The sequence below is a fragment of the Notechis scutatus genome, chromosome 2 (assembly GCF_049901735.1).
Source record: "Notechis scutatus isolate UNSWTSFEM ecotype Mainland chromosome 2, rNotScu1.2, whole genome shotgun sequence".
NCBI classification, from domain to species: domain Eukaryota; kingdom Metazoa; phylum Chordata; class Lepidosauria; order Squamata; family Elapidae; genus Notechis; species Notechis scutatus.
Genome location: NC_142010.1, coordinates 200,366,688 through 200,510,866, shown reverse-complemented (window position 1 = coordinate 200,510,866; position 144,179 = coordinate 200,366,688). Strand labels below are relative to the sequence as shown.

General features: G+C 38.6%; 3 protein-coding genes across 4 annotated transcripts; 2 read left to right on the top strand and 1 right to left on the bottom strand.

Annotated features, from left to right (window-relative positions):
- Positions 1-25,041: 25,041 nt before the first annotated feature.
- C2H9orf85 (chromosome 2 C9orf85 homolog) lies at positions 25,042-56,469 on the bottom strand. The gene is made up of 4 exons (XM_026675305.2): positions 56,333-56,469; positions 42,552-42,658; positions 28,702-28,815; positions 25,042-26,135 (listed from the first exon to the last, which is right to left on the bottom strand). The coding sequence occupies exons 1-4, from the start codon at positions 56,432-56,434 to the stop codon at positions 25,994-25,996; spliced, it is 465 nt and encodes a 154-aa protein (XP_026531090.2). The 5' UTR covers positions 56,435-56,469; the 3' UTR covers positions 25,042-25,993.
- Positions 56,470-56,642: 173 nt separating this feature from the next.
- On the top strand, positions 56,643-73,212 carry ABHD17B (abhydrolase domain containing 17B, depalmitoylase). Its single transcript, XM_026675287.2, has 4 exons — positions 56,643-57,082; positions 65,480-65,954; positions 68,814-68,993; positions 69,692-73,212. Exons 2-4 carry the CDS (start codon positions 65,488-65,490, stop codon positions 69,909-69,911), a joined length of 867 nt encoding a protein of 288 aa, XP_026531072.1. The 5' UTR covers positions 56,643-57,082; positions 65,480-65,487; the 3' UTR covers positions 69,912-73,212.
- Positions 73,213-78,423: 5,211 nt separating this feature from the next.
- On the top strand, positions 78,424-143,919 carry CEMIP2 (cell migration inducing hyaluronidase 2). 2 transcript variants are annotated; one of them, XM_026675333.2, is made up of 24 exons: positions 78,424-78,556; positions 87,497-87,836; positions 91,188-91,328; positions 97,477-98,038; positions 107,688-107,857; positions 109,189-109,377; positions 117,420-117,589; positions 119,231-119,440; positions 120,802-121,007; positions 121,675-121,744; positions 124,496-124,624; positions 127,484-127,572; positions 130,200-130,331; positions 130,681-130,716; positions 131,091-131,246; positions 133,296-133,473; positions 133,902-134,117; positions 135,906-136,114; positions 136,878-137,060; positions 137,622-137,841; positions 139,838-139,918; positions 142,130-142,278; positions 143,198-143,301; positions 143,527-143,919. In XM_026675333.2, the coding sequence occupies exons 2-24, from the start codon at positions 87,509-87,511 to the stop codon at positions 143,724-143,726; spliced, it is 4,128 nt and encodes a 1,375-aa protein (XP_026531118.2). In that variant the 5' UTR covers positions 78,424-78,556; positions 87,497-87,508; the 3' UTR covers positions 143,727-143,919. The 2 variants fall into 2 exon arrangements, with proteins under 2 accessions (XP_026531118.2, XP_026531110.2); XM_026675325.2 differs by lacking the exon at positions 78,424-78,556 and adding an exon at positions 82,001-82,294.
- The last annotated feature ends 260 nt before the right edge of the window (positions 143,920-144,179 follow it).

Sequence of the window (144,179 nt, the reverse complement as noted above, 5' to 3'; positions counted from 1 at the left end):
TAAAAGTTGCTTATTCTGTTTCTATGGGAGCAGAGGATTTATTTTATATAGATTTTTTCTCTGAGTAATTGCAGTATGAAAAGGAGAGGTGTGGCGCCTGAGAAAATACTTTAATGTAATGAGTGTTGATATCGATCACAATGTTGACTTGCTATTTAATCTACGTAAAAATGAGATTATATGTAGATTACAGAATTGTGTTCATTTGAATGAATAGAATAATTTATTTAAATGGATTTTTGGTACTACTCTATTCAACAAACAGTTCCACGTATACATACATACTTTATAATTTGAAACTATTGTATTTTACACTTTTACTGAATTACTTTTAATATGCAAAAGGAGAATTGTCCATTTTTAGAAATATTGTTATAGTTATGTTGTAAGTCATTCCACAACTCTTGCTTTTTTCTGTTTTTACAGGCACTTAAAAAAGGAATGCATTTTCCAAAATACTGGCACTTGGGATTTATTTTCCCTTTCTGATATTCACTATACTGATATTCACTATTGGAGTTTAAGTGGGCCATAATCCTTCCTTTCTAAATAGAGTGGTCCTCAGTGCAGTGGCCTTTTCAATGGCTTGTTCCACTGACTGTCCAGAAAACAATTGAAGTTGCCAAAATTTATTTCTGGCAGAATGTGACAAATAAAGTATTTGCCATACCTATTCTGTCAAGTCTTTTTTTATCTTTCTTTATAAAACCGAATTCTCCCCTTCTGTACTGTGTGATAACTTAGTAACTTAGCTGAATTGTGCAGTAAGCCACATAAAAGAAGAATGTTTACCAATATTAACTCCCATATGCTTTGCTTAATTTAAATATATTTCAATATGAAACAAGAAATCAATTAATTAGCTTAGCTGAAGAGCTGATGCCTGTTAACAGAATGAAGACCAGTTTCGACCATGTTCTGTCAACACTATATAGAGGTATTGCTGTATAGTCACTATGGTTACATACTCTGCAAACCCAATTTAGAGCTTCTGGAATATAACTGGGCTGCCCACACAGGTTGCTTCACAGATTTTGTCTTAGATTTCTTTACTAGCTTTATTTTAGACATCACAGATACACCAAAAAAAAAAAAAAAGTGAAAATGATAGAATAGTGAGATAGTGAGCATGAAAACCCATTTTTGGTACATATGAATATTCAGCATATTTAAAATGGATCAGTGGAAAGAGAGTTATACCATACCATTGAATCACTTGTAGGAGTGGTGCAGTGGCCTAGAGGTGGAGTTCTCACCTCACAATCAGGAGGCCGTCAGTTTGATCCTAGATAGAGGCAAATATTTCTCTCTCTGGGCACCCTGGGAAATATATCTGCTGAAAAAAACTCTGCATTGGTGATAGGAAGGGCATCTGGCCAGTAAACAATTCAGTTGCCCAAACTCTACCTCGCAAGTTGTTATGGGGTTATTAAAAGAGGATGATTGAATCACTTGTAGCAACTAGGCACTGTCATAGTGCCATACGTTTTGTTGCATTTTTAACACACAGCATATATCACAACCTTGTTCAAAGATCCTGAGATTTTGTACACAAAACTCAGAAGTAACAGAATAATAGTATAACAGAGTTGGAAGGGACATTGGAGTTCTTGTCCAATCCCCTGCTTAAGTGGAAAACCTACACTATTTCAGACTCTCCCTTCTCAGTAAAATTCATCCCATTTTGTCTATTCAGTTAAGACCACAAATGTAGTACTCAGACTCCAAATAGTCTATTTATAAGAGTCTGCAGAACCTGATCAATCATTTAGCAATGCTTCCAAGCTGAAAGCTGTCTGCCACCATTAAACACAGATTATATATCTATTTTACAGGAAAAAGGAGTTTCAAATTACAAATTGTGTATTGTTTGCAAAGTAGGTTCCAAGCATTCTGTTCTCAGAAATAGACAAAGGTAAGATAAGCATACATATTAGAAAAATATTACATTAAGCACTCTTTAATTATTCTGTGTTTTGTGGACAAGTGGACAAATTTATTCACCTACAATATGCAATATATCTTCACAAGCTAGAGAGATAGGTTGAGGCTTAATGATCTGCTCAAGATCAGCCAGGGATTTTCCTATATGAAGAATACCCTGAATATTTGCAGAATCTGACATGCTAATCAATATGTCAGAATTTTACCAGAATTAGCATTGTCAGGTTCTGGTAGTCTTGGATTGAAGACTTTTTGACTCATATACTTAATCCTTTGTAGGTAGATTGATCCACCTTACCCACCAAGCCTCATGTGACGTGAATGGTGTGTTCCCCGACCTGGCCAAGATGAACGGCAAGCAGGCAGAAGCTCTGGGGCAAGGCTGGAGCCAGGGAATGTCACATTCCCTGACCCAACCAAGGTGGGCGGAGACTCCAGGGCAAGACCAGAGCTGGGGAATGGTGCGTCCCTGGGCCCTGACCTGAGGCGAAAGGCAAGCAGGCGGCATGCTTACCTTTGGTTGAGTGGAGCAGGCGAGGCCCGGAGATTAGCTGGGTTACGTGGTGAAGGCAAGATATATAGGATGGGGTGGGATAGGTGGGGCCAGCCAGTGTGTGATTTTCCTACCAGTTCTATGAGAGAGCGCTTCGCGTAGCTCAGTACTCAAAAACCACCCTCTGTGTCAGTGCTAGTAAGTTGAGCTGTTTTTTTAGGTCAGCTGAGGCACAGCAATCCGCTCTGCCATGCGAATCATCTGAGCTAATAAACAAGGGAATGTAGGACAGGAAAGAGCAGGGGTGGGTGGGCAGGGCCAGCCAGAGGTGGTATTTGCCTGTTCTACAAACTATGTAAAATTTTCGCTACCGGTACGCCAGAACAAGTCCGAACTGGCTGAATACTACCTCTGGTTGTTAGGTATTTTGGATAGGCTGTAAACCTCGTAGTACCCAGCCAATGGGGAGATAAAGGAGGGATCATGCAGACCTGGGGGTGGTGGATAAAAAGTTGATTTTTTTAAATGCTTGGGTATGTCTCTTGGGTCACCCGCTCTTGCCTGAACATATTTTACAATAACCTGTTTGCTGCTTCACTTTATGACTCTGTCAAATTTCTGAATGGAGAGTGCGTTTCTCATAGTTGTTTATGGTAATTAGCATATTGATAACAAACTGAAATAAGGCTATATAGTATTAGAAACTGTTTCTTTAAAATAGAAATTGTTGACCTTGTAAATGCAAAGTTTGTGAAAAGAAGCTTCTAGGCCTCCTAAAAACTTCACAAAGCCCAGACAGTTTTAATGTATGCATCACAATTTCATCATATCAAAACATAAGTAGATACAAGCAGAAGTCCATTTTTGACATATTTCTTGCCAGCAAAGAAATGTTCTAGATGTAATTTCCCACTGAATTTACCATTATGACATCTGGCACTGAAATAAGGTTTTAAAATGATTTTATGAAACTAATCATATATTCACACACATATACATATTGCTAAATAATTAGTGTTTGTGACACCATGCTAGTGATTGCTCTAATAGTACTTGGGTGTGAGCATTTTTTTGTGATTCTGGACTATAGGACAAACTGAGACTCTTGTTGGAGTACTGTCCTCCTTAGTGCCCAGCAGCGGGCCTATCTCAGCTCGTGGATCTCATGATGACACTGGTGATAGAGCTCAGGATTTCGTGACCAATATGGCAGCCATAGGCTTGTCCCAGGTTATATGACTTCCATCCCATATTTGACCTTAGTATTTTCTTTGGTGCAAACAGCATGTGATCTGAAAAACCAGGACATTGTCCTCAGTCCTTTACTGCATTCAGGTCTCTTTATGGCCAAGCTGAATATCACTATCACCCCCAATCTGTACAGGGGTGGATAACCTAATTTGATTGATCCACTTCAGGTGCATCTTGGCTCCAGATGGTGCTACAGGAGTGTCCCAACAGCATAGTGAGCAGTTCAACAACACATTTAGTTATCCTCTGTGAATTTGAAGTTACATAGGGCAACGGATGAAATTGCTCACCAATCCTGGGCTGATGATAAATTCTGAGAAATGATGCAAATAAAAAGAAGACCAGAGTTATGGTGGTCAAAGACCAAGAGTAGAAATGCATGATCAAAATTACTGCCCATGTTTGAGCCATGTGATAATAAGACCAATGAATCATATTGTTGTGCCTGCTGACTTATGTCCAACAATCTGCTTGGGATAACCTGCTCCCCACTGAAAATTAACAGATGGGACAATGCTCCAACCGGCTGTTGTGTTATATTTAGGAATTTCTTTGTTCGTATTTATTTGGCGTTAGATGTTATTTGGAGATGATCTAATGTGATAATGACGGCGGTGCCCTTGCACTGTTATCTGGGATTTGTTTGACCTTGTGGAAACCAGCACAGATATAAGATTATGTATAGGTTAACTCTATCACCCATGAGCCAACTCCGTGGTCCTCTTGATTCATTTGGCCAGGAAAGGTTGAGAGACTAGAATGGAAAATAGTAAATCCTTCCATTCCCCACCATCCAGTCAGAGCAGAAGAAGCTTCTTAGATAAGAAGTGAAACATCGTCAATGAAAAACAAGGAAGTCCAGTGGCCTCTAGAGCAGGGGTGTCCAACCTTGGCAACTTTAAGACTTGTGGACTTCAACTCCCAGAGTTCCTCAGCCAGCTTTGCTGGCTGAGGAACTCTGGGAGAGAGTCCACAAGTCTTAAAGTTGCCAAGGTGGACACCTGCTCTAGATGAAGCACCCTTGGGACAAGTTCATGGGTTCCTTATCTCCTCTATTTTTCCACGAAAGGCAAAAGGCAAAATATTAATTGTGTGCACCTCTCAGAAACTGAAGCATATTGATAAGAACCAATTCCTTCCTAAAATGATTTTTCTTTTCTTCTCTGGAATGATGATAGAAAGTAGAACCACTCCCACTCCTGTCACCTGAAACAAGGCTGTTTGGATGGCTATCCACAAATGCAATAGCAGTGAAGAAATACAACCATTTTGCTACCCTAACAGCCACAAGGAAGGCATGGAGTTAATTTATTTCAACACTGAAGTTTTGGACAGTTTTAGTGGAGGTCTGGACTTTACAATGAAGCATTCCAACATAGACTTTTGTCTGAACCGGTGACAGATAGGTACTATAGCTCAAGAAAAGCCATTTACTTTATTTGAAGGAAAAAGCATCACATTTACTTTGAATTTACACATTTACTACTGCACATATGTACATCACAGCTTCCAGCAAGATCAACTTTCTTTACATTGCAATCACAGAAAAAGCATGACGGTCTTGAAAGTTGGTAATCCACTGCTATGGCTGGGGCTGTGATTGTTTGGATAGGTAAATACACACTCTGATTAAAAAAAAAAAAATTGTTTAAGTGGCCACATGGCCTGGTGATAACTAGACAGCTGCTGGATTAGCTGCTGGAATTCATATTCAGAGGCACTTTCACCCAGTTTAAGCTTGTGCATGTTGTATCCCTATTTGGACCCTAAAGCTGTACAATTATATTTCCCGTGCTGATCACCACATGACTGGATTTCATATGGAACAGCCTTTAAAAAGTATCAAAATTTATAATAGATGCAAATTGCAAGTCAAGACCAACAGATGCAAACAATAATTGCTAACTTAAACACCTGTTTTTCATGTTCTTCATTGGTTAGTGATAGGTTTCTAAATTCAATTCAAAATGCTGATTGTGACCTGTACATTTTTACCAGACAACCTGTGACCTACTGGATTATCCTTTCCTTGAAACATTTCCTTACCTAAGCAGAGAAACAGAATCACCACAGGTAGCCAAAAAAAGCAGTGTAATCAGGAGTGACTTCTAGCTTCCTGCCTGTTGGTCATATCTGACCACCTCCTGGAGGGCTAGGGTGAGACCAATTACTGAGCCAAGATAGTGATGTGGCAGCACAGCAGCACTGAACCAATATATCTGCCAACTTTCAATCCCTCAGGTGTCATAGGCCCTCAATTTTGGACCCGTTAGCCATTTGAGCTATGGTGGTTCAGAAACTGTTGCCCTATGATGCATTGCTTTGCCCAGTGAAAGATTACAGACACAAGAGTTTCAGCAGTACATAGATGTTGTGGCCCCGATTCCCAAGCCTATGCTGTCAGAGGAAGAGGACCTGGAAGATGAGGGGGAGGAACTGGGACTGCCTTCCTCCCCAGGACCTTCCTCCCTGGCAATGCCTTCCTCCCCAGGACCTTCCTCCTTGTAATGCCTCAGGTTCCATCAGACAACCGAGAGGAACAGCCTGAGATTAATCAGGAGGAAGGCATGTCGGAGCAGCCACTGACAGGGAGTAAAGAGGAAGAGTATTGGCTCGACCCCAAGCAGCGTCGTAGGGAGAAACGTGAGCAGCAACGTAGGAGGCGTGGGAGGGTCAGAGAGTGAGCTGAATCATTAATCCACACGCCACAGGGGATAAAAGTGGGTGTGTTTTCTCCTTAAAATTTGTACGGGACAAAGTTTAACCTTACTTCAGATTTTCTTCATTAATGATTATTTTATGGACTGCCTTTTGATTTTTGTGGAGTAAAGGAATCATTTATCTCTGTGAGTAAAACTTTTATTTGCTGCCAGTTCAGACTTGGCAGGCAGGACATGGTGGGATGCCAAGAATATTATCAGTTTCAAAGAATTAACTTTGCGAAGTCCGAGCCAGCTTGCCTGCCTGTGTTTGTGTGTGTGTGTACTCTTTCATCTTTTGGGAAAGAGGAAAGGCGAGACAGAACACATAGATATGGCTTCATTCCAAAGTTCTTCAGCATATGTAGATGGCATACAAGATGGCCTTGAAGGAAGACCTGTTACCTAGGCAACAAAGAGATAAATGTGAATTAAACCTATATAAAGATAGAAATATACAAAAACACCAAAGCAAGTGCCTCCTTAATTCACATGAAGGCAAAAAAGAGGGGAAGCATAACCAGACTTGCAAGATACTGTTAGTATTGGCCATTCCAGTAAAAGTAGTTTTAGGCCTACATGATGTCTGTTCCTTGATCTGATCTACCTTGTAAGTCTATGAGTGTAGAGAGTACTTACCTCTCTAAACAAGACTGCATCAGATCAGATGATATGAGACTGAAGGTAGTCATTCTCTGCATTGGCTCCCAACTTTGGAACTCTGCCTTTGGAACTATGCTTTGCACTGGCCTACTGGTATTTTACAAGGCAATAAGAATTATATTATTTAATTGGGTATTTGGAGTATGATCTTAATGTAAATATACGATATTTATATCAATTGATGAGTTTTAAGTTATATAAAGTTTAACTTTATACATTTATCAACTGCACAGAATCATACTGTATAAGGTATAGGTAGTCCTTGACTTACAACCATAACTGAGCCTGGCACTTACTTAGGATATTGAGATGGGGAGGCATAAATACATATATCAAATAAATAAAAAAGAACAGTTGTAATTTGTTGCAGGCATCATGTGACAAGTCCCAATTTTTCAGCATTTATTGTGAATGTTAAGCAAATGCCATGGTTGTTATGTAAATGTCACAATTGTTAAATAAATCCATTTTATCCAATGGGTGTTTTTTGGTGGAAACAGAAAGTAAATTTCAGAAATCAACAACAACAACAAAAAACAATTGAAAATAGCAGTCACATTATTGTAGGACACTGCAAACAGTCCTAATGGTGAACCAGTTGTCAAAAGATGATTATGTAACTGTGGAGGTGAGATGTGTGGTCATCGTAATTTCAAAACTAAGTAGCTTTTGGGGAGGTCTATTTCAAACAGTCTCTAAGCAATCAGTTGTAAGTTGAAGAATAGTATGAGCTGACTGATATACAGTATATATGTGTATACTGTATATCAATATATATAATCTCTCACACGTACATCAAAGAAAAGTTAAATAATAGAATAGAATACATTTATTGTCATTGCATTCCACGAATACAATGAAATTTGAAAGCTACTCCAGCACAGTGTCCCAAACACCACATCACAATCACACTACAGAGTATTTAAAAATTAAAATCATTATAATAATAATAATAGGACTAAATCACAAATGCACTGTTTGATTCAAGACAATTACTGCCTTGGAAAAGAAACTATTTCTCAATCTATTAGTCCTCATTTTAAGACACCTATAACATCTCGCTGATGGTATTAGTTCAAAATATGAATGTCCAGGATGAGAACATTCTGTGGAGATTTTTAGTGCTCTAGAGAGGAGTCTGGTCTTCGCAATCTCTTCCAGAGAAGAAAGAGAGCAACCGATGATTTTTTGTTCATTTTCTTATCCACTGTAGAGCATCCAGCATACCACACCGTTACACAGTATGCCAAAAGGCTCTCGATGGTAGAACTATAAAATAAATAAATAAGAAAAACAAGTAAAAATATTTGAACAAATTTCAAGAGTCCTCTTTCTTGTTCTTTGCTGAAAAATATTAATTTATCTGATAAAAACAATAAACAGATTGTGTTTATAAATATTATGTATGTTTAAGTTTAAGTTTACTGCTGATTACATTGGAAAATGCTGGCCATCCTGACCTGTCTATAGTGATAATTTGTGATTATTTCAAGGACATTTCATTGATTCCATCCATCTTATGCATCATCTTTCCTTTTCTTCTGCTTCACTCAGTCTTGTCAACCATAGTCATTTTTAGTCCATCATTCTTTTCCAAAAATATATTAATTTTTGACTGCTGATAATCATCCTGAGAGATCATTTGGGAGTAGATGGGTTGATTGCTTCTTCCTGCATTTTTCTTTAAATGTATGGTAGTCTTTATAACTATTTACAGTGCATCATTTGAGTCTTACATATTTCTTTCATTCTTAACATCTGGGTTTTACAACTTTACCTTATAATATTTTTTTATATTGTGTTTCTCCAACAATATGCCCCCCCCAATAGGAAGACCCAGCATGTTTTCTAGGCATAAAATGAAATTAAGCCCCTCCTCCCAAATTTAGGCCTAGTTTAAAACATGCAAAATTGGGGGAAGGCGGGGGACTTGCCATTAGGAGTGCCCGCGGGCAGCTACGCCTCACCATCAGCTGCTCCTAACAGCCAATCATGGTGGAGCATGGAGGGCTCCCTTACCCATCCCTTACCCGGGTCAGCAGGTGGGCGGCATCGGCGTGGGTGTCCGGGAGTGTTTCAGCCACTTCTCAGGCCTCCGTAGCTTCCACGGTTCCCACCGGTGCTGGCGCCTCTCGCCAGCGCCGTCTCCAACAACAGCATCTGAGTCACTTCCTGCTTTTATGGCAGTTCATATTATCATCTCAAATCTATCCTACAATCATTTTGTAGATATAATAAGAAAGAAATACATTTTTATATATTTATTATTTTCTAAGCGTCTACATATTTCATTACTGTATTTTATTGTCTAACCATTGATAGAATAGATCCCAAATTTTATAAAATTGTTTATCCTCTTGTTCTCTGATTTCAAATGTCAATCTACTATTTCAGCACATTCCAATATTTTCTTAATGATTTCCTCTTGTAATGGTATTTTCTCATTTTTCCAGTTTTTGGTAAATACAATCCTAGCTGCTGTTAATACATTTACAATCAGGTATTTCAAGTCTTTACTATATATTTCAGGTAAAATTCCCAATAAAAATATCTCTGGTTTCAAGTCTATATGCTTTTTTGTCATTTTTTCCAACCATGTGTGGATTTTAGTCCAATATTTTTTGGCATCCATACAAGTCCACCACATATGGTAATATGAGCCAGGTATCTGATGACATTTCCAACATTTTTCAGATTTGTTCTTGAACTTTCTTGCTATTCTTGTCAGGGGAAAATGCCACCTGTAAAACATCTTATACAAATTTTCTTTATATGCTGTTGACATTGTCATTTTATAATTTTGAGACCACAATTCTTGCCATTTCTCTAGATCAATCCCATATCCAAAATTCTTCCCCCAAGCAATCATAGTTTCTTTAACTTGTTCTTCTTCTAGTTTAATTTCTAATACATATCCATACAATTTTTTAATCACCTTTTCATCAGTACCTGTCAAAATCTTATCTAAGTCAGTCAATTTATCATAGAAACCTTCTGTTTTAGAATCTTTGTCATACCTTGAATGTATTTGTGCATATGAAAACCAATTCATCTTTATACCTTGTTCCTCTAGTTTTTGCATAGATTTAAGTTCACCCTTTTCATTCAATATTTCACCATATCTAACTGTTTGTTCCTTTTTATATATTATAGGATAAGAAAATGCTTCAATAGTCGATAGCCAGACTGGAATTTTCAAATAACATTGCCTTTTAGTCTTCTCCCAGTTTAACCACAGACTCCTGTATATAATGTCTTCTAAAATACCCCTGTGTTTTAGTTCCTTTATACCATAGAAAAGCATGCCACCCCAACAACAGATCATGTCCTTCTAATGTCAACAATCTAGTATTTCTTAATGTTATCCATTCCTTAACCCACATCAAATTTGTAGCTTGGTAATACAACTCCCAATTAGGCAAACCAAATCCTCCTCTTATTCTGGCATCTTGCAAAAGTTTTAACTTTATTCTCGCTTTCTTACCTTGCCGTATATATTTCAACACAATTTTATTTAAATCTTCAAAATAATCTTTTCCAAGCCTAACTGGAATTGTTTGGAACAAATATAAAATTCTGGGTAGTATATTCATCTTGACTGTTGATATTCTCCCCTATTAATGACAGTTGTAAATTTTCCCATTTCGCCAAATCTAGCACTATCTGCTGCTTAAGTTTGATATAATTATTCTCTTTTCTCAGCTTTGTCTGGTCAAGAAAAAAAAGAGATAGAATATTTCCAAGCCTCTAGTTGGCAGTGTTACAAAGTTTCTTCTGCTTTCACTTTCCCCCTCCTTTTCCAAACAAGATATAATAAAAATTAATTAAAAAGGGAAAAAGATATTTAAAAAGATGACTAGAAGGGAGTCTCTAGCCTAAAATATTTTAAAGTCAAAAAGGAGAGAAAGAACAGGTGGAAGAAAAAAAACCAGTCCAGTTTCAAAATATAAAATCATGTGTAAAAAATCCAGCAATGAGAAAAAAAAATTAAAAAAATATTACTTTGACATTCCTGTTTAAAATCACCGCTTAATCACTTCTGTCAAAACTTTTACAGATTCTTTCTTTTCCTTAGGGTGTCCTTTCAAATCTTAAAGCAAAGAAAAAATTCTCACCAAACCGGCACACTTTCTCTTTCTGTTCTCTTTCGTTTCAGAGCTGTCCCAACTTCAGCAGCTTTAATGGCTGCCTCTTTGCCGCTGGCAAAAAGAGCTTCTCCTGGATCTACCAGGGACTTTGTGGTGTCCCTGGGATCGACAGGATGCACTCTTTACATTCACTGTCTCTTTGAGACGGTTTAGATCCATTTGGACCATCCAGGAGCAAAGATATCGGCAGCGATCTCAGACCTCCAAGATCGCATGCCGTATTGTCGCGACGCCAGTGACGCCCTCCGAAAACAAGGCATTCTTAAAATGCCTAGATATCAACTCAGCAGCCCAAAGTTGTCATAGCATAAGAAGGTTATTGGAGAGCATGATGGATGATTCCTGGAGACTGATGTGTCCTTTTGGAAAAGTCACATCCAGGGGGTGGGGGAAAGACCAGGGTCAAGGGGGAAATGTATGATGTGATTTAGTACTGGTTGCACTCAGCCAGGCACCAACATGGGAATTTCTAATAAACCAATCTACTTTTTCTGAGATGCGGTTAGAGACTTTTGCTTTGAATGAGGGGGATTTGTTGGAGCCCTGACAGCATGTGGCCGCCTGCTTCAACTGCGGAAAAGAAGGCCACCATTCAGCTGATTGTCATGGAAAAATGCCTTCCCAAAAAGGAGAGAAGCAAGCTGAAGGAGGCTCATGAGGCCGCCATCGTGTCTCAGGGACACTGCTTTAAAGAGCCACGCAGTTGCGGAGTTCCCGCCAGAGTCACCTCCAGTGCTGGGAACTCCAACCCCTATGGCAGAGGAGCCTGATCATTCAGAGAGTGACTATGAAGATCCTTTGGTAAGTGAGACTGTTGAATCCCTTACAATCCTCATAGAACGATTAATTCCACTAACGGGGAGAAAAGTGAGACTTAAAGAATTGTTGGACTCAGGGTGCATGAGAAGCCTAATAAGCCCAACCCTATATGGAGGACTGGGGATCCAACTATTAAAAACCCCATGCTCTTTCTGCCAACTTGATGGATCCATTGTGGGAGGCACCCCGGAGATGTTTGCCACTGAACTGCTGGAGCTCACCATGGCAAACCACTCCCAAACCATCACTTTCATCGTGACACTGGTGATGGAGTGGCCTCTAGTTTTGGGACTGACCTGGTTAAAGGGTGGATGTGGTGGACTCCCATGGAAAGGATGAGACACAAGCAAGTGAACTCGGGATGAGAGTCTAGAGCAATTTCTAGTGCTCCCTTTTTATTGAGAATTTTACACATAGTAAGCATTCACATTGTGGATAATAATTAAACATAATACATGGAATTATTTACAATTGTCTGAGCTGCATGATTGTTTCTGGTGTTTACTTTTAATTTCCTTGTTTTATCTAGGTGACCTTTAGGCAGACATGTATGTATAAGGTCTTAGATTAATCATTACTCAATACTGTAGTCAGAGTTATTCCCACAGGTGGACTGGACAGAGAGGACCCTCCGATTCACTAATTGTGAAATGGCCCAGAGGAAGGAGCCCCACCAGGTTGTAATGCCATGCAGTGAGGAAGTAGCTGCTGCTGTGATAAGCAGACTTCTACTGGGTATCTCCAGGGAGTACTGAGACTTAAATGACTTGTTTAGCAAAGCAGCTTCAGATGAACTTCCTCCTCATAGACTTCCAGACTGTGCCATCAAGATTCTACCAGGGGCCAACTACCCAAGCCAAAACTTTACTTCATGACCTCCCGGGAGCTGGATGAACCGTGCCAGTTCATCAAACGTGCTAGACCCAAGGTGGCCACTCCCAGTATTGTTCTGGGAGGAAAAAAAACCAGCTAATTCTGGCTATACATGGACTATAGAAATTTGAACACTATTTGCAAGGAAAACCTGTGCCCCCTGCCTCTGATGAAGGACATGCTGGCCCATTTGGCGAAGGGGAGGATTTTTTTCCAAGTTAGATTTAAGGGAGACTTATTACCGGATCTGGATTTGGGAGGGGGATGAATGGAAGACAGTGTTTAATTGCCTGTTGGGGTGTTTTCAGTTCAAAGTTTTGCCATTCAGGTTCCAAGGTGCTCCTGCCATTTTCATGCAGCTGATTAACAAAATGTTGCATGAGTACTTGTACAAAGGGTTTTTGGTTTATCTTGAAGACATATTGATTTGCACTGAAACTAAGGCGGAACATGTTAAGTTAGTGCAGGAAGTCTTGAAAAAGCTACAGGCAGCTAAGTTATTTGCCAAACTTTCCAAATGTGAATTTCACCAAGACAAAATAGATTACTTGGGATACCAAATCTCCCACCAAGGGCTGGAAATGGATCCCACAAAAGTCAGAACGTTACTTGAGTGGTAAACTACTTGCACCCACAAGCAATTACAGAGCTTCCTGGGTTTTGCTAACTTCTATCAGCAATTTATCCACTCTTTTGCCCAGATTAAGTCCAGCCAAAAGCAGACCAATGGTAGTCCACAGAGCAATGCCCAATGAGTCCACAAGGCATTTGAAAGTTTCCCAAATGAGACAAATCCATCAGGCAAAATTAAATCCACAGCACAAGAGAATTCACGAGGCAAGAAAATTCCAGAGTTCACAAGTTCACAATCTAAAGTCAAAGTAGGAATCACAACAACCAGGAAACATGCAACGAGGAAATGAACACATTATTCCCAGCATCATCACCATCTGTTTACTGTGCTAAATAGCCAGCTTCTGGTGCAGCCCATCAAGAGGGACAAGGCTGCCTGCTCTTGAGTAGTCAGACTGACCTTCACCACTCCTGCCTTTTCTTTGCTCTATGTGTTCTCAGATCAGTTGCAGAAGGCAGTTCTTCTTCCTCATCGCTGACTGGCTGCAGCTGTGTGATTTTCCACCTGAAGCTTCAGGTTTGTCCTGCTGCAGTTGTGCTTCAGCCAAATCACTCTCAGCTGGCTACTTGGCACCATTGATCAACTCCCATCCTGTGTGCCTGGGACTGGTTCATCCTGGTCAGAACTGGCATCTGGAAAGTGTCTGGGGGAGTTTTCACGGAAGTCACTTTTTTCAGTGCTGTTGTAACTTTGAACCATCACTAAACTAAGTTGTAAGTCAACAATTACCTGTACCTCTGGACAAGAAGCTGTCCAGAAAATGTTGTACCATGGGATTCCTTTCATTGCATATAAATTTCATTACAATTTATATTGTTTTATTTGTTTTCCTAGTATGTTTTGATTGCATATTAGTAACCTATGTATGATTTGATTGCTTATAGTAATCTATGACTATTACTAAGCATTGAATCTTATGATTCTTGATGAATGTAGTTTATTTTTTCTTTATTTACACTGAGAGCATATGCACCAAAGACAAATTCCTTGTGTGTCCAATCACACTTGGCCAATAAAGAATTCTATTCTATTCTATTCTACTCTACTCTATTCTATTCTATTGGGTAGATTGGCTCTAAACTGTTTCCCTTTAGTTTCTGTTTGTGAGTGGCCAAACAGAATATGTCTATGATCAGTTAAGAATATTTTTCAGCATAGAGTGGCAAAATAAAACATATTATTAAAAACAACAAGAAGTATGTTTCTTATATCTCACTTATACCATTAATTTGTATGAAATAGGACAAACGTAAACAGGAGCATTGTCAGATATTACATGGTCTATCCATATTTGCTTTTATGCGAGGGAAGAAGTATTCATATTAGTGAGGACAAATATAGTACTTCACCATTGAGGAATTGTCATACCAGTTTTTACAAAATAACACATAGTTCAAAGGAATTCTGACTCTCTTGAGACTGTCATTAATCTTGAGATTAATGAATTTTTACAGTTAGACAGTCTTAAGCATAAGCTTTCTTGCCTTTGAGTGACATCTAGTGTCCTAAATGAAATTCTGCACAATATGTACAGCATGTAATGTGAAATGTTGAATCAAGACAATAGGTAGACTAAACCTGCAAACAAATAAACAAAAAACAGTTTTCTGTAGAAATTATGTTTTTATTTTATTATTGTTAAATTTATATGCCGCCCCTCTCGTTTTGAAGTGACTCTAGAAACTTTATAAAGAAATGGATATTCATTAAATGCATCAGTTAATCTTTTCACATACAAGAAATACATGTATAGTTTTCCCAATCCTTAATTATTCATCAACTATGCATACGGACAAAGTAATTATTTTACTTTGTACCAAATGTTTTCATTTTACTCAGTAATGAATTGCTCATTTCCACTTCTAGTTCAGGGAACAAATGAGATGAGAGCCACAGAGGTTGCAAGCCAGTACGATTGAACAATCACAATTAATTAGAGATTTATCAGAGGTTGATTAAACAAGTCCCTGCAACTCCAACTAGCATGACCCAAAGTGAGGGCTCCTGGGCATTTTAATTCAGAAATATTTGGAGGGGGATGTCTGGTTCATCTAATGTAGGTTAATCAAGCTCGCCCTGGGTTGGACTAGTTTATGGCAAAAAAAGACTGAATGGACCCTGATTTTATGTAAAACCATGGTTTATTTGTCTATTACTTAAACAATGTAAAAGAGACTTTCTTGATATGAGACAAAGATGGATGCAGCATTTTTCTTAATCAATACTGAATTGGATGGGGGAAATACAGTAATAGATGTTGTCTCCTTATAATCTCTCTCTCCCTCTCCTCTCTCTCTCTCTCTCTCTCTCTCTCTCTCTCTCTCTCTCGTGTGTGTGTGTGTGTGTGTGTGTGTGTACTGCTTTATACCAAACTCAGTCTCTTTCAGACTATGTGCAAAAAGTAGCTGCTAGGGCTTATTATTACACTGTATAACCCATAAAAATGCCATGTGAGAGATTGGCCACTGAATGGAAACTCTTTAAAAACAGGAATTCAGTACTAAATATCTGCTAGAACTGGCAGAGGATTGAATCAAGAAAATTTGCTTAAGATTTCTACAAATTACAAATGCTTCAGCAATAAATATTATTTTTTCCTCATATACTATTCAATAATATATCACCCATAATACAATCACCCAGTCAATTACAGAGTACAACAGCCAACATGATATAAGAAACGGGGCAATGTACAAAGGGAAAGCTGGCGTGGCACATACCATATTATAAAAGAAACAGATTCAGTGGAAATTCACAATATATTCCCCCTTCTCCAAACAGTACTGGGAAAGAATGTAATTATTTAGTAACAACTGTCCAAGTGCATAAATATATATTTATACAAATATAAAGCACATGTGCAGAAGCAAGAATAGTGCTAAAATTTATATATTTGTTCTTGTATTTTCTAAAAAGGTAACTATTGGATAAAAATGATACTTTTCCTAAGACATTCAGGAAAAGTGATCAAGTGAGAAATAATTGAGGTTAAATATCTATTTTACATAAGGGCATCAATAAATGAGGAATAAACATGAGGAATAAACAAACAATAATTCTATCTTGTCTTGTTTCAGCCTCAGCCTTTTCCATCTTATCCCAGCCTCCAAATGCTGGGGCAAGATATTGATAGAATCACTTAAGCAAAATAAGTCAGGCTCTGGTCACTTCCAGAATAGATTACTGTAATGCGTGCTACATGCCTTTGAAGAGCATCTAGAACACAGGTGTCAAACTCACTGCGTCATGTGACATATCATGATGTTTTTCCCTTTGTGGAACTGGGGTGGGCATGGACTGTGCATGATGCATCCAGTCCTCAGGCCGCCAGTTTGACACCCCTGATCTAGAAGCTTGCAAGCGAATGCAGAATGTGGTTGCATGGACAGTTACGTGTGCCTTTAAGATGGTCAGCATTTTACCTCTGTTCACAAGCTGCATTGGTTGCCAATTTGCTACTGGGTGCACTTCAAGGTGCTGGTTTTAATCTTTAAATCCCTTCATGACATGTTACTTGAAAGACCTTCTATCCCTAGTTACATCTACCCATCCCATCAGAACTAGCAGAAGAGGTATGGTCTGGGTCTTGTTTATTAAGGAATTGCATCTAGTGGGACCGGGCAGATGTGCCTTTTCTACTTCGCCTCGCCCTTTGGAACACCAATCAACCCCAAGATGAGGTTAACCTAAACCCTGTTAGCCTCCTGGAAGGCCTTGAAAAATAATTCTTCCTTCAGGATCCCATGGCAAGAGGGGTCAAGTGAGGCCGAATGAGGGCTGTCCTCCTGTAATCTTGGGTTTTGTATGTTTTTATTCCTTTCTGTTTTTTTTATATTATGATATGATTTTAATTGTTATTTTGCTTGTAAGCAGCCCAAAGTGACTTTTTGTGAGATAGGCAGCTATATAAATTTTCCAAATAAATAAAAAAATAAATGGATAGCACCAGTGTGTTGTTAATACACCAAATCAGTTTTTCCAATGTTTCAGGTAGATTTTAAAGATTATGGAAGAGACCAAGTCTTGTGACACCTCACAAACAAGTGGCTGTTTGGACAACCCCTTATTTCCCACAATTGGCCAATGGAGCAAAGAGGTGCAACGCAATGCCTCCAACTCCAACATGGATAAGGATAACATGGAGCATGTTCAAGTTGTATTAGAACTAGGTCTTCCCCCTGCCCCACCTACTTCCTCTAGATCAGTGCTCCCCAACCTTTTTTGTACCAGGGACCAGTTTCACGATTATTCATTCTTTGCGGCCTGGTACAAAATGATCCACGGACCGGTACCGGCATCAGCACGCACGACCAAGGCAAGGCGAACCGAGCGACTGGCCAGCCAGCTGTCCCCCGCTTCTCCCCGCCACCTTCAACTCCTCCTTTGTACCTTCTCGCGGTTGATGGGCTTTTCGGGCTCTTTCTTAATCTCCTCCTAAATAACGCGAGACTCCACCACCATCGGGACGGCTCTTCGTTCAAAGCCGCCCCCCCCCTTAGATGAAACTAAGGCGCGAGTATTCCTTCAGCACCCAAACGCCGCTTTCCAACTGACGACCGACAAGCTCACCCGGAAGCACTTTCTCAAGCGCCGTCAAAACAAGATGGCGGCGCCCAAGCAAAGTAGGCCCTACTTTCATTCTTTGTGGCCCGGTACAAAATGATCCACGGACCAGTACCGGTCCGGGGCCCGGTGGTTGGGGACCCCTGCTCTAGATGCTCTGTACCTGAACTGAGACTAATTTCAACGGGGTTTCCCTGAAAGGAATATTAGAGATTGGGTGATAATTATCTGTTGGTAGTATGCAATAGTCTCAGGATTAAAGAGGGTTTTTTGTGGGACCAAAATCAGACTTGGGGTCTTGAGGGTTGATTAAAAGACAGGCTTTCCTGAGCTGTCAACAAATGAACATGCAGATGCCATTAAATAGAGAAGGAGGAGATTTTTGAGCATTCCTAGAGTTGTTTTTTATAGGGAGGTCTGGTGACACAGGAATAGCCTAGAAGTGAAACCACAGAAAGAAGTTTCACAAGAGGAGGGATAAAACAGAAGAGATGGGTGTGTGTGTGTGGGGGACACACTTCCATTTAAAATTGTCTGTGTAATCCTGAACTGGTAGTTTGTTATGCTAAGGCTGCTTGTATATAGTATAGCAGGGGTGCGTAACCTTGGCAACTTTAATAGTTGTGGATTTCAACTCCCATAATTCTCCAGACTTTTTCTTACATGTCCTACTGTTCATTAAACTGAAAAAAAGAGAATTTCATTATCTCTTGTTGTGCAGATATAAATAACAATTCTCTGTCATCCTGTATTTTCTAATCAAGACACTTTTTATTCCAAATTACAACTTTCTGTTGCTGGCCATTGATGGCTGATACTCTTTATCCAAGACAGCTATATTATGAATATTTATTTTTAAATGGGATAATCTGATACTGAATTAATATTTTAATCCTGCTGCTTACAATTAAGAGAAAACCCTTTAAGAAGGGCTGCTGTATTCAAATCTCCAACAGCTGCCTCTGAAACTGTATGCAATTGTTATCTTAAATGGTTTTGTGTGTGAGAGAGATGAGGTTTCAGCATCTCATTGTTTATGAAATAATTATGTTCCTCATATTGTGATTGGCTTTTCCATTGGAGGTGTGGAATATGAGGTTAAGTTACCTAAGGTCAGTGTTAGGGATAACATTGTTTACCTAACTTAGTTTGGGTAAAATAATATATAAACTATGTTAGTGAGTTTAAGTGTATGAATCACTTTAAACTGTAAACCAAGTTTTTGGGTGCGGTTGTAAAATCACCATAAGAGGGAGCAAGAGAACTCACTGTTTGCCCTGGCTTTTACTGGAATGCTGACAATGGATTGATGGTGATAACTGCGTGTTTACTGAGAGAAGAAAAGGGGTTTGATTTTTCTTCATATCTCTGACTGCAAAAGAGATATATCACAGGACTGATTGATTGTAAGTTTACTGACCTCTTTTTCGACACTGGACTTTGCAAACTGAATAACCCCCGGATGGACTGAACTTAGTGTATGATATATGGACTGTTTTGACTATGCTATAACTCTTGCTGGAATAAAAACTATTTAACTTGCACAGTGTATCTGTCTTACTGAGTGTAAACTACTACAACGTTTTGTCTCACATATCTGCCTGCCTGCTAGACTGCCGTTGCACGTTCTGCTAGGGTGTATATTCCTAACAGTCAGTATAAACAAGTGGTCATGTTCAATTGTTTCTATGTTGAGTTGTCTGTCTACCCATTTGTGGCTTAAATGGATCACAGAAAAAATGTGAAAACCTGGAATAGCTGGAAACCATTCAGTTAAGAATGAACAAACTCTGCAAACAGAGCTAGAACATGGTCTCCATCTCTGTAGATGATTATAGATAATCCTCACTTACTGTCTGCCGTGTTTAATGACCAAAGTTGCAACAGTTGGAAAAAAGAGGTTTGCAACCAATGCTCGCATTTGCAAGCACTCACTGAAGGGTTTCTGTAAGTTACATGATCAACATTCAGGCACTTGGCAACTGGGCGACATTTACAATCCTTACTGCATCCCACAGTCATGTGATCACCATTTGTGCACTTCACAACCAGCTTCTGACAAGCAGAGTCAATGGAGAAATTGACAATAAAATTGCAAGCTGTGGTCATGTGATGTTTTGCTTAACAGCTAAAGTGATTCAATTAATGACTGAAGCAGAAATTGGATGAACCTCCTGCCTTTCGCAGAGGTCATGTACAATAATGCTGTTCACAGAAGCACAGGACTAACCCCCTTCAAAGTAGTGAGTGGTATGGACTTTGTCCCAATGCCTGAGTATCCAAGAGATCCCCCCTCCTCAGTCAGCCTGACTGATTGGATATCAACACTGAAAACAACTTATCAAAAAAGCACTGGCAAAAGCAGCACAGATCTATAAGAGACAGGCAGACAAACATTGAGCCCTGCAACGGCCATTCCAGTTGGGGGAGAAGGTCTACCTCTCTACCAAATACCTGAGGTTAAGATTCCCTAGCAAGTAATTCAGGCCAAAGTTCATGGGACCATTCCCCTTAGTAAAGATCATCAACCCAGTCATGGTGCAATTGAAGTTGCCCCGATTTCTAGGGAAAATACACCCGGTATTCCATAGTAGTCTATTAAAACCTGTGATTGGATCAATGCTGAGGCCCATACCTCGTGAGCCCCCAGATCCCATGGTCATAGGAGGTCAAACCCATTATGAGATGCAGCAAATCCTTGGTTCAAGGTGACACAGGAGACAACTCCAATATTTAATCAAGTGGAAGGGCTACCCCTTATCAGAGGCATCATGGGTAAAGAGTAGGAACATCCAAGCCAATCACCTTCTAGCAAGGTTCCATGCAGAAAATCCAACCAAGCCTGGGGTGGCGGGGTTCGTGAGCATAAGCTTCCATATCTGCAATCAATTTGTTTTTGTGTGTGTTGTACAGGTCACCTTCAAGAAGTGAGGGGAGCCGAATGTCAACTCATAAAACATTTTGTATACATGTTTTATAGTTGTCAACAGAAAGAAGGGGGGAGTTTCAAAGAGCAGGCAGCAGTGTGGAATCGAAAGTAGATTCCATTCATATTTTCTTCAGAGACTGATTAGATGACTGAAGCTTCTGCTGCACAAAAATCTAATTGGAGAGCATGATTGATGACTCTTGGTTATGGATGTGTTTTGTTGGATGATACACCCAAGAGGGGTGGGGGGGGGGAAGCAGGATCAAGGGTAACAGTAAATTACCTATCTCAGAGTTGACTATGCCCAAGCTAATGCCGGAATGTTAACTTCTAATAAACCCTTTTCAGTTTTGGGAGTCTGGCTCGAGGCTCATGATTTAATTGGAGTAACTGCTGGAATCCTGACAGATAGCCAACTCTCTCATTGTGTATACAAAATGTTTTATGAGTTGACACTGGGACCGTCAAATGGTTTTCTTACTAAGCAACAAAATTGCCAGTCCCAATTGTGATTGGCAAGCGAGGACTAGTCGTTTGAAGAAAGGTTAACCGTATCATTGTAAACAATAAAAATAGGGCTGTGATAATGCAGTTGGAATGAACTGAACAATTTCTGCAGTTTCCCTCTTAATGACTGTAAACAAGGCTGCTTGAACATTTTGAACTGGCCTTATGCTATATGTCACGTGAGGCTTCCCCAGCCAGCAATGGTGTAAACAAGAAACAAGTTTTAATAGAAAGTTTCTGCCAGACATAGGTAAGGGATAACAAAAATGTCGCACTGCAGGAAGAAGAAAAATTGTTATTCTTCCCCTCCCAATTCCTGTTTTGTCCTGCTTGGTGTGCCATCTGCTTGTGCTGCTTTGCCATCTGAACTATTAAGTTTAGTCACTCGTATTGTAGCAAAAGCTGCCTTTTATTTCTCAGAGATTGCTTGCTCTGTGACATATTTTTCTGACCTTGTCAGGATTTCCTTTCACCTTTAGGGTATTAGACCATGTCTTTAGCCATTTTTTTCCAGCAGTATCCCAGCTTGTTAGGAGGAAGTTCGTCAATTGTATATGAGCCTCTAGAGTAAACATCGCTGCACAGAACAGTAAAGACTTTAGTTTCTCGATTTCTTGTCAACATTTCTAGTAGATGCGCTTGTTCTCTGTTACTACCTGACATAAAGATAGTGAAGAGATACATTTCCACCCTTGTTTTCAATGTCTAAAGAGGCCCAAGGAAAATAATAGCTGACCTTTAAGGGCAGTTTTCCAATGTTTCCTTTTTATTTAGCCAGATATCTAAGCAATAAACTACTAGCATTGTCTTATTTAAAAAATAATTCTGGAAACAATTGAATAAAGTATTTTAACTTGATTGTGCTCCAGCTGCTATTACTCTAGTTCAACTTTGCTTTGCATAGTGGAATATTTTTAGCTGTGACTCTGGAATTTTTGCCTAATTGAACATTGAAATTAACAAATATTGTAATTTCATGGATCTCTATTGTGCTTTGTAAGAGGCTGGTACAAAACTCTCCTTAGACTTTTAAGGCTAAAATTATCATCATTAACACTCCTTTTTAGTTACAATGCTTGAGTAAGTGGGTGTTCTTTGACTCTTGCCACTTCTGGAAAACTGACTGAAAATGAGCCAGAAAAAGAATCAGACTTCAGGCCAACATTTGGCCCAGAAAATGCCTCAGTCAGTGTAATAGATATCCTAAGTCACAAGAAGAGGAGTGGTTCTCCTGGTGGCATCTGGTACCAGCAGCTAAATTATATCCTCGGTAGGCTGGCAGGCCCTGACTGAGCGCGCTTTGTAATGATCCAAGGATTGTTGATTTCACAGCTCATTTTCTTTTTGGGGAGGGAATGTCTGCATCTGTTAGTTTCATAGCATTTATCTCATTCCCATGATGATAACATCCAGTTCTATTTTCCTTACATAAAAAAAGAACTGAAGCACTGGAAATGCTTTACTCATGCCTGCCATTAGCAATGAGCTAGGTAGTTTAATCAGCCAAACCTTAGTGGATCCAGGAAAGACAAAGGCTATTGGTAAGAGATCCGTATTTCTGACTAGTGTAGATTAGGTTTCTTCTCCTTGGAGTAAAGGTGGTTAAAATCTAGTTTTGCCCCTGGAGATTCAAATCTTTATCTCTATATATTAAGTAGTTTATCCTGTAACAATATCACAAAAAGCCCAATCTTTTCTTCCATTAAGCTAACGAAATACATAAGATTGCAACTTAATATGGTCCAAATGTTAAGTTATGAGTTATTATATAGCCATGATCAAATTAAACATGATTAAGAAACAAAACTGGCCAAGATTTGCATTTACCTATTACTAATACTTCTATGCTGCTTCATCTTGCAGACTCTGAGTGGCATTCAATCATTACAAAAATGTTTTTACACTTTTAAAATTGCAACCACATAAATAGAAACAAGCAATAACCACCATCTACCAGCAAGCCAGATCTTAGCAAAAACCCCAAAGACCTTGTGATAACCCTGCAAAAAAACCAGCAAGAGATAACCGATGTTTGAGTTATTTCTAATCCTTGGTTCATTTCCAGGTACAAATCAAGTGGTGTTGCTACTTATCTGTAAAGGCAGGGATAAGAAGCTAAAAGCCAGATATAATCTGTCCCTTCAGTAAGGTTTCTATTTAAAAATCTCCTAGGAAGCAGAGAGATAACGGGTGGCCTAAACATGGAAAACAAAACACGAAACGTGTATCTGCATAGAAAGTGCTATGCCTATAAAAGAATGAGAAACACACGGACTTGCATTCCTTCAAATAAATCACCTCTGCTTTCATATCTGGTTCATAGATCTTCACAAAGCCTTGAGAACTTTGCAAGACTGAAGGCTGGTAGGAAAAGCGCCCCTTGATATGGATTCCTTGTTGTTCCTTCTATCCCCAAGATTTCCTCCCCAGTTTATTTCTTCCGTTTCTCCTTATATCCAGCAACTATGATGTGTTGGAATGTCTCCATATGCCCCTTGGTATGCTGATTTCCTATTTCATGAGGCCTATAGCAAGTGTATTAAATGTGATAGTAGCAAGTTGCCTCCTACAGACATAAATTCCCCTGGTCTCCTTTGTGTGGGGGAATGAGGATTGCAAGGGGGAAAAGATCTTTCAGCCATGGGACAATCTCCCTCAATTACTGGTCTGACTGCAGTTCCAATCATTCAAGGACGTTTTGAAATTATGGCACAACTTCCATCCGCCTGGCTTCTGGCTCCAAGTTATATCGAGTCACTACCAAAATCAATTTATTTGGCTCTGTAGTGCCGGCTATGGAGTATGGATGCTGCTGCTTTAAGGTTGTATTTAAAAAAAAAAATTCCAAGCAACAACCAGAAATTATATAAATACTTAATAAATTGAGATAGTACAGCAGCAAAATGCAATTGATTTTGTTGCTGCATTTTTAATAGTAGGGCTATAAATGTCTCAAAAATGACTCAGGAGAAAAAAAGACATTATCTCCTACATGAACATACCTATAAGAATGTTTTGTTTCAGGAAATCACCCTGATCAACATCAAGGCCATGTCTATTCATTAAGCTAGAACTAGTATATAAATAAGTAATATCAAAATATAAGTCCAGTTGTCTGCTGTGGTGATAGGCAAGCAAGGCACAAAACCAGAGGTGGGATTCTACTGGTTCGGCCCGGTTCTCCCAAACCGGTAACTCCGAACATCAGCTGAGAGGGAACCAGTTCGCTCTGACAATCTTCTGTTCTTCTGTTTGGCCCACCCGCCAGCCCGGGCTCTAGGCTGTCCTTTATTTCCTGCTTTTTCAACCACAGCTGCTTTGTGCAGCAGGAGAAGATGAGAGGCTTGCAGGAGAAGATGATTTTTAAATGCTGCGCATGCACGCGCTCACCAAACTGGTTATTACACCGGTTGAATCACACCCCTGTACAAAACTGTCATCATACATATTATATTTACATGTTAAGCAGTTATCATCATTGCTGCTTTTAAACTCACCACAATAAATACAATCCAAACTGCTCTTATACTACTATAATTTATTTCTTTAATTTTCTCCAAACCAAGGATAGGAAGGATACAAAACATATTTATTGTAAAAGCAACTGGTTTCCTTCTCCAATCTGACAATTCATTTTCCAAATGAAAGTAATTACAGTTTAGAAAGGATCTGTTACTTGTCTTGATAATGTTTTTTATCTTTATCAGTATGGCCATTATGTCTTAGCAAAAGCAATAGACTTATATACCGCTCCATAGTACTTTACAGTACACTCTGGGTGGTTTACAATGTCAGCATATTGTCTCCAACAATCTGTGTCATTTTAACTCCCTGGAAGGCTAAAAGTATGAAAGGCTGAGTCAAGCCTGAGCCCCATCAGGATTGAAATCTGAGCTGTAGGCCGAGTTTGCCTGCAACACTGCATTCTAACCACGGCACCACCAGGGCTCCTGGCACTTAGGCACTGTGCAAAGGGTTTGAAGTGAAACGGCTAGATTCTTTCGTGTTCTTGTTTTAGGTTTCACAGAATAGATAAGATTGGCCTCTGTTTATTATATATTTTATTCCGTGTGTGTGTGTGTGTGCACGTGTGTATATTACAAAATGCCCTCACAATGCTTTACAGGATCAGTGGTATTCAAGTAAGGCTGAGGGAGAAACAATTTAATGGCAGAAGAGGCAAGAAGACAAACAATAAAATACTTTAAAGTCAGATATGGGATACCATGCTTGTTGCTATTAACTTATGAAATAAAAAAGTTATCCTAACAACCGAAGTTTTAAGCAAATTTGGTTCTTGAAGAAAACGGAATCATAAGATTTGTGAAAACTGTTTCCAGATGCCATGAATTCCACACACAGCAAAAATGTCCAACAAATCATTTAGAAAGAAATGAAACGATGCCTAAAAGCTTTGTTTTGAAGAAATCGTTTAGATCCCTGTAGTTTTCAGTTTAAGTTTTTAATCTGTTACATGAGTAAATCCAGATCTTCATCTTCCAAGCCACTTAAATTTGTTTCATCGTCTTTCTCAAATACATCCTTTCTGTCATTCTGTCTTTGATGGTTTTGGAAAGGCTTTTGCTCAGTATGCTGTAGATTTGTCTGAATTCTATGAAAAAAGAAAGATAGTAATATTTATTAGGTTTTATTACTGGTAGGAAAGGAAAAGGAACTTTTATCTATTCCTCCATGTGGCACAAATCTAATGTAAGAATGGACAGAGTGTTACCCGGAGCTTGGTGAAGCAGGCAAAGTAAGGTCTCAGGATGGCTAAGGAGACATGCCAGTACAAGCATAACATTCTTTCTACTAGAATGTTCACGTACAATGCAGCACTTCACCAATGACACAAAAGATACCATCTGCTTCTATAATGATACACTGCCAAAATCTAAAACTGTTTAGTGTTCCACATTGCAAATCTTCCATAATTTTAGCTGTAGGCTATTGGTAGAAATACATCATATATTTTTGGGAATATGTGTATATCTCACCAAAGGAGAGAAAATACTATTATTAAATACTATTTTAAATGTTTTAATGTTTTAAATGTTCTAAATCAGGCTTGTCCAACCCGCGGCCCATGGGCCGCATGCGGCCCAGGTCGCATCGTAATGCGGCCCAGTGCCCACCCCAACCTTCTGACAAGAGCCAGCGAGGAGGAGGAGGAGAGGCAGGCGCGAGGCGGGGCGAGGCGAGCGCCACGCCAAGCAGCAACAGAAAAGGCAGGCGCCGCCTTTGCTGCTTCTGCCCCCGCCGCCGCCGCCGCTTCTGCCCCCGCTTATTTATTAAATGTGCGGCCCAAACCAAATTTTCACCTTTTAATGTGGCCCAGGGAAGGTGAAAGGTTGGACACCCCTGTTCTAAATGATAAAACGCTGATTATTTAACAGTTTACAGAAACAATACTAAACAATACTTATGCCAAAGTGGAAATGCGAATGATTTGAAGAATTACAGAGACACTGAAGGGGAGCTACAACAGATCTGGACAAGGAACCCTAGGAAAAGGAAAACATCACAGGGCTGGGGGAATAAAAAGGAAAAAAAAAACCACCACTTTGTACTCAGCTATTGACCTTTCTATTTGTTCTTCTCTTGAACCAGTTCATTAAATTTGTTCTTAAGTTAAGTCATCTAGAACTGGATATAGTATTACAAATTTGACCATGTTGAATGGAATGGAATGGTTACTTTTGGTAACCCATCAAACTTCCTTTAATTTCCTTTTTTCTTTTTTTTTAGTAGCTTGTTCTTTCACAATGAGTTTATGGTTAAGATACCCTGATCCTTTTCTACAATACCATTTCCAAAGCAGATATCCTAATCTGATACTTATGTCTATTTTTCCTAACCTGAACACATTTTAATTTACATACCTATCTTATTAATTTCAATACAATATCATAGCCTCTTGGAATTCTGTTGAATATTGATTTTGCCTTTTCTGGTATCAACTACCATTCTTAGCTTTGACTTTTATGGAATCTCTTTATATTCACAGCTAGATCATATACAATTATGAACATTATCTTAGAGATATAACAAAATATGCTGAATATCACAAAGTGGAAGTAAAAGTTTCATGGCATTCTACGTTAAGCCTACTCCCATATGTTCATGTACAGCCATTCATGAATATATTTGCTTAAAACAGGAACATCCAAGGAATATTTTGCCATCTTGTTTCTAAGGCCATCATGTTTTCAGCATCAGATGTAAGACTGGTCGACCTAATTTTTAATATTGGTATGTATATACAGAATGTATGTGTAAAATATATTTTATCAAAACCATAATTACAAACTTCAAATCAAAACAATGTCATACACTCAACTTCCACTCCATTTACACTTACTTCTACTTCTACTCCAAGAAGAAGGAAAAATCCCAGGTGTGGGAGTACATACCCAATTTATAAGGGGTTTCTCTCCTCAGCTTGAACACAAAAGGTGTTCAACCCACATCACATGACTCTGGCAATGTACAACACAGTACAGCAAGCCCTTGCTTAACTGTAATAATTTGGATTGAAATTTCTGTTACTAAGTGATATGGTGATAGCATAAAATAGAATAGAATTCTTTATTGGCCAAGTGTGATTGGACACACAAGGAATTTGTCTTGGTGCAAATGCTCAGTGTACATAAAAGAAAAGATACATTCATCAAGAGTCAAGAATCGTAAGGTACAACACAAAATAAGAGTCATAGAGTATAATAAGCAATCAAATCATACTAGGAAACAGTCCATATAGATTGTAAGGATGCAAGCGACAAAGTTACAGTCATACAGTCACAAGTAGGAGGGTGTGGGTGATAAGGAGTGATGAGAAGGTTAATAGTAATAGTAGTGCAGACTTCGTAAATAGTTGTTGAGGGAATTATTTGTTCATGTGATCAGAATGCTTAGCAGCAGTAATCTCAGCAGTCCCTGTTTCCATAATTAAGTGATAATCATGGGCCATTAAGCAAGAACCTCGTATGATGACTTGTGACTACCTGTTAGCTCCCACAGATGAAATGTCCTGGCTTCTAATCCGATGTGCCCTCCCACCTTGTCTGGTGCCAAGATCTTAAGCAGGCCATCTCTTAATGACCTCATAGGACAGACAGAATTATTGGATATTGTAACGTAATCATTAAATAATTTTATGGAGTTATAGGAAATCTTACGGAATCACGATGTCTTCCCTCTTTCCACACTTAGCACACAGCTCCAGTGTGCAGGCACATGACCTGCAGATAATATGGTAAGAATCCTTTACTGTCTTTTGCAGACATTTTATGCTATTAAGAGAAAAAGAATTAAAGCTGAATTAAAATATTTCATATGGCTATTTGACACAAAGCATTATAAATTAGAAACCTGTGAAATCTTAAATACAATTTCTCCAAGTATCATATACTTAAAAAAAAGATATTATTTGTAAAACTTATAAATTTTGAAATGCAGGTAATGGAAGGATAGGTTTTCTTGGGAAGAAAATGAAGTTTGTAATGCCTAATTCCTTATCAATTCTCAGTTCCACAATGTTCTTGAACAAACTGTTAATTGTTCTTAAAATATGTTGTTTGAGTAGATATCAAGTTAAATTTTAAAGTGACAATAAAACAAATGTATCTTTGAGATTGGGCGTTGGTTCTTACCTGACACGCCATTTCTCTGGGAGCCGTGAGGATCATCCAGTGTGTGGGAGGTGCTTCAGTCTGCGTCGTTGTAGGCTGAGCTTAATTACTGAGGATTGCTCCGCCCTTCATCACGTGGCTGCCTTGCAATCCCCAGTTTACGCGAAGTCGAGAGTGAATAGAAAATCCTGCTCTCCTCTTACTATGCTAAAGGGTTCATTGGCGAAACAAGACCCCACCAGACGGAAAACTAATAAGGGTGGGGCTGGATGATCCTCACGGCTCCCAGAGAAATGGCGTGTCAGGTAAGAACCAACGCCCATTCTCCTGGAAGCCGTTCGGATCATCCAGTGTGTGGGACATACCAAAGCTTGGCTGTCCTATGGGGGGACTCCGTCTGGTTCTGTGACCCCTGTGGTTCCTCGAGGACTCGCTGGAGGACTCTTCTACCAAACGAAGCCTCCACCGAGGTAAATATGTCGATCTTATAATGTCTAATGAAGGGAGATGGGAAGGCCCAAGTGGCCGTCCGACCAATACCAGCAATTGGAGCCTGAGTGGCCCCAGCTGCAGAGGTAGCAGCACTTCTGGTGGAGTGTGCCGTTATTCCGCTGGGAACCGGCAGGGCCTGGGACAAGTACGCCTTGGAAATAGTAGCGCTAATCCAGCGGCCGATGGTTGACGGGGACACTTTGTGGCCTAATGATATGGGCTGAAAGGAGAGGAAAGGTATTCGGATCTCCTGAAGGGTTGGGTACGTTTAATGTAAATGCGGAGGGCCCGTCTAACGTCCAGGGTGTGCCAGAGCTTCTCCCTTTCCCACGGGGGATCGGGGCAGAAGTTCGGAAGTGTAAGTTCCTGTGCCCTGTGGAAGGTTGAGTTGACCTTGGGCAAGAAGGTAGGGCCCGGCCGGAGAACTACCCGGTCGGCATGGAAGATGCAAAGGTCCTACCTCACCAACAAGGCTGCTATCTCTGATATTCGGCGAGCCGAGGTAATGGCCACCAGGAACACGACTATGTACGTTAGGAACTGGAGAGTGGATACCCTGAGAGGCTCAAGGGGTGTTTAATAAGGGCCACCAGGACCTTATTGAGGTCCCCGGTAGGGTATCTGTGAACCGTTGGGGGACAAAGTTGGTGGTTCCCCTGAGGAATGCCCTGATGCGAGGGTGGAGGGAAGGGACCCCAGATTGTCAAAACAATGACGGTTGAAAGGGCTGCGACCTGATGCCTCAGGGAGTTCGGAGAAAGACCTTTCCTCAGACCCTCTTGGAGGAATGTCAACACTTGAGCGATGGAGGGTGAAAGCGGGTTGACCTGGAACCCCTGGCACCCTTGCAGAAACTATTCCAAGTGGCATTGTATATCCGGGTTGTGGAGGGCGCCTGGCGGCTAGAATAGTATCGATAACCTGGTCAGAAACTGCCCCTTTCTTAAACGCTCCCGCTCAACCTCCAAACTGCTAACAGGAGCCACTGAGGATCCGGGTGCTGGAGGGGACCCTGAGAAAGGGATATCCTGATCGGAGGGATTTTCCAGGGAGGGGCCACCGATAGGTTGCGGAGGTCCGCAAGCCATGGGCGCCTGGGCCAGTAGGGTGCCACCAGAATCAGTTCTGCTTTCTCGGAGATGAGCTTCTGGATGACTCTGGGGACCAGGGCTAAAGGGATGCATATAGAAGCCCTGATGGCCAGGGGCAACGGAGGGCATTGTAGTTCTCGGCCCCGTGGGAGGGGTACCTCGAGAAAGCCTGGGGAGTCGAGTGTTGAGGGGGAATGCGAAGGGGTCCACTAACGGGAGACCGACCAGCTTGGTCGCTTCCCTGAACAGTGACGGGTGGAGGCGCCACTTGGGCTGGTCCACCGTGGTCCTGCTCAACCAGTCTGCTTGGGTGTTTAAGTCCCCTGAGATGTGCTCGGCTTTGAGAGTGAGGGATTGCGCTCCGCCCAATGGCAGAGGCGCTCGGCCTCTCTCATCAAACGGATGGACTGGTGCCCCCTTGTCGGTTGGCATGGGCCTTGGTCGTGATGTTGTCCGCGAGTATGAGGACATGCCGCCCGCGTACCTGAGGGAGGAAGTTGCGCAGGGCCAGGTGGATGGCGCGGAGTTCCAACCAGTTTATACTGCATGCTCGTTCTACCTGAGACCATGTGCCCTGAGTCGAGAGCGAGTGGATGTGATCGCCCCATCCGGACAGGCTGGCGTCTGTGGTGAGGGTGAGGCGTTGGGGCTCCTTGAAGCCATGTCCCTTGTTGATGGCGGGACTGGTACCCAGAGGAGAGACGTGAGGACCCTTGAAGGCACCTTGACCGTGGCCTTTGAATTGCTTCTGCAGGACCGTTGGAACGGGAGCAGGAACCACTGTAGGGACCTGGTGTGTAACCGGGCCCAGGGAACAATGGAAATACATGAGACCATTTTACCTAGTAGCTTAGACAATTCTAAAGGTGTTACCCTTCTTGAACGTCTGACTTGTTTGACGGTTTCCTGAATGTTAAGGAATCTTTCCGAGGAAGGGAAAACCTTTCCTCGAACTGAGTTAATGACGGACCCCAAGGGTGATCCGTGTAGGTGGTAACAGTCGGCTCTTTTGCCAGTTTGCCAGGAACCCATGGTCTTGGAGGGCAGAGAGGGTAGCTCTGACATCCTTCCCTGCTTAGAGTCTGGGGTGGGACAGGACGAGGATGTCATCCAGGTAACAATGGAGACGAACCGGAGGTTCCTGCGGGGCCGCCAGAGACGCGAGGACCTTAGTGAAGATCCTCGGGCAGGGGCCAACCCAAAGGGAAGAGCCACATATTGGAAGTGGCGGTGGTTGTAGCAGAATCTAAGGAATATGGAATGGAAGGGCCAGAATGGGAGTGGGGAGACGCCTCTGAAAGGTCTATAGAGGCTAGCCAGTCCCCCTGCCTGATGCCCAGTAGAATGGACTGTAGGGTGTCCATCTTGAACCTGCGGTAGATCAGGTAACGGTTCCGGCGTTTCAGGTCTAGAATCGCCCTCCATCCCCCTGAGGGTTTGGGAATCACGAAGAGGAGGGAGTAAAACCCCTGCCCCCGCTGGGATGGTGTGCTGAATGGCTGAATCCATTGAGTTGTGTTTGGTGGGGTCCCTCGAAGGGGGATGCCATAAAGAAGTCGGGGGCGCTGGAATTCAAGCGCGAGACCAAGCCTGATGGTGCCACGGACCCAGGCATCGGAGTGGGGAATCCCATCGGTCGGCGAAATGCCTGAGGCATCCCTCGATGGGAAGGGAGGAGCAGGGTCTATCTGGTGCGCCAGAGAGGCTTCCCTCCGGGGCCCGTGAAGGGCCGTCTGTAGCTGCCGCCCCTCCTGTTCCTGTAACCTGGATCGGCTCGATCCTGGGGCTGGAATTGCCGGAAGGAGGGGGTCTCGGATACCTGGGCTGGAAGGGGACTGGTAGAAGGGTCGGGAGGAACCTCTCCGAAAGGGCAGAGGCTTTCTTGACTCTGACCTCCGAAAAAAAAGGGGGGAGAAATTTTTTCTTGCTTCAGGTTTCAGATAGCAATGGCTCCAGGGCGGTGCCAAATAGTCTGTCCCCCTTAATGGGGGCAGTGGCCAGCTTAACCTTGTTTTTTATGTCCGCCTGCCAGTGCTAGAGCCAGAGTAGGCGGCGAGCTGTAACGAGAGAGGTTATTACTCGGGCGGAGAACTTAACCGTTGAGGTAATGTACAAGAGCAGGAGAGTCTATCTGAAATATCAGCCTTTACCTGGGATCGAACTCACAGCCTCCTGACTGTGAGGCAAGTGCTCTACCTCTAGGCCACCTGACAAAGGGCTGTGGTAGGTGGCGTCGGCCGAGGTTCCACTGCGGCCGTTAACTTTACGATGTCCTGATGTGCCCTAGTGTTAGAGGGGAAACATGCTGTTTCAGTTGGCGGAGCCACCGGATCGAGGACCTGGTGAAAAGGAAGCGGCCATGGCCGATCTGACAGCCCAGGTGTCAGCCTGATGAGCCCTACTCAACGGCAGTTCGGACCTCTTGTCCTCGGGTTTTAGAGCCTCCAAGGGGTCACTGGGGAGGACGAGGATACTAAGCCAACGAAGGGTTCGTCTACCTCGGGGTGTTAAGCAAGTTGCAGAAGCTCGAATCGAGGTTAAGAACCTCTTGTCCTGGCTGGATGGGGCAGGGGAGCTCTTATAGAGTCCAACTGGTCTGAAACTAGGTCGTGAAATATGAGTGGGGCCGGAATAACTTCCGCCTCCACCACGGGTTGCCTAAAAACGGCGTCCTCTTGTCCCTCTGCCGGAGGGGAGAGCGAGGAGGACTGAACAGATAGGCCAGAAATGCTCTTGGCCTTAAATAGCAGGGATTTAAAATATGTGTGCTTTGAACAAACCCACAAGGTGAGTTGATCGGGGGTGAGGCCCTCGTCCTCGGACATGTCCCCTTCCTTCGGTCTATCTCCGATAGGGGTTCCCCTTGGTGTATGGACCCCCATTCAAGATCTTCCTCCTCCCCGAACCGAACCAGGTCCTCTATAGCCTTCTCCATTTCCCCTTCTGAGCGGGGCTGTCCCCCATAAAGGTACCTGACCATGAGTGGGGTCCAATCTAGGCAAGGACCTGAGTGATGGCGAGACGTGTTCGGGCGCCATCGAGGGGGACCGGACCTGGACATCTGTTAAAGGCCCTCTGCTATCCCCTGGCGGATAGTCTGTTCCATCCATGCCTGCATGTGCGCAGGAATCTCGACAGAGCGGCCTCCTGGCGCAGGCCAGCGGCCGTGGGTGTGAAAGTGGCTTCGAGAGTTCGTCTGGTTGTTGGTTCGGGCACCTGGTGTCCCTGTAAGCTGCGCCTGGAGAGGGAAGAGGAATCTGGAGGAGGGGGGTTGTCTGGAGGTAGAAGGAAGGGGGCTGGGGGCACTGGTTGTGCCTCTCTAGATCACCTGTCAAATTCTTTCTCCAGTGCCCTATGGCGCCTTAGGGCGTCTCTCTGAGAAGCCTTAGAAGTTTCCTTAGAGGCTTCCTTAGCCTGTCTGCGCAGGTGGTAGGACTGAGATCTGGCCTTCAACGAAGGGCCTCTAGTGGAATTGTCATCTGCCATTATAGAAGAAAGGACTATAGCTCCAATTTAAGGCGGTTGGCTCGCCAAGGGTTCTACCTACAACAAAGGCCGGGTGTCCTTTCAGCTGGCCCGCGCCCCCTTTTGGAATTTAGATATGTAAGTTCTACAATATTATTATTGTTATAATTATTGATATAAATATATATACATGCTTATAAGCACTGTATATGTAATCCAATCAGTGTTGGTAATGCGTTATTGCCATGTACCAATAGATATATATGTATATCTCTATATAATATTTCATTATATTATTATTATTATTATTATTATTATTATTATTATTATTATTATTATTATTAATTATTAATTATTAATTATTATTATTATTTATTTTTCATATACAAGAAATCAGGTAAGTACCAACGCCCTTTCTCTCATGAGCTGTTCAGAGCATCCAGAAGTGGGACATACCAAAGCTTGGCCTGTCCTTAGGGAGGGACTCCGTCTGGATCGAAATCCACTCCTAAACTCTATGGACCCTCTGCAGGACTCTTCTGCCAAATGAAGCATCTGCTGAGGTGTAGACATCAATTTTATAATTTCTGACAAAGGGCGATGGTGAAGCCCAAGTCACCGCTCTGCAGATTTCGTCTATGGAAGCCCGAGTGGCCCATGCTGCTGATGTTGCCGCACTCCTTGTCGAGTGGGCTGTAATGCCCTTAGGAACTGAGATGGACTGGCATTCGTAACTTTTAGCTATGGTGGCTCTCAACCATCTACCAATGGTCGTCAACGACACCCTGTGTCCTAAAGTGGATGGGTTGAAGGATAGGAATAGAGCCTCAGATTTTCAAAATGCCGCCGTGTGGTCTAGATAGATGCTTAACGCCCTTCGAACGTCAAGTCGATGCCATTGATGCTCCAGTCTATGAGATGGTTTCGGACAAAAATTTGGAAGCACCAAACTCTGCGCTCTGTGGAAGGCTGGATTTACTTTAGGTATGAACGATGGATCCAGTCTGAGAACCACTCTGTCCGCATGAAACATGCACAGGTCCTTTCTCATCGACAATGCTGCCAACTCGGAAATCCTCCTTGCTGATGTGATCGCAATTAAGAAGACCACCTTATATGTCAAAAATTTGAGACTAGCGGTCCTTAAAGGCTTGAACGGGCCAGTTGTAAGTGCAGTTAACACCTTGTTGAGCTCCCAAGTGGGACAGTGGTGAATTATAGGAGGCCGTAAGTTTGCAGCACCCTTAAGAAAGCTGCAGATATGTGGATGGTGCGCTATGGAACAAAGGTCACCCCAGGATATCATCGAGGCTAAGGCCACCACCTGTCTGCGTAAAGTATTTGGAAATAGGCCCTTGGTCAACCCCTCCTGTAAAAAGTCCAATAATTGTCCTATTGATGGGGCAGTTGGGTCAATCTTAGGCCCCTGGCACCAGCGACAGAAAGCGGACCACATGGCCTCGTATATATGATTTTTAGAGAACTGTCTGGATGCTTGTATGGTGGCAATGGCATCCTCTGAAATCTGTTGGGTCCTTAAACGGCTGAGCCATTGTGGGTCCGGGTGAAGTACCAGCCCTTGCGAGAGGGAAACCCTTGATGCTGGAATTATTTTCCAAGGTTGTTCTCTCGACAGGTCCTGTCAGTCCACGAACCACATTCACCTGGGCCAGTAAGGGGCGACCAATATCAGTTCCGCTCATTCCTCCAATAACTTCTGGATCATCCTGGGTATTACAGGGAGTGGAGGAAATGCATATAGAAGTCCGGGAGGCCACTGACATTGCAGGGCATTGACGGCCTCCCCCCCCCCCTGAGTTGGGTACTTTGAAATATACCGGGGCAATTGGGGGTTGCGGGGAGAGGCAAATAGATCTATCACCGGTTGCCCAAACCTCCGCACTGCTTCCTGGAAGAGAGATGGGTGTAGGCACCACTCTGCCTGATCTATCGAGGCTCTGCTGAGCCAGTCCGCTTGTGTGTTTAAGGCCCCTGCTATGTGTTCTGCCTTGAGCGAAAACAGATTGGCCTCGGCCCACTTGAACAACCTGGCCATCTCCAGCATCAGAAGTCTGGAGTGGGTACCCCCCTGTCTGTTTACGTGGGCCTTGGTTGTGATATTGTCTGTCAAGACCAGAACGTGGCGTGATTGGAAAAGGGGTAGAAAACTGTGTAATGCCAGCTGAACTGCTCGCAGTCCCAACAGGTTGATGCTTTGTGATTGTTCGGAAATAGTCCAAATTCCCTGTGCAGTGTGAGATTGGAAGTGAGCTCCCCATCCTACCAGGCTGGCGTCAGTTGTGATTGTTGCCCTGCAAGGTTCCTTGAAAGGACACCCCTTGTTTATTGTGTTTTCCGACCACCAGCGGAGCAATCGGAGAACAGTGTGCGGTACCTTTATCCAGACGTTGGAAGTGGCTCTTCTGGATCGCTGGAAAGGTAGCAGGAACCATTGCAGATCTCTAGAATGGAATCGAGCCCAAGGCACAATGGAAATACAAGAAATCAGTTTCCCTAACAGTTGAGACAGAACTGCCAGGGAAACCCTCTTTAAGGCTCTGATCTCTCTGGCCAAAGACTGGATACTATTCAATCTGTCCTGAGAGAGAAAAACCTTGCCCTCCACGGTATCTATCACTGCTCCTAAATGAACTAACCTAGTTGAGGGGATCAAATGGCTTTTATCCCAATTTATGGAAAAGCTGTGACCTTGAAGGATCTCCAGAGTAATCTTGGAATCCAAATTTGCTTGATGTCTGGAAGATGACAAAATTAAAATATCATCCAGATAACATTGTAAATGAATAGATTTAATCCTGAGGGAGGCAGTCAAAGCTGCTAGGACCTTGGTAAAAGTCCTAGGGGCTGAAGCCAGACTGAATGGTAGGGCGATATATTCGTAGTGCCGATCACTAGCAAAATCTAAGGTATTTGTAGTGAGCAGGTCTAATTGGTATATGTAGATAAGCCTCTGTCAGATCTATAAAGTTCAGGACATCGTTCTCTCTGATGCTGAGCAGAATGGACTGGAGAGTAGTCATTTTGAATTTTCGATAAACCAATGATCTGTTCAGACGTTTGAGGTCCAGAATTGCCCTCCAGCCCCCCGAACTCTTTGGGGCCACAAACAATAGAGAGTAACAGCCTTGACCCCGTTGTTCAGATGGGACCTCTCTAATGGCTCGAATATGCAGAAGATGATTGATAGCCTCCTGCATCAACGATCTCTTAATGGGGTCCGTGGACCTAGGGCTCCTAATGAAAAAGTTTGGAGGGGAGGATTGAAACTCTAGCGCCAAACCAAACCTAACAGAGTCCCTGACCCACGCATGAGAGGTGGAGCTGTCCCATTGATCAGCAAACAATTTTAGCCGCCCTCCAATGGGAGCTGCTGTCAAGGACTCACTTGGGGCAACGAAAAAATCGGCCTCCAGTACCTCTGGGGTTTCTTCTGTTTGGGCCTCCCCGCTGACCTCTGTCAGAAGATTCCGACCTATCCTGTCTAAAACTGGGTCTGTAGCCTGATGTTCTTTGTGATCTGGGAACGTATGGGCCTTGATAGTAGGTCCGAAAGGAACCCCTTTGAAACGACTGGGGCGTTCTGTTTTCAGACCTCCGAAAAAGAGGGGGAAGCACTTTTTTCTTGTTTCTATTCTCAATAAGCAGGGGCTCCAAGACACTGCCAAATAATTTATCCCCCAATATTGGGGCTGATGCCAGCTTGCATTTATGCTTGGTATCTGCCTGCCAATGTCTGAGCCATAGCAGTCTCCGTGCTGATATGTGAGATGCTATGGCTCTAGACGAGAATTTGACTGCATTAAATGTGGCGTCGGCGGAGAATTCTGCCGCTGCAATAATCTTAGCAATGTCCTGGTGGGCTCTGACATTTGACGCCGGCAATATATCCCTCAAGTGGAAGAGCCATCGTAGGGAGGACCATGTAAAAAAGGATGCAGCTGTAGCTGCCCTAATGGCCCAGGTGTCAGAAACATGCGCCCTACGGAGTGCCAACTCTGCTCTCTTTTCCTCTGGCCTCAGGGTTTCCTCAGCCTCGTTGGGAAAGGTTGAAGAAGAGGCCCGTGCCACAATGGGCTCATCCACCTCCGGCGTTTTGAGAAAATTTGAAAACTCTGGTGCCAAATTATAATATCGTTTATCGTACCCTGTTGGGGCTGGGTAGGATGCTGCTGATGCCCATTGATTTTGTACTAATTCAGCAAACATACAAGGGACAGGAATAGTTTCTGCCTCATTAGCCGGTTGTGAGAATATTAGATCCTCGGATTCGTCCTGAGACCCTGTTGACAATGGATGAGGGCTTGATGTGCCTAGTTTAGCGGTGTTCTTTGCTTTGAACAGTAAAGATTTAAAGAGGTGCGGACGAAAAAGGCCAGAAAAGGTAGGTTGGTCGGGAATGAGGCCTTCATCATCCGACATTCCTCGTTCTAGTGGGTCAGCCTCTGACAACCCCAAGTCCATCTGATGGATCGACCCCACCTCCATGGGAACATCCTGGTCATCTAATTCCACCTCCTCCCGAAGACCCTGGGCTGGTATGTTAGAAATATTGGGGAATACCTGAGTTTGATGTTGTCCCATATGTGCAAAGGATCGAACAGACAGGGATCCCACTTCCGAAGTAGCTGAAAAGTGTCTGGTCCGGATGGATTGCTGAACTCCAGCCGCAATACCCTTTTGTATGGCCATCTCCATCCATTGCCTCATTTCGATGGGAATAGTCTCAGGTAATCCCTCCTCCTGTCTTAAACCGGCGGCCGTAGGGGTGAAGGTTGCCTCTGGGATTTGCCGGGCAGTGCTCAATGGAAGAGATATGCCTATGGGAGGCTGTCCAGAAATAGCCTGTCTGGGCTGGGTGGATAAGTCCAAGGGCCCCAACAATGTACTTGGGTCCTGATCCGATTGTTGTGTCATAGCCATCTTGTCCGCCTCCCTGGCCCGTTTCTGCCACTGCCTTTCCAAGGCTTGGTGCCGTCTATGGGCATCCTTATCCGCCACCTTACAGGCCTTTTTGGGGCCCACTGACTTATCTTGGGACTTATTTGTCTTGGAGCGGAAGACGTTGTCACCGTCCACTGTGGAGACTGAATCTCGTGTCTCTAACTTTAATTTTTTTTAGTAATAATAATAATAATTTGTACTTGGGGTGGTGCCTACCTGTGGTTGAAAGTAGGGTGCTTCTCCAGGAGTGTAAGTCTATATATATATATATCTATATACAAACACACATATATATACATATGCCTATATCTATATGTAAGCCCGTATATATGGGAAACAGTATCTAAGGGTCCCCAGCAAGGGAAACCCCCCAAGCGCTCCAAGCAAGAAATATTCAAAATCCCTGGTCCCCAACGAGGGAAACCAGCTATACAGGTCCTAGATGGATCCTTTCCTGTCAAAAACGTCCCGCTGTTTGAAATGGCACTTGAGGCTTCACTCCAATGTAATGATCCAAAAGCAATTGCGAGAGGGGGAAATTTTTTTTCCTGTTTAAGGACTAGCCTGCTTATCCAACGCCAGCAGGCTAAGAGAGAAATTATCCCAAGAAAGTGGAGTGGGAAAGTACTTGCCCCGGTCCCCAAGAAAGGTCCCCAAGAAGGGAATGCTCTATGTAAGGGCAACTGAGAAACAATAGGCCCTCCACAGCTTCCTGAGCAGGCTAACTTGTGGCCTGGTGCTGGCTGTGCTGCTGCCTTGTGTGTGTGTGTGTGTGTGTGTGTGTGTGTGTGTGTGTGTGTGTGTGTATGTATGTATGTATGTATGTATGTATGTATCTTTGGTTATTCGGGTTTTCTCCCGCGTAAGATTGGAAGTATCTAGGCAACGTTTCGATGAAGTCTCATTCATCATCTTCAGGCTTGTGTCTTCGGCTCTGTGCTTCTCAGAGTGATGTGAGCTTGCAGCTGCTTCTTCCTTTTAACTGCTAGTGGGGGTGTGACTTGATTGGGTGGGGGCTTGGCTGTGTTCTGATTGGCTGGGGTGTGTTCTCATTGGTTGGGGTTTGGCTGTGTTCTGATTGGCTAGAGGTGTGTTCTGTTCAGGTGGGGGCTTGGTTGTGCTCAGGTTAGTCTTAGTTGCTGGGGGATTTGAGCTGGTGAGCTGTGACCTTGCTGTTTGGCTTCGAGTTCGTGGTCGTGCCACATCTTCATGGTGGGAGTCAGTTCACTTCATGTATGGCTCGGAGGGGTTTGAAGTGGGCAGTGATGCAGCTGCAGCTGCAGTGCGGCTTCTGGCCCGTGGTTGTGTCTCATCTTCTTTTCTTTTTTTTGTAAAAGTTTTATTGATTTTAACAACAAATAAAAACACATAAAACGGTTGTGTCTCATCTTCTGTGTGGGTGTGAGTCTGCTTTTTACGTGGAAGTGTGGTGGTGGAATCTTGTGTGGCCCTTGTGGGTCTGGTGTCATTCTTCATGTTAGGTACTCATCTGTTCATGAGGGCGGGTTTCCAAATGGCTGGTAGGCGGGAGGTGTCATCTCTTTTATTCATGCTGTGTGGGCGTTTTTCTATCTCTATGGCTTCTCTGTTCTGATCAAACTAATTCAAACCTTTAAATCCTGCCAAGGATAAGCTGCCTATCACACCAAAGGCTGAGCTAAAACTGGGGGACGCTAGAGAACAGCCAGGGAGGAGCAACAGCGTCCTAACAGTTAAGCCCAGCCTATCTAAGCACCTCCCACTCTCTGGATGCTCAGAGCAGCTCAATGGAGAAACTAGTAGCACCTAATCATACTTTATCATATAGATGATGTTTAAAGTAGCCAGTAATAGTCTTTTACCATATATTCAATGTGTGCATAAAAATATCTATCTACAATTAATCTTTTTTAGTTCTAAGTATTTTAAAAATCACCAATGATTTGATTTTAAAACACAGAGATGCACAAAATCAATGGTTAGGCCTTCAAATGAACTTGTATCTTTGCACATGTACAAACATCAATCATTTTATTAAATAAATTTCCTCATACACTAAAGTAATCTTTTATGGAATAAATCCAACTCAAAAAGCAAAGAATTTGGAAATTACTTCCAAATGTGGATTAGATTATGGATGTGGACTTCACAGTACCAGGGCATATTTGTTTTATATTCTAGTACATCTTTCATTAAACCTTTTGTCCATTTCTATGGCCATATTTACCATTTGATAGAAAATACTTAATTTTTCAAGTATCTATGAAACTAAAACTGTACACAGACAGATTTAAATAGTTAGTAACAGTTGCCAACCAGTCTCTTTTTTTTTTTAGCAACAACTATATCAGGCATATTCATAAACTGCCAGAGATGATCATAGAGCTTTTTTTTCTGCCCAGCAGATAATCCTATTCATAAGTGATTCTATGCCTTGACTGAATGTGAGGCCAATCTGTTTAAAGGCCTTGCCAAGCAGGAGGAACATGTATAGCAAATACAGGTAGTCCCTGTCTTGTCAGATTTCTTTTTTAGCTTGCCAAGAATCATTAATGCAACTCTGAGTAATTTTCACACTACTTTGTTGATAGCATGAAAAAAATATCCCTAATGAAGTGCAGACACTTCTTAAAGTTATGTTCTTCTTTGTTCTGTGTACAGGATTGAATTAAGACAACAATACTTGTTTTGAACACTTCCTTTCCACTGGAAAATAGAGACTTGAATAATACTGATAAGATACATTTTAAACAGAGTTAAGCTCAAAGGTTATTTACAATTCCTTTGCATGAATCACCGAGTGATTCACTTGGACAGAAATGCATGTTACAAAACCTAGATATGTTTTTTTAATTTAAAAAAAAAACACCTCCAAAATCTTAGAACAGACAAGGGTCATAGAAAAACTACCCTTAAAGGTGTGCAAAATTGCTTCCTTTGTTATCATGGAAAGGACTTATCACCTCCCACTCTTTTTGTGGTTAAAATCATAGTCTCCTGAGGCTGCTTCTCAACTGCCAGTAAAAAATGGAAGAACCACTGTTACTTGTTGATCAACTGTAGGCTTGAGGAAGTTGAAGCTGCATTTTCATACTTTTAACTATTTACCTACTTTAGGTTAAGGAAGTCTTGTATAGCTCTGGCTTAATTTCAGTTTTTAGTATGCAAGGAGTGTTTTATGCTAATCTTTCCTTAGTGTACCTTGTTATTTACTAATGAAGCTTCAGAAGTACATAACAATGCATATTTCTAGTATAGTTGACTCTTAAAGTATTTTTGCTCCCTTTAAAGGATGGTGTTTTTTTTTCTATACAGTCTGATCTACCCTCTCTTTGGCCACAATCGATTAAAAGTTTCCATATCTGCTGGACTGGCCAAATAGCTTCTAGTATATGACAATTTACTCACCATTTTTTAGCCTGTGTTAATGGCTTATACTTGTTGAATTTTACCCGCCATTCCAGGACCTCCTTACAATGTTGACAGAGCCCTTCATGGTGTTTTGCATTGATTTTCTATGAGAAAAAGTTGAAAAATCAGATTTATTGATATGCACTCATCCTTCAAATCAATAACAATTCCATTTTAGTTTGACTGTTTTTTTTTAATACTTAGTAAAAGTTTTCTACTACTAGACAAAACATGTATTTTCTATCCCACAGTTTTTGTTACAGCATATCAGTAGCCTGCCATTCCCATGAAGCCTTCTTGTTAGGCATTAACTCATGGAAAGGACAGGCACAAGGAATCATGTTTAAATTCACGGTTTGATTTTCCGGATTGTTTTGAGAAAGCTACCTAGTAAGATTTTAGGGCAAGAATTAATTTATTATTTGTCTTTATCATCTTTAGACAACGTCACAAGAAACAAATTCAGTTTTATGAGACTGTTAATAAAATAAAGTTACTCTGAAACTGAAGTTTCTCCTCTCCTCTCCCCCCTCCCCGGGCCTTTAAATTGTTTCTTCCAAAAGCAAGCCTGGATATAATTTATATATATCTCAAGTAATTCTGTGGATTGTAGCCAAAGGACTTGGTACTCCTGAGTCAGAATTTCTGAGTCAGATTTCTGAGTTTTAGTTAGATTTAAGCATTGTGTAATTCAGAACCTGGCAGTATTCTAATCTTAAAATCAAGAGCTTCATATAAAAGTGTAAGCTTTCAAAATTATCTTCAGTCAAGATTAACAGGTAATTTTTAAATTATAGATGCTGAATTTGTTAGTAACTACCATGTATTTATTCAATAGCAGTATGTTTACTACAACACTACTTCAAGAAATCATAAATCATCAAGCTGCCCTTGATGACCTAAACCATCACAAGTGGAACAAGCCACACGGAACAACACTCTTCCTCTTGATTTTTTTAATAGTACTATCTAATCAAACTTGTGAATCTATATCAAAAACATTCTTTTCAGAGCATTACGGCTTTCATTAAGATTTCTCTTTCATTTTTCCACTTTCACCATAGTTGTTCAAAAAATTTTTTTTCTTTTCTTTCAATTTTCCAGTCCTGGCTCCTGAAGACAACGTCAGTAATTCTGGTGATCAAGAATGTGTAATAAAAAAAATAATATTTTGAAATTAACCTGCTGATTTAGATATGATGTTAGACCGACAGCATGTTGTCTCCAAAGAAAAGCAGAGCTTTGCCCATCTTGGAGTCCAAGTGTCATCTCTACGATCAATACTACTTCTGAATTATTGAAACTTATAGCAATTAAGAATCTTCTGAGGATTGAAGCTCATCATATTTCAGACACAGAAATACACATTTTCTTCAATAGAAAATTAAAGGGTGGGATTGTCTGTGTTTAAAAATGTTCTCTTTTTGTGGGCAATCAAGCATACCTAAGTCTAATGCTGTATGCAAATGATAAAATAATATTATCCAATAGAGAGTGGCCCTTTTTCAGATGCTAAAGAACATTAGGGTCATTAGTACCAATAAACCCAACCCACCTAATAATCATTGTGCATCACACAAACTACCTAATCTGGTGCCCTTCAGATTCTTGGAACTGTAATTCCCAGCACGCTAGTCAGTATGGCTGAAGAAGCCACCTCAGAGCACTCACCCTTCTCTCTTGGCTCCAAATAACTTTCCCTTATTGTTTTGCAGGAAGATATCAGATCATCACTGTGGATCTCCATCAGGGAAGGGCAATCAGTAGCTGTTGAGCCATCTAGTCCATTCCTCTTAATTTAATGCAGTCCTTGGCCTAATCTCAAAAGCTTTCTGTAAGACATCAGCCCACTCTCTTCCATTTAAGCACGAAGAAGGCAATGAAAAGAAAGAAGTGTAGAAAATATATTACCCTCCACATAGCTCCCAACAGATTACCTGAAGAGAAATGTGTGTATATCCTTCCTGCTTTAACTTAAGAAAAAAAGTGAAGGCAGTGGCAGAAGTGACAAAAATTTCCATACATTAACCATTAAATTATATAAAGTGCTGAATGCACTTTGATAATGCTATTGCTAATTTGTTGGCAGACATTTACTCAAGCCTGAAGTAGGATTTACTCTACTTCACTCCTTGTTTTGAGAGCCAAAGAGAAAAAGCACAGAAGAAATACTTTCCAGTTCTCGGTTGATACAAAAAGCACAGAACAAATGCAAAGCATATTAACTTGGATTCAGGGATATACTTATTTTATGTATTTGTTACATTTATATATCTGCCATCTCACATATATAGGTCTGGGAAGCAGACACAACCACAATGTTCTTAAGAGAAAAGGGGCAAATTAAACTGCAGAACTGAAGAGGGCATCATCCTGTTGTTCAGCATCTCAATTGTCTGCTCTCCTTACAACCGCCCAGCCTATCGTATCAAGCTGTCCACCTTGCAGACAGATAAGCACTTCTTGTGAACTGAAACAAAAAAACTATCTCTTTTTTCATAATCTTTAAACCTTTGTCTACTCTGGGCCCAATAGCTCATTGCTGGGTAGCAGATAGCTTTATGTGGCAGAAATAATTGTTTAACACTATGGTTAGGAATATAACATCTGCTCTGATGCTTATGTAAAAAGAAAACTAAAGATGAAGTTTATTTAGAAAGAAGCATGATCACAGAAAAGCCCAAAGATCCAGTCTGGTGTAGTGGTTAAGAAACCAGGAGACAGTGAATTCTAGTTCTATCTTAGGCACAAAACCAGTAAGGTGATCTTAAGCCAGTTCCTAGGAAGAAAGCAATGGTAAGCCACTTGTGAAATCTTCCTAAGAAAACTGCAGGGCCAGTTTGTCCAGGCAGTTGGGAGGGTGGGAGGGAAGGAGAGAGGAAGGAAACCCTAAGTTCCTGAATTCTATTTACATCTAAGCCTTTGTCTCTCAGAATTGACAAGACTGAAATAAATTAAACATTGATAGCTTCCCATGTTATTTCAAATACATCATAAATATTCAGTGTTTAATCCTTTTTTGTGGGGGGAGGGCAAGCCAGTAAAATTTTAATGTTAATAAACTAATAATAAACTTTTAAATATTATATTATAATAATAAAATTATAATTAACTTATTATATAGATAATAAAGTTATCAATAGAACCTGCATGATATCTGTCAAACTTTTAAACAGCCTACATTAATTTGAGAGGTGCCCTAGAAAATTAAGGATGATTTATGAATCAAAAACAGCAAAACATTCAAAAATGCTAGATGGCCCTAACCACGAGATCCACTCATAATTACCACTCATTCAATACTGTCGTAAGTTTGAGCAGACATTGAATAAGGAGTCCCTAAATGTGGAACCAGGAAAAAACCCAGAAAAGGTAAAGGATGGAGCAATACAAAATTTACGTTGAACATATGAAAAAGATTTGGGGTTTTCAAAAAACTTCAATAATATTTATTCTCCACAGAGATATCCTTTCTATTTTCATTGAGTATATATTAAAAATTAAGAAATCAGATCACATCCAATCATGTTACTCCTGCCAAAATTATGTGTTTTGTGATTTTTAAAAAAACTAACCAAGAAAATGCACATTTGTCTTGACATCTGAGTTTCCAAAATATATTATATATCTACATATATTTTGATACAATAAATACTTTGGGATATTCACCATCAGGCTCTATAAATCATGTGCCAGTTTGTACCTATCATATTCTGTTGGGTGGAACATACCACTTTGCTTGAAATTAAGAATTGGCACCAGGGAGGGCCAGATTCAAGTCCATCCTCAGTCATGCAAGCTCACTAAGTGTCTGAGTCAATATTTCCCTCCTAGCTCCACCTACCACACCTGATTGTTGAGGAGTGGATAATGGGAGAAGGAAGGAGCACAATCTACACCAGGGCTGTCAAATTCCCGGCCCGTGGACCAGATGCGTCACGCTCTGGCCACGCCCATGCCCAGTTTAGTGAAGGGGGGAAAGGTTCTGATATGTCAGGTAATGCCACTGTGATGAAGTGAGTTTGATACCCCTGATCTACACCATCCTGAGCAAAGATAGCTATACAAATTTATTAAATTATTAAATCAAGTCTATGAATGATTTCACTGATTTCCCCACTAAATCTTTCAGGATGAAGTCACCTATCCCTAATTTATTTAAAGAAGGCTGCTAGGAAAGACATTTAAGACATTTGCAGCCTCCCCAGCTGGCTTCTGACAAGCAAAGACAATGGGGGAAGCCAGATTCGCTTAATGACCATGACTTATTTAACAACTACAGTGATTTGATTAACCATAGCAAAAGGTTGTAAAATTGGATGTGACTCACTTAACAATCATTTTGGAAATTTCATTTTGGACTCAATTATGATCATAAGTTGAGACTTCAGGTATTCAATTGGTTTTATACATACACACTTGATTTTCACACTCAAATGAATCATTACTACATGTGTTGACTTCATCTTTCCATTACTGTGTCTATTCTCCTTTCTAAAATGTCCAGATTTTAATATTCATGGGATGGAGAATGATAACTGTTTCCATTCTAATGGCAGAAGCTACGGGATAAATTTACTGGGTTTTACCTCATCTCTCTGATTTTAACAGCTAAGAAATTTGATGAAAATATACGGATATTAAGGTCATATTATCAAGGTGAGCAAAGATAATCAGTGATACATAAGGCTACAATAATATACCATCCACAATACTGCAAGACATTGTAAAGATCAGAATAAGATAATACAGATTTTTCCATCTAAGGTAAAAAAGCCCTAACAATTTTTTTAAAAACCCTGTACCAGCCATTATTACTCTTTTTGACCTTGAAACATTCCATATAGGACAACAAAGAAAAAGAAGTAAGAAGATGGATAAGAGAGTTGCTGTAAAAACTGTATATCCTCCAAGTTTAGGATTCTCTGTGGGATCCTTGGTGCTCTTTGAGCTTGGCAACATCAGTACTAGTACTTATTGTACCCTATGACTATTATTAAGTGTTGTACTTTATGATCTTGACTCTTGATGAATGTATCTTTTCTTTTTATGTACACTGAGAGCATTTGCACCAAGACAAATTCCTTGTGTGTCCAATCACACTTGGCCAATAAAGAATTCTATTCTATTCTATTCTATTCTATTCCTATTCCTATTCCTATTTCTATTCTGATGTTCTCTAGTTTGTAATGAAACATCTGCAAGCAAGCTCAGAATGCACCAAGGACCCCACAGTTCAATCCTGAGCTACAATTTTTCTCTTTTAAAGTTCTCTATCACGCTCACAATACAAAATGAGATCAACGTCCCTCCTCCACCTCCCCAAAATTCCAAATAAGGAGCAAGAGAAATGTGGTAACTTCAGACCTGACAAAACTTCGGTAAGATTGAAAAAGCAAGAATTATACAAGGTTCAATAAAATATCTTTAATATCAGCTTTTGAACCTTCATTTACAGAGGATTCATTTACGGTGAATGTCTTTAAAGGGTCAATTTCCCAAGTCTCTAATCACCTAGGCCGAGCTACTGGTTGCAATATATGCTACCAATGGATCTGCTTAAGAGTGGTAATATCTGCTCTCTTCCTTCCTTTGCTTTTCCAGCCTCTCTCCTCAACTACTCACCTATATTCACCCCGACAAAAGGATTAAGGTTGTTCTATTAATTACAACATCTTTATGTTGCCCTTTGAAAAATAACCCTTTGCCTCTATGTGTGCTTTTTCCTGTCTGGGCATATATGTACATAAAAGAAGAGTACATATAAAATAGGATAGGAAGGAAGGAAGATCTCAGGCAGATACATATGCAAAGGAGATGCCATGATTTGACTGATACTCCAAAGGGAAAAAAAAATCTATATCAGAAATTATTATGATTTTCTATGAAGCCACAAGAAAATTCCTATATTTTTTCTAAAAGTCAAGAATAGTGTAAGAAGTTAACATATCTGCATCAGGCTATTTTCTTCTTTTTTTGGTAAAAGTTTTATTTGGGTTTTCACAAAACATAATACAAATAAAATATCTTTTTTGAGAGCAGCATGATTCCAGGTTATCGCATCTCCATACAGACATTATCTCAGTTACATATTCATCTTTGTATTCAGTTTCATATCTTGTCACTATTTGATCAATTTCTCAATAATTTTTCCCTTCCCTTACTTTCCGCAACCTTATTTATGATTATCTCATTCCTTTCTTATTCAATTACATATCTTTTCTAAATTTCTATATCTAGTCATTATATTTGTACTGTTGTCTGTCCTGTTTACAATTTCATACATTCTTTTTCCATCATCATCCCAAAAGGGAAAAGAAAAAAAACAATTCCCTCCCCTTCCAGGCATTGAAAAGCAAGGTTTCCCCTATGATTACCAAGTAGAGTGTGTCACCTTTATATCTTATAATTGTTATCCTTTCAAATCTCATTAAACATTTAATTTATACCTTATACAATTATAACATTCAGTTTCTAATATCTATATTATATCATATAACTCTTTATCAACCGAATTCCGCTTGGTACTTTCCCTTAAAAATACACACTAAATTCTAAAAAAAGAAAAATTATATAACAATAATGAATAAAATGGTTATTCTATTCAAATTCATCCTGACAACTGATATTGATTCCATTATAAATCTTTTACATTTCTTTTCAATTGTATTTTATAAATCATTCAAAACAATTAAAGTATTTTCATTCCTTCCTCTTATTCCCTTCTTTTACTTTTATTCCCTTTCTCTCTTTATTTCATTTAATTATTAGCAAGCATTCCATTACATAACAATACCAGTTTTGTCTTTCACTTTAATCACCTATGTTTCATATTTTCTAGCTCGTTACTATTTCCAATATAACACTATCTCTTGTACCCTTGTAGAATCCTCTCTTTTAATTTATATTTTAACCATTATCTTTATGTCTTTTAAATAGGCTAATACCTTTAATCCTTGTACGCTTCCCATTTCTTTATTTCCTGTTTCTGTCCCTTATAGCTTCTTTTCCTTTTTATCTTTCCCCTCTTTTTCTCACCACCCTTTTTGTCCCCCCCTCTCTCTGATTCTCCCCTCTGTAATCCTCTCTTCTGCTTCTTCCTAATGTTATATTTACTTTTCAGACTATTCTTTTTTTTAGTTGTTTCCTCTGATCTTGAATTTTTAACTGCCTTCCCCCTTTTTCCATTTTACCCCACATTGAATTGTTTGATCGTTAAAGATGGCTTCTTCTTTGTCCAGCCCTTTTTGTTCTTCAAGCACTTCTTGTTTTTCATAGTTCAAAATCTCCATTTCTAAGAATTGAAGTGTGAAGCCAAAGAATCCCCCTCCCTCTTGCAACTCATCTTTCATTTTTTTAAGTTCCATTTTTAATTGCTCAAGGAGTACTGCCATTTTAAGCACTTTTAAACAACCACCCGATTAATTTTAATTCAAACCACTAAAAATCCAACACCCAAAGTTCCAAAAATCACCAAATAATCCAAAACTATTTCTTCTTGCTTCTTTTTTTCCCTTTCCCTTTCCGGGGGCTCCGTTATCTTGTAAAAAAGGTTCAGTTACAATATATCCTTTGGAAGTCTTGTTAAAATTTCACAGTAAATTCTTTTTATTTCCAGGTGGCACTCTATGTTGTTTCCAAGTCCACCCTTTCTTTTTTCCTCCACTTTCCTCCTTTTGAAGGCTTTAGAATACCCAGAAAGTCTTTATTTTCCCTTTGAGACTTTAATTTCAGCTTAAAATTGCCTGTTAGCGTCAAAGTAAATTAACACAAATGTATTACTTAAATCTCTTCTTTTTAGTATTCAAAGCCAATTGCAAGTGTCCATGTGAGAAAGAAACAAAATCTTTTTTTCCTTTTCCCTCTCTTCTCCGCCGCTTTACAAATCTTCTTTTAGGAATAACACTCTTAATAATTTTAGTTCAGGGTACCTTGCATAGATGTTATCTCTGCTTAGCCTGGTCTGTCAAGCTCTCCCCTTTGTCTTCCCTCCTGCTCAAACTTGTCCAAACTTGTTCCCCTTTGTGAGGTGGCCATTTCTGACCACTGCTGCAACCGCCTTCGGGAAAGGGAATAATGGCCAGCCGAGGAGGAGAGATGTGGCTCCCCTCGACTCAGCTGGCAGTCTCCCCCCTCTTTGCTACATCTATGGGGTGGCTTCAGCCCCGAATCCAAAGGATCGGGGCGCTCCAGCAGCAAGCATGGATTGAAACCGCACACGATTGCGGATTTCAGTCTGTCGCCGAAGAAGCCCAAACCGGAAGTCTGCATAAGGCTATTTTCAAAACATCTGACTATCACATGAGAATCCAACAGAAGTCATACTCCAGTTCCTTAGTAGGACAGAAAGGATAATATCCAAGTCATGTTTCTATTTATGAAAGTAATTTCTCCAATGGAATTTGAAGAAGCAAGCATTTCTTTCTCCAAGTAGTTTCCCATTCATTCGCAAAATATATTCTGTAGTGTTACCATGTTTCAAAGCAGACCTAAGGGGATGTAGAAATAAGGGACATAAAGACCCTCTGGGAAAGGAAATCAACTAATATGATATCAAGTTTCACCTAAACTCCAGTTTAAGATACATGAGACAGGAATTCAAGATAGTATTCCAGATTATGTATACTATAGTCTAAATACTTACTTGTATTATTACCAGTTGGGTCTGATCTAGTTTGGACTGGTAACACTAAGCAGGCATGAAAATTTTTTCTACACAAATGCATCCATAGTATCAGATCAATATCTTACTATTCTCCTACTCTGTTCCCTGTACAGTAGCCCTTAAGAGTAAAAGTGACACAAATTTGGGCTGAGTTGAAATGGTTTAACCACTAAAATATGCAAACATATGGAGAAACAGAATAATTAAGAACTTAAATAATCACACATCAGTTTGTGTTTCTAACACTGTATCATTTAGTACACACCAGTTTTGAACAACAGATGGTCAGGAATTTTTACAAGATAGCCATAATTCTTGGTAAGCCATGCCCTTCTTGAACTATTATTTGCAACTATTTGCCACAGAAAAAAACCCACTGCAAATACATGAGGAAAAATGTGTGAATTCTATCATTAGGAAGGTGAAAGAATAGAAAATTTAAAAGTAAGCATTATAGCAGGGCATGGTTGTGCCATATCATTGACTCATAGGAGGAAACTGAAATTTAAATAGGCCAACTGTGGCATATAAAGTATATTTCACAATGACTCTCCTCTTTATCTTTTAAAATGTTTGTTCCGTATCAGTGACTACATTTTCTTTGAGATTTCTAGATAGGTTTCAATGCCTTTTTATAATTATACAACGTAAAAACAATACAAACATTTCCTTTAAATGCTTCCAGTGCACAAATCAATTGTTTTTTTAAGGACTGAAGATCCAATGCAATAAAGCTGAATGAAGAATTATTTATACATTAGCCTACAGCTATCTTTGAATTGTGCTTAGGTATACATTTGTTCTTTAATTAAACTACCTATTTTATTTGCCATAGGTTATGACGCTCCACCTTTGTTACTTGTTAAACACAAAGCTAAAACTGGCTCTTCCAGTATTAGTACTGTTTAGGAGTATGAGCAAGCTGGACTATTGTTTCCAGTGCACAAATATTTGTTTCTCTAAAGTGCAGCGATCATGCCATTTGTATGCAGTAGTGGACAATGATTGAATAATAAACAGAAAAAACACAATATTATTGGCTACTATATTATTGCTCAAATAAAGCATTTTTGGAAAAAGGGACAGAAGATCTTTTAATGGACTTTAACTTTCAAGATCAGCAAATTACATGCAAGTGGGCATCAATAACGTAACACCTATATTCTTCTATCATTTGCAGAATGTAATACAGCTTTATAAATTATACAAAATGAAAATACAATAACATATTTGCTATTTTAGTATAAATAGATGACTTCAGAATCATCCAAGGAAGCTAAATGATGTCAGATGCAGGATAAATAAACATATAATTCTGACATCACACAATTGAAACTGCCTATCAGGAAATACAGCAGCTTTAAAATGATTAGACTGACTCATCAAAGTTTACAGAAATAATCTTTACTGCTTCCAAAATCAAAAGCATGTGGTATATTCTAGTTATTATGGATCAGCAGCAGATGGTTCTTGAACTCATAACTTGTTTTCAGACTTCCTATAGCCGTGGTGGCGAACCTATGGCACACTTGCCACAGGTGGCACACAGAGCCATTTGTGCAGGCACATGAGCTCCAGCCAAACTTACCTGCACTGCACATGCGTGTACCTCCCAGCTGATTTTCGGCCAGTCTGAGGTCTTTTTCGTGCTCCCGGGGGCTCAAGGGAAGCCTCTGCAGCCTCTGGAGGCCAAAAAATGGGCCTTCCGGAAATACTGGAAGTGCCAAAACCAGAAGTGCCGAAACGGGCCCATTTTTCGGCCTCCAAAGGCTGCAGAGGCTTCCCTGGAGCCCCCGGGAGGGCGAAAACAGCCTCAAATGGGCCGAAAATCAGCTGGGAGGCATGCATATGTGCAGTCCAGGTCAGGGGGAGTTGCACAGGCATACACAGGGGTGCATTGCATTGTGGGTGCGTGTGGCACACCACAACAATAAGATTCGCCATCACTGTCCTATAGCAAGGGTCTTCAAACTTGGCAAGTTTAAGACTTGTGGACTTCAACTCCCAGAATTCCTGAGCTAACATGACTGGAGGAGGAATTCTGGGAATTGAAGTCCACAAGTCTTAAAGCTGTCAAGTTTGAAGACCCCTGTCCTATAGGCATTTAGTCTATTGGAAATGGAAAGCAGAATTTGGTAATAGGCAGGTGTTTGCCCTGATGGAAAAAGACAGTTAATTTGTAACAATAAAACCAATTTTCATCTAGTAGCAACAGTTACATTGCACAATATTTTAAGGGAATGTGTAACAGATTCCTGATATGGCAGTTGTACACATCCTAGTTATGCACGCCCTCATTCATTTCAGTTAATCATTTTCATTCTAAATACAGAATAAACCAATCCAATTAGGCTTTAAAAAGTCCTCTGCTCAGGATAGCAGGATGGGAAAGCAAATAACTTTATTTCTAGTTGGAACAAAAGCAATTATACGTGTCCATATACTGAAATGGAATACACATGCATATATATATATGTGCTTTATTGAGGCTATCATCTGCACCTCTATAATGATCTGGGTTGGTTCTGCAACACACATAGACACAGACTTCAGAGGATAATTAGGACTGCAGGAAAAGAATTACCACCAACCTGCCTTCAATCGAGGACCTGCATACTGCAGAAGTCAAAAAGAGAGTTGTGAAAATATTTACAGACCCCTCACATCTCGGACATAAACTGTTTCAACTCCTTCCCTCAAAACGACGCTATAGAGCACTGCACACCAGAACAACTAGACACAAGGAGTTTTTCCCCGAAAGCCATCACTCTGCTAAACAAATAACTCCCTCAACACTGTTACAAAGTCTGCACAACTATTACTGTTAATCTTCTCATCACTCCTTATTCACCCATCCCTTCCCACTTGTGAATGTACGACTGTCACTTGTGTCCTTACGATTTATATTGACTGTTTCCTAGTATGATTTGATTGCTTATTGTACCCTAAGACTATCATTAAGTGTTGTACCTTATGATTCTTGATGAATGTATCTTTTCTTTTATGTATACTGAGAGTATTTGCACCAAGATAAATTCCTTGTGTGTCCAATCACACTTGGCCAATAAAGCCTATTCTATTCTTTGTGGCATCTATATTCTAATTCTTCTGGATCCAGTTTGTTTCCTTTAACAGTGATGTATATATTGTCAGGGTGCTTGTTAATGTAACAACAAATATGAAGGCTGGATTCACAGCCATACTCCTTTGTGTAACCACCTTGAAGGTGACTTTACTATCTAATCTAACCTCACATTACATTTTCAGCCTCTTCTTGTGCAACAGGTAATGATGCTCTTGAGCTGAGCCAGACTCCTGGCAGTTCTACACACACAAAAACAACTGCCTTACAATAAAACAGAACCAATTTGCATTTTCTTCTAGGATAGTCTTCTACTTCCTATTCTAGCCAAGAGCCCACAAATTTCCCTGTCATCTCTTATACAAGAAAGAACCAATTCTGATTTCTCTGCCCAAATAAGGTCATTCAAATGCTGCTACCTGGGATTTTATAGTCATTTTTTATTCTTCGATTTCTACTGAAAACCAGTAAGATTTTAAAAAAAGATTGACACTCCAACCTCCTCATTTCTGATTAAAATTGAGTGTGTCTAAGAATTGCATTAATTCACAAGAATGATAAGAAAGTTATATTTCTCAGGCCTAAAACATAAAAGTAAAAATATTTATCTTTCCCTCTTAAACTAAAAATTGCCTAGAATTAGATGCTAGTAAGAAATATACAGTAAGTAGTCATTGGCTTTGAGAGATTTAATTTAAAAATACAGTAACTAACACTTGCAAATGAATTTAGCTATTCCAGCTATTTAGTTTAATTTGTACAGATTCTATTGTCATATTTGTGTTTTCCCCCCACAAATATTACTTAGAAAAGTAACATTTTATGCCTGAAATTTTAAGCACTTATCTCTAGGATTTGAACTTTTTTTACACAATATTCTTCCTAATATAAACTTTCTTATTGTTCCAGGCTTCTACAGGCCATTCAATTTTAATTTGATAATAATTATCGTATTTATACTGTTCTGCCATTATGAGTTGATATTGGATGAGGCCCAGATTATATCCACTGAACCTATGTCCTTTCAAATGTACCAGGGGTTAAATCATGAGTGCACCTTTGATTTTAATGCTGCTTAAATCTGACTAATCCAGGCTGAATCTGACATTGTTTTTATCCCTTTATCATTATAGTAAGTTGATCTGATTTGCTAAACAAATTTTACAATTATGATTTTGCAAAGGTGGTTATTTCATTGATGTGTACTAATTTAGTATGTTTTGATTCCTTTCTAAAGGATGGACAATTAGCGGCTTAAGTAAGCTCATAACTCGATTTTTAAGCGAAACAACTTCCTCCCATTTTCTGCATAGTATAAATTATTAAGGGTCACCATTCTACCAACCACGCCCAACTTCTACCCTAAGCTTGATTTAATGCAGCATCTTTCTTTAACTCTGGCATATTACCTTAAGTGGTGGTTACAGTAATAAGTTTTTAAAGTGTATTCAAAAAAACTGCTGCTTTCTCAGCCTTACCCTTTTTTCTCAGCCAGACCATTTTAATGAAGGTATGTGTACTCTAAAACAAACAGAAAATGGCCAGGTGCGACAAAAGATTTCTAGCAGCTGTTGAAGGCACACACACACTCTTAAGTAACTGCACGAAAACCTCCTACTTATTTTCAAAAAGTGCTGAAACTCCCAAGTTCTTTTGCAGGCCGCCTAGAGAGGGGAAACCCCTTACTGTTTAAACCAGGGGTCTCCCACCTTGGCAACTTAAGACTTGTGGACTTCAACTCCCAGAATTCCTCAGCCAGCTTTGCCAAGGTTGGAGACCCCTGGTTTAAACTAGTTTGGGCAGGGGTGGGTAACTATGACAACTTTACGCCCTGTGGTCCTGCCGGCTCAGGAATGCTGGGAGTTGAAGTCCACAGGTCATAAAGTTGCCACAAGCTGCCCCCACCCCCGAGCTTGGGGTTTGCGGACGAGTCGGGATCCAAGAGATTCGATCGACCCACAAAAAGATCTTGCCGCTCTGAGACCGAAAGGGACGGTGGTGGTGGGAACCTCCTGAAGCCCGGCCTCATACCTTTCGTTGGGCGCTGGAGTCGTACTTGTCATTCCGGAAGCCTTGAGCGTTCTGATGCCGTTGAGCTCGCGTCCGGGACACGTTCCCTTTCTGGGAGCTCATCTTCCATTCTTCTCTCCCTCGCCCGGAAGCAAACCGGCTCCTCACATCCGGCCAAGAGGTTTGTTGCAGCGCCTCAGGTTACCTCGAACGGCAGAGCGGCTGCGATTGGCTTCAATGAGGAAGATCCCGCCTTCCTACCAGGAAATCTGACAAGAGCACGCAGCCGAGAGACGTAATTTTATTGGTCGGCTCTCGAAGGCTACCGGTCAGAGAGGCTTTAAGTCCCGCCCCTCGCCTCGCTAGGCAGGGGTCTATACCTCAGCTTCTCCCTCTTGCTTTTTTCTGTTTAGGTCCCCGTGAGGCGGGTTGGGTTTGTTTTTTTTTCCTCTCACGGAACGTGCACCAGAGCTTCTGCCGCGCTCTAGCTTCGGGGTTCCTCTCCCCCCACCCGCCTGAGGTTTGGGTGCCGCTGAGGAGAGGAAGGGAGGAACTCGAGCCGGCGCTTTAGGCCGTCGCCCGGCATTGGAGCCTTGGGCGGTTGCTCGGCTTAACTGAATCCTTCGGCTTTCGAACGGCGCCGCTCCCAAGAGCCTGGGCCGGAACGGGTCGAGCGCTGTGTGCGAGGCGGGAGCGAGCGCCGAGGCGCGCCCGCCGCTCTGCTAGGCAATTGGACGCGGCCGTGCGGTCTCTGCGGACGCGAGTCCGGAGGTGAGCGCCCTCTTTGTCGCCTCGGTTTAAGGAATTGGGGGTGTGGGGGGGGGGCGAAGATAGTGGCCTCGGGGGTCTCGCCAGCAGTCATGGCCGAAGTAAGAGGAGGGGAGGGTTGCTTGTCTAAGGTATAATTAAGGCCGCCTGCGGTCCCTCGGGCAGGATAAGGACGAGGACGCCGGGAGAGCTCTTGAGAACCGGAGCTCCTCTGCTGGGCCCCCAATATCTGTCCCGCGTGGAGTGGGTAGCGCCCTCCTCCGTATGCGCGCGCAATTGCCCTCCATCTCTCTCCCCCCCTTTCATTTCTTCCCCCTTCCCTTCTCTCCTCTGCAATACACCGGCTTCCCAGTGCGGCGCCAGGACGGGGGCCCTTGAGTTCCTTCGGCTGCCCGCGAAGGTACTGTGGACAAGAGCTTCGCCTCGTCTCCCGGTGTGAGCAGCGCTGCGGCCTAGATAACGGGGCGGAGGGGGTGGGTGGGTGGCTCGCCTGGCCGTGATCAGCAGGCCGAGGAATCGAGGCGAGCTCTGGGCTGGTTGAATGGTGTGTGTCCTCGGGAGAGGAGGAGAAAACTCTCTGGGTCTTGGTGGAGAGAATGACCTGCGCTGTGCTCGTCCTTCTTTTGTATGCGAGGCAGCTTTGGGAGACGAGGAGAGAGAGAGAGGGAGGATGAAAGGCATGTACTGTTCTAGGGGATAGAAAAGCGCCAAGTAGTACTGGCTGTGTTTCTGAACAAAGCTTTTCTTCCCACGAGCCTCGCCCCACTCCTGCGACCCTGCTTGGATTTTCGTCTTTTTGGTTGAGAATTTCTTGGAAGCATTATACTGTGTTCTTTTAAAGACTTTTGTCGGAGGCTTATATTCTTGGCTAAAACTAATATAAACAAGTGGGTTTCTGATTCTTATTGAGATCCTAAAGATTTCCTAACCCTTAGCCTTTTGAAGGTGTAAAGAGACCTGTTTGGAATGGCTAACATACCTACAGGATGGGATTTCTGTTATTATGAAAGGGTAGATTGTGTTTTTGTTTTTAACAGTGCTGTCATGTATTTCTTTTGCATGTTTAATTAAATGGGTTTAATTGAAACTCTTAAGTTATTCTGTTTAAATTCTTTGGGGGGGAGGGTCTATTGGTTAAAAATTTATTTCTAGAAAATCAAGCGATCATAGAGATGTAGCTTCACATTTTGTCAGGATAATGTAGTCAAGCTTCTTCTGGTAGCTTATCCTGTGTGTTTGATAGCATATAATCATCCAAACACACATCCTTTAAAATATAATGTCTAAAATTAATGTTGCTCAAATAAAAATATGTACATTACCAACTCCAAACTTGGAACAAATTCATATTTTACCTCTAGTTTTGAATGCATATTCTTGGCAAACTGTTTGCCATGACCCTAACAGTCCATATTGTTCGTTGCATTCTAAGGAAGAATAGCTAAGAGGAAATAGTGCAAAATATTCAAGTTAGCTGTGCTAGCTTTATTATTTATTAAAGAACTTTCAACATGCCCAGGTTCTGGTACATTGTTTGCAGAAAGTTATTTGTGAAAAAATGAAAAATACAATATCAAGATATTTCCCTTTCACAACATACTATGCCAAAATATTTCTTTTCCACAAATAAGGTTTGAACAACAAAAATGGTCCTGACTAAACCAAGTTTCATGAAAGTTCCCTGAAGCTTAACTAAGAAAAGCATGTACAATTCAAAGTATTATCTATAACAGACCTGGGCATATTATGGCCTTGGGCCAATCTTCTGGTTGTTCCTATCTGGCCCATGTGAGGTTAATTGGAAATTAGAAATCAAATGTAAGTGTATGCCATGCTCACAATACAATTGCATTGCTTTTATTTTGAAGGCAATTGCTTTTTTTTTCAATTGATGTATTTGGGTGCATGCATGCTTGTATACCTTCACAGCCCTATTTGGTTCAGCCCTCCACAACAGTCCCATTTCTTATGCGGCCCCTTGGAAAAATTAATTACCTACCCTTGACTACAGAGTGTTATCTGGGTCTGGCTATCTATGGAATTACTTTCCTCTAAATGCCCTTTCCCATTTAATAGGTTCTGACTAAGTAGATAGGGTTCCTTTCAGTAAAATAATGACATCTTGTGGGATCCAGTTGTGTACCTTCTCTGTTGTTGCTCTTCCTAAATATTTGGCACAAAGCTGGTTCTACTTTAAAAGGCACAAAAAAGTGACTGAGCAGGCCATAGGATGCAGTGTTTGTAATCATGTTATATGGTGATTGAAACTTTTTAAATGTATTTTCCAATGGTGTCATTTAATTTTTTAAAATACCTTTTGCATTCTGGTTGTTTTCATTGAGTTTTTAATGTAAGCTACTTTCAGTCTTTCCAGTTTGGCAGACATATAAGGGTAATAAATGTTCAGTGTGCAGAAGCTTTCATTAAATGTGACATACTCATTATATAGTTTAATTAAAAGTATGTTTCACCAGCTAAATAGAATAGTATATATCTGAATTTGTATGATACTACTAGGAGAGAAGTGACAGTTACACTCTTACTGGCATTAGTTCTTCCTTGATTTTCAAAATTAATAAATGGAAAAAGGCATCCTATTTCTTCCTATATTGGGAAAATAGCAGGGCAAAAAATACCCATATATAAAATGCTATGACTGGTTATTGTAGAATAAGCTAACAAGTTGTTTGCTACTAGACAGACTTATTTTCAAGCAGGAATATGAAAAACTGTTAAATATAGGCCAATTGGTAAATAAGCTGCAAAAGTGCAACTCCGCATCCTTCATTGTTGCAGTGGACATTGTAGTGAGGAATAGTGGAGCTGCTGCACTTGAAAATATACTGCTTCTGTTGCAGAATATTGTTAAAAAGGAATTATGTGGCTATACAGTACTGTCATTCTTTGCAAATAAAATAAAGGACTTTCCTGTGTCTTCTTGAAAGACTGGTAAAATATCAGTGTTAAAATTAGAGACACATTTAGTCCTCATTCAAGGTTACAACAGCACTGCAAAAATGACTTACGACTGGTTTTCACCCTTATGAACATTGCCGCATCTCCCTGGTCAAAATTTGGGTGGTTGGCAACTGGCATGTATTTATGACATGTGGTCACCATTTGTAACCTTTCAAGCTGGCTTCCAACAATCCAGATTCACTAATGGCCGTAATAATCACTTAACTGCAGTGATTCATTTAATTGTGGCAAAAAGGTCATAAAATGGAGCAAAACTCGCTTAGCAATGAAAATTTTGGGCTCAATTGTGGTCATAGCTTGAGGAGTACCTGTACTTTTTGTTTTGCATCACTTTTATATTGATAGCCTTTGTGATGACTTGTTTGTTTCACTCATAGGCTAAAGCCATATCACATGACTAAGGGAAAAGGTTGGGGTTGTCAGGATATGATATGTCAGAGTAAGGTCAGGGCCTTTGTGTATACTCATTTCACATTCTCTGATTCATGACATAGGTCTGTTTAGAATCTGAGGAATAAAATTTAAGCAAATGTTTTGTAATTTCAAAGCAACAATTAGTCTTTCGCTATTGTGGCTGGAATATCAGAAAACATTATCTGCTGATTTGAAGGCTGAAAAATCTAGAACGAGTCCTCATCTTTTTTTTTTTTTTTTTGAATGCGCTTAAAATTCATGAAAGATCCATCTGCTATCATCTTATGCATACATTGGAGTTAACCCTGTTGAGCTAAAAAGAATATGATTTGGGGAATTGAGTTGCAAGATAGATTTGCTCAGGTTCTATCAAACATTCAAATGGAAGTCACTCTTATAAATGGAAAGGGCTGTGAAAAAAGATGTATTTAATGAAATAGTCTTTTTTCACTTAACCTGTAGTGCAGAAATGTCTCTGAATTCTATATTGAAAATATTAGCTTCTATTTTTAAGCATGCATATTGCTGAGCTAACTGCATAGTGAAAATGGGCCACAGCATAGCTTGCTTCAATATATCTTCTTAGTCACACTTCTAAAGGAAGTAGTATTAGCATCATGGGTGCTGCTATCAGATTGCTTGTTATGCAAAGGTGTTACACCAGCTCATATTTAATACAGCATATTGCACATGTGTTAAATTTGTAAGTAGCTCAATAGAGGAAAACAAATTTAATATCTTAAGTTATTTAGCAATCTAGTAGAGCAAGAATTGCTAGAATACAACTCTACCAAGCAGCAATCCCATAGACTTTATTGTTCAAAATAGTTATGGAACATAGCATACATTTTTTAGAAAGTACCAATTTTATCACTTTTCAGTAAAACTTAGCTTGAATTATCTTAGTTAAAATTCATTTGTCTAAAACTAAATAAATTCCTTTTTCAAAAATGAAAGTTCCTATTTCTATCTAAATTTCTGTTTTGTCTGTAAATTTGTTTTGCAGTCTTGTGATATATTTTGTGTGATATTTGTTACTGTGTAGTACCATTGCTAGTTCTGTAATAAAATGTATTTAGACTTCTGAGAAATAGATTTATTGTGCATCCAATTTACTTTTTCAAAGAAACCAGACACAAGAATTAGACACATCAGTTATGTTCAGTTTTGTTTAATTCCTGGGGTTCTTGTTTTTCAAGGAGGGGAAATAAATGCGCAGCATAATTTTTTTAAAAAAAAAATGCTTAATCAAAAGCTTTATTATTAAGGAAGATCATAGCATTCTTGGTAGAGTGTGTTCTGGTTAGAATAGAGTGTTCGATGCAGTGTTGTATTTTAAGATACCACTGCTATTAATAAATAAGGTTTTAAAATTTACTACAAGAACAACAATAAAAATACAACAGAAGTTACAATCCCATAGTGGAAACAGAATCAAACTAAAGCCAATTAAATGCCAAACAAAACAAAAGAAGAATCCACCCTGGTACCTAAAGTTATGTGTGAAGCCAGACATTTTGAAAACAATAAGTAGTCAGTATTCATATATAAAACAGACAAAAGTGTTTGGATTCGGCATAGTAACCCTGTCTGTAACTCTTCTTTTGCTGGTGGATTCAGGAAAATTAGATATTAAAAAGTATGGTTCAAGCATGGTAACACTGTGATTTAAAGTTACGATTTAATTTATTTAAAATGCATAAGGTACTAGTAAAAAGTAAACAAATGTGGTGTGCTGTTGTAATTATATAAAATACTTGGCTTCTATATTTTGGCGTATTGTTTTTCACCTGGTATTTCAGCAACTTTTGTATTACTTAGCCAAACAGCACTTCCTTAGGTGGAGGCAGTGGCTTAAAAACTCTTGGCCGCTCAATCAAGGTTATCGTTGGGTAATCAATATTAGAGGAGAACCCAGGTTCTTTTTCCTGCCCAATATGGCTTTTTGTCTGCACACATGCAGAGGGTTCTCAGTCACTTATGCCTTAATCATCACCTACCTTGACTATTACAGTGCCTTCTACATGGGGCTGCCCTTGAAAAGTATCTGGAAGGTCCAATTGGTTCAAAATGAGACAGCCTGGTTTTGCATGGTTTCGTGCAGACACATATGTGTGTATGTGTCGCCTCTCCTGCTGGAGCTTTATTGGCTGTTGACTTGCTTTTTGATACAATTCAAGGTGCCGATTGTTACTTTTAAAGCCCTACATGGTTTGGAGCCAGGCTCTCTTCATGAAGGACAGTTTTTTCACAGTTAGAGAGGGGAGGCAGGGAATGTTGCAGGGGCCCTCTACTAAGGAGGTACATCTGGTGGAATCTAGAAGGGCCTTCCTCATGGTGGCTCCCTTTGGGGCATCATCCCTGGGGAGATAAGATTGGCCTCCATTTTGAAACTCTTGCAAAGCCCTGAAGCCCTGATTTCATCAATGGGCCTGAGGAATGCAGAGTGGGATGGACCCCATCAAGTGACTTATCTGATTGATTGTTGTTGCCAGGGTACGTGTGGAGGGTATTGTTTTATAGTGTGATATTGGGTTTTTATTTTTGTAAGCCACTCAGTCACTGAGATGAATGAGTGATCATATAAATTATAATATATAATCAAACAGTCCTCTATTAATAACCATAATTGGGACAAGGAACTTGGCCACTAAACAACGTGGTTTGCAAAGTTGAAAATCATGTGACCACAGCAACTATGACAGCAGTTCCAATTGTGGTTCTTAAGAAAATTGTGCATTCTTTAAGCACAATGTGACTGTGAGGTGTGACTTCAAGCATGTCACTCATCATAGGGACACTGCAATGGCTGCAACTTTGAGGACTGGCCATAAGTCTCTGTGTCGGTGTTTTTGTAACTTAGACCAGTAGCTGAATAAATGGTTATTAACAAATGAATACTTGTATATATTCTATTATCTGTTACATTTTTTAAATGAATGTAATAATTTGTAGTGGCTAGAAGAATTGTTTTGCTAGTAGCAATTATATGCTTAAATCTTCACTAAAAACCTTTTGTCAAGTGCTGTTTTGAAAAAAAAAACATTTTTCCCTGTTTGAACTTATTAAAGAATTAACAACATAAAGATTTTAAAGAAGTTAAATTAAAACTAAAGAAAAAAGAAAAAAACCTAGGATTAAATTAAAATTATTGCAAGATGCCAAAGAAAGAGGGTGTTTTGGTCTCCCAGATTGGGAAATATACTATCAGGCAGCATCTTTAACTTGGGTAAAAGATTGGATAATATTAAAAAATAGAAGATTGTTAGCATTGGAAGGACATAATTTACAACTAGGCTGACATGCCTTTTTATGGTATGGCAGACACGAAGCCCACAGCGACACCAGATTAGACAGGCATTACTTTTGGTCTGAAACAAAATCAAACCACAAACATACATAGAAACCCCAGTTTGGCTATATACACTTGAAGCCTTAAGTACACCCGAATTTTTTTAGCCAAGTGAACGCCATTACATAGCAAGAGATCATAAATGAGGCAGGAGGATTAAAATCAAGATAGGAATTGAAAGACCAAGGGGTGGAATTGGAATGGTGGGCTTATTTACAAGTCCAAGGAATGGCCAAGATGTGAAATAATGGGGGATTAGTAGACAACCTACGATATTGGATAAAATATTACTTGGATGAGAGGATAAATTGAGAAGGAAAATTTATATATACTTACTGGATTTTAAGCTGGTGGAAAAGCAGGTAAAAGAAACGATGTTGACATGAGCAAAAAAATTTGGCTACTGTATTAATTTGGATAATTGGGAAACTTTATGGGAAAGAAGAAAAAAAATAACACTAGCCACATTGGATAAGGAAAACTTATATAAAATATTTTATAGGTGGCACCTTCCACACCAGAAAATTGCTCCTAAAATGTACCCAAACACATCACTCAACTGCTGGAAAGATATCAAAGAATATGGATCATATTATGACATATGGTGGAAATGTAGGAAAACAAAGGAGTTTTGGTAGAGAATCCAGAAATGGCTTGAGGAGATGCTAGGTCATAAAATAGAATTCAAACCAGATTTTTTCCTACTTGGAATTATAACAGAAAAATATAATAAAGAGGAGATCTATTTAATAATTCATGTGATTAGGGCAGCAAGGTTAGCCTTTGCCCAAGTAGAAAAACAAAGAAATTCCTGGTGAAAATGACGTAATAAAAAGATATGGACATGAGCTGAGATGGATAAACTAACCTGGAAAATGAAAGACAAAGACAAGATAGAGTATTATAAATTATGGGATAAATTCTGTCAATGGTGGGAAAAAAGGAAGGATCTAAAATCAAAAGAGAATAGGGATGGCAGAACGGATGACCAAAACTGGGAAATATCATAGAAATGTATAGCTGTATAAATGTATTTAAAGTATGTATTTTATGCCATAATATGTATGACAACTAGGATTGTTGGGATGGTTACACCATATTCAATGTTGGCTGTCTGACCATTGTTATATTTTGTAAATCTTTTTGTATGCTTTGCAATATATTGGTTATTTATGGAAAAAATACACTCAAAATTTCAGTTGATTATGAATGTCATATCTGCTGCATTAATCATTGCTTTGTTATGCCTAAATTGATTACAACTTACAAGTGGTTTCTAAATAACTCAGTGTTGTGTTGATCTATAACTGAGCTATTATTTTAAGTGGAAAGCTGAATAACATTCCTGATGGTATTATTTAATGTTCCACTTCAGAAACAAAAGGTAATGAGTTTACCATTACCATTTTTTTCTTAGAACACTAATTCCTTCTTAATCAAAATTTTGATTTGAAAGCCCTATGATGTTATTTATATAATATTGGTATTTTATGTAAAAGTTCAATGTTTTACTGAAAATGTGTCATGAATTTGATTCACTCCTTTTTACCTTTTCTAAAATTCCTGGTATATTAGTATTTGAAATGATTATTATTATTGTTGTTGTTGTTGAAGAATTCCTACTAGAAGGTAACATCCTTTCCCTTTTATTTCAGATTGGAGGATGAACAACCTTTCATTTAGTGAACTCTGCTGCCTATTCTGTTGCCCACCATGTCCAGGAAAAATAGCTTCCAAACTGGCATTTTTGCCCCCAGATCCCACCTATACACTCATGTGTGATGAAAGTGGGAGTCGTTGGACTCTACATCTTTCTGATCGAGCAGACTGGCAATACTCTTCTAGAGAAAAAGATGCTATTGAATGTTTCATGACTAGAACCAGCAAAGGTAACAGGATTGCCTGTATGTTTGTGCGTTGTTCCCCTAACGCCAAGTATACTTTACTTTTCTCGCATGGGAATGCTGTTGATTTAGGTCAGATGAGCAGCTTTTACATAGGACTTGGTTCACGGATTAATTGCAACATATTTTCATATGATTATTCTGGATATGGAGCAAGTTCTGGAAAACCAACAGAGAAGAATTTGTATGCTGACATTGATGCTGCTTGGGTAGCTCTTAGAACAAGGTAAATAGAGTTATATTATTTTACAAAGTTAGTAGAATTTTTGTTTATTCTCATAGTGAATTTGACTGTGTGCATAATAGGCCTAGCAGAAGCCCTCCTGAAAAAGTTTATCTGAGCATTGGGAAAAGTCTGCAGAATGGACCAATTGTGGTATGGGGACTGAGGAGAAAGATAACAGTTAGTGGCTGTATGCCACAGTGACTGTAACCGTGCTCACATTTTCCCCTGCCAGTGTTATTCAGATTCTTTCAATCCTCAGGGAAGCTTTATTAGAGACTTGTAAAAAATAAGATGTGAGGAAATTGGATTCTACTCGCCCTGGTTTGCCCAGGCCTTTGAGAGATTTTACATTAAAAATATCTGTTCATATTGTCTTTTTTTAAATTCACTAAGTAAAATAAGGGACATGTTACTAATTCATGATAAATAATGCTTTTGTTTATATTGTGACAATGCAGTTCAGATCAATAAGGTATAAAGTGTAGGTTAGTAAAGTATTAATATTGATTTATTTTCCATTGACAAGGAAAATCAAGTGAGAGGTGCTAATTGAACCAGTACTTCAGATTAATTCATATCTTCAGAAAATAAATGATTGGAATCAAGCTGATTTAGTGTGATAGGGATTCTACATCGAGTGCTTTCTTATACTAAAGCATTGTTTAAGTTCCCATCATTCTACACCAGGGGTGTCACACTTGCATTGTCATGTGACATATCGTGATTCCCCCCCTTCGCTAACTGGGCTTGGGCGTGGCCAGCATGTGATGTGTCTGACCTGCAGGCTTGATAGCCCTGTTCTAAGCCATCATGTAGTTTATTTAGGTGTAGCTGTATTACAGTAATCCATTTTGATTTGTAAACCATGTTATATGGCTTGCTATATGAACTGTGTCACTAGAGCAACAATTAATTTAAAATAATGGCTTAGTATTAACCTACCTATTGTGGCTCTTCTGTAGCTTGAATATTAAGAATGAAAGTTTTAGGCAGTCATTCTAATATGCATATTTGGAGACATATTTAAGGATATTTTTTGACATACTTTTTTTTAAATCTGGCTACCTCACAGATAATATCTAAGCCTTCTTATCTTTTTACTCTGTTCATTTTTATGTTGAAAAAAATACATTTCAAATTTTTCTTAATTCCTTTGCTTTCCTATATCCTTCCCAACGGCACCTGTGCCATCCTTTCCTCGCTGATTATAGTAGAAGCAGCAGCTGTTGCTGTTTTTTTTTAACTCAGTGTATGCACTACTTGCCTGAATATTTCTGGTTAAACCACACATGCAGTTTCAGCAATATCTTTGTGGATGGTTGCACTGTATTTTTCATTCTTGTTGTGGGTGGAGAGGAACAATATTTGTGAACAAGCTGTTGTCACACTTCTGTTTATCAAGAGCAGTTACTGTTTGCTCCAGTTAGTAGTGGGTTATCTTTTATTGTTGTTACTAGGCATGATGTATTTTTTTAACAAACTAATTTCTTAGTCTTTAAAAAATATGCAATTTAATTGAGGCTAGCTGATGTTTCCAACACATTTCTGTCTTCATCATTCCTAAGTTTTTCAAAAATATTTTTGCATTTTAAGGCACAGTCACTCTTTATGTTTTAATGGTTTAATTACTTGGAAATTTATATAGAAAGAGGGATTTGTTTATTTGTCCTTACAAACTTGCATATGTTAACTAAATAATCCCCTTGATTTTTTTGACTGTGTACAGGATTCTATGTAAGTCTTGAGCCCTACGTAATTATTAGGACCTCTAGTTGAAACAAGATAAACCAGATCCTTGCCTAAATACTTATAAATTAGTAGGTCAGTGTCTGTTGTGATTTTATGATGGAGTAGGGATAAATAATAATTTAAAATTTGACCATACCTTGTATGCTTATTTGTTTTTAAAGCAGATGTTAGTAACAGCAAATGCATTTTAAATGTCTTTTTAGTCAGGTGACAGAAGTTGAGAATTGTATGATCTCTAGGACCTTTTATACTTTTGAGTAGTTCCTTGATCAGAATACTTCCTAATATTTCTTAATTAGAAATTGTGCAGTTACTAGTATACTTTTTGCACATGTTCTAAGATAGGGGTGGGAGGAGGGTTGCTGATGCTCTAAATCAGTGTGCTTGAATTGAACTGAAATTTCTAGTTGTGTAAATGTAACATCACAGAATTACTCAGGCAGATGACAGCTGATGAGAATTCTGGTAGTACTCCACACACCTAGAAGTTGCCAACTTTGGAAAACACAGCTCTAAATATTGAAGTACTGCTTGCTCATTGCTTGTTTGGCTTCCTGACTGGCATTCTAGTTGGCATAAAACGGAAGTTGTCATTCAGCAAAAAAGGAGCATCATACATTCCTCTCACCAGAAAGAATGAGGTGATTCTGTTTGTGTATGTAAAATCAGTTTAGAAAAATGTAATTGGATTAATAAATTCCATGTGCTATGTGTTTTAGAAAGCAATATAGACATTGAACAGCCATCTGAGATGACGAGTATCTGTCAAACGTGGAATGCCATTTGTATAAGCTCATCTTTAGACACTATTTAAAAAAACATACTAATGACTATTTTTTTAGTCTTAAAAGTATAATATTCTTGGTACATTTCACTTAAAAGTATTTGCCTTAATATAATTTTTTGTACTTATTAAACTTTTTACCCTTCATGAAGGGAATAAAATGATTTATTTTTTACATTCTGTAAGGTACATAATTTCACTATTTTACTTGCGCTTGTATATTTACTTTATTCATAGCATATTTCATCACTTTCATTTTTGTAATTTTTTTTATTTTATATCATATTTCATAACTTTGAAATTACATTAAAAAACTACTTTTTCAGATATGGAATTCGCCCTGAAAATGTGATTATATATGGCCAGAGCATAGGAACTGTGCCATCTGTGGATCTTGCTGCTCGTTATGAAAGTGCTGCTGTAATTCTTCATTCTCCTCTGACCTCAGGAATGAGAGTAGCTTTTCCCGACATAAAGAAGACATACTGTTTTGATGCATTCCCAAAGTAAGCTACTGTGTTTTTTTAAAAAAATGTAGTTAGAAATTAGTTATGTCATCCATATACTCTTTTTTTGCTTGAATGTCAAAAGAAAAATCATTAAATAAACCTGTTTTGGGTAACTGGCCTTTTTTTTACTTTAATGCTCCTATATATCAGATAAACATTAAACAAACTCTATGGGTTGCAATAAGGCCTGCCCATCTGCACACAGGTAGTCCTTGACTTATAGCATTTGTTTAAAGATTGTTTGAAGTTACAATGACACAGATATAAGTGGTTATGACTGGTCCTCACACTTAACAACTATTGTAGCCTCCATCCATGTAGTGCTTCCATCTTCCTCAAGTCTTCAGCATCATTAATGTATTGCTGTAAAATATTGTCTTATTCTTTGAAACACGGAGGTGGTGTTGGGAAACTACGGGGTAACTTCCCCTTAGAAAAAACTCACTTTATAGTTTTTTCAGTAACAGTAGAATTCTGCTATATATACACAGCAGGATACCAATCCTGTATTCCCCCACAAATTTTTTTAATTTATACGTGAATTTGTGTGACCTGGTTTTGAATATCTCCACCAAATAAACTTCTAATGGCACCCTGTTAATAAAGCATGGTAAATATTCATTTTAACCATTTATGCATGTAAGACATCTGTGGAATTTTCTACTATGTTATTTTTTTCTTCTGTGTTTCTGTAGTATTGACAAGATATCTAAAATAACTTCTCCGGTGTTAATAATCCATGGGACTGAAGATGAAGTGATTGACTTTTCACATGGCCTAGCATTATTTGAGCGTTGCCAAAGACCTGTGGAACCATTGTGGCTTGAAGGGGCAGGACATAATGATGTGGAACTTTACGTACAGTATCTTGAAAGATTAAAACAGTTTGTATCACAGGAACTGGTGAATTTGTAAACTGTTTTGTTTAGTTACTTGTTGAAATTCATTGCTGAACTCCAGATCTTAATAGCTACAACATGAAACCTGATGGTTTTGTTTTCAAATCAGGTCAGTTGCCTTCATAAATGTACAGGTAAAATGATTTGTAAACATAATTAATGAAGGTTTTAATGCCAGTATTAACTGGAATTGTAGATGATGGAACAAAACCTGTGTAGTTTATATATTTTGTGCAAGTTTTCTTATGTACATAAGTCAATTTGCAAATCTTTTTAAGATGTACAAAAGTCTTAGAAGGAAGTAAAATTTTAATTATGTAAATTCTGATGCTGTAAACGTGTTGCCAAATGCTTTAGCATATCCCAAACAAGTTTATATACAATATTTTTAAAACATCTCAAAATGTGACATGTTCTGTTGCACAGGTATAATTGAAGCAGTTATAAAATACAAATAGCCATTGCATTTGAAGGAATAAAAAAGAATGAAGACAACCACTTGAATTTTACAGGCCTTATTATAGGGAGCAAATCAAAATAAGTATTTTATTACCTTGTCTTCTTCTCAATGTTTTTCTTTTCTTAACTGATTAATGGCCAAAAATGCTGTTTTCAAAGCACTGCTCTATTAATAAGGCCAATAGAAACAAAATAAGGAACCGATATCGGCAAGTAATCTAAGGAACTTTATATACAGCTATTTTAAAATAATCATGTAAAAATCTTCCAAAAAATCTAATCTTGATTTGAGTTTTTATATAGACAAACATACAAACTTACAGACTAAGTTGACACTTTGATTTGAATGTTTTACAATATAGAATTGTTTCAATTATTATGAAAAGTTTACTAATGTACTCCTCTACAGTAAAACAAATGTTGACAACTCATCATAAAATAAGCTGCCTTTCCCTAGAATACATTTTTGCTTGAATAAAATTAAAATATAGCCTGACTTGTAAGCAAAATAATATTCAAATACACACTGTGTTTCTAATTTTAAAGCCTTATGTAGTTAACCTATTCTGCTTATTCTTGTGATTGTCTGAGAATATTGTATGATGTATTGTAAATGCTTAGATTCTGATGTGTTTAACTCTTAAGAAAAATTCTACAATTCTGAAGTGTTTGTGCAAAACATAAACTGTTCCTGATTAGTTCTTTCTCTGTGAATACAGTAAGAGAGCACAATTTCTGATGTGACTAAAACATCTTGCTAAAATCTAATGATTCCTAAAACCTAGATCGATTTCTTGTTGCCAGAGCTTTACTACTTATAGCATCCACTTAGGGGATAGAAGACATTTGACAAGTGTATGCTCCCATTTTGAGCAAGCCATTGTGGCTTCTGATTAAATTGCTTTTTTGATTTTATAAATGAAGGAGTTAATATATTAAATATATAAGGCAAACTGTGAGTTGTCACAATAGCTAGCAAATGTTTGTCAGTTACAGTGTTAGATCTAGGAAATGTAATGATTCAATCCATACCATTTAAAAATAATATTTCAATTAATTTTAATATGTTTAATATGCCTAAGCCAACCTTCATGAAGTCTTTGTATCCCATGGCAATTTGATCATGCAGAGATTGAATCCAAGAAAATTAGCAACCAGTTCTTTGTTTGAGATGCTGTTTTACCAGTATAGTTTAAAGGAAATCTGTTATTGATATATTTAAAAATACATACCTTCTCCAGTTAAGAGTGATGCACTAGCAATTGGATTCAGTTTTAGTTATTAGTCCCATAGACTTAATGACTTCATTGGGTATATTCCAAAATCAATAAAATCTCAAATGATTTGAGCTTCAACATTGATCCTAAAAAGAAAATCAATTACTTTTTGGTAGTTTAACTTTTTGACTTTCAGATTAAAAATACTACATCTTTTCTCTAAAATGCTTAATAATTCAAATTAAAAGTTGCTCCAGTAAAGTTCAATTTAATATCAATACTGTTTCATATATCCTTTCTTAGAACAGTGGAATAAATAGTGACAAAACTGACTATCTACCAGCCAAAGATGTAGATTGGGATTGATGAATATATGAATTACTGTTGTGTACTGGTGCAGACAACTTGCCATTTCACAATACGGTGTTTGCAACTGTATGTATCAGTAACAAGCTGATTTATATTATTATGTTGCCCTACATTTCAGATTGTACTTACAAAGAATATAGAATAGAATTTGCCATTCTGTATGATTTGGTTGTTAGATAATGAGTTTTCCCCTAGTGGCTATTATAAACAGTAATTTACAGCTATAGCTGTCTGTCTCACAATCATCTGCATACATGTAGGAGAAGTATATGGGCAAAGTTGTGCATTTATTTATTAGCAGTAAAGAGATAAGTACTGCCTTGGGATGTGGCAACTTAATGTCAAAGATGTAAACACTATACTTCCGTCCATTCCATCCATATTAAATAAGCATATGTTTTACTTTACCAAAACAAATCAGTGATGACTTTTAAGTAATCTGAATTATATATTTTGATGCGTACTGGCTCTTATGGGGTGGGAGAAATATGATTCCATCTAATAGGACACAAGCATACTATTAAGAAACAATATGTCAATTTTATTTACTAGTAAAATTGTACTTCTAAAGCATATTTTGTACAGTAATTTTTAGAAAAAGAGAAGGGTGGCAAATTGCCTTCCCCCACCGCAAAAAGAGACTTTAAGAATTTGGCAGGTGTTTAAGGCAATACTGACAGTTCCAGATCGAATTTGTTTCTGGTTCTTCATTATTACTGATTCAGTCGTGGTAATTTCAGCAGAACCCAGAGATAAAAGCCATTAGTGAAAAAAGCTTTGCCATCTTTATTATGGAATTGGTGGTTTTAAAAAAACTCTTTACACTAATATATTCACTTTTGTGCTGTGTCAAGCTGGGTAACTATAAGGATCACTGATATGCTGCCCAATTGGATGCTATAGTTTGCAAGTAAATTGATGTAATTGTCTGGTTTAATACTGCACACTACCTCAAACTGACCCTATTACTCTTGGGTAGTTGAGCCTCCACATTTGGAAGTGTGGGTACAAGGTAATGACAGATATATGCATTATTCCAGAAAATAGAGTAAACAATTTAAAGAAGTCTTGTAGGTGAAAACTGTTTAGATTTAAGTTAAATCTTGAATGTTAATCTTTACTATGTTTGCTTGTGTTTGTCCTTTTGTTTAACATTGGATTAATTCAGTGTCAAGCCTGGCCCTAAGCTTTACTCTGGAATTATTTCTGTTTTAAAAATCCTGCTAATCATTGTACATTCAGACAGCTCAAATAAAACCTAGCTTTTGATTACAGTGTTTCAATTTTTTTATAAATGGTAATGGAATCCTGTTTTCAGCAATATTGTTTTGTAATTTTCACCACCATGTAATTTTGGTCTTCTTTCAGAAGATAACTGGAACATATCAGTATGGCCTAAATTTAGGAAATATTGCTTATGGAACTTCTTTTGTTTTGGGGGTATGTGTGCAATTGAAATTGTTGAAGTGGGAATAATTAAATTTCTCAAGTGCATGCTGGAGTTGGCTGGTTGACTATTAGCAGTATAAAAAAAGTTTTCATCAGTGGGAGCAGTCTTTCTTTGTGAAGTGTAAAATTGAACCTAATCCTGGGAACTACTATACTGGTATAATAATAAATGTATGTACAGACTGCTGCCAGTGTGCAAAACCTCAGGACTAAGGCTAGGGCAATGGAAGAAACCCAATTTAAATGTATTAATATCATCCTTGCATATTTAATATCCCCTTTCTACCCCATTAAAAATCAGTTTGGTGATATATGTATTCATTATTCATTTCCTTTTAAGAAAAATTATCTTTATGCTATCTGGTAGTAATAGTAAAATATTAGTCCACTGTTAAAAATTTGGCAGAGAAATCATAATTCCAACTCTCCTAGCTTCATTATCAATCTACTTCATGCTACCAAATCTGAGTTTTATACTGTTAGTATCAGAGTGCATGTATGAGATGAACTTTCAGGACTGAATATTGCAATAGACTGTGTACTGAAAAATAAAATCCCACTAAAAATAAATGATTTAATTAAGACTTTCAGTTTAGTTTCTAAGGGAGCCCTTAATCCCATGGATGACTCTGCTAAGAGAAAAATTTGGTATATTTGTTGAGGATTCATCCATTCTGGTTCACATTTATACTTGCATACTAAAATTTAGGCACCTCAGGTAAAATTGTATGTTTCACTGAATTTCCAAGCAACAGAACATATATCAACCTTTAGATAGTATAAATTTAAACATTAACTATTTCTGCTAATCAAAATAAGCATACTATTTATTTGCAGATTCAAAAAGTAAGTTGGAAGAGGACTGCCTAAACTTTTTGCATGGATCTGTATAATGATCAGCAAGGGTTCTGTGAAAATGCTATACTCTTTAGCAAAGAGACATTAAAAGGCAGGGTGTGCATTAACAATGAAGAAAAATGGAAATTCATCACCAAAAAAGATCCCGTTCAGAATATTTTTTTATATACAGGTGTGCAATTGTTAGAGAAAATGTCTTAATGGAATTTTAAAAGGAAATATTGTACATCTCAGTAAAATGGAAAATATGTAAATTATCAGAAGAGGCTGATATAGAATAGGCATCTTTAAATTTCTTATACTTCTTCCAGAACTAAAGTTTGAATTGAACAAATAGTATTGAAAGGCATAATTGGATTAACGCCTGAAAATGTATATTATGATAAGTCATCAGTATTTAAGCTAATTCATCTTTACAGTTTTTGTCATAACACCAATTTTCTTTATTCAAACTATTTTTAGGAGTTTGTAAAAAAAAAAAAAGCATATCCACTTTGTGTTTTGTGCAACAGAAACAAAATACCTTAATCTTTTGCTCAGCAGTTACATTTTTCACAAAAGCTAGTTTGGTGAAACAAACTGAAATGAGACAGTAGATCGCAGTACGGCTTTGCTTCAAGGAAAAATGTCAACTCAAAACTAACAATGAAATTCTTTTCAAAGCTTGGACATCTGTGGCCAGGTGAAACTGACAAACATTAAAATAAGTTTGCATTTCTGAAAGAATGAAGACTAAAATTCCTATCCATTTCACTTTTTAGAGAAAGATAACTTGTCCTGTTCATGGCTTTGCTATCTGAATGAGACAGATTGGTAAGAACTAGATTTTTATACTGTAGTAGGCTTCATTAGACTATTTTAATGATTGTTCTTAGAATGAATGTATGCCCTCTACTGACACAAACTTGTATTGCTTAACTGGTTGATATTTGCCTGTACAGTATTTAATCTGTTGCTACAAGATAAATTTTAAAAAGCTAGTTTAAACTCTGATGTTAATTACACTTATATATTTAAAATAATTCATTCTAGAATATTCTAAACTACATTACATTTCAATAGTAGAAGCATCCTAATTAGTTTTGCTTCAATTTGTCTCACATTGTCATGGTTTTTAAAAGAGCAAAGTTTAAGTAATTTTTTTCAAGGAGCTGTATTTCACAAAACAGCATCTTCAATTGCCTTAATTCTACTAGGTTATCATTTTCCTCTACTAAACAGTATATCATCTCTTAATTATTAAATTATAACATAATTTAGAAATATATTCTTAGTTGTAGAAAGAATACAACTATTCTAAAATTGCCATTTCCACAACCAACAAAGATTCAAAGATTGCAATGTGGGTGCTTGGTTAGTCCCACTAATTATTCAAGAGGATGTAGAATTTTTAAACTTACTTCCGGATTCTGAATTCTGCCAAATGGCAAAAAGTACTCATATATCAACTGTTCACAAAAACAAATGTCAGCTCTTTCCTTAAAGTATTACTTGTTTCTAAATTATTTTCCTGTATTGTTTAGATTAGGATTGTTAAAGGATTTTTGGCTAATAATAATAGCCAATAAAATACCATACTTTCATGGGTATTAAAAAACTTTCCTCCCTTTCAAGGAGTTATATATGTTTTTCTTAGTCTCATTAGTGGAATCTGGCCTTTGTATGGTTTCCTAGATAATAGCTAGCAACTTCACATATATTAATGTTATGTGTTGTAATGTTTCTGCACAAACATGTTTTTGAATGACAAACATTCTGAATGGGAATGCTAAATAGCACCCTGTGTAATACATACACTGAAGTGGATGATTCTTACTCCAGTTGATGTTGATTGCAGAAGCAGTATTTCAGAATGAGTATGATGAAATGCCAGATTAGTAACAGATCACTGTACTTCCTGTTTTTGTGCAACATTTGCTAATAAGAATGATGCACAAGTTTCCAGTAGTCCATTCAGTTAAGTGACAGTTGTGTCCCAACAGAATAAAGGGCACATAATGGTACAATGACTATACAGAAAATAACACTATTATTAAATCATGAGTGGCATAGATAAACTACAACAATAAATTTTAATAGAAAATAGGTTCCTTAAATGCTAAATTCTACTACAGCCACAAACAATCATTTTTCATTTTTATACTTAGGGCAAGGAACGTTACAGAAGAAGTAATTAAATATATATGCTTTGAGACTGGTTCGTGTAATTTGTTTAGTCAGAAAGAGTTACATGTTTTAATTGAAATACTTTACTGAATTTTCCACATAACTTTTAAGGAAGTGATCATTCTCCCATATTATCTGATCCTATTAAAGTTCAATATTATGTACCATAAAAATACAGGATTCTACTTCCAAACCACATCCTTTTTTGAAGGATTAAATGTCATATCTGTAGACAGATTATTTTGCATTTGGCTTCTTGCTTTCTAAAACTTTGTATTCTAAAATCCATTTTCTATAATATAGGTAACCATATGTATTAATTGTATGCAAAGGGTCTTTAAGGACTCTGAATAATAATACATCATAGGCTTTTCCCCCCCAAGAAAATCTCATTTAAAAAGCAATTTGTGCCTTTTCCTTTAGCCACTGGTTAGCACAGGATATCCTGCCTTTCCAATGATTATTCTGCCATGTTTCAATTGATAGTTAAAAAATAGTTGCAAAAGTTTTTCTAGAATCCATGGATTAATGGAATTATAAATACATAGGAATTTATTTTCAGCTGAAAGGGTCAAGAATGTTTCCACGTCATTCACATCTTTGAGATTCCTGCTACTCGGATGCATTTTATCGCTGTGTTTTACAATATATGGGCAAGCAATACAGAAGAATATGACTAAAATACACTTCTTGTATCCAAAGACTATTCCAAGGGGAAAAAAACATGTTTTACCATGTTCTATAACAGAAGTTACTGGATATTATAGTGTGATACCATGTCTTAGGAACTATGATGAAGATAATGTGGTAAATTATGTAACACAAGAGTTTATGAAACTAGAATAATTCAGAATATGGGTTTTTCTTGTCATGCTACTTTAACATTCACTTAGATCAAGTCTTCTACAACGGTAATTTTCCTATACTGGAAGCAACATTGACTTTAGATAATTTTAAAGCATACTGTTGCTTTATACCATAGAAGAGAAAGTCCATTATCTCTCTATCTCTTCCCCTTGGGGAGATTATCTGACCACACTAATAGCAATTCCACTATTATTAAGGGATGTAGGAAGTTAGCACCCACCCCTTTCCTAGAAAAATGAAATATCCTGGGAAATATTTAAAAGGCAGAATATTTCCCCTAAAAAAGTAGAAACTCAGAAGCAGAAGCTTACCCCTATCTTTGTTAATGGGTGGGCCATTAAGGCCTGGGCCAGAATACTTTACATAACAAAGTTCTCCAGGTAAAGCTATAGCAATTGCCAAAAGCCCTTTCAGTTCATCATCCAGCAAGGCTCAACCAAGCCTAGAACTCAGGACAGCCTACAGAGTTGCCCCTGCAATGGCCTCATGGGAGTCTGACAACCAATCAGAATACAAGCTCTAATTCAAATTCCAACAAAGGTTATAAAACCCAGGCACTCTCAGCATATCAGCCTTGTTTCTTAATCTTCTCTTTTCACCTTGTAGCATGTGATCATCTGTTTCACTTTGGAGCTCTAAGCCATGTGGTCTTGTCCACCATTAAACCATCTTCCCAAACAGCCTCCATGTTTCCAGTGTCTTTTTCCCCACTTGGAACTGAACCCAGAAGGATAATTCTTCCAACAAGGAGAAGATATTTATAAGAAAAGTGGACTTCACATATGGACCTACCCTTGAATGAGGAGGTCCTTGGTGCTCTTTGAGCTTGGTTTTCTTGCAGAAGTTTCATTTTCCAAACTAGGTTAAAGTCACCAGTGCTGAATGTGAATAAGCTCTATATAACTCAGTGGGACTCTGAATAGGAATGTATTAAATTATGCTGTTAAGTCACTTAACATTGAAAGGTAAAATTAGCAATGAAATGCTTGTGATTCTAATGGTTGAAATATCACAATATTTGGCTCACACCAGGGTGTCACATGAGACAATTCCTGTTTTTCTAAGTCAGAAAAATAAGAGCTTGGCATGACATCCTGAACACAGAATCTGAGATAATGCTCTTCCTGTACCAGTGTCAAGCCTGGATATTTATTCTCTGAAAGCAAGGAGGATCATTTGCTCCATTGTTGACTACTCTATAGAGACAAACTACAGTAAAACGCTGCCTCAGCTCCCTGCATTCTCATTTTCATATATACATGCTGTCATCAAGGAGGTAAGCATTAAAATACTTTATTCTATAATGTACTTTCAATTTAAATCTACTTATACAGTCTGATTTTCACAATTACCAGAATATATATTATTATGGTAACGGAGAATTCAGACTATTTTTTTATAAAGTAATTTTGTCCCAGAGGCTGCTTCTAACATTCACAGTTGTATTCTTGTGACTTTCCCTTGGTATTCTTTTTTCTTCATGTATTTTTTCCTTATTTTCCTTTAAAAAATATTTTCAGAGGAACAATACTGTTTGTAGAACCAAACTGTACTTAACTACCTGCTGAGCCAGATTTCTAACTTATCCCGAGGGTGCTTTTTCAGGAAGGAGGCAACTGGACTTTCTTTTTTCTTTGAAGACGTTTCGCTTCTCATTCCAGAAGCTTCTTCAGATCTTTAACTTACATTTGATAGCTCTAATTTAACAAACAAATCATATAGGATTTAAGGGTACTTATTATATGATACATTGAATGTGGAAATATATTAAAATGTTTTAGACTCACAGTTGTCTGAAATGCAGCATTCTTGTCCATAGGTTAATGCATTTTTTTATTTTACTGTTAAAGAACAACTCTTTGTTTTGTTGTATCTATAAGTGTATTATCATAATATTTATTATGACCAGTTCAAACTGGAACTGACATTTTTTATATGCTGTTAAGGAAAAATACCTCTTTTGTACTGCTGCTTGTTTAAAGGAGAACAATACATCTATTTGTCTAAATTTAACATAATAAAGCTAAATAATTCACATTATTTATTATGAATATCATTTCAAAGAAAAATAGATTTTTGGAAAATATATACTGATTATTGATAGTTTTTCTGCCCAGCGTCAATGTGGAACATCATCAAGAACAAACAAGAAAATGTTGAGCAAATGACAAAGGATAAATGGATTTTTTAATCATCTTCGATCTTGTGTAAAGTTCCACAGGAGAAGAAAACCCCTATTATTCATTTCTGTTATTGAGGTACTGCATGGGTATCCACCAACTTCGCCCACTCCTGGTCTTTAGGTATAATACATTATTAGCTAAGTAAATTGACATAGTGGTTTTTAATCAAAACAACTGATCAAGTCAAGGATACAACTTCATGTTTCCAAGAAGTCATTTATTTTCTCTCCTCCAGAGTAGGCATACACAAATAGTGCTTTGTTACACTAAAGCAGGGAGGGGTGTCAAACTCAATTTCATTGAGGGACACATAAGGGCTGTGGTTGATGGGGGGGGGCTGACTGGGTGGGCATGGCCAGCTTGATGCCACTTACTGGACAGGGCTGGGTGGGTGGGCGTAGCCAGCTTGATGTCACTCCACAAACTGCTGACATGTTTCCTCTTCGCATTGGATAGACGGGGCTGAAGCCACGCTGGCCTGATGTTTCCTCTTCACATTGGGTAGACTGGGCCGAAGTGATGCGGATAGACCAAGCTGTAGTAGAGTGGGTAGACTGGGCTGAAGCGACGCAGGTCAGCCCCTTACATTTTTCAGGATAGCCCCATGGACTGGATCCAATCACATCACAGATCAAATCCAGTCCACAGGCCTTGAGTGTGACACTCCTGCACTAAAGGCTGTATTTTACAATTTTCAAAGTCTTTATGGGGATTTTACCTTATAATGCTTATCAATAGGAAAGCAACTGATGCTGTTTGGTAAGCCACTGGCAACCAGTCATCTTAGGCAGCAGGGACAGAAGGGTGCCTTGGGGCTCATGAATTGAGCTAACATGGGGCCTTCCATTCACACGAGGCTACTATATGACCAGTTTACAAGAGAGACTAAGTATGTAAGGATAATACTGGCAAAGTGTATGGAGCTGTTATACAATAAGTATGCAATATGTGCAGTTGATCTTTATTAACTAAATAATTCATAAAGGAATAACTCAGAAAATAAATGAAAAATATCTTTTATAGAGTGGTTGCCATTCCTAAAAAATATCAGCAATAGAATAGGACATTAGTCTAACACAGGTCTATTCAGTTGTAATTTTACTTTTGCAGTTGGAAGTCCTTGATTTAAAACTCTTAAAAACCTGATTATGGATTTGCTAACAACTTGCATTAATTCCTGTGGCGCCATTCACTATTGCAGGCTGGGATTGTTAGGCAATAAAGTGATTTCATGAATATCCCTAAACACAGAGAAGTCCTGGATTCTGTAGCGGCTGCGAAGTTGCCAAGTGAATATCCTAACAGAACCTGTTCTTTGTTAACAGTTTCTCTGTAGAAACTCAGGAAAACCGCCTCCGTTTGGTAGCAGTTCCTCCGTTTGAAAACTGGAGGTGATTGAGGGGCCCCTGCGCTTCCAGGGGCAACCGCAAAAAGGGCAGGAAAAACGCACGACAGGGTTAGCTTCCCGTTTTCCCAAGCCCAGTTGTGGGAGGGAAGGCCCGCGTCTGTGGCCTACCTTGCAGCACTAACCGAAAATTTCATCACAACTAGCAGTCGCCTCCATCTGTTAGGATGAAGGGACAATAGCAGTTCCTGGCTCCTTGCGCAACCTCCGATTGCTTCATGTACAACTCAAAAGGAGCGAGTGGCGTTCAAGGAATAAACCCTTCGGTCGGGAAGGGAGGAAATGTTCTGCAAAACAGGCTCGCTACGGGTCGGGGGGGAGAGAAACAAAGTAGTGGAAGACGGGTAGGTCTTTTGTTAACTATGTGGAGTAGATTCAAGATTAGGCAGTTCTTTTGCATACTCGAGAGCTCTGGAAGGCGACAGCCACAGCCGTGAGCGCATTGGCTTGCAAATATAAGCCAAGTATTAAATTCAGCGAAAGTGTTTGCTTCCGATTAAATCAGGCAACGGGGTCAGTTTAATTTCAATTTATTGTCAGCTGCTGCACTCCCGTCCGGCTGCTGCCAGTCTAAGAGAGTCCCGTAACTCGGGGATTGACGAGAAAACCGACCGCGGTATTTGTAGGCGGACTTAAGGCGTCCATTGTGCCTGGGCGTTGCTCAGAAAGGCGTCAGGTGTCGTTTGGCTAGAAGCGCGGTTGTCTTCCGATCTTTAATCTCACTACCGCCTCAGCAACAAGCGGCTGCAAAAGAGTCTGCGTAGTTCAAAAGCCCGGCAAATCAGCAGCAGCAGCAACAACGCGCGTGGGCGGCGGGGCAAAAGCCGGCTGTGCCTTTTGCTTTGGTGAAGGAGTTCCGAATCGGCCTTGCATCCTTCGCGTTCGTTGCAATGCCACCGAAATACGCCGAGCGCTTCCGAGATGGAAACTCGAGCGGTCAGGGTGAGGTGGAAGTCCACCACGATTCCCCCTCGCGCAAAATAATCTCCACGCACTACCCACGGCGGTTCCTTCCCAGGCCCTGTCGGAGAGGGGGCGTGAAGCCTCCCCGGGCGCCGATTTTCTCTGTTCCTTCCTCCCCCCCGCCTTCCCCAACAGCCGGGGTGGGACCTCGCGGAAGGCTCCACCCTGCCAAGCTGAGGGGGGAAAAAAGAAAGGCTGGTAGAGTCCCGCCGGGGAGACGCGGGCAAATGTTGTTGGGGGCGGTGAGGAGAGGGCGAAGGAGGCGCCTGGAGCCGACTGGGCGGAGCGGCGCTGCGTCGGGCAGGGCTGTTTCGCCGCCAGCGGGGCGTGAAGGGGGTTCGGTGCCATTGGGAGAAGCGGCTGCGGTGTACGAGAGAGAGGACACCATGCCTCAGCCACCTCCGCCCTGAGCTCCTTCCCGCCGTCTCCTCCTCCTCCTCCTCCTGCCGTCCTCGAGGCTCCGGTAAGTGCCGTCTTTCTCCTTCTAGCAGGCAGGCGCTTTCCCTCCGGGATCTTTTGGGAAGGAGCCGCGCTCCCGCATTCCTGGCGAGCGCTTCAGGGCTCCCTTCCCCCCACCCACCCACCAACTGGACTTCCCGCTCTGCCTCCTTCCCCCTCCGGCTCTTTCTGTCTTACCCGGGATCTTTTCTCTGGTGCCTTTTTTTTGTTGTTGTTCTTCGGTCGCTGCCTGCCTCTCGCCTTTCTCCCTCCTCGGCTACAGAGGCGCCTGCTCGGTATCCCGCGAGTTTTCTTTCAAATGCAGAGCAGCTGCCCCAGCCTCCTTGCAAACTCCGAAGGAAGCAAAGAAAAAAAGTTGCTCCAGCCCCAAATAATGGGGCCACCTTCTCCCTCCCTTTTCGCTGAAAGCCAAAATATGCCTGTTGTAGCAAGCGAGAGCCGGGAACGGCACAGATAGTCCTCCACTTAAGGACTCAGTTAGTGACCGTTCAGTTACAATGGCACCAGGGAAAAAAGTGACTTAGGATCGTTTTTCACAGTTACGATCTTTCCCTATATCACCATGATCATGTGATCAAAATTCATATGCTTGGCAACTGGTTCCTGTGTGTCCCATGATCATGTGATCCCCTTTTGTGGTCATATGACAAGCAAAAGTCATTGCCAGATTCACTTAACTGGGTTATTTAACATTTATGGTTCACTTAACAACTGAAGCAAGAAAGGTCATAAAATGAGGCAAAATTCACTTTAAAATGTCTTACTTAACCGAAATGTTGGGTTCAATTGTCATAAGACGAGGACTACCTTTACCTCACTCCCAGGACTGTTTTGTTAAGCTAACCCCTCAACTGTCGTCCCATCTCTCTTTTGAGTGCCCTACTGCAGCCTTTTCACCCCATTTTCTCTTTGGTGGTTGGTGGCTAGCTTCTTCAAAGCAGCTGCTCCTACTGCTTAGCTGGGGAGAAAATATTTCAGAATTCACTTTTTTTTTTAAAGTGGAACAGAAACATGAACCCATTTCTTCACTTCCTTTTCTTTTCTTTAGACATTCTCCACCTCAGTTAGCTTTTTGTGGTTTGCAGCTTCCACATTCCTTACCAGTGGCTTACTTCAGGCAGCTGTGGCCACTGGTTGATTATGTGCCATCAAGCCTGTATCAGCTCTTGAAAGCATTTAGATTTTCTCCATGATGATGTGTGGCTCTAATCTGACTTTTCAGATCTTCATTGTTGAAACTGATCCTTCTTTTTTCCTTCTGCCTTTCCCAGTATAGGGAGACTAGACATGTCTTTTAAACTTAAAGTTTGAAACTTGAACTGAAACTTAAACTCTTGTTGGTTTTTCATCCAAAGATAATCAGGTCAGGTTTTTGTACTTGTTGGAAGGGTCAGTTAAGTGTCCCCACCTAATTGGGCTAATTGAATAATGCTGGTTTATAAAACCTTAAAATTCTGTGTATATGCTTGGTCACTGAACTCAAGAAGGATATTGCAAATTTGAGAAGAGTGCTGAAATTGGCAACCAAAATTATTAGAAAATTAAAATACGTAGACTGGAATTGGCAGCTTTTACTTGAGATGGAAAACAGATATGGTATGGAAAGAATGGTCTTCTCGCAATGTTAAATCTTGGTATCATCTATTGAAACAAAGTATGAGATTCAAGGTAAATCATAGAAAATCCTTCTTTTAAATCTGTCACAATTAATTTCACCAGCTTAGGTGTTTTTAAAAGGGGTCTACCTCAAGTCATGGAGGATCAACTTCTGGCCTTGATGGTTGTAACTTAAATACCAACCATTGCATTGAATGGAAGTAGGTAGTAAACTTCTGTTTGTGCTTTTGACACGAATTGGAGGGGGGAGGGGTACTTTATGTTAAGGAAATCCTCTTTAAGCTGCTGTTGCTGATGTGGAACTGTCTTTCACCTATGTAGCTCAATCCTGGCAATTTTAAGACATGTGGACTTCAACTTCTAGAATTCCCCAGCCAGGCATGCTGATTGGTAACACCTGGTATAGACAATGATAATTCCACTAGCCATTGATAATTGTCTGTACACAGGGCAGTTGATGGAAGTTATAAGCAACATCAGAAGAATTCTAGGCTGATCCTAGACTGGACTAAGTAATTTCTCTCAAATATCTCTAGGAAAGGAACTCAACATTGAAACAAGCAAAACAATATTTTGTTGTATTAGGAGGTATTCCAGAGAAAGAGGAGAAAAACTGCTATTTATGGGCATAATACACACACAGACACACACACACTTGTTTTCTGTATTGTAGTCAGTCCATCTATTGAAGATGATATTATCCTGTTCAAGACTGGCAAATGGGATGTGGTCCACAGATTGGTCCCCTCAATGACTTATTGTCACACGGCCAAAATTGGCAGCATTATTCCCTCAGCTCTGCCCCCTGCTTTCCAGGAAAGAATGGCTATGGAGCAATGGGAGCACTTTGAAGATCCCCAAACAGAGTGCCTCCAAACAAGCTCTTGCTCAATGTTAGCTGGCCTACACTCTTGGTTTTGGGAAAAGTGGAAGATGGCCAAAACAAATGAATTTCTAGCATCCTTTTGGGAAAAGCAAGAGATGGCCAAGGACAGAACTGTTCAAAATTCTATTAGACTGTATGTATATATGCACAGAACTCAACTGTATGAAATACAGAATTGTATCCAACAGACAAAGTTGCATGTTAATAATTTCATGTGATACCGTGTTTCTCATATAATAAGGCCGGGTCTTTTTTCTTTTTTTTTTGAGCCCCGAAAAAATGGCTAGGTTGTCTTTTCAGGGGTGACTTAATTTTCCCTTGCATCTTCGGGCGGGCGGGCAGCGACAGCTTGGATGTTGACCTCGGCGTTGGGGCACTTCGTATCGGGGTCAATGCAGGCAGCACCATATCCGGGTGTGCAACAAAAGTACTTCCTAACGGCAAGCTCCCACCATTCCCCCATTTTGCATGTTTTAATATAGGCCTTAATTTGGGGGAGGGGCTTAATTTCATTTCATGCCTATAAAACATGCTGGGACTTCCTATTGGGGGTGGCCGTATTGTTGGAGAAACAGGGTAGTTCTCATGAATCAAAAAGCTAAATCTTTTTAAAGCCTGTTAATACATCTTGAATTCTTTAATGAAAAGTACTACATTCCTTACATATGCCAAGATGGTGTGTGGGTTACTTCTGGCCTGCACGTTCTTGCTGAAACAAAATGGAAAACCTTTGTTTTGTGAGTTCCTAGCCAAAACTAAGTAAGAATACTCAGTGTAATGAAATTAGACAAAAGGAAAACTTATTCTTACAGCCTTGGAGATGTTTGTCTCATGTGGGAGTTCAAGCATTAGATATTAGCTCCTATCTAGTTTTAATAGCATGCTCAGTCAATTATAAATATAATACTGGCAGTAACGATGTAGAAATGGGTTTTGTAGTGATAGTGTATTATGCTGGCATTAACTATGACAATATAAAGCTAATTAGTACAAACGCTATGGGTGAAGGCATAATTAAGACCATAGCCAAAGGCTAGTTTAAAAAGTATCTTTATTTGCACTCGGCATATGGCTCAACATAGAATTTAATTATCGAAATAGGCTACAAAGTTTAATTGATTAATTAAAATTTAATAGGGCTCCTTAATTCTTGAAACAATGTATTTTTAATACAAGTGCTTTAAACATTTACAGCTAGCGGATGCTGTCTGAACAAAGATTGTCATTGGAAAAGAAGAAAGTTCTGTTCCTCTTACAGTATTGATTATGGGTAGTCTTCAACTTATGAGCACAATTGGAGCCAGAATTTCTGTTGCAAAGCAAGGCAGTTGTTAAGTGAGTCACACTCAATTTACAACCTTTTTGCCAGGGTTGTTAAGTGAATCACTGCAGTTCTTAAGTTAATCATGTCATTAAGTGAATCTGGCTTTCCCTTCCTGTTGCCTACCATTTGCTGATGCAGATTAGTAAAATGAAAAGACCAACACATCTAGAAAGTACAAGCTAGGACAAGATTGGTCTAGTAGATTTGCAGATGAACCTGAACATTTAAGATCAGATAAAATCCAAGGGAGCTATTTACTTCTTTCATGGTGTGCCAGTATAAAAGATTTATTTTACACTTTCAAGTTTATCTGCTTTACTTTACTTTTAAAACCTTCATTAAGGCTGATGTTATCAAGAGTGAAAGAATACCAATATTTTAAGTCACATTGTCGTATATGATTAGCATATCTCAAAAATGTACACTGTTGATACCAATAAGATAATTAGAATCTTATTTTTTATGACGATAGCCAGAAAATAGTTTATAATATGATGTTTGTTCCATGCTCATATTTGTTCCATTCTCAGGCTATTCATCACTATTTTACAGACGTGGGGAAGATTTTTTTGTCTTCAAGAAAAATATTCAGTAAACTGGTTGATGTAGGCAAATAATTTACATATTCTGATAACTATTCATGAGGTGGACCACAGATGCCTTCTTAGATTAGCAGTGCAAGTGAAAGAAAATTTACATATAAAATTTGTAATTTCATTTACTAGACTTCTGTTCTGATCTTCACTGACTAAAACGACTGCCATACCTTTATACACATACACACAATCATAATCCATATCTATGATAATCTTTTCTCATATCCCAAACCCAATTTTATAAGCATGTTTAATTATTCCAATTTTGAGCATAATTGAATATTTGTTGAATTATTTTTGTGTGCCTAGATTAAAAAGTCTACAATGACCTGACAGCATATCCCAATCATGGAGGGGCTGTCAAAACTCAAGGCTGCTACGTCAAGGCCATGTGATACATTTTCCCCCCATTCACTAAACTGGGTGTGGGCGTGGCCAGCACATGATACATCTGGCCCACAGGCCGGGAGTTTGACAGCCGTGCAATGTCATCTTACATTATTGAATATAGTGATTGAAGTCCTTTAAATGTTGGTGAAATTTCCAAGCAGGTTTATTTGCTTCACCTGTGTAAAAATAAATTGTAGTCAAGCTCAGCTTAAATTGGAAAACTTTTCATGGTGGTTTTTGTTGTTGTTTTTTGGTATATTATGCAAAAGATGGGCCTCCTTTCATTGCAAGTAATTTTAATTTTTTTCTTTTAAAAATCATTCATTTATCCATTCTTTCATCTGTGTATTAAGTTTGGGGCTGCTGGAATAATCCTTTTTATTCTTGTTCTAGTGATTGTATAACATGCACACCGTTGGTCCCAGAGGAGGTTCTCCTTCCTTCCTTCAGGCACAGAATGGAAGCAGCTATAAATCTGGTTATGTCCCAGGAAGAGTTGCCCCACTTCGTCCTCCACCACCTCCAAATAATCAAGCTTCAGCCAAATTTTCCTGTGCAAGACAGGAAGCTCGTGCCACAGTAGCCTCTTCAGGAGACCAACAACGATGTCAAGCAGATGCAAGCAGGAAGAATAGGCACAAAAATACATTTATTTGCTTTGCCATTTCTAGCTTTTCATTTTTTATTGCACTTGGAATTATTTTGGGCATAGCATCAAAGTATGCTCCTGATGGTAAGTTTCAGTAAGTTGAGCTCTTTATTGAATATTGCTACTGATTGGGGGGGGGGACCCTCTATGCTGCTGTTACATAAGAAAATTATACAGATTTTAAGTGCAGTGGTTTTATCTATGATAAAGCCCAAATAATTATTCTTAATTTGGAAAATAGCAATTTTTAATGATGACTCTACTTTAGTCTCATTTCTTTGATATATGAAAAATCACACAAGATATTGTAGGTGGTACAAGAGTCGGTTAGTGTTAGTGTACATATAGTTCTGAAGTTGGCTTTTGGTCTTTTTTCTGAAAATATATTTGATGCAGTCTCATCATCACATAAATGTCTCTCTGAAGTACAAAACTGCATTTTATACTGTATAGTATAGTACATCACATTTGCCACAAAAGCGCAAGAAATACAAGCTTCACCATTTTTTCAAAGCCGCTTAAAGAGTCTGTAATTCAAGACAGCCACTAAAAGTTGTGGCCAAATTATGTCTTTAAATAATTGGTAAGATAAATTATATTTAATACAATTAATGTTAATTAGATTATAATGTAAGTTCAATTTAATTTCCATGCTTCTGTAACCTGCACTTGATGTGTTTTGTACCTGACTTTTTTTTCATAAAGGCCAAATGTCATTGGATATCTCCAGTGTAGGAATGACTCTGATATTCAGGGTTTTTTTTAATGTTAATACACACAGTGTTAGTATCCATACACACAGGTATATAAATATGCATACACCTATTCACATACATTTGAAATGTAAAGGTTGTTAATTTCAAACTAATCTTATCTGTCAGGCAGTGTAGGAGCTCTTTGGAAGTGTGGGAGTGCAATGTGCAGCTGTCTATGATTCCTCTCTCTCTTCAGGACTGCATAGCTGCTATAGAGAGGCCTCCACATTCTGGGTAAACCACAGTGTTTGGTTTGAGGGTTAGCTTAACATGTAAACTCTGTATTTACTATGTTTGAAGATTGATCACCTACCATGCTTTGTATTACATGGAAACCAAGCCACTGTGGCCTTGCTCAGTCAACTTTGATTTTAAAAAAACATCATTTTAAAATATTGATGCTGAGATTTAACATGCCTGTACAAATGAAATGCTTTTGCATTTTCAAATGCAATCTTGAAAGCTCAAATGTACTCTGATCAGCATGACTAAAGTGCATCAATTCCTTGCAACCTACCCCAAAACTTAACAAGCCATTGACATATCTTTTAACAAAGTTTTCTATGCTGATGGGTTGCCTTGGTTTGGTTGACTGCTTGAAAAACCCATTCTGAGTGGTTGTGTTTTTTTAATTGAGTATATTTGAAAAAGTAAAAGAAATAACCGGCTAGTTTGATAAATATTTATAAATTATATAGCAATAGCACTTACACTTACATACCGCTTTATAGTGCTTTACAGCCCTCTCTAAGCAGTTTACAGAGTCAGCATATTGCCCCCAACAATTTGGGTCCTCATTTTACCCACCTCAGAAGGATGGAAGGCTGAGTCAATCTTGAGCCTGGCAAGATTTGAACTGCCAAATTGCAGTGGGAGTAGCTTGCAGTACTGCACTCTAACCACTGCGCCACCGAGGCTCCATGTGATGGCTCTTCAGCCTTTTTTTTTTTAATTAAACGTTGGGGTGCATTTAAAAATGAAAAAACAGGGTGTGATGATGATGTCTGTATTTTGCACTTGTGTATAGTGGATGCAATCCTTGTTACAGTTTGCTGCAAAGATTCATTTGAGGTTTTTCATATCCTTTCATATTTTAACTGCAAAAGAAAGAGTTACAGTACATTGCTGAGTAAGGATGTACTCATGATTAGTAGAGATTCCTTTGTTTTGCCTGCTACTAAGCAATGCAAATACAGGCAGTCTACCAGGAAAGGATTTGTGTGTGTTTTCCAGGTGGAGACTCTTTCCTGGCCCTAGCAGCACAGCAGCTAACAATTCCTTCTATAATGTTCCATTCTGCCAGTAATTGCAACACTTCAGGGATCTAGTTATGACTAGCCTATCAATGAGAAGGGTTTGTGGGGGGACGGGACATGATAACTGTCTTTCATGTCTTTGAGGGGCTGTCACAAAGAAGAGGGGATTGACTTATTAGGGAATCAGCAAGCAGGGCAAGAAGTAATGTCAAAGAGAGATACAAGCTAGGGAAAATTTTCCGATAATGAGAGCAACCAATCAATTGAACAACTTTCCTCTTGGGTTCTGGGCGCTCCATCCCCGGAGATTTTCAAAAATAGACTAGACAAATATTTGACCAGGATGGTATATGGACCCCTGCCTTGAACAAGGGATTGGATTAGAAGACCTCCAAAATCCCTTCCAGCCCTATGATCTGATTTTTTATTTTTTTACAAACCCAGACAATGCCAGGGTGATGGAAAAGAGGGTAAACCCGTGTGTGGTTCTTTACTGGGCTAGGAGGAACCTGTCTTTGTTTCCAACTAGGTAAATTTTCTTATGTGCACAACTTAGGTTAAGTTGTATTTTAAACATTTGAAACACATAACATGCACATTATCTTTTGGATTAATAGATTTAATAGAAAGGTGGGCGAGAGAGGGAAGAGTCTCCCTGTGTTTTAAAGAACCAACCTAGTGACCTCTCCTCACATTGCTTCAGTTAACATGCCCCAAAGTAAAGGAAGAGAGTTAAAGAAAGCAACAAAGAGGAGGAGAAAAAGGAAAAAACTAATGGCATCTTTTAGAAAGTACTTAATTTATTCCCCTGTTCCAGTCTTTTTTGCAAGCTAGCTCCCTGGTAAAATTCAGCACAAGTGTCCTGCCTCGTTTATTAGGATCATGAAATCATTGTTTTATTTGCTGGTGAAAAAGCAAGAGAGGATCTCTTAATATTTTCTTCCCTAAATTAGAGGGGTCCTAAATTACTAGAATTTATTCTGGAAAGAAAGCATTGGGTCCAATACCTACTTCAGTAAGACTTTCTCCAATCAGCACCTTCCCTTCTTGTTGACTATGATCCTTGTCGTCAGAACTTCAGCTACTTTTAATGATAGTGGTCACATCTATCGGTGGCTATGGCAACTGTTGATGATTGAGAATTTAGTTCAATATATCTGGAGGACTGATGTAGAATGTTAGTTGGATTTCAGTACATAAGTTGTGACAAAGGGCACCTTCCTTACCAGATAAACTTTTGTGGAATATTCAAAAATTAATAGATTATAACGTTAAAATATCCATAGGATCAATATGAATTTGTTTTCAATTGTGGACATTTTACTTTGATTTAAAAATAGGTGGTGTGAGTTATTATCACCGCTATATTAATTTCCTGAATACTGAAGTACTTTAATTGTAATTATTATCCCATTATATTACAGAGAACTGTCCAGATCAAAATCCTCGCCTTAAAAACTGGAATCCAGGACATGATAGAGGAAAGAGAATTGTAATCCAAAAAGGAGACCTCTTCCGTCTGAATGTGGATGCCACTGTGCATTCCATAGTTATACAGGATGGAGGTAGGCAAAGCGGTTCATAATGCTAAACTGAATGGGATGAGGGCAAGATGGTTTTTTTCAATCTATGTGTGCATTAGCTGTAGTTACTTGCTGCATAGACTAGCATCTGAAAAAAATCTCATTGTGCATTAAAAGTTACTTAAGTGACAGAAGCATAGTTCCCACTCATCTTTCTTTACTCTGTGTCAGTGACCCCCAACCTTTTGCGCACCAGGGATAGGCTCCACGGAAAGAGGTTTTTCCGTGGACTGGAGGGGACGTGGTTTCGCATGCTGCCAGCATCCCACAGATGAGGCTTCGCTTTTGCGTGGCCCAGTTTCTAGCATGCCAGGTACCGTTCTACAGACCGGAAGTTGGGGATCAGTGGTAGGATTCAAAAGCTTTTACCACTGGCTCGGTGGGTGTTGCTTGGTGGGTGCGCTTTGCGTGTGTGCATACGCGTGCCAAACACGCACTTTGTGCAGAGGCAGAGGCATTCCAACTCACCTCCTGCAAGCTTGCACTCTCCTGGTCGCTTTAGCAGCTGTTGCACGGCACTCTTCTATGCCGCGCAAAGCAGCTGTGCTTCAAAAGCAGAAGATAAAGGTGAGAATGGGAGCCCGGGCGGGCAGGCCCAACAGTAGAGCGGTGGAGAGAACTGGTTCGGTGTCCATTGCTCATCACCGCTACCAGCTCGGCAGAACCGGGCCGAACCAGTAGCATACCACCACCGTTGAGAATCCCTGCTCTATGCAATAACTTTAAATATAGTTTCCCCCAGCTTCATTCGTTTTTTTCAAGAAAACTGACCTTTTGTGATAAGATGGTTAAAGCTGTGCTTTTAATTTCTTTTATATAAAAAAATATATCCTCTTTACCCTAGTTTTATGACTGAATTGGGCAATCATGTGTATAGTTAATGTATTTTTCTCAATAGTTAGATTTTGATCTTTGACGCTGTCTTTATTTTATGCTAATAGCTGTGTACAGCAGTACTTCTATGAACTGAAAGGATATGACTAGGGAGCAGCAAGAAAAATGAATGCTTTTCTGCCATCGTTTTATCACAATAAATAACATTCACTGGCACAAAGGTTCCATTTTTGTCATTGTTATCCACAAAGAAACTTATCTGGCCAGAGAAATGATAAAATCTTATGACAGTCCTAGCCATTATGTTGTATTTTAAAGTCTGATGATTAAAGAAACAGGAGAAATGTTCATTGAATTAAAGTAGTATGAATTGGCTCATTGCTAAGATGTTTTTCTCTACTTTGGGCAATTACGATTACCATGTTCAGTGTTATTTAATTTGACATCTTTTGAAAAACTGTATCCGTTCAGGCTATTAATTGAGTTCCAAGAAATTACAGCTGTCATGCTGCCAATTACAAAAATCCACATACGTCAGGATTGCTGTGCATCTTGGCAGTTACCCATATGTACTGCAAGTGATATCCCAAGAAGAAAAAAACAGTTGAATAACCACCCAAGTTTAGAACAGATACTTCAAATCATTTTATCGGAAGGAAGTTTCCTCCCAGTTAATTTCCTGTCCTTTGGAGAAGAACACACAGCTAGTGTGATAATATATAATGGTGGTTCACCAAGCTTGTCTCCTAGATGGTTTTAGGCGAGAATGTCCCATGTTCCAAGCCAGTAGAAGCAACTTAGAAAGGTTGCTTATTTATGGAAAGAAGCAAAGGGAGAAAATGCACTAAATTACACTAGTAAACTCTGTAAAGAATAATATGGAAAACAACAGCAAATAAGAAGATAGACTCCCTCTCCCCAAATTATTTGCCTAAGAAAACTTTTTTTAAAAAAACTTTTTTGTACATATAAAACCTACTAGGTTTTTGTATTTTGTAACTTGTTTTGTTTGTTCAATATCTCCTTAGCAAGTAAGTTAAACTAGTATTGCACTATGTTAATAAGTTTTCTCTTTCTCACTCTCACTATGACTATAGTAAATAGGATTAAGTAGCTATCTAATCTCTTCTTTATTTAAAACCATCTTGGTCTATATATAGTTCTTTCGCCTTGCTCTTTTCTGCTGTTGTGTCCATTTTCAGTTTTTAGTAGTACATAGAATCTTTTACGATATTTCTTGCTGCTCTGCCAGATATACCAAGCAAACGAAATACTGCTTAGCCACCAGTGTTTTAGGAGCTTTGCACAATAAACTTGACTTGATAACTTTACAAGAAAATGACCAGATTTAGCAAGACAGTATACCTTTAAATATATCTTTCAATTTTAATGCTTCTTTACATTTTTCAATACTGTTTACTCCTTGTCCATCTTTTGTATGACCAGATCCCGAGAATGTACTTTTTTCATTCTTAGGATTCAATCCACATTCATTCATTGCCTATTATAGCCTATTGCTTCTTGTTCTAACACCCACATTTGTCATTGCTTTCAACTTACTTATCCTGCTATATCTTCAGGAGAACAAGGTGGGCATAAACATTGTCTTATACGTTCTCATATCTTTGCAAACGTTCACACACAACACAGTACTTTTGAATCTGCATTTCAGTTATCATTTGCAGACCTTAATATTTCTCTTTAAGCAAAATTTTACAAAGGTATAAAGTTTTATATCCTTATTCTAGACTTTTGCATTTAGCTAGAATTTTCAATTCATCATTCTAACAAACATTTTCATAGTTCCCATTGGTGAACCTCAGTATTCTTCTGTGCTGTTCTATAACATACCCGTATTTGCCGGCGTATAAGACGACTGGGCGTATAAGACGACTCCCCAACATTTCCACTCAAAATATAGAGTTTGTTATATACTCGCCGTATAAGACTACCCCCTCTTCCGCACACCTTCCACACACCAAATAAAAGGTAAAAGAACATCAGATTTGATTTCAACATGTTAATTTATATTCAAATGCTTATGACATGCAGGAAAACTGTCACAAGGCTGTGAAAGTATGCCAAATAATAGAACATAAGTAATTTTCCGATTCAGAGCAGGTTATAGTTCATAGTTTTATAAAATGTGTGTGTGTGCCTAAATTTCAAATTACCCATTTACCATGACTTGTCATGGACAGGCAACTTTATTAAAAGAATTCTATTTCAGCTAAGCTGGAAAGACACAAATAGGGCCTGCAGAAGCATAATTTTCACTCTGATATTAATTGTGGCAATGTCGCATTTTAAACCAGCCATGATTAATTATATCCAAATTTTCACACCCACACTCCCCTTCCTTTAGCTTTCTGAAAACCCCACATTTGCAGATCCCATTTTAGCAATGCATCTAAGATTTGACTTGCCAGCCACTATCATTAAATTATGCTTGCTAAAATATGAACTGAAATATGAACTACCCTGCAAAGCTGTCCATAATGAAGATAAGTTGATCTTGATGTCAATCCTCCTCAGCCTTTCACTTGTCTTTTACTTGATACCGCTGCCAAACCTGCTTTTCCATCGATACCAGAGTAAAAAGGTGACATTGCTCCCCGCAGGCCTTTGCCATCCAATTATCAAAGGCCCAGGCCCGAAACTCCAGCAGTCCAAAAACATGACAGCCCATTCACCCAGGTCAAAAGAGGACAGCTTCAACATGCGTAGATGGGGAGAGGGAGGAGGGAGATTGGAAAGGGCTGGCCTTGGTGACGTCACAATGTCATATGCAAATGACGAGACCGTCAACACAGGCTTTTAATCCTAGGCAGCCAATGGCAACGGAAACCAGTTTTTAATCTTAATCCGTTGACGAAGAAGCGAGTAACAAAAGGAGGCAGCAAGAGAAAACAATGTGGGATGTGAGAAAGAGGAGAAATCGCAGTGAAATTAAGGAAACTAGGCGTTTGTGGTTTTTTTCCTTTCCCCCTTCGGGACTGGATCTAGAAAGTTGTCATTTTAACATGATTGCTCCCCTTCTTCTCTTCCCACCCCCAACCTCTGTTTCGTCTTTAAAGAGAAAAAGACACCCATTCTGCTTTATTGTATCTGACATAGTGGGCTTTAGTTCAGAAGCTGATGTCACTCAACAGGCAAGTCCTTTTGGAAAACGCCAGGCCCTTCCTGGTCTTACCCAACACTACTTGCCAGGGATCTGGCAGGAAAGAAGGAGTTCCAGATCCTTTTTCTTTCCAGCCTCTCCGCCTGCCTTTCCCAAGTCCATCCAAGGACGCGCCTGAAAACCAGGTTGATTCTGGGTACCGTCTAAACTCCAGAGGCGGGGTCCGATCAGTCCCTTCGCCCAGTTCCACAAAAGGTGAAATCGCCAGCGAAGCAAAACAAACGGAAGGAAGAAACTGAGCAAGCCAGGTCAAGAGCCGCGCTACCTCTAGCTGAGCCTTAGCGGTAGTAGGGACCCATATCCCACCTCCGCCCCACCTCAGCGAGAGGGAGCCGGCCGGATTGCGGAGCGTAATCCCTCCCTGGCAGAGCTACGGGTAACCCGGCGCTCAAGGCTACAACTGAACGCAAAGTCCCCGCTCTGAGATCTGCAGCTAATTTACGAGGAACCCTTTGCAATTCGCCAGCGCCTGCTATGACCTCAAGGAGAGGGAGAAGCGAACCTCCTCACCAACAAGGCGAAGAATATACCGTATTTGCCGGCGTATAAGACGACTGGGCGTATAAGACGACCCCCCCACTTGGAGGCATGTTTTTTAGGGCAAAAAAGTTGTCTTATACGCCGGCAAATACGGTACTATTTTCATTTGGTTCTCCAAATCCCCGGATGCAGCCCATACGGACCCGGGCCACAGAAGGGACAGATGAGCGCATATGTATGCAGCCCACTTGAAAGCAGCGGGTGAGCATGCGTGCATGCATAGCTCCATTTGTGTGATCTGCAGACACGTGCACAAATGCCACTTGCACAAATGGAGTTGCACACGCTCACCAACTGCTCACGCAGAACCATTCCCTCTCTCCCTCCTCACCAGTCTGTAAAGCTGGAAAGGTTGGGGACTACTGTTTAAGCAGTTTCCCCATCCTTTTTTTATATCCTTTTTCCATCTATTCTCTAATGAGATTAATCTATATTCTAATACATTTTCATACAGGGCTTGCATTTTGTCTCTGTATTAATTGCCCTTTCACTTGTTATACTTCTTCCATTCTATTTTTTCTCCAGGGTCCACTCTTGACATCATTAAAGGCTGCTATGTCTCACATTTGTTATGAAGACTTTATAATTCTTTTAACTCTTTCATCATAAACAATCTAATCAGATGTGCTTTTATTATTCATTCATTTTCCATGCATATGCATGAAGCAGATAATATTTAAATCACATATATTTCTAAGCAGATACTTGCCACCACCAGTCTCATTCATTCTTGGTTCTCCAAATATCTAGATCATTTTTTTCCCTGTACTTTTTTCTTCCTGATATCCATTCATGTCACCTAATAGAATAATCTTTTCCCCTTTTACATTTATTCAGAATGTTGTACAATTTTCTCCAATAGGTTTTCCCCCATTACTATTATTCATTGGAATGTAATAAATAGTGCTCATCTATCTTTGAACTCTTATTTTTGTATGGATCCATAACAAACTAGATAATATATTTTCTAGCATTCGTTTTAACCTTTGCTTCTCTACATGTATTAATCAACCCTGCTCAGCAAGATCAGATTATCTTTCTTCAATTAGATTCTATCCTTTCCATTTCACTATCCAGAACATGTTTATTTTTCCCTTCATTCATTAATTCATTCTTTTTACTATATATTCTTCATGCTTTCCAAGTCATAGTCTGCCATATGGTCAACAGAATGATTTGCAGAGCCACATAAGGATGGTCAACAGAAGATTCCTAAAGAGCAACCATGAAGAAGGACTTCACTACCCACCTTGCTTTTGTTTAATAATGATTTTATAAAGAGCAGTCTTAGGTTTTTCAACTTTACCATATCAATGCTTCATTAGCATTTATGGCTAACAGTAAGGAAAAGTATCCATTTGTTTTGGGGTGTTTTGGCAAATATGCTGCAAACATCAAGAGTCCTAGTATAACCCCAAATATAGTCATGGTAGTTTATGCAATGTGGGATCTGTAATCTTAAGGTTATCTGTATGGTGTTAATCGGAGTATACCCAGTGATTTGCAGTTGTTTATAGTTACTAGATATTTAAGAATTATTAATTAATATTTACCTAACAATATTATTTCTTACAGGATTACTTGTCTTTGGGGATGATGAAAATGGATCTAAAAATATTACTCTAAAAACACATTTTATCCTAATAAAGGATGGTGGAATGCTTCATATTGGAGCAGAAAAATGTCGCTATAAGTCCAAAGCAACTATAATCTTATACGGCAAATTAAATGAAGGTGATTATTTGCCAACATTTGGTGAAAAATTTGTGGGCGTGGGTCCTGGTGGAACACTGGAATTGCATGGCTCTCAGAAATTATCATGGACGTCCCTGTCAAAGACTCTATATTCTTCAGGGCTGGCCTCTGGATCCTATACACAAGAAAAGGATTTTTTCCGAGCTCTGAATGTGAGAGTGATTGACCCAGACACAGCAAAGGTTTTGGAAAAGGGGAAGTTTGATACTCACGAATCTTACAATGACAGCAAAAAACTTGAGGATTTTCTAAAGGCTCAACATTTTGGTCGCATTGTTGCTATTGCTGTAGCAGACTCAGCTGCTAAAAACCTTCTAGAAGAAACGAAGAGAACCATTCAGGATCTTCTGGGAAGTAAGCTCGTCAAAGGATTGAGTTATAGGTAAAAAAAAATGCTTTTGCAAAAATCCTCCCGTGTTCTTGGTTAAAAAATTATTTTAAAGGTGGGCCTTATATTATTTGAGATCTGACCTCTGCTTATTTTAGTGCATAAATATAAAGACTAAACATTTCTTTTTGAGTATGATTTGCAGAGCCACATCAGGAAGTTTCATAACTATCATCAATACTTCACAATTCTGATAATTCTTACAAAACTACTAATTCCAACCTAAGTGATAAATTTATTTTTTGATGCATATGGCTATCCACTTGCCATTCAATTCTGGGCAACTAATATCTGATTGAAGCAACCGAAATCAACAAAAATAAAAATTTATCATGTCACGTCATATATTGAAATTTATATCCTGTAAAAACAGACTGCCAACTTACTTTCCTCCTTAGTGTCTAGGAAAAAATTACATATTTCCTACCCCCACCCCAGGACATTTGATTATGGCATTAAAAATAAGTAAAGCAATTCCATGTTCCAAATCCAATTTCACAGTATATATTTAGACAATTGCTGTGTATTTTTTTCTTCAAATTCACTATCCCCCCTCCCATTTAAAGTTATTGCTTTTCATATCAAATTGAACATTGAGAAATGGTTGAACATAAATACCTCCATATTGGTTTCTTCTGAAAAATTGAATGCATACCCATTATTATGCAGTATTGATCATTTGGTATAAAAATAGATTTCAAGGAAATATTCAAATATCTAGGACTTCTCCCTGATAGGCAGTAGAAATGTTCTTGGAAAGATGTGAGGCCTTGCTAAGTAGAAATGATTGAAGAAATGGGGCGCAAAGAGGAAAGAGAGTGCAGGATATAGTGGGCAAGGGAACCTCTGTACGTAGAGCAAAATATTCCTTTGCACATTTTTATTCAATATTTCCCTTCCTGTTTGGTACTTGCAGTTTGCTCAGTATTGTCTCCAACATTCAAGAAAGCTGTTTCAGGGTTACTCAGAAAGGCTGGCAGTAGGAGGATGAGACAAGAGCTCCCCTGTTCTTATAGGTTAATGTCTAGATTTCATCCATCATATTTCAGTTACATGTATTAGCCTACTAACCTGCTCTGGCAGCACACACAAACCCCATGCCCTTCTAGTTTTATTTATAGCAAACTGTTTTTTTAAATCTGTGTGACTTGATTATACATTTTAATAGCCAGCATTGTGAATATCAGTTCTTCTCTTCATAATACACAAGGCAACCAGATGTCTTGTCTTTGACAATTGGGAAATCAATGACTGTATGTACATCTAAAGGATGCACGCAAGGATTTGTTAAGAGTGGCATTTTACATAGTTATACAATCTAAGGGTGTCTTTATTGCCCACTCAAGTATATGTATTCTGAGAAATCAAAGACATCAGCCTGATTTTGAAATTATTCTTTTAATGAAATGTAGAATAGGAATACCTCTTATGCTTAACTTCCTTAATATTCTGAAACAGTGATGTCCAGTCTTTTGGGCACCAGGGACCAGTTTAGTGGAGAGAGGTTTTTCTGTGGATCGGAGAAAGCATAGTGGTGCTGCATTCCGTGCATGGAGCTTCGCTTATTTACCATGGCCCGGTTTCTGGCATTCTGCGAAAAGAGGGTAAAGGCCTATTAAAAGGGATTACAAGAAGATTAAAGGAGCATCATGGTGAAATAACATGTTATGTCATGACTATATTTTATCTTCTACGGTCCTTAAAGCAAATTAAAAATCATCAGAAAAGCTTGGTTTGAATACCATGGGTCATAGGTACTGCTTCTGTCTGTCAGCAGTAGGGAGACTGCAACAGAAGGAATTACTTCCCTCCCTACATCCCCATGGCCAACTTGCCATGGGACAACTCACTGCAGGGCAAATTAACAATTCTGTTTAATTATTTACAATAAATAAAATTTATTTTAATTTTTACCATTCACATTCATTCTGCCCGTCCTTTTGCATCCTTTCTTTAATTATTCTACTCCATCATTTGTTTGATATTGGTGTAACTCTTGTCCTGCAGCAAGTTGTCCTGTGGCGAGTCTTAGTATCGAGGAAACCTGGTATTTTGGGAATAGATATTGCTGCTTTATTTTAGAATGGCTCCAACTTTTGATATGTTTGTTGTAAGCTGTTTGATCCTTGCAGAAGAAAAGGTAAGAGTTTTAGCATGGAGGTAGGTAAGGATGTAGTTAAATATAGAGCTGTGTAAAAGCTTGATGTCCAATTACATCCATTTGAATTGCATGCCTAAATTTTCAAGGCTGCCATTTATCTGCTTAACTAAGAACCTGTATCTTTTGTGTAAGACTATAAACAGATATTAATAACTGTTTTTTTCCCTTCAAACTGAGAGTAAAGTTGCTGATTAGTCCAAAAATCTTAAACATTGAAATAAACTGAGCAAATGCTGATGCTTTAAATTTTCAGTCATTTCTCTTTTCTCCTTTGCAAATTATGTAAAATTTTGCTTTGATCAAGTATTGTGATGGTTGCAAAGCGCACACATTTCTTTTCACAGTTTGATTGGTCCTAATATTGTTTTATAGTGAATTTCTTCAAAAATTTAAATGTTCTGTAGGTAGTCCTTGTCTTACGATCACAATTAAGCCCAAAATTTCTATTGCTAACTAAGACAGCAAGTGAATTTTGCCCTATTTTACAACCTTTCTTGCCAGAGTTGTTAAGTGAATCCCTGTTAAGGTGATAACATGGTTGCTAAGGGAATCTGCTTCCCCATTGACATTGCTTCTCAGAAGGTTACAAAACATGACTCCGGGACACGGCAACCATCATAAATATGAGTCAATTGCCTTGTGTCTGAATTTTGATCATGGATCTCTGGGATTCTGCATTAGTCATAAATATGAAAAACAGTCATAAGTCACTTTTTTTGAGTGCCATTGTATCTTTGAACGGTCACTAAATGAACTGTTGTAAACTGAGGACTGCCTTTAATAAGATGTTGCTTTCAGCAAAATAGAATGGCGGTTAAAATAATATTTCTATAAAACCAAAATTTCTCAGCAACGATTATACTAATTAGAGGATTCTGAGAATTGAAGTGTACACTTCTAGAGGGCTCCAACACTGGGGAATGCTGAGTTAAAATGCGATGTTAATCCATGAATAATCTTTCAGTAGAAATGATTGAATTGTGATTACAATGATTGTACAAGTGACTGAGTAACATTCAAGCAGTTATTATTTCTGATTGATTTGAGGGGGATTATTATGTTTGCTACATTCCTCATCGGAGGAATTACTTCATAGCAACATTATTAGTCTTGATTGCTGTGGGATTTGCTGAGCTGTAGAGATGAGGCATCTGTTAAGTAGAATGAGTTTAGTGATTACTTAAGCAGCCTTTCCTACTGACTATTTAAACATAAATTAATAATAATAATAATGCCTAACCCTGTAGAGAAACATGTTATGATTTTGTGCTATATACATAAAGATGCTTACATTCCATTGTTAAAAATAGTTGTGAATTGATCATAAGCCTTTCATATCTTAATCAATCAAGCCTCTGGACTGCCAACACAAAAGGAGGGAGAGAAGGAGAGAGAGAGAGAAGGAGGCAGAGAAAAGATAGAGAAGAAGGAAGAAAACTGCAAATTCAAAAGTGTTTTCAGGAGATTAGCATCACCTTAAGAAACTATCAGGTCAGCTGAAGCAGGCAAGCAAAAAGTCTGTTTAGAAGAAATGAATTGGGCCACAAAAACATGGTTGTACAAATTGGCAAATCTGTTATTTTGACAATATGGAAAGAACTATTCTGCACATTGCTTCTTAACCAATTTCTGTGCTTTACTAATGTTTGAAATACTCGATTTGCAGATAGCCCTAAAACAAAGAGAAACAATCTGGGCAGTGTGTTTTAACATATTTTGTTTTATTTGGCTTATAGGCTTCTCAATTTGCAAATGGCTCATGAAAATTCCCTGAATTAATAAGGATATGCTCACAAAAATCATCATGTTCAGTGTATTAAATTTATTAGAGTATCAGTGGCATGTTTGTGACAGTGAGAGCAGTTTCATTAATCCTCTAGAAATTGAAACTATAAAGATGTGTTTGTTCTATTCTCAAAATTAGCCATATCATCAAAACTAGATTCAGATTTCTTTAAAATAATTTTTATCAAATGATTAATTGATTTATTGTTTACATTGATTAGTATGATTGAGTGTTTAGTGCATATAGTGTAATTACTGAATATCTGATTAGTAAAATCAGTGATTTTGTGAATTTAATTGACCAGTGTGTTTAGTAATTACTGTAATAAATTAGGCTGTTTGTTGCTTAGCAAAATTATTTGATTAGAGTGATTTGAATAACCGATTGATTGATTGATTTTTAGTAATAAATAACCTTACTTTTGATTTGTTCTCTAACATATCAATTAACATTTATTAATTACCAACATTCATTAAGTAACTGTCTACCTATCACATTAACTAGCTATTGTAATTGATTACTGTACTATTGCCATTGTCCATGCCAGCCAAAAACTCCAAACTAAAACAAAAGAAAAATATCTCTACCAATGACCTGCACGTGTTTCAGATGTCTTGAAACCATAAATGAAAGCGAAATTTAGATCAAATGCCGCCTATGCGATAATCTAGCCCACCCTGCCTGCTTAAACGTAAACAAAAGCCTAGCTGATATGGTTAAAAATTCAGATACATTCTTTTATCTATGTCCATCATGTTCTCCTAAGCTAAACAAACTGAGTACCCTACCTGACAGTTGAAAGCATAGAATCACTCATTAACTCAGTAAAAGAACACTTAGTAAAAGAACACGTTTTGAAACAATTATACAAGCAAGCCTAATCTCTCTTGGAAAAAAAAATACAGCACAGATAAGTGAGTACCTTTTAGCTCAAAATCAAATCCCACAACAACCACAACCACTACCTCAACTACAATCACATCTACAACCAAAAATAACCACCAAACCCCAGCCACAAACAATTACTATCCCTTCAAATAATTCCACAAATAATATCTCCTTAATCATCAGAGACACCATGGAACATGAACAGAAACGTCCAAATGCCATCTTATTTGGTCTCAAAGACACCAACGAATCAGACGACATCACCAAAGTTTGTGATATAAGCAACTCAAATGCAACAAACATCTCTCCTGAAGATATCATTGAAATAACCAGAGATGGCCCTGGGTGCAAATACAATGACGGCTCTGTGGCCCCAAGATTTTGTAGAGTTGTATGCAAAAATGAGTCCAGCAAACGCATATTCATTCATACAATAAATGCCATTGCAAAAACCAATCCCAACCACAAAAATTTCGCTCAAGACCAGACTTATCCATACTGCAAAGAATCTGCTCTTGTGAACTCCGTGCAGAATTCAAAAACCGTCTAGGCAATGGAGAAAAGGACCTATACATTGACTACAGAGCTGATTGCATCAAAAGAAAGTCACACAACCCACAACTCCGCATCCAACCCCACCCCATCCAATCCAACATCACTCAAAACTAGGCATGCATGCCCCTAACTACCTCTATTCCAACCACAACTGGCCTTAAATGCAAGCTACTCAATGCAAGAAGCCTTGTAAATAAAATACCTGAATTTCTCTTCTTACTAAATACAACTAAATTTGACATTATATTTGTCTGTGAAACATGGCTCAACGCATCTCTCTCTGACTCCATTACCACGGTAAGAGACTATCATGTTTACCGATCAGATCATGAAATCTGTAGAGGAGGGGGTGTTGCTATCTTCTATAAAAAGTCCCTACATCTAAACATCCAAGTTACCCAGGAGCTTGCTATTCCTGAGAACTGTCCTTAAATATCACATTTCAGTTCTTACTATGTTACAGAGCCCCTGATTATGACATCGAACATCCAAACAAGCTAAATACACTACTAACATGGGCAGCATCCTGCCCACATGCTTTTATCTTTCTTGGTGACTTCAATCTACCTCATATTAACTGGACCCTTAACGAATGTACAACTGAACCCACACATGCAACCTTCTACAATGCAGTAACAAATCTGGGACTAGAACAACTAGTAATCAACAACACTACTTAACAACTGCTTCAATCTCATGTTCTGCAATAGTTTGAATTCAATTTACGGAATACAAATTAAAGAACCCTTTTCCAACAGTGACCACAACATGATAGACTTTTGTCTCAACATACGTCCACACAAAAATCATCATGAGGGAATCCCAATTATAACTTCAAAAAAGGCAACTATGATCTTATAAACAATGATCTCTCATCCCTTGATTGGCAGTTTCTATGGATGCAATACTGTAGAAGACCATTACAATATATTTTTACTTGAAGTCAAAAGAGTCATCAAACTATATGTACCATTAACAACTCCCAAAACCAGAAAAAACAAATTACCCATAACAATAAGGAAGCTTCAATCCAAAAAGAAATCACTTTGGCTAAAAAACAAATCTGGTCACGTTGCCAACTTCAAAAGCCGATACAAAAGTTTATGCCACCAGATAAAAACTGAATGCACCAATTATCACATTAAACAAGAAGAAAAGGTTCTACACAGCAATTCCACCCACGCTTTCTACAATTTTGTAAACAACAAACTAAAAGGCTCAAGGCCCATCCCACCCCTGAAAGGACCTAATGGTAAAGACTGCAATGACGACACTATTAAAGCCAACCTCTTTAACACATTCTTTAGCTCAATATTTGTAAACAGCAATGGCAACTACAATGATCTAATACATATCGATTTTACAGAAGATAATGTTGAAAAAGCACTACCTAATCTAAAACCATCTCTATTGGACCAGATGGAATATATGCCTACTTTAAAAAGCTATCCACTGACATAGCTGAACCTCTAAGCATAATCTTTGAAAAATCTTTCAGGACCAGCTCCTTGCCAAATCTATGGTCACAAGCCACGGTCATCCCCATCTTCAAAAAGGGAGACCCCAGCCTAGTTGAAAATTACAGACCAATCTCTTTATGCTGTGTCACCTGTAAAGTCATGGAATCAATTATTAACCAATCCATCATCCTCCACTTAGAAACAACCTACTCTCTAATAAACAATTTGATTTCAGGAAAGAACTATCATGTAATCTGCAACTCTTACACTGCAAAAACATTTGGACTACACAACTCGATCAAGGCAAAGCAATAGACGCAATCTACATAGACTTCTGTAAAGCCTTTGATTCAGTGGTACACAACAAACTACTCCTAAAACTAAAATCTTACGGTATCTCTGGACACGTGCATAACTGGATAGAAGCATTCCTGTCAAATAGACAGCAAATGGTCAAAATTGGGAGCATCCTGTCAAATTCTGTACCTGTCAACAGTGGTGTCCCCCAAGGCAGTGTTCTAGGGCCAACTCTTCATACTCTAGATAAATGACCTCTGTGATCATATCAAGAGCAACTGCGTTCTCTTCGCTGATGATGTAAAGCTGTTCAACACTACAGACAATACTGCTACCCTTCAAAAAGACCTTGACTATGTATCAGAATGGTCAATCAAATGGCAACTTCAAATCTCAACAAATAAATGCTCTGTCCTACATATTGGCAAAAAAAATTAGAAAATAAAATATAGGCTGAATAGTTAAGACTTTGTTGATGATCCAAACTCTGTCAAGGATCTTGGGGTACTCATCTCTAATGACCTAAGTGCTAGAGCCCACTGTAACTATATAGCCAAAAAGGCGTTAAGAGTTGTTAACCTAATCTTATGTAGCTTTTTCTCTGGTAATATTACACTCATAACTAGAGCATAAAAAACATTTGCTAGACCAATACTCGAATACAGCTCATCAGTCTGGAACCCACATTACGTATTTGATATTAACACAGTTGAGAAAGTCCAGAAATATTTCACAAGAAGAGTTCTCCACTCCTCTACTCGTTGCAGAATACCTTATGCCACCAGACTCGAAATTCTAGATCTAGAAAACCTAGAACTACGCCGCCTTCGGTCTGATCTAAGTATAGTATATAAAATCATACATTGCAATGTCCTACCTGTCAATGAATACTTCAGCTTCAACCATAACAACACAAGAGCAAACAATAGATGCAAACTCAAGATTAATCGCACCAAACTTGATTGCAGGAAATACGACTTCAGCAACAGCGTGGTCAATATCTGGAATGCTCTACCTGATTGTGGTTTCTTCCCCAAACCCCAAAAACTTTAACCTTAGACTATTGACCTCACCCCTTTCCTAAGAGGTCTGTAGGGGGTGTGCATAAGCGCACCAACGTGCCTACTGTCCCTGTCCTATTGTTCATTTGTATTTTTCTTATACGTATCCATGTATTTATAACTTCGTTTTTACTTATACCTATTGTAAGCAATTGACAAAAATAAATAAATAAAGTAAATAAAATGGGAATCTCTTGGTTATGGTCTTATGAAATTAAAGGTGTTTAAAGTATAGACCCAGTGTAGAAGCAGGAATAGCTGTAAAGGCAGAAACTTTCTGTCAAGAATGTATAGCAATAGACTTGCATACCACTTTACAGTGCTTTATGGCCCTCTCTAAGCACGTTGCCCCCAACAATCTGGCTCCTCATTTTGTCCACTTCGGAAGGATGGAAGGTTGAGTCAACCTTGAGCCTGGTGAGATTTGAACTGCCAAATTGCAAGTAGCCAGCAAGCAGCATAAGTAGCCTGCAATATTGCACTATAACCACTGCGCCACCGCGGCTCATTTTCAGGAGCTAGGGAGAACAGATCTTGGCTTACTTTCTAACTTGAACAAGTAATTTATAGGGTATAAATTGCCGTGAGGCCTTCACGGCAATGGATTAAGATGTTCAACAGCAGCGCTGAGACACAATGATTCATTTCCTTTCTCCTCTTTCCTCCAGCAAACAAATAGGATTTTGGGGGCTATTTATAACTTTGTTATATAATCTCTCTTTTTGAGGAAGTACCTTCAATTCAAAGTTATGTTCCTTTTGGGTAAACAAGCATGCACAATGCTTATCTCCATATGTAAAAAAAATTCCTTGACACATTGTCTCCATCAATCTTCACAATGTTACATAAGACTAAATAAATCCACTGGTGTTTTTTTAAGAAAAATTGTATCCTTTACACGTTTACTAATTTTGTTTTATTATCATAGAAAAGTCACATATACAGTAATGGGCTTTAGGTTAGAGTCAGTGGAAAGTGCTAAATTCCAATCATTTGAAATTGAATATTTCTCTATAAGTAGGGTTTTTTTTTCAAACAAACTTTTATCTCTTTTGGTTTGCATATCATCTTAGGAGTGTAAAGAATTAAGTTCAAGAGATTTCTGCAGTCCTTTCTTGGAATTAATTCTTGAATACATGAAAACAAGCTTCTCTAGCCACTTGACAACCGGATACTTGTCCTAATGAGAATATATATAATGCCTATTAATCCCCCAGTCAGTATGCCAAGTGGCTGTGACAACATATGACAACAATAACAACTGAAGCTACTTTTCTGACAAATGAAATTGAACAAATAGGAAATATTCCTTAATGCATGAAAGTGAAGAATATTTTATTTGGATTTTTTTTTATATTGATATTTTCCTATGTATTTTTTTTTTTAAGAAACCCTATTTAGGATAAGTATTTAAAGTTGTGCTCTCTTCTTACAGGCAAGCCTGGGCTTTAGTGAGTGTAATTGGTGATGGAAATTCATCTTGTAATGAATCTGTGAGAGAGTATGAAAATCACAGTACAGGAGGAAAGGCTCTTGCAGAAAAAGAATTTTTCACAGTGGATGGCCAGAAATTTATTGTGAGGGCTTTCAGTGAATGGATTGCTGGTAGGAATATGTTATTTTTTATTTTAGAAAACAAAATTTATTTTGGTTATCTTGTGCAGCTAAATTTGCAGTATTTGGAATGCATCTTATTGCTATGTACCTTATGTTGATCATAAGAAGTTGTAGTCTTTGGAGGCCAGAAGTTGTAAAAAGAAAAATCTAAAGTTTAAAAATAATCAAAATGTCTATTTTATGTCCTTGTTTTAATAAACACAAAAAATATGGAGCTTTGGGATAGATACACAAGATACGTCTGCTGGCAAGAAAACCCAGTATTGCTTTCTTGTTCAGTTTTTTTGGAGGGGAGGGGTTGTTTTTTATAAAATGTCAACCTTTCTAATATTTGTGAAAGAATTGTTAATTGTAGCAATCATATCTTTTGATCTAAAATGTTTACAAAAAAGCCACATAAATTAATTTAAATGTTTTATCCCATAAAGCCATATGTCACCTTCATTCTTTTAAATAGGGAAAAATAAATCATGGCTTTTGTAGCTCTTTAATCAATATGCTTAAAGCATGGTGACTTATTAAATATTCTTACATTAGAAATGTGCTTTGTTGAGATCTATCAAGTATGAAAGAAAAAATAGGTTCCTATATTCCTGCCTGTAGCAGATAAGAAAAATTAGAAGGCTCACAGCTTTCAGCAATCTAGATTTTATTTCAAATGCTTTGACTATATTAATCAATATTAGGCATTCCAGTTACATTCTGATGTGTTTTAGTCATATTACATACAATACGCCTTTTTTATGAACCTATAATCCCTTGATTTGGGATAAAGTCAGGGCAACTGGATGGAACTGAGCGGTTTACTGGCCAGATGCCCTTCCTGACACTATGTGCAGTTCACAGCAGATATTTTTTCTTTGTGCCCTAGGAGAGAAACTTCTGCTGTTATGTAGGATTGAACTCTCAACCTTCCGAGTGGGAGGCGAGTGTCTTCACCATTAGGTTACATAGAGTACTGGCAGATAGTATTTTAAAATAAAAATAATATGAGCTTCCGGGTATTCTGCAAGTGCAGCCCTGTTTTTCATTCAAGAAATCATTGGCTATGTGAAAAAACCCTAACTCCTTACAAGTGGTGGCTCCTCATCCATAATCCACAAGAATAAACTTAAAAATATTACTGCAATTATTTTTGGTAGATGTTGGTGAAAAATCATAGGGAGTTTAACTCTAGCTTCTGTAGTATCTTTGGTCTTGTTGATTTGATTTGACTTGCATGTGCAAATCAACTGTTTTGATGTAATATAATTTGAACATTTGCAAAAGTGATTTTTAAAAAAATTGAACCAAGAAAATCATTAATTTTTTGTTCCAAGGTGTTCCAAAGTGGGGTTTTCAGGTTAAAGCTGTGCATGGAGTGATAATGGATTTGTCAGAAGATGTTAGCAGCTGGAAGCCTGGAGACCAGATTGTTGTGGCAAGCACTGATTACTCTATGTATCAAACAGAGGAATTCACACTCCTTCCTTGTCCAGAATGCAGCAAATACCAAGTCAAAGTGAAAGGTAAGAGCTGAGAAGTAAAAATGAATGTATCTAGTAAGCTTTGTTTTGTTTTGTTTTGACAAGGTATGGTTCTGCTGTTTCACAGTCCTGGTGACTTTTTGCTTTGAGAATATTTTTCTAGCTGCTTAATATCCACCACTGCTAAAATCCTCAAGTGACTCTGATGTGACATGCATGGCATTGATTCTGTAGGCACAGTGCTTATGAAAGGAAAGGCTGCCTTAAATTTATTTGCTCTAAGACGAATCAGAGACTCGGTGAATTTGATTTGATCTGAGTTGATTAAACAATTGCATCCATGTACATGTTTTTATAACCCAAATGATGATTCTGATCAACTAAAGTTGGATCAATGCCAATTAAAAACATCTACTGTTTCTGGTAATCTGTAAATAAACTTTCCCTTTTCTATTGTTCCTCCCTCCCATGCATTTTACTTATTTGGGGTGGCTGTATTAAGCACCGAAGCTTTCAGCATACCATTATTTCTTTCTGTAGTGCTTGTCTTATGTCTGCTACAGAGATAAATGATTTCTCATGTTGGACAGTAATGTTATTATGAAAATTCACTCTTATACCAAGCAGTAAAACTTTAGTGCAGATCTCTTTACTAAGAGATTGGGGTCATTTTTTTCCTCTCCGCTCTGCCCTTCTCTTATATTGGATTTGTAAAACTTACCACTTCTAACTATATCTAAGGCTGGCTAACCAGAATTTGATGCAAATCCTTATTCAGAAAGACAGGTGTGTTTCAGATGTTATATTTCTTCATAGCCTAATGCTTCTGAGATGGTAAGAAATACAATGCTGTGATAGACAAAAATCATGCAAAGCAAAATAAAACAATTTCCTATGAAATTTATGAAATGTTGCAGAGGTTGAAAAATAATGGAGATTTGTCCACTCCCTCAAAATCATATATAATTATTGTTCTTAGCACGGAAAACATGGCTGCTTTAAAGTAACTCTTAAATGGTCTTAAATAATTGCATGGTTTTAAGGTGTATTCAAATTAGGGACATCCATTTAAGCCGAGTTATACTAGTAGTAATTATAGTGCCCGGAACAGGTTAGTATAAACTTTGAATTCTTTCAGTATAATACTGGTTAAAAATCACTATGAATATAATCATTTTTTAATCAAATTTCTATAGTGTCCATCGTATTTGCATGATTAAATGGTTAACATCCGAAAGATTCTATAATTATTTTGAAAATTCATGATTAATATTTATTGAAATCTAATTCTTAATTATGAATTGAAGATTTAATAGGAGCTTAGCTTCTAAGAGAAAAGCTAACTTTTAGTGAACTGCTTCTTGCTTTATTTCTCATTTGTCTTAAAGATTGCAAGAAGAATCTTAAAAATACTGTAGTTTAGGAGATAATATATTTCTCCTAAGTTCTATATACATATCTCCAGTATTCATTACTTAAAAGGTCACTAAAGATGAGTAGGAAGAACAATATATTTGGTAGCAGCTTCTGTTTCCAGAACCATCTAGGTACAGTAAAATTATTAGTATATAAAAATAAAATTGTAAGAGGAAAGTGTGTTTGGATATGTTCACTGCTTTGAGGCCTGATATAAATAAATAAATCATGCATTACATACATACCATGACTGTGACAATTTACAACAGTAGTTTCACCAGTCCCAGTTGCTATTGTCAGGCACAGTTTGCATTGTTGCAAGCATTATGCAGTCACATGATTGCTCTTTGCGACTTCCTGCTAGCTTCCCCATTGACTTTGCTTATTGGAAACTAGCAGTGAAGGTCACCTGATTGCTGGATGCTGCAACCATTGTAATTGTGAGCCAGTTGCCAAGTGCCCAAATAGTGATCATGTGACCACAGGGATACGGCAATGGCCACAACTATGAAAACCTATTGTAAATCTCTCTTCTTCTGCATCATTGTAACTTTGAACATTCACTGAACAAGTGGCCATTCAACAAGAACTGCTTATGTTTAAAGGATTAGGAACTTGTGGATGCATTGCTTCAGAAGTGATTTTTGAAGTTGATTGAATGTGTGTTATTAAAGTTGTGGAGCCCGAATGTAAGAAGGCAGGAAAAGATGATGTCATCCCAACCAGATTATTAGTGTGGTGAAGAAGAGATTACTGTACCTTAATTTAGATGGTATTGAAGATAGCACAGGACTAACCCTAATATTTCAAGAATCGGTGACGTTGAAATTTTTGTTTCCCCATTGCCTTTAATTTCATGAATCCTAAGTATTCTCAGGATAATTTTATCTTGCTGTAGTGAGCTGTCCCTTCTGCTTGAAATATGGATCTCATCATCTTACTAGTGAAATTTTATTCTTTGCTTCTCTTAGTCCTCAGACTTCAGCATCTGCAGAAAGCTTGTGCCAACTCTCACATGAATGAGGAAAGGCAAGCAAACTATTCCCATATGGAAGCAGTTCCACGGCTTTCTATTCATTTAATATCCAGTTTCCTTCAATGTTCCAAAAATCTGTCAAGAGCTTCATCCCTTCCTACTTTGCAGGCATGTACAGTCCGGCTGGATTTTTGTGCAAGAAATTCACTTTGCCTGTTAAGCATCCAGCACAGCCACTATACATTATTGTTTCTTTTTGTAACTGTTATTATTTTGCATGTTGGTATTCATTAATTCTGAATTAGATCTTTACATCATCTGGTTTGAAGGATTTGTGTCTGGACAAAAATTATATTCTACATTGAATAGTTACAAAAAAATCCATAAAGTGACCATAATGAAAAAGCCTTAATAAAGCCAAAGGTCAACTTTTACAGATCTGCTATAGTGAGATTAATGTGCTAAGATTCAACACATTGGTCTCATTCATTCAAAAATAAGATAAAATAACATAGCTACTTCTTTATAGTGAATTATTTTTCCTAGCACAAGGTTCATCCAGTGCAAAGAGAATCTTACACTTTATAAGAAAACATGACAGTTGTATATTTTAATGAAGCAACTGCCATTTTTATGTGGAAACATTTGTTTCTAATATAGAAGATAAAGGAATTCAGGGGGAAAAATTAAGAGTGTTCATTGCATATTTAAGTATTTTGATAATCTAATATTGTTCAAAGAGCAGCTCAGACCTATAAAGCCATTTTGTTTGTTCAATTTCTGAAGCTATTACTTGTGCGTGTGTCCATTTGTGGGCACGGCTGTATGTGTGCACATGCGTGTATGCATGCATGCATTCTTTTCTAATACTAAGGGTAAAATGTTATAAATTTCAACTGCATAGTGGAAGAAAGTAAATTTTTGGTACCTCATCAGATTCTCATTTTCAGCTCATCTTTTTTTCTTTCATTTTCAGTTCATCTTTTACTTGGTTTGTTGGTGCAGACAAATTGAAACTATTTTTTTGTGAGAATGCTGTCTTACAAAATTTTGATAGTCCTTGACTTACACAATTTTGATAGTCCTTGACTTACAGCAATTTGTTTAACAACTGTGTAAAGTTATACCAGCAATGTGACGTACACCAGTCCTCATACTTACCGCTGTTGCAGTGGTTCATACAGTCATGTGATCAAAATTCAGGGACTTGGCAACCAGCATTTATGTACAATAATTACAGCGTCCTTGGGTCACGTTATTGCTTTTATGGACTTCCCAGTGGACTGCCAATAAGCAAGTCAGTGGGAGAAGCTGGATTCACTTAACAGCCATGATGATTCACTTAACAACTACACCAAAAAAAGTTCATAAAATTGGATGCAATTATTTAATGACAACATTGCTTAGGGACAGAAAGTTTGGTCCCAATTATGGTTGTAAGTCAAGGATGACATGAATGATCGATTGGTCTACAGTTAAATATGTGGAACAGGGCTAGCTGGCATTATTATTATTATTATTACTATTATTATTATTATTTTATTTTATTTTATTTTATTTTATTTTATTTTATTATTTTATTATTATTATTATTATTATTACTATTATCATCATCATCATCATCATAGAATGCACCTCTGCTGATTTTAATCCCTTTCACTATTCAGGCCCTCATTCTATGCCTACACTGTCCAGTAGATTTGCATAACATAATTAGAGGGATAGAAATGCTACGAAGGGAAACAAAGTAAGGAGACTTTTGTCCACTCTAGTGTATCTAACCCATCAGGAGCATCAATAAAATAGTGAAGTCTTGAATGGTCTTTATTCAAATTTTTACATGGAGAATTGTGTGATCCTAGTATTTCTCATTAATTCAGACCAATAATCTATACGTATATACTTGGCATTATTGCCTTGCATGCATATTTCACATCATTCTCAAGTTGAAAAAAAAATATTCCATTTCATAACTCTACTTTGCAGAATTTCTCAGTCAAAGGCAGGGCTGGTACCAGTAAAACATCCTTATCTACAGTCATTAGCCTTTTGCCCCTTCATATACATCTACATGGGCCTCCAGTCTTATTTTGGCTGCTAAACCTTTGGCAGATTGTCTGGATTCTGGTGTTGTATTTCTACAGGCAATTGCACATCTAAGGAAATTGCTCAGTCAGCAAGACTGAGAAGTATTTATTGAAAGCTAAGAATCTGAGTGGCTAATCAAAAAGTTCTTGGTTATAATCTTGCTTTAGCCTTAAAGTGGCTTCAGAAGTGTCACTTTGCTTATTCTCAGTCACTCTGACAAAATACTGACTTTGCAAGATTGTTTTTAATGCTTACAATTGCAAAATACTTAAAGCATTTCAGTGTGTTAGATTATTAGCTGCTACCATTAATTACAAATTATTTCCAATAATAATCCATTATTATAATATATTTAAAAGAGAAAATTCTGAGTAATACCAAAATAATGTTTCTAAGCTAATAGCAAACCTCCTATTGCACTTACCAAAAAGTTGTATTTTTTCTATTACGTTTGTTTATGTATTACTGTTTATACAGTACTGCACGAAAGTCTTAGGCCACTATTACATTTTTTGTTGTAGCAATGGTATAATGACCATATATAATTATGGCTCAGTCTCCTTATTAGATTACAACTAGAAAACACAGGAAATTTGTATGCGGTTTTCAAAAACAGGAAAAATCAGAAAAAAAATAGCTTCCTTAGGCTAAAGTGCCAAGTATTTAATGTTACCTCCCCTTGCACTTGAGCAGCAGCAGATACTGGGTCCTATAAACCATCGATCCAGAATCTTTTTGGCACCAGGGACCAGTTTCATGGAAGACGATTTTTCTACAGAGCGGCAGGAGGTGGGGGGGGGGGGGGCGCAGTGCACAGCTTAGATCTCTCGCATCCGCAGTTTGCAGTAGGATTTGCATTCCTATCAGAATCTAATGCCTGAAGATCTGAGGTGGAACTGATGTGATGATGATAGCGCTGTGGAACGGCTGTGTCATGCCCCTGTCGGAGTCTGAATCTGCGGGGGAAGATGAGCTGGAACTGACAGAGATTGAGAGGCCAGCTCTGTTGGCCTTGGAGGAAACTGGGGAAGGGTAGAGTCAATCCAGGCAAGGCTTTTCTGACTTAGTAAGGCCTGCAGAAAGGGAGAACTCGGGAGAAGAGCAAGGAGTCAATCCCCCCCATCTGAGAGCTAGGAGGGAAGACAGACTGCAAGATCAATGCAGATTGACCCTGCCGGCTACGAGGGAGGGGATTGAGATGTAAGGAGGTGCCAGTGGGAGGGGCATTTGTCGGCAACAAGCATTGAATCTGTGAAGCCTTGTATGCACTTGCCAAAGTCTGGAAATTGATGTACTCTGTCTTGTGGGGCTTGCCACTTTGCCTGCTTCACTCAGGCATGATATTCTTCCGATTAAAATCGGAATTCCGGTTTTTTTGGGAATTGCCCCCTCCTTTCCCCCCACCCCTCTTCTCCTCCTTCCCCTCCCCTCGGAGGCCCCGAGTCAGGAGTTGCTGGCGCGGCTCCAGTCCCGCGTTGCCTCAGGAAGGGAAAGGCAAAAGGAAGAGCCGCAGCGGCGCTTTGCAACAGCAGCAGCGGCTCCTGGTTTTGCCTTTCCTTCCCGAGGCAACGCGGGACTGGAGCGCGCGGAGCTGCGCCGGCGGTAGCAACTCCTGACAGCCCCAGCCGGATACCTGAGCGGAGCCCGGGCGGTGCGAGCAGAGGCCGCTGAGCAGCAGGAAAAGGGAGCTGGGCCAGCCACAGACCAGCCTCCATGCAACACGCCGCCGCCCGGCCCTGGCGAGGGAAGGCAGCAGGCGCTCCCCGGGCGCGCGGCAGGGGGTCTCTTTTGGCCGGCCCGATTTTTTTTCAGAGCGGAATATCATGCCTGTTCACTGAACTTCTTGCTCTGGTTCCTGTTTGGTTAACCTGGCTTACTGGACTACTTGCAGACAGAGGCTTCTAAAGGTGGTGTAAGAGCTTTGCTCCAGGACTTGTAGTGAATGTGGGAATGTTTGGGGACACAGTTGGAGCAATAAAGGGGCAGTTCGAACTGCCAGCTGTTTGTGTTATCTCTGTGCCCTGCTCTGGGTTATCACAGGCTGCAAATAGAGACAAAACTTTGCTTGCTCGCCTGCCACTCACTTCCAGCTGTGTACAACCCAGTTCCGTGGCCCAGGAGTTGGGGACCCCTGCTCTAATATTAAATGGAATGGAACCCCAAGTACAATCATTGCTGTGTCCTAAGATTTGTTGCCAAAATGACTGTCGTACAAAAAGGTCTATTACAAAGGTTTGTGCAAGATGTGTTTGAGCATTACATGCAGTACAGCAGGGGTATCAAACTCGTGTCATCACGTTGTTGTCACATGATATATCACAACTTTTTTCCCCTTGACTAAAATGGGGTTGGGCGTGGCCAGTGCATGACGCATCCGGGCCATGAGTTTGACACGCCTGTAGTACAGACACATGTATGAGTGCAATTCATTGGAAGCTTGCCAATAAGAGCAACTTTTAGTCATGTTATTCCAGTTAAAATGCCAAAGAGCATAGAATTTGACAGACAAAAAATCATTTTGTATCAACAAGGCCACTCTCAAAGGAAAATTGACAAACTGAATATTCAAGGTGTGGCATTCAAGACCAAAACAATAATTATGGATGGTCATTAAAACTTTGCTGAAACAACAAAGTGGATGGTGGCCTAAGACTTTTGCCCAGTACTATATATTACTGTTCTAGGAAATCACTTAAAACAAGTCTATTGTTTTAAGAAATCAATCAGATTCCCTAGGATAACTTCTATTTCCATAGTTTTCTTTCCTTTCTAGCAATCATCGTCTATACATAGGATTAGAACTTTAGCATTGCTTTTATTGCCATTATAGAAACATTTTTCTTATTTCTGGAAGAACCTTTTTGCTATATATTCACAAGTAGTATAGATAACAAAGAGATTCTAATTCTGCAAAGCCTTGCCATAGCATGCCATAGTGTTTACATTACTGTTGCTCACTGCCGTCATCAGCTGGTGAATGGAACTTTGTAAGTTCTTGGTGCTTCAAAATAAGGTATCAGTAAAGCTTTCGTTTCATTTCTATTGAAAAATAATTGTTTTTCCTAACTGGGAAAACCTTGGAATTTAGGGCATGTCATTAAGAGATGATGTGATGTTTAGTCAAGAACAATTTTCTTACAACAGCAATCATGTTGAACACAACTATGTACGCTGCAAGATGGAGAGCAGAAAAGAAAAGCAGATATACGCATGAATGTTAACACATATAAATAAGTATATATCTAAATCTAAATTAAAATCTAAATTATGAAAATTATTCTAAGCCTGGTTAAAAAAAATTCAAAGAACAAGAGTTCATGGAGGCGAAATCCACTTTTTGTCCTATGCTAAATGGGGAAAAAAAACAGTTAAAAAAACCTTTTCCTACTGCATTATATTTTCAGGCAGTGTTAAAAACCAAATCCTTGTAAACCAAATCTGATCTTTTCAGAGCAAGTAGCTGGTGGTGGTTCTTTTGTTTTTGTTTTTTGAATGAAACTAAAATGAGCATGATAACTGTACCAGTTGGCTACTTGTATTTATAATCACGAAGGGTGTGTTATTTTCATCCTTCTCTTCATTTGTTTTCTCTCTTTTGAACCAGAAATGCCTCAATTCCTGCATATGGGAGAAATCGTTGATGGAGTGGATATGAGGGCAGAGGTTGGGGTTCTTACCAGAAACATCGTAATTAAAGGAGAGATGGAAGATTCCTGCTATACGGGCAAAGATTGCAGATTCTTCAGTTATGATACTTTTGGTGGACATATCAAGGTGTGGAAGGAAAAGTTTAATCTCATCGTATCAAGGCTCCGGTGGCTTTTGCTGTTGCAAATAGGACACAGTGGAGGGAACTCCATCCTGTTTCATACTATTCAATGACTGTTAAGCATTAGGTTGAGCAGCTGTGTGAAATATTGATCATGTTGTAGCTCTGGTATTTCTAGGTCCACTTATTAAATAGTGTTAGTGTTTTATGGCATGATGTTCAAGAAGCCAAATTTAGCCCGCTAATTCTATTCTGCAACTACTCAATTACAGTGATTCTTGATTTATTTACTGTTGAGATGATACAGGTTATGATATTGATTATTAAAAATAGGAGCTTTCCACCTACACTTCTATATGTAATTTCATAGTTGGATTACTTTAAATATTATGTTTGTGTATAGATTAAATTAATACTTGTTATCAATTGTTATTAGGCAAGGTGTATAGCCACATCATTTAAAAAGAAAAACTCCCCATGTTATACAGAATTCTTATAGCAGGTACGAGTTCTCTTGAAAGTCTTTAAAAGTATAAGTAAGCCTTGCTTACTGACTGCCTCATGCAACAACCATTCAAAAATAATTTTGCAACCAGTCACAGCATTTATGATCATTGCAGCATGCCATTGCCACATCTTCACCATTTGTGTGAGGTGCAACTGACTTGCAACACGCAGTTAATACAAAAAACAGAAGTAAAATTCTAAGTCTTAGTCATGTGTTGCTTCACCTAATGACCATAGGAGAAATAAGGTTGTAAGTTCAGTTGTGCTCATGTGATTTTCTATTTAATGACCACAACACTTAGCAACCATTGCTGGTCTCAATTGTTGATAAGCAAGGACTATCTATATAAGATGATCTTTCAGCTGAGAACTCTGCTATAAAATTCCCTTAAAGTCCATATTATCATAAATATTTTATTATAACAATTCATATATGATACTAAACCTTCCTGTAATTGCATTGTATCAGTCAAAAGCTTTATAGATTATGTTGGAAGAACCGTTAATTAAGTTGGTGTTGATTTCCTTTCCTGTGTGTGTGCACGCGCGCACACTTCATTTCATTGAGAAAATTGTGAATATTACAGAACTTTGGTAATTCTAGTGACTATTGCCCAACTTATAAAGTAGTACATAGTGAGTAATTAAAGTCATGCTGCTAGGTTCTTCATTTATTATTAAATAAACATTTAAAAAAAAAAAACATCTGGATCATTAATATTCCATTAACATAGGAATAGCCCTGGCTGAGAAAATTAGCATAACAAAAAAGAGAACCCTAAAAATCCTTTAGTTTAGGAATTTTCTCTTATAGTCTCCTTTTTAGTAATAAGTTACTTTTTGTAATATTTAATTACCCTTTTTAGTTATGCTAATACAGTTAATCCTAGATTACTTGCATTAACCCAAATGTGAAAAGAATTTAAAATGGAAATTTAAATTTGATATTTTGCTCTAATCTTTCTCTCAGACTATAGTATGTTGGGATATGATTTGCATTATGCTGCACATTTTTTTAGTTTATGGATGATGCATTGTTTGTTTAAATATGTTTCTTAAGATGTCCGAAGTGTTTTAACTGAAGAAAATGTGGACAGTAAATGGACAGTAAATCGAATTATTTTTGCATGTTCTTCCAGATTTTAAAGAACTTCACATCTGTTCATCTCTCCTATGTGGAACTGAAGCAGATGGGTCAGCAAATACCTGGCAGTTACCCTGTTCACTTTCACCTTTGTGGTGATGTGGATGAGAAAGGAGGATATACTTATAGGACTTACGTAGAAGGGCTCTCAATTCATCATTGTTTCTCCAGATGTGTGTCAATTCATGCCACAAATGGTTTGCTGGTAAGAGCAATGAATAAATGAAAAGTTTGGAGACTAAATGTGCAAATGACCAAAACAAAACAGATCTTTCAGTATTCCTGATTTTGGTGTCAGCCTTGATTACAGAGGTATAGAAAGAAATGCTTTTCTTTTTTAACATCAATCCATTACGTTTAGGGTATGGCCTTGCTAACCATTATTTCCTCCAAACCCTAGATTATAACCATATTTAGAAATGTAATTAGGATACACCTAATTAGCATTATGTTTATATTTCAAAAACAAAGTGAGAGAAAACGTGTATGAGAGGGCTGCCCCGTTCATAATATTCTATCTGTGACTTTTTCTAGAGCAGATTCAAACCTTTAAGCTTTCTGCTTCTTCAGCTTGTATTGATCCTGCGGATCTTGAATTACTAGAATCATCACTGGTTATAGACTCGGGGGAGTATCTTATGATAGTTTCATTTCTTCCATCTCATAAAAGAGAGAGGATATGGGATATTTCTTTCTCAAGAAGTATAAACATGATTGTCTAATACAGGGGTGTCAAACTCAAGGCCCACTGGTCGGATCTGGCCAGTGGAGTGCTTAGATCTGGCCCAGGGGTCTGCCCAAGAAACAAGGACCGGCCCACAGTGCCCCTGCCAGCAAAAATGGAGCTCGTGGGGGCCATATGCGGCCCGCCCGGCCTCTGTTTTTGACCCTGATGGCTTCCTGAAACCCTCTGCCAGCAAAACGGAGCCTGTGCAGGCCATGTGCTACCTCCATGAACTCCATTTTTGCTGGCACAGAGTTGTGGGAAGTCGTCGCAGCTGAAAACAGGCCTGGCAGGCTGTGTGCAGCCTTCCCCAGCTCCGTTTTCACTGGCAGAGGGTTGCAGGAAGCTGTCATGGCAGAAAACTGGGCCCGGGCAGGCCACGCACAGCCTCCCCAAGCTCTGTTTTTGCCAGCAGAGGGTTGCAGGAAGGCATCGCGGCCGAATAGGGAACCTCGGTGAGTGATGTAAGCTGGTCATGCCCACCCTGGCCATGCTTCCCCCCGAGGTCAAACACAACCCTGAAATGGCCCTCAATGAAATCGAGTTTGACACCTCTGGTCTAATACCTAGGGACATTTCATGCGTTAACCTGGCAGTGCCATAGTTGTTGGTGACTAATTTATTTTGTGAAATAAAAAAAAATTGTCAGAAATTAACCTAGTAGAACCAGGTTCAAAGGCACCCTGAAGATTTGTTTGCCGTGGATTTATTTGGGGACTTATGAATAAAACAAAAACCCATCATTGAACTGTAGTCTCCAAGGAGAGCCATGTCCTCATAGTTATATTTAGAATTACTTATGTATAGAGAGAGCTGATGAAACTTTTTTTTTATTTCTGCAGATAAAAGATACTGTTGGATACAATACACTAGGCCATTGTTTTTTCATGGAGGATGGTATTGAGCAAAGGAATATATTGTTTAATAATCTAGGACTCGTCACCAAACCAGGCACCCTTCTTCCAACAGACAGAAATAGCACAATGTGCACAACAATCAGGGATCATGTCTATGGAAACTATGAACCGGCACCAACCATGGATTGCATGTAAGTAAATTGGAGAGGTGCTTGAATGCTCTGATTACGGTCTTGACGGGTCTCTACATAAGACATTCTCTTTCATCTGACATAATTGGAAATAATGTGAATGGTATAATAAGTAAATCTGGATTCAAATCATGTAATGCACGAGGAGATTTCAGGCTAGTCTGAGAGAGAGAATCTGAGTCAGAATCAGGTAACTAAAGGTATGTTACAGCTTGCAACGTGTACCTGAAGAAGAATCTAAATAGGGGGGGGGGCCTTCCAGAATCAGAAGAATTCGTCTCATTGTCCGCTGTTCTGGTGGAAGGTAGATCGCCACTGATCTACTTCTGCACGGTTCCAGAAGATTCGCCAACCCTGTAAGGCTGATTTAAAACAAAAATCCTTCCCAATGTTCTGAAGAACATTTGAATGAACGATTAATGCAATGGGGATGGTTCATATCAGAGATATGTGATATTTTCCAGGAAAAATCAATTTCAAGATAGTCTTTTATTCTCAGCATTTAAAAGCAAGAGCAACATAAAGATCTTGCAATCTTTGCCAGAAAATCAAATTGCTGGAGATCTGATTCTGAATACTAATAACTGTTGTTTACATAACTGTATTTTCCTGTTATTAGATTTGAGTCTTCTGTCACTCTTAATTGTGTTTCACCAATTGTTTGTAGGGCTGTATCAACATTTTGGATTGCTCATCCCAACAATAATCTTATAAACAATGTAGCTGCTGGCTCACAGGTGAGAGGTCTGACATATTACAATAACCAGTGTTTTTTCTCTGGGCCACCAATACATTTATAAGGTCATTTGCTTTCTTATGAATTTCATTTTGGTTAACTAGTTCTGTAGCATCCTAGATGTTAAGCAGTCTTTCTTAGATGTATAAAAAAGGTTAAAATGTGGGTTTGCATAACTAATCATATATTTTGTAGAATATTATTTTTATCAGCATTTCCTGATATACAGAAATATCTCTCTCTGAGTCTTCCATATCAGTTGAATTGTTCAGCCAACACACTGAAATGTTCTCTTTCCAAAGAGAACAATTGTTCTAGTTAAAAGTGAAGGCTTCAAATTATCCATAATGTATGTGGATTAAACTAGTTAAATACTTCAGACTTCCTGAATATCATCAAGAAATGAACTGAATGGACTGATTTTTTTAAAACGTTTTGACCTGTCTTTTAATTTATATTAATATAGATGAAATATGAACAAGCTATTATTTGTAAGAAACAGTGAAATTTATATATAGTTTTATTCTCAGTTGTATTCCATTGTTTACAGGTAGTCCTCAAATCACAATCACAATTGAGCTCAAAATTTTATGTTGCTAAGTGAGAAATGAGTTAAGCAGTGGTGGGATTCAAATTTCTTTACTACCGGTTCTGTGGGCGTGGCTTGGTGGGCGTGGCGTGGTGGGCATGACAGGGGAAGGATACTGTAAAATCTCCATTCCCACCCCACTCCTGGGGGAAGTTTACTGCAAAATCCCATTCCCTCCCCACCCCTCTAACCTGCTTTTTAGCTCTGTTCCCCTGTGCAGGGCAACAAAAGAAGACCCAGCCGATCAGCTGGGACTCAGGAGGCAGAGGATAGATGGGGGCGGGGCCAGTCAGGTAGTATTTCGAACTACTCAAAATTTCCACTACCGGTTCTCCAGAACTGGTCAGAACCTGCTGAATATCACCTCTGTGTTAAGTGAGTTTTGCCCCATTTTACAACTTTTCTTGCCACATTTATTAGATGAATCACTGCAATAGTTAAATTAGTAACATGGTTGTTAAATGAATCTGGTTTCCCCATTGACTTTGCTTTTCTGGTGGTTGCAAATGATGATCACATGACCATGGGACAGTGCGAGTCAGTTGTCAAGCATCAGAATGTAAACCATGTGACCATGCGGATTCTGCAACATTCATAAGTGTGAAATATGATGAAAGGGCACTTTTTTCAGTGCTGTTGAACTTCAGACAGTCAGTAAGCTAACCTATAGCCGTGTTGGCGAACCTATGCTACCCGTGCCGGAAGTGGCACGCAGAGCCATTTCCCCCGGCATGTGAGAGGTAGCCCAGAAGAGCCCCACTGCGCATGCACGTGCCGCCACCCGACAGCTGATTGTTGGGTATCTGGCGCGTATGCGCAGGAGGCAGAAGGGGGTGCGTGGGAGTCGTGCACATGTGCAAAGACATGCGACGCGAGGGGAGTCGCATGCGCAGGGGGCGTGGGGGCCCCAGCACGCATTGCCTTCTGGGTGCTGGCACACGAGTGCACAATTATTGGCACGGGAGCCAAAAAAGGTTAGCCACCACTGACCTATAGTATATTGTAGGACGTAGATCAGTGAACTGAATGCTCTTTTTACGACCTCCAAAAATCTTCTAAGGGCGTTCCAAATTTTCCATTCATTTGTCAAAATAAAAAGTAAAACAATGTCTTCCGTAGACTTTTGATTTTAAAAATGGAGAAAAGAAAAACACCCCCCCCCCCCCCCAATTCCAGTATAGTCCTAGCCTGCCTCAATATTAGACTGCATTGGTAGCCAACTCTGTGTAGCTAATCTATTGAAATATTTTAACTTTTTCTTCTCAGCATGTAAGCAAGGCAGCAATGTTAAACCCCTGCCCTACCTGCTCTGATTATGGAATAACTCAACAGGAATAATGGCTTTTTTGCCTTACGTCAGAGAAGGAGAGCAATTTTAGAACTCAATTTCCTCAGGAAGAGAAAATCAAGAGTCTATTGCAATAGTCTTGTAGCAGCTAGCCAACTTTTATCTAATTTTGAAAAGCTAAGCAGAGTCAGATCCAGTTAGTAATTGGATGAAATACTACCAGGAAATTTCAACTCTAGGCTAGCCTGGGAAGTCAAATAAACATCCCAGAAGGAGTCAGTGGCAAACCGCTTCCATAATGTAGCCAAGAAAACTATGTGCACATGTCCACAAAATCACTATGAGCTCAGCTCCATTCAAAGAAGGCTTTATCTTAAGAGCCAGAAAATTACACAATAGATAGAAACCTACTGTTTTCTTTGGCCACTGTAGAATTCCACTTGGGTTTTCTTTTTTAAGTATATAATTTTCAACTTTTTAAGGGAAGAAATCTGCTCAGTTAACTCTAGTCCAGTATTTAGATTATCGTGGCAGCTAACCATTACAGTTAATGACAGTAAGTCTCGTGGAGCCAAACTGCAATTTGGTTTTAAAACACAGAATGGTCCTTTATCACGTTTTGGTTTTCTTACCCAAAGTTAAATGCAAGACTCCCTAACTGCTTAGTACTGTAATGATGGAGGTAGAAAGAGGATTGAATCAGGGTGGACAACTATGGCAATTTTACGATTTGCAGACTTCAGTTCCCACAATTCCTGAGCCAATACAGACGTAGGAATGGCAATATTGCATACATTATATTGAATTCCTGAAGATAAAAAATCTAACAAAAAAAATAGAGTGGCACATCCCTGAAGTTCATTTTTTATTTCTAGGATGCTGGAATATGGTATATATTCCATAAAGTTCCTACAGGAGATTCCCACGGATTGTTCCCTGAAACAAAAGCTGAACTTACCCCCCTAGGAATTTTCTATAACAACAAAGTCCACTCCAATTTTAAGGTAACTGAATCTGTTAATGATTTATATGTTTATGAATGGATTGTGACCTAAACGAAACAAAACTGGTTGTACTCACGAAAGACAAATCTTATAGTTTAACCAAAGGCATTCTTTAATATGTTCAGGCAAAAGGGACAAATCTTATAGTTTAACCAAAGGCATTCTTTAATATGTTCAGGCAAAAGGGAAATCCTGCTGTTTCACTATAATAATAAGTATGCTTAGAATTATAATTACGATCCTTAAGCCGTTCTGTATTTCATTACACTGATTCATTTGTTCATTTTTAAATATTCATTATGTTTATTTATAAAATCAACATATAACACAGAAATGTAAGTATACATGCTGCTAAAATCTTTACAAAGATTTACTATTTTTATATGCACAACTGATATAGTATTGTGTGCTTACAAGGATCATCTTGTAGATTTTTTTTTCTTACTCATCTTTCAGGAGAAGTTCCTAAAGAGCTTGAATAAAGTATAAATCTATATTGCATTATTAAACCTGTAGATTACATATATTAACACCAGTGGTGGGATTCAAGTAATTTAACAACCGTTTCTCCACCCTAATGATTTCTTCCAACAACTAGTTCACCAAACTGCTCAGAAAGCTAACCAGTTCTCCCAACGTGGTGCAAACTGGCTGAATCCCATCACTGATTAACACTAACATATATTAATATATGTAACATATATTAATACTAACTGTGATTTCATGGTCTCACTTGTAAGCAATCAGATACTTCTTTTAAGATTAGTTCATCTGATCATTTGACTTAAAATATTGAGCAGGCACAAATAAAAATCCCAGACAGAATTATTTGGTTAGTATTTATTGAAACTTGATTACATATTTTTTTGGTGGTCAGAAGTTACTTATCTGATATATGCTTTGACAATGGAATGCCTTTAATCTATAACTTAATCTATTGTACAGCTTGTTTGTGAACTTCCAGCAACACTTTATTTTTATTTTTTATTTATTTATTATCTCTCCAGAGATGACTTTAGGTGGCTTACAGACATTGAATAAAATGTAGTATAAAACATTAAAACAATAAATAAGGTTCTTAACATTCAGTTAAAATAAAACTAAGCAGGATGAAGAGAGGGGGGGCAAAGTGTGCACAGGGACAAGGTGGGGAGGTGTTATCTACCTTCAAAATGCCACACCCTCATTGGGACCCCAGGCCAGTTGGCACAACCATGTCTTCAAGGCCTTTCAGAAGGCCAAAAGGGTAGATACAGATCTGACCTGAGTTGGGCAAGATGTTTCAAAGATCGGGAGTCACGGCGGAAAAGGGTCTTCTGGACCCCACCAGCTGAAATTCCTTGGCTGACAAGGTCCTCAGCATGCCCCTTCTACCAGTGTGGGTGGGACGGGCTATTCCCATTGGAGTGAACCAGTTTCTTAGATAGCTTTTGGAGTTCTTCCAACAACAGTCACCACAGAAAAAGGCTTCATATTATTTTTGGATTTTTAATGTAGGAAAAAATATTTTAATACACTTGGATTTTTAATGTAGGAAAAAATACACAATGATCTTTCCTAATCTTCTTCTTTGTCTTGGTTTGGAATTTTAGTTAAGAATATATTTCTGAAATAATCTCTTTCCTACTGTACTCATAAATGACTTTCTGAGAATAAGATGATGGAAAGTGCATCAAATTCCTAGCTAATTTTTTGAGGTATAATCAAAGGGATTGTTTTTCTTCCAACACCATAAAAAACATTGCTATTAAAACTAGTGTATATACATTGCAATTGCAGCATAAATGGTCCTTATAAAATACAGAGTACTGTTTTAAAGCATGTGAAGGGTGACATAGTTTAACTCATTTTGTTAACATCAACCCAAAGTCAAATATTGGCAAGTTTAAACAGTGATTAATTTTAAGATAGTATCAGTCATATCTTTGTTCTTTGTATTCCTCTGCCACTTTTTCCCCCAATAATTTGAGAGAGGCTTTTTTTAAAATAAAGAAAACAAGAAACTGCTCATATCCTTTATAACCCACAACTCATTATGTATAAGCATTTGTAAGTATGGCTTCCTTCCTTCCTTCCTGAACTATTGATGAACATAATAAAAGTTACTTATCCCTACTTAAAAGTAATCCCCATTGAGCCCAGTGAAACTGGTCTCCGAATAAATATTGCAATGTGTATTCAGTATCAGGATGTGAGAGAACAATCCATACTTTCTCTAACGTTTTCAAATGATCAAAAAACAGGATATGGCCTCCTTGTCCCTACTGCTTCCCTCACAGGAATATTTGTCTGTTTCATTTATGTCCTTTTGGTGAAGGTATTTTTCAGATCTTTTTCTATGGAAAAAAAGAAATCTTAATTAGTAGGTAGTAAACTGGATGTGATAGTCTTCTCAAGCTCCCCCCAAAATTGATTTACAATTATTTGAAATTACTTTGTAGGCATTTTCCTTTTGTTTTTGTTTAAAAAGAACAGATTAGTTGCTGAAAAGTTGTATCACTAAGATGTTGATCAATTCAGATATGTTGAGCCTACGTAAGTAACTATGCCAATTGTCTGGTTTTGGGAGGGGGAGAAATGATCTAACTTTCAGATACTATACAAGTCATGTGTTCGGCTCAAAAAAAGAGTATCCATAATCTGCCTCTTGACTCCTTCACGAAGGGTCTTTCTGAAATATTTAGTGACCATTGTGTAATATAAGAGTGTTTTAATATATTTTAATATGAAGGAGTCTCAAGTACTTGGAAAACCTAGTTATCCCTTGTTAGAGGATATCACTAAGATTTGCAACAATATCCACAGATTCTCATTTGTGGAAAAGATTAATTTGTCTTTTTTTTGTTTTTGTTTATTGAGGCTGGCTTATTCATTGATAAAGGAGTAAAAACCACCAATGCAAGTGCTGCAGATAAAAGAGAATACCTGTCTTTGGACAATAATGCAAGGTAAAAATAAAATTTGGGGATAGACTGCACAATGGTTAAAGAAAATGTTGCCCAGAATTTTAATATCATGACAAAACACTTGGCAATCTTTATTGCAATCGTAGAATGGCAAGAACTGGAATGGACCTTGAGGATTCTGCATTTGGACAGTGTAGAATTCCACTACAGGTAGTCCGTGAGTTACGACCACAGTTGGGCCCAAAATTTATGTTGCTAAGTGAAACATTTGTTAAGTTGAATTTGCCCCATTTTGTGACTTTTCTTCCCACAGTTGTTAGGTGAATCATTCCGTTTGTTAAATTGGTCATCTGGTTGCTAAGTGAGCGTGGCTTCCCCTTTGACTTTGCTTGTCAGAAGGTCACAAGAGGGACTGCGTGGCCCCAGGTCACTACAAGGGTCATAAATATGAACTAGTTGCCAAGCCTCTGATGCTGCAACGGTCGTAAGGGTGAAAAAATTGTCATAAGTCTCTTTTTTCAGTGTCGTTGTAACTTTGAACAGCCATTAAACGAACTGTTGTAAATTGAGGACTACCTGTACTATAGCAGCCCTGACAAATGGCCAGCCAGCTTCAGTTTAAATACCTCCAGAATAGAATCAATCGTCTCCCAAAACAGCCTGTTTCATTGTTCAACGGTTCTTAATATGGGAAGGTAGGATATTCCACAGTGTCCACACTTGTAATATAAACACACTGTTTCTTCTGGAACGGCTACAATCACTTCTTTCCCGTCTTCTTTATGACTGCCCTTCAAGTAATTGGAGACAACAATTGTATCCCTGCAGCTCTTTACTCAAGACTAGAATACCTGCTACTTCCAACTGTTCCTGATAAATTTTATTTTACGTTTGTCTTTTAAATTCTTGGTTGTTGCCCTCCAACAGTTTATCAGTGTCCTTCCTAAAATGCAGTATCATAACTTAAGTCTGACTAACACAAAATGACTTCTCTTGACACTATCTTCTATATGTATATAAAAGCAAAATACCACTCATACATCATCACAAAATCTCCAGAACCGTAAAGCCTACAAACCTGAAATTTGGCACGTATGTTCCTCTTGGCTTCTAGGTGCTCACTAAGAAAGGATTTTTCGAAATGACCATTAGTATTCGTATATTATTATTACTAACATCCTCTGATGCTAAGGAGTTCTACTCCCCCTCCTCACCTGAAAATAAATCTGTTCCAAATGCAAAGCACAAGCAGAGGAGAGGAGTTTCGGATTTAGTTTCACAGCAGCAACCAGCTTTAGTAGAGAACTGTTGACCTAAGCCACACCCAGGCTCCTTGCTGTCTCCTTCTTGCTCACACAGCAAATACTGCTTCAGTTTCCAAACAGCCTTCAACTCACTCACATACTGACAGGACGCTAGCCAGATGAATACTGATGTCTGAATGATGGCCCTATCTTATACAATATTTATGCCATTGACTTTTCTATCCAAATAAAGGAGTTTTCATCTGCTCCTCTTGAAAGATTGCTGCCTCTGCTTATTGTTCCAAATATGAAGATGCTGTTGAATTTTAACGCTATTCTGTAAAGTATTTGTTGTCAAATACACTGTGCCATCCAGAAGTCATATTTTGAACATATCATTCAAGTTACTTATAAATATGTTGAATGGTACAATGTCTAGAATGGAGCCTTTGATCTTCAACTAGTTGTTATTGTAATCTTGTCCACATCTTGCTATTTTTCTGTTAGGGACATAATGGGAAACTTCATTAGATGTTTTCCTGAAGTCAAGGTATACTGTGTCTACTGCATTCTACTGATCAACTGAAATTACTTTGCAAAAAGAGAAGTAATCTTGGTGTGGCATAACTAGTATCAGTAGCTACAAAGCAATGCATTCTTTTCTAAAAATGAGATACGTAGTGACATAGACAAAATGCTATTTTGTTGCTTGAAATTTTGAATATAAGCCCAAGTTCCTTTTACAAGTTAGCTTTTATGATTTTCTTTCTGCAGAAATTAGCTAAATATTGACTATTTCTCCTGCATCTCTGATTGCTGACTGCTATTATGAATCTATTACTCCATTCCAATCAGATTTTTGTCCCATTTTCCTCTACTGAATTGCTAAGCTACTTGATGTCCTGGTGACCACAGTGTTAGAGATTTATCCTTTTGATTGCAACATATACCATATTATCCTACAGTACACTATATTAGGGAATGCATTAGAGATAATTGAATTTGTCCACTGAGATTTGTCTACAAAATAGGTGGTTGCTCATAGCTTCAGTGCTTTCCTGCCTTCTTATGAAGAAATTGGGAAAACAAAGAATATAAGGAATGTAAAGTATGTAAATACTATAGTGCACTCTTTTCTCTATTTCAGTGGGAGTTTTAAGTGAGAGGGTGGAAGTAGACTGATATTGGAAGAGCTCATGTTAGGCTTAGCTAGCATGGTAGTTTGTTGTTGAACAACTGTGGTGCCACAAAGATCTTCTGTCTCCGAGTCAAACCTAAGCCAATTTTTGATTCTCTATTTCATTTCTTTGGACATGTTTAATACTGGAGCTGATCTCCTATGTCAGCCAGTAGTTTTAATATTTTGGACATGTAGGCAGATTTGCTTACAGGCCAATACAGTTCTGTCTGTCTTTCATTTATAAGGTTTCGGCCTCATCAAGATGCAAATCCTGAGAAGCCCCGGGTTGCTGCTCTTATAGAAAGATTAATAGCTTATAAAAACAATGACCATGGGGCTTGGGTCAGAGGTGGAGACATCATCATTCAGAACTCAGGGTGAGTCCTCCAGAGCAAATGTGAGCATGTTGCTAAAGTAAATAATTTTGAACAGAGCTGGCAGAGCTGATTACATTCATTAAATCTAGTCATGTTATTTTCTGGGAAGGTTGCAGAAACGTACTGGATTTGTATGCTTAAAAAATATGCAAACATATTTTTTGCTGTTATCTTTTTAAGTTTGCTTTGAACCAGCCGCTTGTATTTATGGAAAATGGGTTCAACTGCCAAGCTCTGATTCAGCATCTTCTGCCTGCCTGGATCAAGTTCTGAGCCACATTTTGAAAATGTATTTATTTTAATGCTAATCAAAAGAAACTGCTTTCTATATTTTTTTTCTCTCTCCTAGATTTGCTGACAATGGAATAGGCTTAACATTTGCCAGGTTAGTACTGTTTGACTTTATTTTCAGTGGTTGCCATTTATTGGACGCCACTGGACAGTGTACACACACATGAACTCATTTATTATATTTTATTTATTCTCTTAAATAGGTCAGTATAGCCCACCTTCTTCCTTTCTATTTTAATTTGCTAGCAATATTGCCAGATATATGAGTTTCAAAAAATTTAAATTTCACCAGATTTTATTAGTTCTTTCATCTGGCCGTCATACAGATGAGATGAAGCACAAAGAAAAAAACCATGCAAGAACACACAATGATGCTCATTTCTTCTCTTAAATGTGGCACTAGCCTTGCTAAAATTAAATGTTTTACATCTGCTAAAAGTCACCTGTCTTTGGTTTTGGTTTTGATAGTGATGGAAGCTTTCCAAGTGATGAAGGATCCAGCCAGGAAGTCTCAAACTCTTTGTTTGTTGGTGAAAGCAAGAATTATGGCTATTTAGGAGGCCAGAACAAATATTGGGGGACTGGAGGGATAAACAACAGAACACGCACACTGCCTAGAAACCGGTAAGTGTTTCATAGCCTGGGTATGTGCTTCAACTTGTTGTCTGGTTGATTTTGTGGTGGCGGCAAGGATAGCTTTTCATGGGCACCATGACTTCATTACTTAGTTAGAAGCCTAGTACAATTTAGCTTTGAATTTATATCGCAGAATCTTTAGAAACATACTGCGACTGTTTTACAAAAGTGAGATTCAAGGCAATTTTATCCATCAGCATGTCGCGGAAAACACTGAGCCCAGTACATCTGACCACTTGTATGGGTTTTTTTGTTTTTCATTCTTTAGAATAATGCAAAGAGGATTTCCAGTTTCTTTAGGAAATAGCGCATCTTTCTTTTTCTTTACGAAAAGGGAAGTATCCGGGTGTTTTTTTTTAAAAGAGGTGATAATCAGATAGTTCCTGGACAAACTTGGCTTGCCCATGGAAGATGAAAGCTGATGGATGGATACCAGCATAGATTTCTTGACAAGGAGTTAACATGGATGGTTGCCAGCCACTTTCAGTCCTTCTTCTGTTACTCCTAAATACTGCAAAGCATAGCCAAAAATAGCAGATATGATCCTCACTTCTTATCATCTATACTTGTTTCAAGTTGTCAGAAAATGATTGCCATGGTTTTAACATGGTTTTATGCACATTTTGTATTTCATTCCTAGTATTTTTAAATGATACTTTTAAACTTCCCAGAGTATCTACTTAATTGAACATTTTTTTAAAAAAAAAACCTTAGCAATAAATAAATACATTTACATAAATCTTTTAATAGCCTGTATATGTACTGCAGAAATCCAGCCCAGTCAGGATTTATGTAGAATTATGATGAGCTAAACTGTTTCTATAGTAATAAAAATAACTTGTGGATTATGTGCCATGAAGTCATTTGCTACTTTTAGTGACCACATAGATAGATTTTCCCCATTACAATAATTTCCCAACCTGTTTTTTAAAGATTTTCACTGCTGCTGTCATAACCAAGTCCATCCACCATGTGCTGGTCATTCTCTTCTGTTTCTTTCCACCTTTTCCAGCATTAGAGAGCTGGGCCTTCACATAATATGTCCGAAGTAGGATAATATGAGCCTTTTGATTGTGCCTCAAATGAGAAGTCACAGTTGATTTGTTCATTGATACATCAGTTAATTTTCTTGGCTTTCAGAGCATTCTTGAGAGTCTTCTCCAAACCAAAGGCATCCGTAGTTTTCCTATCCTGCTACTTCAGCTTTTGCTTCTCTTAGAGCGGGGTCCCCAAACTTGGCAACTTTAAGACTTGTGGACTTCTGGGAGTTAAAGTCCACAAGTCTTAAAGTTGCCAAGTTTGGAGACCTCTGCTCTAGAGTGTAACACTGAATTCCATGACACTCACCCAGCTCTGATCTTTGTAGGTACAGACCCATCAGCACATCTGAAAATCTTCTCCAAGGTTTCCATAGAGTGCTAGTCTGTGGCATATTTCTTGACTGCTTTTTCCTTTAGGGTTGGTGGTTGATCCTAAAAGACAGAAACTAATATCATTTCAGTGTCTTCATTTGCCTTGGATCTGCTGATTTACAAGACTTGTGCTTACCTGTTCTCAAATGGATTGTAAATATGACTCAAAATTAAACCAACATCCACCTGTTCCTTGGTATATTTTATCCATCTTAAGGAGCTTCAGGGAACTTGTCAGCCTCCACTTGTGATTAGGGTAATCCGTGGGAGAATAACAAAGATCAAATTCATTAACTGCAATTTTCACACTGAGAGGAGGACTTTGTCTAAAATATAAATATACACCTACATTTATGTTGTCCTGTCTGAAATTATTCCTTGGGCTTTTGATTAAAGGAGTTGAAGGTCCAGTAAAATATGGCCCAGAATAAAAACTACATTTGAAAATACAATATGCAAATATTTTCATAAATTTTGCCATAATGTAAACCTTATTTCACTTGAGTCTTGTTATATTTAATAGCTTTTATTCCTTAACAACTCCCCTAACTCTTACCTGCTTATTCTGTAAATATTTTTATCAGCAAGAAAAGTAATGTTTCTAAACATTTTTCTGCTTTTACAGGACTTATCCAATCCGTGGATTTCAAATTTATGATGGACCTATTCGCCTCACCAAATGTACATTCAATAATTTTGTGCCAACTACTGATAGATTCACTAGTGCAATTGGGTTCCTACTGAAAAATACCTGGCAAATTACACCTCAGAACAATATTTCCTTGGTGGCATTTGATGAAAATGTATGGGTTTGTTTTTTTTATTAACATTGCTTTTTCCACATAAAAAAGGGCAGGAATTTGAAGATAATAATGATAATTAGTCACATTAGATTAATGTCTCTGTGAGGGAAATGGATAGTTTTTTAAATTAAATAATAGCAATAGAACTTAGACTTACGTATCATTTCAAAGTGCTCTCTAAGCGGTTTACAGAGTCAGCATATTGCACCCAATAGTGGGTCCTCATGTTACCAACGTCAGAAGGATGGAAGGCTGAGTCAACCTTGACACCCTTGACACAGTGAGATTCGAACAGCCGGCAGACAGCAGAAGTAGCCTGCAGTATTGCATTCTAACCACTGTGTCACCACAGCTCTTAAATAATTATAATGTAATACAATATAATATTATAATATAATGTAAATATAAATGTCCTTTTTGTTTTAAAGGTTTCTTTAAAAGTCTTTTTTGGTAAACCTGGCCCATGGTTTGAAGAAGCTGATCTGGATGGTGACAAGAATTCAATATTCCATGATGTTGATGGATCGGTGACAGGTTACAAGGACACTTACGTTGGTAGAATGGATAACTATCTGATTCGACATCCAGACTGTTCTAACGTTGTCAAGTGGAATGGTGTAGTCTGCAGTGGAACTTTTGCTCAGGTTAAAAGAGAGATGTGAATGTTCTGTTGTATGAATGAAACATGAATAGCATGTCTAATTTCTAGAGAAAAATACTGAATTATTAATTTGTATTTACATTTAAATTCAGCAGTTGGAATTTTTTTTAGCTGAGTATGTATGTTCTATCTTTCTGTCTCCTCATCCACCCCCATACGATGGCTGGGTTTGGATTATAGTCTAAACCACAAATTATCCTCCACTTTTTAGTTATGGTTCAATGCAAACCCAGAAGATTAAGTTAATTCAGGAAATGAGAAATAGGTTAATATGAATAAAATGACAGCTATACAATCACTGTAGAGCTATTGACTAAGATGGATGGTTATATAGAACAGGGGTGTCAAACTTTCATTGAGGGCTGCATCAGGGTTGTGTTTGACCTTGGAGGATTGGGGGGAGGCGTGGCCAGGGTGAGACTCGTATCGGGGGCATCTGTGGTGGCCAAGTGCTAAGGCAGGATTTCCCTGAGACCTTTCCTCATTCTCATTATAATCTCCTTGCTTCTTTTTCTTTTTTTTCCTTTCCTCTTCATTCTCCTTTCTTCTTCCTTCCCCTCCTTCCTTATTTTTCCTTTCTTTCTTCCTATCCTTTCTTCTTTGACTTGGTCTTTCCTCTTTCCCTTTCTCCTTTCCTGTCCCTTGGATGCTCAAGTGCAAAAGGGGAAACATTTCTCCTTTTGTTTTTAGTTTGTTTTCATAGCTCTCTGCCAGTAAAAACAGAGCCCAGTGGGGGCATGTGCGTTTTTGGAGCACCCCATTTTCACTGGCAGACTTCAGGAGGCCATCGCGTCTGAAAATGGGGGTGGGGCTTGCACAGCCCCCCTGAGCTCCGTTTTCGCTGGCAGAGACACTGAGAGCCAGTCCTTTGCTGTTTCCAGGCCGGCCTCACGGATCTAAGCACCCTGCAGGCCAATCCAACCCACAGGCCTTGAGTTTGACACCCCTGATATAGAACACAAGTAAATAAAATTAAATAAATAAATGCATCACTCACCACCATCTCTATTTCTAATTATTTTTAAAATAATACTAATTCATGTAAAAGACTAGCATGAAAAAAGCAACATATAGGGTCAGATGTATGAAGAAAGAATAATTCCATTATATTGTTTTATCCATATCACATTTACAGTTTTTCCAATACTCAGGACATGAGAGAAGAAAGTATAAGTAACACGTTGATGTGTCTGTGCTTGTTTCTGTAATAAAATTACTTCGTTTTAATAATACGCTTTTTAATGTGTCATATTGTGTATAAAGATTAGAGGAGGGCTATGACTTCACAAGGAAGAGTTTATGATGAAAGTAATCCTGTTCAAATGTGGCTTAGAGGGTTAGAAAACAAACACCTGACTCATAGTCTCTCCAGCATTCCTGAGTGTGGTTTTCATTCTGACTTTAGGGCTACCTATTGTTCCTCCAGTCATGCAAGATTACCAGTCAAATCAGAAACAATCCAACCCATATCTTCTATTTTTTTAATGCCAAAGTATTATTAAGGTTCAATAACAAAAAAGAGAGGATAATTGCTCACAAGGAGGGTTTCCTAAGCCCCACCACATAGTTTTCATTGAATTACCCTTCTTATTGTTTTCCTTAGATCATACAATTCTTCGTAAAAAATAGTTTTTCTTCATTCAGAGTTCTTATGTAATTGAGATGTGCTCGTTTTACATCCAGGTCATTCACACTGCATGTGTTTTTGATAGATCGGGTCTTTGTCCTTTCATAGGACATAGCATTTCCCTTCTTTGTTTTCTTCTTCTAGGTATACATCCAGACCCGGAACCCACAGAATCTAATGACTATGGTACGCGACGAGTATCCATCCAACCCTATGATACTTCGCGGTATTAATAATCAGAAAGCTGACTTCCAGCAATACCAGCCAGTTGTAATGCTTCAAAAGGGCTACACGATACATTGGAATGGACAGTCCCCACAGTTAACTTTCTTGTACCTCATTAATTTCAACAAGTACGTTTGCATGTGATATTCTTTTGTGACAGATTGCTATACCATTTAAACATGTAATCAGTAGTATTTATGGACTTGTGATTCTGTGGAACTTGACAGTCCACAGCAGAATGTAGGTAAGACTCTTTATTGTGGTCGGTCCATAAAACAAACGTCTATACATGTGCTGGTAATATTTGATACACAGATCAACCCAATTTACATATTACACAACTAATTGGGACCATACTTAAGAAATAGAATTGTTGGAATCTGAAAGTTAAGACTTTAAATAAAACTGATAAGAGTGACCAGGATATTTAATTCGATGTGGGGTAATGACTCATAGCATGTGCCAGCATAAAACAAACAGCATAATGAAACTTTGTTTAGTGGTTTCAAAAGCTTTTTCACCAGATAGGCAAAGTCTGGAATTGAATGTGAGGCCCTTGTATCTCCCCTTTGAAACCACTGTTAAAGCACATCAAATCATGGAAAAGTTAATGGCCCTCCTTTACTTGAAAGCAGAAAGTGGTTAAATACCTTCAGGCCTATAAAGGCTTTGAGGCCTGCTTAGAAGGGACAGCTGATCTGTCAGTTTCCTTAAGGCAACGCTTAATTGTCTCTGCTGTAAATTTTTGCCCTTACTTTGCTTCAGCATCTAATAACTGTCTTGTAAAATGTTCAACTCTCAAATAGCCTGAATAAGAAGGTTAAACACAACAAAGAGCAAGCCATAAAAAATCATAAATGACTTATGTTTTTCATCAATTCTTTTTTTCAGAAATGACTGGATTCGAGTTGGCCTCTGCTATCCACCGGGTGCCTCTTTTCAAGTCACCTTTGATATATTCCAGAGACAGGCATCTGCTTATTATAATATGGAGGATTATGTTGCTGTGTCTTCAATGGCGGAGCTACAGAAGAGACGCACAGAGAAAATTTTCTATTTTGATGATAGCACTGGGTAGACATTTTCCCATAAAAATTAAAAGTAGACCTTTATAGCATCTAAAGACTGCTTGGTCTGGCTGTCTTAAGGGTTGAGAGATGTAGCATGGATATAGTCCTAAGAGAAATCCTTGTGGTTTGTGGTTATGAACAGATTTATGACTGAAGGGTCGTTTTTCTAAAGGTTAGCAGAAGCTAGGCTGTTAAGAATGCCTAGAAATTACTTTCCATTTGGTCATCAATTTCATTATCTATCTTAGATCATTCTATCCAGGACTGTATCGTCTCTTCATGTGTATTTACTCACACAAACATTGTTGCTCTCATCTACATGTACATGGCATGTTAGAAAGAAGGAGCTCTGGTTTCTAGCAAAATGGCTATTATAGATGGCAGAATGAATGTAAATCAAAATCTGAATGGGGAGTTGATTGTATTTCAACAACAACAAATGAAATTAATAGCACTGATGGGAGATGCATGAAGTAAGATGCACAAGTAAACAGTTGTGCCATTGTAGCATCCTTTGGAATGGCATGTGCACTGCTTGATATTTTTCTGCTATATTCATCGGCAGGCTGTTGTTTCTGTTCCTGCAAGCCAAATATCACAGAGAAGGGCACAGTTACTGTTCATCTCAGGGATGTGAAAGAGTCAAAATACAGGCCAGCTTTCAGTCAAAGTCTTATAGTAACTGCTCAACAAACGCTTATCCAAAGTACTTCCAGAAACCAACTGCTGTAAAAAGAATGCCCACAAAAATAACTAACATCTGTCAGAAATGTGGCTCAGACCAGGTGAGAAATTATTTAGAGGTAAGATTATATGTAAATATTGAATGGTTTATCCCATGCCTATCAGGTTAGCAGGTGAGTTGCAGAAAGAATTTAATATATTTCTCAAGGAAAATACATGTGGGAACCAGTCAAGCACAATTCGCAGAATTGTTGCTTGTGTTTAGTAGAACTGGCAAAAAAAATTATTTTATCAATGTGCAATTTTTTTGCTGCCCATCTCGTGTCAAATGACTCTGGTTGGTTTGTAGCATAAAGACATTAAAAACATTAAAATCATAAAGGAACAAAGCAAATTAAAAACTATTTTTAAAAAAGATTTAAGCCCAAAGTTCTTCCAATAGAACCTGGATGTTCTTTTGAATAGGAGCAATGTTTACTGTACTACTTTAGAAGATCCTTCATTTTGGACGAGCATCGTTAAAATGCTGATAATGGCCCAAGCCAGACTAAGGGTGCTTCAAAGTACTAGCTGGTCCTACCATAAGAGTTTGCAAGGGTCAAAACAAGTTTAAGATTAAATCCCTGCAAGATGGATATGTTATTTATCACATTTCCACTATTTAGGAGTGGAAATGCCTCCTGAGGTATTCTAAATTCATAGATGGAGCCCATGGCCTGGCGGGGGGGGGTGCACTGCCTATCTTTGGATGGCCAGTTGCAAGAATTTGAAGACTGGGATGTGTTCTTGTCATCTTGCGTATAGATTACTTAACAGACTAAACATGGGATGGCTTCTGAAAACAATTAAGACTTTGAACTGGAGCAAAGTATGGCAGCTGCTAGTTAGGGTAATTGCTGCATTGGTCAACTGGCCTGCTTCCAGGTCCAGTTCAAAATTGGTTACCTCTTTAAACTCCTGCATGACTTGGTGCCAGGATCCCTGTAAGATCATCTTTCCCACCCAGAAGTGGCTTCCTTGTGTGATCTTCAAGGAAAAGAATGCAGAGGGTTTTTTTTTCACCACGGGAGATAGCAGAGCTAGGTGATGGGCCTTCTCAGCTGCTGCCCTGATCTTGGAATCTTTTGCCTTCTGGGGTAATGAAGGATATCAACAACTTTTTGGTTTTCAATAATCCCTTGAAAACTTGCTTATTTTGCAGTGGGTATGAGTGCCATTGATACTAAAATTGCCATAGGTCAGGGCTGTCAAACTCGCAGGCCAGATGCGTCACACACTGGCCACGCCCATGCCTCGTTTAGTGGAGAGGGAAAAGTCCCGATACATCACATGACGCTGCCATGACAACACAAGTTTGCCATAAGTTATTGTTGTTATGGTGTTTTTTTACTTCAGTTGTAAACTACCTCAAGCCCTAGGTGAACTTTTGTATGTAAAGATAAATAATTCCACAGATATTTGACACTATAATTTCTACAGTTCTTCTCAGGAATTTTGCTAAATTAGGCTAATTAAAATCCAAAATAGTTGACGGTTACTAGTTAGTTTGCCCTTGTTTTATCGCTATGGTTGTCAGGAAATAGTGGTAAACAATGTAGAAAGAAAGAAGCAGCTTAATTGCCAACAAAATAATTTATTGTTATTTGTAGAGGCTCTTTTTCTATTTGTATCTTTTTATAGTATCATGACTGTTTTTTTCTGTATTGTTTCATTTCTGAGTTTTCATACAAAAATATTTTCTTAGAAAAATTATAGTCCACTGATTTATATTAATTTTATTGTAAGCCTCCAGTTTAATGGGCTAATGGGAAGAGTGGATATCCAGGATGTAATTTTACCCATAGATAAAATGACAAATGGGGTTTTTATACATATATAAAATTGAACAGGATTTTACCAACGTGCAAATTTGTACAGGATCCAGTACACCCCAGGACTACTATATTTTAATTCAAAGATACATTTTAACAACTTTCCTTTGATTTCAACAAAAATATATTCTTTCTCGTTTTATCTTACATGGATGCTTGTACATGAACTATAAAATAATGCTAAAAATTACTAAGTTTAAATATATATGATATCCTTAACATTCAGGTGGTATTTACCAGCGATCCACATCAAACCTACATCTTTGTGAAAATCCAAACTTCAGAATCACAAGGATATTCGATCTCTGTAAGTATTCTGGAACTCTTCCTGGGCCTTAAGTTCCTTTCGGTGTGAGAGGCTTATCTTTCAAACCTCGCCCCTTCCTTGGCAGCATGAGTTATCTTTGCCTGCCTTCCAAGAGAAAGCGAGGAAGCTGTGGCCGCAGACTACTTCCCGTTGTGAAAAGGGCGAGGCTGCCTATGAATCTGGCCAGCCCAGAGAACAATCTCCTGGTTGCTTCATTAACAGAACAAAAAAGATCTTGCTTAGTGAAATGGGAAAGGTGTTTGTTTTCCTTGTTGTAAGCTAGCTGCCCACTCTGCCTGATACACAAATAAAACAACCTGACAGCCGGAGAAGCAGACAAAACGGTCTTTCTGAAGCATGGCTTGAAGGAGGTTCCCAGGCTTACCTCAGTTTGATGCACAGGAGATAAAATGGACGCAAGTTAGTCTCTTGTCCTATAGGAAGAGAACTGATTTAACACACACACACACACACACACACACACACACACACACGGAGTGAGGGAGAGAGAGAGAGATCTGTTTTAGGATCTAAAGTGCTTAATCAGCTTCACACATTTCTGAAAACAGGAGAAAGAAAAAAATAAGTGAGGGGATTGACATTTTCGGCATTCCTGTTGCTTAATATATATGATTTTTCAGAATGCCTTTGATAAATTTCTATGGGAGAATTTCTACAGTAACACACAAAAGTGATGTTTTAATGCTCTTCATCCTTAGAAGAGAAGCAGTTGATTTTAAGGGGGTGGGGAGGGAGTGGAGGTAGCATTAATTTATCTCCTTTCATTTTTCTACCTCAGGACTGAATACAGAACTTCAAAGTAAATCTTTCAGTTGACTAGTATTTATGTCCTAGAACTTAATGCAAGCATTATCCCAATACTGTGATCAAAATTCAGGATTGAGGGGAAAGAAGTAAACTGAGGGTTTTATTTAAATCACAAGGCAATTGAAAGGAAGGCATAAACTGCAGACTGCAGTGATAGATTTACCATTAAAAATTCTAAGTAAAATCATCTATATAAGGCTGGAAATCGAGGACCTGTAAACTGCATGAGTCAAAAAGAGGGCTGTCAAAAAGAGGGATGTAAAAATATTTACATACCCCTCACATCCTGGACATAAACTGTTTCAACTCCTTTCCTCAAAACGATGCTATAGAGCACTTCACACCAGAACAACTAGACACAAGAACAGGTTTTCCCCGAAAGCCATCACTCTGCTAAACAAATAATTCCCTCAACACTGTTCAACTATTCCAAAGTACTACTATTACTGTTAATCTTCTCATCACTCCTTATCACCCCTTTCCTTCCAGTTGTGACTGTATGACTGTAACTTTGTCGCTTGTATTCTTACGATTTATATTGACTGTTTCCTAGTATGATTTGATTGCCTATTTGTGCCCTATGACTATCATTAAATGTTGTACCTTATGATTCTTGACGAATGTATCTTTTCTTTTATGTATACTGAGAGTATTTGCACTGAGACAAATTTCTTGTGCATCCAATCACACTTGGCCAATAAAGAATTCTATTCTATTCTGTTCTATTCTGGAAACAAGTCTCTTTTCCAAGGCTCAAAATGTGTCCCCTGGGCACATTTAGTTGCCATAAAACATAGTTTTTAAAAGGTGGCCATTAATAGTTTCTTGGTCATTAATAGTAATTGTCCACAGCCAGAAATTCAGTACAAATAGTCCTCAACATATGGCCACAGTTGGAACTGGAACTTCCAATGCTAAATGAAGCAGTTGTTAAGTGAATCTCAGGGTCCTTAAGTGAACCTGGTTTGGGCAGTTGCTAAGTTTGGGCAGTTGCTAAGTGAATCTCAGGGTCCTTAAGTGAACCTGGCTTGCTCATTGGCTGCTTGTCGACTCTGAAAGTCACAAGTGGTGATCATGTGACCCTGGGATGCTGCAACCCTTATAAAATATATGGCAGTTGTCAAGTACCCAAATTTTGATCTGTACGGACATTGCAGTGGTCATAAGTGTGAGGACTGGTCATTGGTCGCTTTTTTCAGCACTGTGGTAACTTCAAACAATTGCTAAATGAATACCTGTAAATTGAAGGCTGCCTGTTTTGCCATTAATATCAAAAGCATAGCAAATAGAAGAGCATTCTGTTAGTGGCAGAAGATTACTGTATTTGCAAATGACTCTTCGAGGCATGGGAAAATTTATGATTTAAAAGGTTTTTCCTTTCAGGTCAATGGTGTCAAGTTTCCACTGAAAGAGGTGGGCCTCCTTGCCATAGTCATTGATGCCTGTGTGGGTAAAGTCACAAAAGAAACTTTTTTTCCTGAAGAGAAGGTCAAACTCATAGAAAATTATATAAAAACTGGAATTCCCCAAAGGTAGGTCAATATAGTATAAATCCATCAGCTAACTAGTCGCCCAAGTGGACAGAGAAATGCAAATGTAGTATTTGTTTTTAAAATCCCCCAAATGCTGTCAGAATAGGTATGGTACTTTTATAAAGGAATAAAGAACTTTCATTATTGCTGTGAACTGGACGTTTCTTTAAAATTCAGAATGCTGGAAGAACTATCGTGCTCTTTGATTAAAACTGCTTAGTTGTGCGTAACTAGTGCTAGAAATAAGTCTGCAGTTTGATCAGTTTTGGAAATTGAGTCTATTCACACACTTTTCTGGAGATTTAACTAAATAGTCGTATTCAGTTGTGCCACGGTGGCACAGGAAAGTACAGTACTGCAGGCTACTTCTGCTGACTGCCAGCTGCCTGCAATTTGGCAGATTGAATCTCACCAGGCTCAAGGTTGACCCAGCCTTCCATCCATCCAAGATGAGTAAAATGAGGACCCAGAATGTTGAGGACAATATGCTGACTCTGTAAACCGCTTAGAAAGGGCTGGAAAGCACTGTGAAGCGTTATATAAGTCTTAAGTGCTATTGTCCTAACCCTGTTCGATAGATGGGAAATCTCAAGACAGCATTGAACATTTCCAAAATCTTATTTGTTTCCCCTTGGCTTCTAAGACCTCATCGCTTATTTTAATTATCTTTCTTTCCACCCACAAAAAGATCCTATTTTTTAAAAAAAGAAGAAAAAAATAGAAATTCTAGTATTTTATAGAGAGAGTGCTATATTATGTGTTAGCACAAATGTGTAAAAGAGGTTATTATTTTCAAAGCATATTGAAATTATCTCTGCAGCTTTCAAAATCTCCCACTCATGACTCATACTTATTAGCTGCAGTAAATCACTGTTAGTCTCTGCTCTCCAGTTTTGTCTGATCAGCATTTTTCTCTTAGGTCTTTAGTTGTGTTAACCAGCAGAGGGAACATAACAAACCTTCACATTTCTCAAGCCTTGATGACCCTGGGGACAGCAAAACCACCAAATCTTCACAATGCAGGTTTGTTTACTTTTTGTACAGTTTTGTTCACAACTTTGAAATCAAATTTTAAGGAGCAGGCAAATTAGAATTGATGTGTATCTTATGAGATTTGGGCATTTTTCAAATCTGCAATGTTACCAGAACAAAACTTTTTTAAAAAAAATGATATAATTTATCTGTTGAGAATAATTATGTAAAATATAATTTAGACTTTCTATTTTTTTTTCCTCTTGTGTGTTTCAGAGCACATTCGTTTTCTGGGATTCAGAGGGAACTTTAAGCCATCTTGGGTAAAGCTCTTTAAAGGTTTACCTGCCGAACAGGACTCAGGTGTGATTGAAAAGTACATCCCGTTGCAACTGGAGGAATATGGTTGTGCCAGAGTGAATACAAGCAAACGGAAAGATCTTGAACTCTTAAAGCAGGCTCTAAGAATGCCATAGAAATTAAAGTGCCTAGGAGTACTGAAGACAATGTGAAATAATTTATTTATTTGTTGGGATTTTAAAATATATTATTATCCCACTTGCTGTTTTGATCTGGACATACGCCTAAACCAAATGCTTGAATGGCAGCCTGTGCACCTTTGGATTGTACAAAATATTAAAAAATAAAAAAAAGTATTTGTTAAAAATATCTATCCTTTGGCAGGTGTGCTTCTGTTATTACCTATTTTTGTTCAAAAAGTCTTTCTTTTGAGAGATGGCATTGTAGTCTCAAGAAAAAGAAGTCTTGGAGAATTAGGATTGTTTATTTGGACTCCTTGAAAATCTTAGCCCAAAGACTGGCACATTAGTGTTTTATTCGAAAGCCAGTTTTATTTCCAATATTTTCCTTTTTTTAAAAAAAAAAACCTGTCCTTGTGGCTATGCACATGAACCAAGAGTGAATGATTC

What these genes read in the sequence shown, in the direction of transcription:
- C2H9orf85 (XM_026675305.2), bottom strand. Translation starts at nt 56,434, where the DNA reads ATGAGCTCCCAGAAAGGGAACGTGTCCCGGACGCGAGCTCAACGGCAT. An exon ending in ACTCCAGCGCCCAACGAAAG is followed by an intron (nt 42,659 to 56,332) that starts GTATGAGGCCGG and finishes TTTTTCTCATAG; the next exon opens with AAAATCAATGCAAAACACCA. An exon ending in AGGGAAGACATCGTGATTCC is followed by an intron (nt 26,136 to 28,701) that starts GTAAGATTTCCT and finishes CTTTTTTCATAG; the next exon opens with AATTCAGACAAATCTACAGC.
- ABHD17B (XM_026675287.2), top strand. Translation starts at nt 65,488, where the DNA reads ATGAACAACCTTTCATTTAGTGAACTCTGCTGCCTATTCTGTTGCCCA. An exon ending in TGGGTAGCTCTTAGAACAAG is followed by an intron (nt 65,955 to 68,813) that starts GTAAATAGAGTT and finishes CTACTTTTTCAG; the next exon opens with ATATGGAATTCGCCCTGAAA. An exon ending in TGTTTTGATGCATTCCCAAA is followed by an intron (nt 68,994 to 69,691) that starts GTAAGCTACTGT and finishes GTGTTTCTGTAG; the next exon opens with TATTGACAAGATATCTAAAA.
- CEMIP2 (XM_026675333.2), top strand. Translation starts at nt 87,509, where the DNA reads ATGCACACCGTTGGTCCCAGAGGAGGTTCTCCTTCCTTCCTTCAGGCA. An exon ending in AAGTCCACTCCAATTTTAAG is followed by an intron (nt 124,625 to 127,483) that starts GTAACTGAATCT and finishes TTGTTTATTGAG; the next exon opens with GCTGGCTTATTCATTGATAA. An exon ending in AAAACTGGAATTCCCCAAAG is followed by an intron (nt 142,279 to 143,197) that starts GTAGGTCAATAT and finishes TTTTTCTCTTAG; the next exon opens with GTCTTTAGTTGTGTTAACCA.